We start from the raw sequence: 130,384 nt of genomic DNA, 5'->3' as shown, positions 1-130,384 counted from the left end.
AAGAATGAAAGCTGTTTCTTGTGGGAGACCTCACAGATTGTTCTTCTGGTGTAAGTAATCAGGGGCCTGGAGGGGACAGATCCAGCGAATGTGGTCAGAGGAACATATGGCCTTGATTCTGCATAGTCTCCACACAGCTCCAGCCCACGGGAAGCAGGCAGAAAGCTGGACTCATGCGTATGACACTGCATGTAGTGTCCACAGGGCGGTGGTCATCTTCCTGAAATCGCCAGAACCCTTCTCTTGGCAAGTTCTTCCAATTGACTTCTGCTGGAAGCTTGTGCTGTTCAGGCAGCTTCCCAAGCCACCCCAGCAACACCAGCAGCACATCAAAGGGACACGCACCTGCACCAATCCCACCTGACCTCTCCTGTACCGCATTCCTGTGGCATCACTCCGAAATCCCACATGGAGTCTGCAGAGACTCAGCAGCCCACTGCAAGGTCACCCTGTGCACCATCCCCTCCCCTGGTTGGGGCTGAACTCCTGGCCCCACAAAGGCAAACTTTCCTGTTTCCTACAGTGCTCCCCATCACCAGGTGCCCCATGCATAGCAACATTTGGGACAGCTCTTGCTAGTGTGTGTATGTTTGTGTTACAGCTGCTGCTGTCTTTCCTGCTCATCCCAGCAGCATAGGGAATAGAATTGTTCATCGTGGTACGGGGCAGAAGCAGAACTGCCAGCCTCAAATCTGCAAAAGTCCTGAGCCAGTCTCCCTCCCAAAAGTAATGAGCCTCGTTTAGAAACTGTGATTAAAAATTAAAAAAAAAAAAATTGACTCTCTATTTTCAGCCTGTAGGGTGCAGTGGTATCACATTTTCAATGTTCTCCCTGCAAATGTCAGGCTTAACAAAGTCTTCATCCTTTGGCTCTGACACTCGAGCTTTAAGTAATACAGCTGATTATTGTTAGACTTGAGAGGAAAGCCTCCAGACCTGTGAGAGCAGGTGGCGGAACTGCAAAGGGAAATGCTTTAAAAGGAGACAGAGGTGTGACTTCAATTGGGTATAGTCCTGGTGGTGGTAATTCTTTGTGTGAGGTTTGGAGGAGGTCAGTATGTACTGAGAGTAAACGGTTGGATAAAGGGAGAAAGGGCTGCTGTTTTCTAGGAATGAAGTACCCTGGCACTGCTGCAGGAATTAGTTCTTTCCATGTGTTTTCATTCCTGGAAAAATCTGCTGGCCTGAGGTTTGCTGTCCATCTAGCTTTCCATTTTTCATTTACTTCCTCTGCCTTGTGTTGTGAATATTTCTTTCATTCTCTGTAGGCAAGAGCAGCTATGCACTGTGAGTACCTCAACTAAAATCCTGTTCCCTCTAGGAGACCTTAGAAAAGGGACAAGGAGTGCTTTATTTTCTTCTCTGCTTTTACAGGCCCGTTTGAGCCCTGGGGAGGGGTTGGCAGATGACTGGGTACGAGGCAGTTCAGTTCTTCGTGGTTGCTTTCCTGAAGGTTTTGCTTTACTCTTGCCTTGTCAGCTGTCACCCCAGTGTTCCACGGTGCAGCCCCCTGAAGCAACACACACCTGCTCTGAATGATGTATTTTTGAAGACATAATAAGTGGCTTTGGTAGGCTTAGTGAACGGTAATTTCACATTGGTGTGAATATATAAATATGCACAGAGAACATGCCTACCCATAGGGAGGTAAGTCAGCCCTCCTTGCTTGTATTTCAGTATTGAAATATGTACATGTGCTTCTCTTTTCATCTATGTTTTCTGTTGTTGTTGCATTTAATCTAGTGGAGGGGGTGCATCTCTGTCTCACAGATATTGGAGGACCCACTGGGTTGAGATGTTCCATAAACGTGACATGAGTGCTCTGTAAATTGCAAACGCTTTTGTTTTCTTAGAATTTCATGGCATTTCTGGAACAGTGGGCTCTGACTGGAGTATCTGGGCTGAATGCCATTAAGGGAAGTACTACATCTTCTGGCTGATCTCTAGTTGTTAAAAGTGTTTGATAACAGGCTTCTGAGCGATTGAAAATGTTGGTTATGGTGAGCAGAAGCTCTCCTTGAAAGTAGTTTGCCTGGTGGAACTCAATTTCAATGTAAAACAGGACGGATTCTTCAGCTCTCAGTGATGCCATTAAGACTCCCTATCAGCCCTGTGCAATGCCCAGATCACAGAGGGCAGAATGTGCTTCATTTCCTTTCACGTTGTGCTCTCATTTAGCAGTGTTTTAAGGGGTAAGAACCCCCAAATACAACCATATTTTTCATATTTCCATTGCTACGCTCCATAAAAAGTCTATCAGGCATTTCGGCCCTTATGTCATGCAATTCAACCAGCTTTTATCTCCTTTCTCTGAGCTGCAGCTTTTCCCCGCTCATCTTTGTAATCTGACATTGTGATTTGTTCACTTGTATGCTTGTTTTTCTCCTCAGAGAAGATTTGCTGAATCATTGGGGAGGAGGCAAGAGTTGTACATGCAGCTGGTGGGCCATGATAAAGCCACGGTCACATCCAGGCGTCAGGGTTTGCAGATGACAGCCCTTCAGTTGAAGGGTCTGAGTCACATTCCTTTCGGAGCTAAGATTGCTGGGGACTTGGGAACTGAGGAAGTGGGGCTGGGGAGGTAATACCAATAACTTATTTTTGGGGCACAAAATGAACTGTTGATTCTGATACCCACAAGGTTTTTGTTGCGTCTCCTGCGAAATGTATAATGATGCTGTGAGAAAGCTTGCAGACAAGGGATTAGTCCCTGCCAACTGTCGTTGGGGGAATGTTTGTAAGTGAAAAATTCATATGGGGTTGGAAGATCACAATGCGAGGACATTGCTTTAATGCTTTGTGCGTTTTCTGTGGCATTTTTTCATAATGCCAGGGCCCATCAATGCAGCAGTGCAGTGCAGCAATTCTACCTTGCTCTTTTCTGTTGATCTCAGAGAATGCCTGAGTTATTATCCTCATTTTGCAGTTGGGAATCCTGAGGCAGAGAGAAGGATAGTGACTGGCTCAGATCAGCTGACAACAGCAAAGGCAGGAGAAAAAAATCTTCTTTGTTTGGGACTTGCGTTGCTGCAGTATTTAAAAAATGGACTTCCAGTTTCTGGATGCTCACATGTAGGTGTCCATTGAGCCGACTGATTTACAGTCAGGCTACTAAGGCTGAATCTAAATAAGGCACTGGGGCAGGGATGTGTGAGTGACACACTGGTTCACCATGTCCACGCTCTCAGGATGGAGTCTTTGAAAGAACAGGAATGCATCATCATCTGACTTCCCTTTCCCCAGCTGAAGCAAGAGATAGCTTCTGTTATATAAAGAGAAGAAACCAGCAGGCTTGGCCACTGCTAAAAATCCCACCAAAGTTCTTAATATAGAAGAGCCTAGGATATAAGATAAAGTCCTATTGCTTTAAAGTTATTCGAAGAGAAAGTAGGATCAACAGTAGGTGGGTTTCTTGATTTGTTTTTTAACTTCTAAGTCTTGATGAGGAAGCCTTGAACCTCACAAGTGCATTCACCACTGCTAAATGTGGATGTTGTACTTGGGGCTTAGTTAGGAACCCTTGATGCACAGAGGGATTGAATGACCATGAGCAGCCTCTCTGCCTGGAGAGCAGTAGACTATGGACTGGAACAGAACCAGCTGTGAGAAACATGGCCTGAGAGCAGTGCAGAAACCACAGGAGTGTGATTCATCCCACGTAACTTTAGATATCTGCATGTGCTGGGTTCCCTTTCTGGTCACTGGGAGAACAAGGTGCACTAAGGACATGACTTCTCTGTCCTATTTTAGATGCATACTTTAGGAAGAGCTGGATCACGCTCTGTGTGTGTGTATATATATTTATATATACATATATATTACTTGCCATAAAGGGAGCCTTTGAGTGACTAGCTCACATAGGAGATATCCTGTCCTACAATGCTGCTGTCACCAGCCCTCTATGATATGCAAGGCACTTGCTTGTAGGCAGGCAGCATGTTCTCCTGGGATAGGGTCAGAGCTTGTGCTTGAGCCATCTCTCAGCAGAATTCCCTGATACAGACAGGACCCGAGTCCCCTGTTTGAACCCAAAGACCCGAAAATGAGCCCAGTGCAGGATGATAGCTCTACACACAATCTGCTGCTGTGAGCAGTGAGCTGGTAACAGTGTGGTTAGAGAGGCTGTAGGATTGCAGTGTGTCTAAGCTGATGGTCTTACACCATTTCTATCCTGCATGGCAGATGCTCAGCAGGGAAACCAAGCAGGAAATGTGCCGTGCAATAACTTTCTTACCCTCTGCCATGACTGAGGTGTGCAGAAAGGGAGCTCGCACAGGCTGAGCTTGTCCAAGGGAGTTCATCCAAACATGGGAGAATCTCTGCTATCTAGATTTGGTTATTGCTGCACTAGAGTTCAGTGTGAAGGGCATTTGCTGGTCCATGCTTTCCCTGCTCAGAAGGGGATGAGGAGGTTTTACTTCTATTTGCTTGTTTGTTTTGTTAAAGGGAAAACAACACAATTATTTGTACACCGAAACTTGGTGACTTAGCGTTAGCTTGAGCTGCTGGCGTTGTTGTCCCAAGGCTTGATGGCAGACTGCTGAAGAAGCGCTGTCTGGAGGAGCAGCCTGCACGGTAAGTATCCAAACTTCTCTCCAAGTCTGACTCACCCTTTTGGGCAGCGTTCCTAGGAAAGCTTTCCCCTGCACCTTCCCTCAGGCCTCTACGTTCAAGTTTGCAACTTTCCTGCTGCACTTACCAGTGTTATTTACATGGACCAGGGCTCATGGCTAGGAGCAGCGGGCTGACAGGCCCTTCCTGCCAATCTGTCTGCTCTTCAGATGAAGTGGTTGGAAAGTGCTCGCTCTCCAGTTCCCGCTTTGGCTCAGGCACTCTGATAAGGCTGGGGCTGTCCTATCTGACCCCGGGAGCTGTTCCTCCTCCCTAACAGGCCCACTTTGCTGGCTGACAGTTAGCAGCCGGCAGTGCCTGATAAACTTATCAGGCCAAAGCTGAGCCCGGTGCATGCTCAGCTCCTCCCTGGCCTCAGATTTTCCCCATTTCTGGGAACTCTTTGCTCTCTGCCTGCCTTGCTGTCTGATGAGGTGAATGACGATCACCCTTGAGCCACCAGGTCAAAATCAGCCCAAGGGCCAGATTGGAAATGCCTGTATTTAGGCAACATCCTCAGAATGGGGGGGGTCAAGTGGGCTGTCTGTAGCATCAGTATCCAGCTTTGTCTCTCCCTCCCTGGAGCATTATTCACTGATGGGAATGCTACTTGTCTGATTTATCCTTTGTCTTTTTACTTGCTTCGTTTCTCTGCTCGTGTGAAGTTTAACTGGTTTTAATTTGGTGTTCTTGTTGTGCTTGGAGGATTTCTTCCTAAGCCACTAACAGAATTAGGTTGCTTTGCTGAAGTAAGTTTCTATCATTTGTTATTAGGATCACAGTGGCATTAAGTAGGTTCCAGCTGAGATCAAGGCTTCATTGTGCAAGGCGCTGTTCCTAAGAGATAAGGAGGGGCAGTCTTGTGTCCGATTATCTTACCGTTGGGGGGGAAAAAAAACCCCAAGTGAAATAGAAGGGAGAGGAGGAATTATCCTCCTTTTGCAGATGGGCTGAAGTTTTCTATGAGTTGCACAGGGTGCTGAGCAACTTCACAAATCCAGAGCTAATGTCTTGCGCAAGGTCATGCAGGAAATGTGGCAGATCTGGCACCTTGGGTCAGGGTTGTAAGCGTAGGATCAGTGTGTGCCATGGTGACTGTTAGCTGAAGTGTGCTGGTTTGGTAACTGCTGCACAGGTCTGCGTTTTCTTAGGTCTCACCTACCCCAGGAGAGCTGACTGATTTAGCTATCCTGTGCTGGTTGGTGTGGTGGTTTGGAGTTGGTTCCCATGTAGATGCGCTGCTCCAGGGCAAAAGTGGGAAAACATCTCTGCTTTTTAAGCAGAATAATTGATTAAAAAAAAGTTTATGTAGTATTTCCCTATCCGTGGCCAGGCCCTTTAATGGCAGGCAAGAATGTTTGTCCTATGCAAGGAAACGTGCTTATGCAGCTGTTACCAGGAGACTGTGTAATGCTTCCAGGTTTCCACGTGTGTTGTCATTAAGGGTTAGCAGCACGGACCTACTGGCAGCTGGGAGTACAACTGCATCCCCTTTACCTACGGCAGGCTGTGCTGCACTGGGGGAATGGCCTGCTGCAAGGAGTAAAGCCTCTGCTTTTATCTTTCTCACTGAAAACACTGTCCTGTGAAGCCTAGGATAGGAAGCAACAGGACTCAGCAAATGATTTTCTGTCCCATGCAACCCATACCTTCCTCTCAGTTCCATTTAGACCTTCTCTAACCTTTGCCAACACACGTGAGAACTTCAGTTTTGCCTTCTCTGTAGGTTAATACAATCTGAAGATAAGCTCCAGTATAATGCCATGCTGACTAGGAGCATGCCTTCATTTCCTGCAGGTGTCCCATGGCTGTCTTCATTAGGAAAAGATGCATCCTGTGTCCAGACTTAAATCTACCCTTGTTCACAGTATTTCTGGGCTGCTGCACTCAATACCTGAAGGCTGTCTGGAAGACAGAAGCACACCTCTGCCCAGCAGGATTGCTTTGCATGTCCCTCATTTGCTAAACAAAACAGCCCAAAGACTGAGGATTTTCTTTCCCTGGCAATAAAGGAATGAAGGTGTGAAGAGGACTGGGGAAGTGCAGGGTTTAGGGTGGGCTCAGGGTGAGGCGAAAACAATCGACTCTTTCTTCAACCACAAAGATTAGTTGAGATTTTGCTTTTTGTTATCTGTTTCCTTGATTGACTGACCAGAATGTTTCAGATGCATGGGGAGATACTGGGAAAGGGGTTATTTTCAGAACAGTCAGAACTGGGGAGAATTTGCATTATTGGAGAACAAGGCCAGGTGTGTTTGGAGTTGGTGACACCAACTGCCTGATCCTGACAGGTGCTGAGCATCCTTGGCTGCCTGTTGTGTGAGTTCCATAGCAAGGATCAGGTTGGGTTTGAAGCATTCAAGTAGGACCAGATCTGCTTCCTTCCCCTCTCCTTCATGCCCGGGGAGGTGGTAGAGTTGTCATCCCTGGAGGTGTTCCTGACCTATGGAGATATGGCACTGAGGGGTATGGTCAGTGGGCACAGTGGGGGTGGCTTGGGGTTGGACTTGATGATCCTAGACATCTTTTCCAATGTTAGTGATACTATGATTCTATGATTTGCAGAGCTTCAAGGAGCATGGATGGAAGCCTGAGGAATGGTGCAGAGTGCAGCTGCCTGCCCCAGAGCATGGGGCTTTCCTTTCCATCTGGAAATGGGGTGCCAAACACTGAGCAGCAGGCCAAAGCAGCTCCTGCTTCATGCTCCTGGCTTGGGAGGTCTATTGCAAGCAGGCTGTGAGGTTACACTGCTGTGTTTGTCATGCTGGCTTCACTGGGGCTTTTCCTCAAGATTTTTACTAGTGTGTTCCTGATCTCTCACTGCTGGGCAGGTTGGAACTGTCACAGCATTTCTCTTTGCAAAGAACAGCGAGCAGTGAAAACCCAAGGTGGGGTCCCTCTAGCCTCTTGCTCAAAGGACACCTCTCCTGATCTGAGGGGCTGTGGAGCTCTGCCTGGTTTTCCTTTAGGCTGCTGACATCCAATCACTCCTTTAAGCATAAGGGGCCTGGGGAGGAAGGAGGCAGGTGGTGTTACCCAGTGGCCTGAGTGACAGAGGCTCTTTAGGAAGAAATATATATATTTTTAATTGCTTTAGTGCAAAACTCTGCAAGTTAATTTCTTCTCCCTTCTCAAGTCGCCTTCTGACTCTTGTTTTTCTGTCTTGCAAGCACCTTTGCCAGCTGGCCTCCTTCCACAACTTGTGTTTGTGGAGATACGTTCACAGAGCTGGTGGAAGTGGGCTAGTCTGCCCGCCCCCTCCTGCTGCAGCACAGCATGCTGCCCATGCTCACCCAGCGTTTCTTTACTGCCCTTACATCTCCTGGGGATGGGTTTGGCTCCCAACCAGCAGATGGGTAAGGCTGGCACTCCCTGCTCTGGTGTGACTGCTCCTTGGTGATGTTTAGTCTCAGGAACCAGAAGAATGGTGAAAGCATCTTTATTTCCCAAAGCTAAGGGGAAGTAAATGAAGGTTCTAGGGTGATCCTCTCATTGCTAGAAGGGAGAGAGTCCCAGCCACCCATTCAAGGCTGTGACTTTTCTGTCTCATGGAAATCAGAGACGGAGGAAATTTAATGGATATAGTTAGACCTTGCTCTGCAGGCTCAAAACTAGCTGACTGCTTTGGATTTGAGTGGTTTTGCTGGTGGTCTTGCTAGGGTGCTGATCAATGTATGCCAGCATTTCCCTCAAAAACTGAGGAGCTGCTCCTGATTCAGAAGCACCTGCTGTCCCCAGGACACAGGCTGGGTGCTGGTGTGCCTGGGTGTTTTGAGGATGGAGGGTGTTAGCTACAGAGCCGTTCAGATGCTCTTTGTATATCTCTGTTTGCAGATTTGAGGAGGACAAGGGAAATAATAAACACAGTTTGCATTTTTGGCAGCAATTTTAATGAGCTAAAATGGTTTTGCCTTATCTGAAGTTCGTGCATGTGTGTCTGGCGTCACAGATAGGACCTGGGCATTGCTTCCTCCCTTGGAGCCCTTGCCCTGACCGGGTTCTGGCATGGTAAGGTGCAGGACAGCTCAGCTTTAACAGGGGAGCAATGCTGTGATGTCACCCTCTCCTTTTTCCCCCTCTGCCCCCACTGCTGGCACCTCCAGAGCTGAGCACGAGGCTTTCTTGAGATGAATGTTTTTAACACAAAACACCCTGTGTTAGCAGTTACTGAGAGGTTTATCAGTTAAATCCCAGCAGGCCTGTACATGTTGTCACTGTCTGGTGTATTGCAATAAAAATATACACTAGAATAAGTATAAATACATATTTACAGTGTGCAAGGACAAGCCAGGAGTACAGACTCTGTTTTGAGTTTCCAGACTGCATATTAATGAGTAACAGCTTAAGCACAGCAAAGAACAGGGGCAAGTATGTTTTAAATCATAGTAGGGAGAATGGCTTTGGATTTACAGCGGTGTAACCAAGGACAGGATCAGAACTCTTCTTCTCTGGGCAATAACTGAATTTTCCACTTGGACTGCTTCTTCTTTGCCCACGGGGGCAGCCTTCCTTAATAAGCATTTGGAGTGAGATGGCTAATGCCACAGCCCTTTCTCCAAGCTGCTTCCCACAGGAGTCATCATACAATGCCACGTGTTCAGGGATGTAGTTACAGAGTGGTCTGTGCCCTGCTGCAATGCCCCACTTAACTGCGAGCACTTGTCTTTTTAATACTATAATAATACTTTGTCCTTCCTCTCAAAAACTCAAGGGACTTTACAAACCTGTGTGAGTGACTCCTCATCACCGAGAGGTGCAGAGGAATAGAAGTCAGAGCAGTGCAGTGACTTGCCAAAGGTTATGTACCGAGAACACAGCAGAGCTTAGAGGAGAGCCAGCTATTTACTTGTTCCAGTGCTTTGCTTCAACCTCTAGACCCGGGAGAAGGAGGAAATACCACTGCTATGTTTGTGTAATATTTGTGAAGTACTCATATCATGCCAGTGTATATGGGTTAGGCCACTTCCTCCTGTAAGAGTGGAAGGAAAGCATATTTCTCTGGCCCCTGACATCTATATCCATGGTCATTCCTGATGGTGCAGTGACACAGGGTTGTCCAGGACAGATTTAAGCCAACGAATCCAGTATACAGTGCAACACTGTGGAGCATCCCAGCCTGGATTCTGAGAGCAGCCAGTCTCTCTCACAGGTTACTGAGATACAAGACTCATCAACTTATGCCTAGTGCTGTGGCACGGCTTCTCCTGGAGTTCATCTGATTGTCACTAGCCCAGGGATCTTTGCTGTCGGGTGTGGATGCAGAATCCATGTAGAGACCCTTGTTATTAGTTAGGGATAGGAGCTATTTTTTTTTCCAATATTTTTTTGAAAAAAAATATTTTTCCTCCTACTCTAAGCTAAAAATAGGACACAGTTAATTTGTCACTTGATCGCAGTAAATGCTCCACTGAAAGAAAATGACTTTAGGTGTCTGTTGCTGGAATTTATGACCTGGGCAAGTCTCTGCAGAAGCCCTGTCCAGGTTAAAAACAGCTCGCTGAATGCAGTCTATTTGCATGTCCTATCCTTATCTTCCTAACCATCAAAGCAGAACATGGTTACAGCAGCAGCTTGGCACAGATTGTGGCTGCCACTAGTCCAGGTGTTCCCACCTCACTGCTGGTCAGGTCAGTCTGATGGACTGAATTCTGCACGTGGTGTAAATCCAGAGTAATTGTGACCCCGGAGGAATTCCCCTGCATTTACACTTGAGCACGTGATATCAGATCTGGCCTGATACTTGCTGTAACTAAGAAGTGAGAGCTCCCACAGGTTTCTTTGTCACGTACTGGGATGCGTAAGGCTCTGGGGTTACAAGAACACCAAAGCCAATGATGTGGCTTTGCCACTTCCCAGGAAAGTGCAGGAAGCAATGTGAGCTTAATGAAATGGGAGGCCCCATGCTGGATGGAAATTCTGGGGAGGGTCTTCTTCCATGAAACATGCACTGGCAGTGGGACCTCTAGCAGAGACCTGGAGCGATCTCTCACTTGAGACTGTGTTGTGTCTCCCGGTGCCTCCGTAGGTCCACCTTGCGTTGGAAGCCCTTGGCACAGAGCTCGCAGCTGAAGGGCTTGAAGCCGGTGTGCTTGCGGCTGTGGGTGATGAGGTTGGAGCTCTGGCTGAAGGCTTTGCCACATACCTGGCATTTGTGGGGCTTCTCTCCTGCAGGGCAAAGAAGATGGTAAGAAAGATCTCAGAAGGGAGGGGAAAAAAAAAGCCTGCCAACGTCTGCACTCCTTCAGCAGCAGAGGGGGAGAAGAACCACAGGCAGCCCTTCCCCAGCTTGGTCCCAGGGCTGGGGGTGAGCATGCTGTGAATGTCTGACTCCTCATCACACAAAGGAGGACGTACATCTCAGGGATGCTCAGACCTTTTACTGTCTTACCACACAGAAAAGAACGACTTTTCTGGTACCTCTGGACACTTAGTTCCCTGTCACAGAGAAGCTGGACTGCGTGTGTGTGTAGACATGAGGGAATCTAGTTTGTATTTGCTTCATGGGAATCTTTTGTTTCTCACCAGTGTGGATGTAAGTGTGTTTCTTCATATCTGACTTCTGGTGGAAGCGCTTGCCGCAGTATTGGCAGGGATAGGGCCGCGTGTCGGAATGGATCAGCAGATGTGTGGAGAGGGTGGAGGAACGCTTGAATGTCTTCCCACACATCTTGCACTCAAAACTTCTTTCCTGGTAGGGAAAGAAAATCATGGGGTGTCAATCAGTGGCTGCAGAACATGTGACAGCTTGATGAGTATAGTAGATATGATAAGCAAATCTCCTCAGCTCACGGGCTGGTGTGCTAATACAAGGAGGATGAAAGGAGGACTTAGGGAAATAGCTTGCATCTTGTCCTGCACCCTTTAAGAGAAGGTGAGGTACAAGAGAACCAGTAGCAACAATCCTCCCCATGTTCCCAAGGACAGTCTGAGATTGGTGAGATGAGAACTATGATCTGCAGTCTTCACCTCCTTCCTAACAAAGGTCCAAGCACCAGTGAGCTTTGGAGGGCAGTTCTCAGGAAGCATGCTACACACCTGGGAGTGAATGTTGGTGTGCTGCTCCAGGCTCACAGCGTGTCCGAAGGTTTTGCCACATACTTCACAAGCAAAGGGCCGGGTCCCACTGTGAGACCTTCGTACGTGGACCTCCAGGCCATGGGGGGTGGAGAACACCTGAAAAACAAAATGACACTGATTTTTTTCCAGGAGGCAGCTTTGTCTCCACCTCTGTTTACAGTTCCTTCTCTTTATTTCATTCTTCCCTCTCACAGGCCATGTGAACTGCACCATTCCTAGCATCTTCCAGCACCTCCTCATCCCTGGGGTTCTCAGCCACGCACCTTGTTGCACTTCACGCAGTGGTAGGTCTCCATGTCTGAGGAGTAACGCATGCTGTAATCCAGGGGGGGCTCGGCGCTTGGCAGGAGGTGGCTTCCGTACAGGCTGACTGGGTGCTCCAAGAGGGCTGACTGCATGGTGGAAGACATCTGTCTGTAGCTGTATGGCAACTGGAAAGCATCCCAAGAAAAGCCAGTTTTGTAGAAGGTGGGTGTGCTTGTTGGGCTAGTGCAGTCTTTGACTTGCAGACCTGGGATGGTCATCTCTGAGTTTGTGAAGGAGAGGGAGAAAGTGAGTGTCACACCAATGCCTGCAGCTGGACACCACTAAAAGAAAGCTCCCCTTGCCCCTAGTTGATGCCCTGCCCACGCTTAGGAGTTGTAGTGAATAACCCCCAAGTTAAGTCAAGTCCTGCTACCCATGCAAAGTTTGTATTAGGACTTTGATTTCAATCTGAGGAAATTTTAGTGGATAGGGGTTGCTAAAGGATTATTATCTTGAACAAGTATCGTGTGGACACCGATATCACACAGTTACATTAGTTGCTGAGATTTGGAGGCTTGCTCGCTGGGAATCATAGCCATATGCTTCAGGGAGATGCTGATCTAAACCAGAATCGTAAAGGGAAATACAGAAAGGTCTTAATGAGCTGTGCCTGGGACAAGTTTGACCATTGGTGTCAAAATAAGAGCTGCCATTTACTGAAAATCTGGACCAGATCACAGGGGCTCCCTAAGCCAACAAAGCCCTGACTTCTTTTGCAATTCTGGCTTTGGTTAGCAGACCTTGAGCTGAAGGTCCTGGCAGCATCCTGCTCAGGTACTGGACAGGGACACTTTCTTCCTTTGGTTGAAAAGGGTCCTTTTCTTGTTTTGGAACCACGCATTCTGGGTCCTGTTTCTTGCCATCTTCTGGTGTCTTGTCTCTGTCTCCTACAGCTGTAATCACAGTAGTGTCACAGTTAGTTTATCCTAGCCAGTAAGAGAACAGTCAGTGCACTAAGCATGTGAACTCATGCTTGGATACGTAAGTCTATGCTCAGTTCCCTGACTTGGTGCAGAGAGGTCCAATCAGCATGGCAATCATGGTCCGTCCATTGCTGGCAAAGGGAAATTCTAAGCAGAATGAGATAGCCAAGTTAGAGAGGGGCAGGATATGATATGGCACTTGATGCCCATATAGCTACAGCAAATTAACCCCAGGCAGCCACATATCTGTAAGAATAATCTCCTTATTTAAAAACATTTTCATTTATGAGGGTAGCTCACAATCACTAACTTATTAACTTCCCCACCTCTCCCATCAGAGAGTTCAGTATTGCTAACCTGACTTTATGGACAGCCAAGTAAGGAAGCGGGGGGGGGAGGTAACTGCTTGTACAGCTGTGAGGGTGGCCATAGAGCCTGGTGTCCTCCTGCCCACTCATTTCTCCGTGCCTGTCCCAGCCCTTTAAGAGACCAACCAGTGCTTGTTAGATGGAGAATTTACAGTACAAATCTAAACCAGAAGTGTAATACATCTGCCTCATTTCTGCTGCAGACAGAAGTGCGCTGCTGAAGGACAGTATCCACGTGCCATCCAAACCATCTTGTACGACAGAGAAGCGCTGCAAATGGCCAAAGGATGATGTGAGGAATTGAAATTGGAAAGTTGCCTCCATTCTTCTATCAAGCATATCATAGGGCTGGACTCTAGTTCCATAGCCAGGGCTAGAACAAAGGGTAAGTGTTGATCCTAGATTTGAATAATGAAAATTTGAATGGTGCCTGAAGGAAGGAGATAATTGTCCCGGCCCTGCTATTGCACGGATAGCTGTGGGAGAGCATGACCAGGAGCAGGGAGGGCAGCAGGCATAGGCAGAAGCAGTGTTGGTTTGTGTTAATCTAGCATACAGTAGCTGGCCTTCCCTCTGCAGTGCACAGGATTCCTTTCAGTCTGCGTTTGGATATCACTAGTATCTTCTTACTCTAGCTGTAACCTTCCTTGCAAATAAATCATCAGGAGGAGGTGGTAACACTGAGGTAGAGACAATGCGGTGAATAGAGGTGAGAATCAACAACTGGAGCAGCAACAAAGGCAGAATTCTCTGTGTAATTTCCACACAGGTAGAGTTCAAGCCACCAGAAGCCCCGTGCTTACTCAGGGCTCCCAGTGCTTGCATCTGCCCAAAGCACACCAGCACAGGGGAGTCTCACTGTGCTGGAATTATAAAAGCAGCAGCCCAACAGGAAACAAAGGGAGGATCTAAATTCATTTCCAGCATGACAGTGTGGATTTAGCCAAAAGAAAGAGGGTGCACATTGAGGGACCAGTTTGTCCTTAGACTGCCATTGCTGCATGGAAGCCCTTAGTAATTCTTTAGCTCATTCATCCGGCTCCCTTAGCTTGCTTACTCAATTATTTATTTGCGTCGGTGTATTCTTACAAGCCCAGTGGATGTATTGACTCACCAGTGAAGGCAGAGGTGACTGGATCCCAGGTGAATATAGGCAGATCATCTTCCACAAAGCGGTGCTGATGATAGGTATGAGCCTTTTTGCTCTTCACCAAAAAGGAACGTGGCATTTTCCATTCAGTGCCTGGGCAGAAGCATGGAATAACAGCGTGTAAATCCCTGCGGTCTGTGGGGTTATTCCTCCTTGCTCCCACAGCACATCAGCTCCGTATCCAGCAGAGGTGAGAATTAAAACCCTTCTGCTGGGGAGACAGATAGCCCATCTCAGAGGGCCCCCCACCCAGCTGAAGGGATGGGAGTGGTTGCTTGGGTTTAGGAGATCAATGGATCTTAACTCTGGAGAAAACACACAGCTGTGTGTAAGCTGTTACAGACCAAAAGTGTTTGTGTGGCGGGGATGCACCAGGACTCAGAATCTCCCTGACATCATTCTCTGATGTAGCTGACAAAAAGTCAAGCAGAGGCTGAGCAGAGAGAGGATGCCTTTTGGACCTGACTCAGATATCACAGGCCGTTGAAATGACGGGTTAGGAACAAACATGAAGTGCTGAAATTTAATCATACAAAATTCTCTTGCAATGCATCTGTTATCTTTGCTACCCAGAGCCCAGCCCGCCCTGTGCCCGCTCCCCACGGCCAATAACTGTTCTCATGTAGACAGTGTGACAACAGGCTCAATCCTGTGTATGGCAATATCAGCTGGTGCATTATTTGCATATGTATTTGCATATTCCCTAGTAATTGTTCAAGATAGCAGCACTAAAAGCAAATCTTGCTGTATTTCATATGGAAAGTCAGCAGAAAGCCTGGCTCTCAACCGATGGCCAAATGCATTATTTTGTTGTTTGGTTTCTTTTTCCCGGGAGCAGTTGAAGTGTAGCATGCTTACTTACTAAAAAAGAACACAGCTTGTTCCTGTTGAGTAGGAATGATGTGAAGTGTCTGCACAAGTTAGGACAGAGCAGTGTGAGCTCCTGGAAACAGCCAGGGATGGAAAAGCTCTGCTCTGGCTCCTCTTTGGTGTTCAGAAGTGTCTGTGCTTACCCCTGTATGCTAAATGTAATTACATAGCCCAGTGGTATTTCATTTAAAGATCTGAGAGACAGATTTACAACAGATTTACGATGGTGGCTTTGGCTACAGGTACACGTACAAGGGCACTCACACAGCAAAGTCTGCTGTGGACAGGTAGGTTGCAAAGCTCACTGCTGTCTGTGGGAGTCAAGTGCTCACCAGCCCCAGTGCTGTTAGAAGTCCCATTACAGCTCCAGCTGTCTTTTTAAATCTGGTCCAGGATTCCCACTTTCATCTATGACTTCAGCCATTTTTTTTCTTCTGAAATGACTCACCTGTTTTTATCTTTTTCTGAGAAATGTGCATGTGACTTGAGATGAATATGAGAAAACAAGCCAAGAGTGGATGTGTTAATTTAATTTTAGTAAGAGAACAAAATAGTACTGAGAAGGAACCATAAGTATGCACATGAGAGAAGGGATGCTGAAATACATTGCTGTATTTACATTTCTGTAACTCTCCGATGAGGTTCTTTTAAGTCTCATGAAATGTATCTGCCTGACCTGCATGCAGAAGCACTCGGCTCGGTAGCACAGAAGTATTCTGGGATGGCCATAACCGTTGCAGCAGTGTGCTCTGCCTGGCCGTGTGCCTCGCACCCTATGGAAATGCTAAGCTCAGCAGGCATGGTGGGAGGGTCTTGGTACCCTTGCTCAGCTCTGGGTGGGATATCTGTGCCTGGAGCACAACGCAGACGTGCCCCAAATTAAACTCCTGCCGCACGCCCTTTCTGCATGGGATTTCCACTCATGTCAAAGGGATTTTCCCATAGTGGGCAGGACCGTGCCATCTACAATAGAGAGCATTCAGGTGTCTAAAGCTTGCTGGTATGTGTTGCCTGCCCGAATTAACCAGTTAATTTTCCTGGGCTTCCCACACAGTGGAGGAAGAGGCAGCAGGTGAAGGGCAAGGTGAAAGTGTGTGCTCTGTGCTCCTGGAAGAGCTGCTCTCCCTGCCCGCCGGCTGGAACACCCGAAGGCATTCACAGATAAATTCGAGGACTGCAGGTGGGTGGCATAAGCAGCCTTGCTGTGTTTGACTGTAGTATCCATGCACTAAGTATGTGAAGGTATTGAATACAGCCTGTCTTTTCAGGTGGCTATTGAAAGTAGCTGCCTAATAAGAATCAACAGGATTTTTCTGGATGTGTTTGCCTCAGCATAGCTAAAAGTCAAATTTGGGCCAGTATCTTGGCTGCTGATAAGGGCCTGTACTGAGCAACACGATCTTTAATGCACTACTGAACGTTGCAAAAGGAAGTTACCTTCCCCCACCCCATTTTGCAGAGAAAACAGGAACTGGGAGCCCGAGCGTAGTTAATTAACGACTGCATTGGACTGTCTTTGTGATTCACACAACCGAGTTAGAGGAAAGCTGGAAGCACAGATTGTGAGAGGAAAAAATGCTTTCTCTCTCTGAAATTCAAGATTATCAGTAGCAAGTGATGAGCTGCTACAGACAGCTAACTGCATTTCCCAGAGAAAGCAATGCTGTGGGCAGCAGGGCCTGCTATGGTTTAAACAATCCCTGAAGCTTCCCACAGGATTTAGCTTCAACCCTTTGCTAAAAGTTAGACTTGTATTTTATGGAGTCTGTTCTTGCCAGCCGCGGTGGCAATGGTTTCTGTCCTTCCTGACAACTGCAAGGCAGAGTTCATGCCTGGGCAGGGCTGTCTTCCCAAGGCACACGCGGATGGGTTCGGTTCAGGATCCTGATTTCTTAAGGTTTCATGTTCCTCTTGAAGCCCCAGTTCACACCTCAGCGTGTGGCAGCTCGCAGTGCCCAAAACCACAGGATTGGTCCCTTTAGTACATTTTAGAAGAAATTGGTATTCTCTCTTCCCTATATGAGGTTACGGGTCTGTACTGTCAGCAGTTCCTTCAGGGATACAATTAACCCCAAATTACCATATTTTGGGAGCAGGTGTTGGCAGGATTGTGCCATCCTGAGTCAGGAACCCAACTTGCCATGTAAGTTCCATTCTGAAGCTGACTCATTTTCCTCAAATTTCCCACTTTCAAATTTACAAGGTAAACTGTAGAGATAAAACCTTTTCTCTCACGGCACTCAGAAGAAATACTTAATTTTTAACTTAAAACTGATGCGTGGCTTTATGTAAATTGATGAGTACACAAAGTTTTAGGTCGAAAGAGGCTTATTTCCTTCCTACTGCTTAATTTATTTTAAACCTTAACATTGCTTTCTTCTTCTGGCAAAAGTTTAGCTACAAAGAGTAGTTTATCTATTGGAAGACGGTATCTTTGAAGAAAAAAGCAGAAAACAAAACACAACCCGTGCATGACATTTTTAAGAACCCAAGTGAAATAAGAGGCTTTGTGGACTCTTGCCTCTTTACATGTAAAATATTTCAGAATTTCAGTTCTTTACTCTGAGTTTAGGGCAGGCTGGTAAAATTCAGTGTACTTGGGGCAAATAATTTGAATGTGGCTTTTTTTGAATGGGGAAAAATGCACAGAACACTTTCCATTCCTGCGGTAAGATTGGGCAAATGGGCATTATGCCAGAGCCTGAAAACGACGGTGAAAATTTTGTCAAAGAAGTAGATGGGAAATCCGTGGACATCTTTATTATCTAGACAAAATGCTTATAGTATAATTGCAGCATTTGTCTTCCAGAAAGCTCCTTTGCTCCTAGTGATGTTGGGAATGCCACTGCCTTAAGCTTCCATTTATAGACTTATACCACACAGTCTAACAAATCCTGTATCCCTCTGTAGATGCACTTACTTTGTGGACTTGTAAATAATTTGTTTTCCTGCTTAATGCATTGAATCAGCCAGGTTGTATATGAGGCGTCTATAAATATCTAACTCCACATGCTAAAAATTGTTACACTAATTAGCATATACATAGAAAGGATGGAGAGGTGATATACATGATAGGTTTGAAAGAAAAATCCTCAACAGTAGAGGCTGAGTTCTCGTATAGCAAAATTGGCATTAAAAACTGAAGTCAGCAGAGATGTACTTTCATCTGAATGTAAAGGTCTGTACAAGAGCAATAAAAAGGAAAAATACAGTATATCCTCATTGCTTAAGTACAAAAGTCTACATCTGGAAACTGTTCCTGCTGCACAGGACTTGCTGGGATGCAGGTATCTGAGACCACTGACACATCTCCTGTATTTTATTCTGCTATTATCATTTTCATAAGTGCATGTGAGAGTGCAAAGTAAGCATACGGTATATCATTTTTAAAAGTTTGACCTGTTTGATATAAATAAGCCATTATCACAGAGGAATGCCCAATACAACTGACATGGTGAGGAACTACATTACACATTTGCAAACAAAGAATAAGTCAAAGGGTGTGAGACGTATCAGAGAAACAAGCTAGACACTGAAATTCAAAGTGTTTAAAAGAATAAATAAATCACCTGTTTAGGGGACTCTGCTTTGCTGGATTCGCCTTGAGATCTCCCCAGACAAGCCCCCAGCGAGACGTCGTCTTCTCTCTGGACTCCTTCTTCCACTTTTTCACTTAGTTGCAGCCTGCTGAAATAGATACTTCTCCTTTTTTTTCTCTCTGTTTTTTGCCCCCGTTCCCCTCCCTGATTTTTCAATCAGATTATTTGTGTCAAAATCTGGCGGTGAAGAAGCAGCCAATAGAGAAGCAGAGCCCAGAAAGTATTTGCTTATCAAAACTTCCCAGGACTTTGAAAACTTGAAGAGAATTCACAATGCCCAGCTGTAAACCCTAGAGGCAGCACCCTTAAATTTCACTTTCTGCAGGAATACTCTTCTGTCCTATTGACAAAGAGCATGACACGGGGAAATAACGTCTAAAGCAGGCATTTGTTATTTGCTTTTTCTTTTTTTTAAAAAAAAGCTCTTAAGAAACCTGTATTTTTACACACATTCATCCACGCATCGTATCTTTCCCAAACAGACACACCATCTGTCTCACATACACTCACATACTTCGGTCTCATAAACAAAACCGTATAGCACATGTGTACAAAATTATTTTATTCCAGAATGGGTCTTTTATCTCTCCCACTTTCCAAGAAAAAAATGAACATATAATTTCACAGTCATAACTGAAAAAGAAGTTTGTTAATCAGCCTTTGTTTTCCTAGGTGTGTGTGTGCAATCCATACACATTTTAGGCATTCTCTATCTGTATATGGCTGTGTATAAGATACAGACTTAAGACAGCTCATTAACAAGCATCTTTGCAAAAAGGTCTTCAACTCAGGAGCAATAATAAGAATTTGTACTTCTATCACTTGCTTTCAAAAACGGTTTGAAAATGGGTTTACAAGTGTGAAATAACTGACTGCCTGTAAGGGTGGGGTGAGAGAAGGGCAAGCACAGCGGGGCAGAGTGCCTCTCCTCATCACCTGGTGGTTCTCCAGCACAGGTGAGATGGGAGCTGAAGAGCAGTGATTTTCTTTGGAGAAATCTCAGACACAACTCTTGTTTGGGGGAAAACAAGGAGAGCTGATCTTCCCAGAGGCTTGGTGGGGAAAGAAGTGATTCTTCTGTTTCACTTGTCTGATTTTCACCATTTTCCTGACTGTGAGGTGTACAGTGCCGTGCTATCTGTGCCATTAGTTAACCCCTCCTGCACTAAAATTGAGCACAGCTGGAACAGCAAAGATGCCTTCTAATTTGTAATTCAAGAGGTATAGAAGCACACAGCCAGCTGCCAAGCATTCAGACTTAGCTGTCAGAGGACTGCCTGTATGTCATGGACTTTTCCTGTTCATTGAGAGCTTTCAAACACATTTCCCTGTTTCCTACAGTCGGTTGCACTATGCTAGGATTCAGCGCGGTCCATTTTCCTGCTGTAATACGGAGCAGTGACAGCACGAGGAATAAGTCACTTCTTTTCTGCCATGCAAGAGGGTCGGCTGCAGGGTGGTGCAGGAGGAGCAGATGCGGTGCACAGGCACCTCAGATTCATCGTGGAGTTATTCTGTGTCTCACTGGTGGCCCTAGCGCTCTCTGCTGGGACAGCCACAAGTCACAGCTCGTGTCACCGCGTCCTGCTCGCGTCCCCATGGCACCGGACAGACTGTGCAATAGGTTTTGTTGCAACTGGGAGATAGGAGCGTAGATTTCACCCACATTGAGAAAGAATCAGATTTTAATCTTTGCCCATCTTCACCCATTTACTGAACGCAATTAATTCTTGCTGTTTTTAGAAGCGAACAATCCCTTTTCCCTCTCCCTCTTTCCCCCCCCCTCCCATTTATTTAGCTGTATTTTGCATGAAAGAAACGTTCCCAAAGCACTGTGCTAGCAAGCTGATTTGCATCCTCTTAAACACAGGCATTTGAAGGATTACGTTTCCCGCTACAAAAAACAAGCACTGTAACAGAAAACCAAGATGTACATTGCAGCTTCAGGGTTTCATGTGAAGACAGTTACAGGAATTAAAACAGGAAAAAAAGACAAGCTGCTGAAAGGACTGAGATGTTATTTTATGAAACATTGGAGCTGGCTTCTGCCAGCACCTTGAGTACAGTCTTCCCGTTGACATGAAGTGCAATTGGCTGCTCTTAAACTAGAGATAATAAAACCAAGTCAGCCACAGAAACAAAATCCTAGAAAAGACTAGTTACACAACAAAATCTAACAGCATGTTCAGTCAAACTTCACCAGCTAGCTGGTTTCAGAGGCACCCCAAACAGCACTGGGCACAGTCCTTTGCAGAAGGAGGACGGCTACATCTCATTTCAGCAGGCTGTGCGTAAAACAGCTGCGAAAAAACCCATGTGCATTAGCTCATCTCGTTCACCAAGTAGCTATCATCTCACAAAGCATGTATATCATTGAATACAAACTGATTCCTGAGATACTCTGTGAGTATTACTATTATTACTAGGCCAGAATGCTTGAAGAGAGTTGGGAGACAGTGCTGTATCTAATTCAGCTCTCATTCACCCCTTCTTTATTTTATGTCAGGAGTTCCTACGGAGCAGATAGCTGCAGGACTGGAGCGTGGTGAGGAAAGCTGTCACTGTGGCTTCTTGTGATCTTCCTCTTCCGTAAATTTCTGTCTGTGGCTCCTGTTAAACTTATCACCTCTCCTCTCCAATAAAATCATTTGCAAAAGGTGATTTATACAAGCTGAAGGAAAAATGAAAGAATGTCAGAGATGCATTTTAGCCTAGAAGGAACTTTCAGGTGACCCCTTGTGTTCAGTCATATTTTATGTTCTTATCGATCAGTTTTCCCTATTCTTTCTTCACATTTCAGGGTCAGCAGACAAAGAGGAGAACCACAGAGGGCCTGGATTCAGAAGCTTGTGCTGGCCATGACCCACATGGGGGATGTACAACGAGTTCACCTTGCAACTGAAGGCAATTTAATTTTGTGTATTGCTGTGAGTTCTTATTACATGTCATATGCTCTAGTGCATCCTAAGTGAACAGATGATTACATGCATAACTCAGTAAGAACAAGAAGGTTAATTATAATGCATCACGCCTGTTCTAGTGGTGTTGTCTTCCCTTTCAAATCTAGCAGCAAACCTCTCCTGTAGCATCCATGTTCCTATGACAGAAAGAACGGTACAGTACAATTTTAACGGTACAGTAATTAAGTCACAGTAAAATAACACAACTAATTGTTCTCAGTTCTTTTCTGAAGCTCATCCTAATTTCAGCTCTCCTCTGTGGCAGATGAAATAAACACCTCATCTGCACAGCGGGAAAAAACACCATCATTCAGCCCAGGCTGCAGCAAATATTAACTGCAGTGGACACAGCAGAAGCAGATTAAAAGCACGCTCACACCAAGCAGCTCCATCTCATCCAGAAGCAGAATGACCCATTGCAGGAGCAGCACAAAGGAACTACTGCCTGTCTGCAGGGCCCAAGTGATGCTGCAGCTGTAATTTGTTGGACAGGGCTCTAATCTGTGTTTTCTTACACCTAGCTTCTACTCCAACACCTGTAATTCCCACTGGAAGACAGTTCATGCAGGTTGAAGAATTGGTTCGAACATTTGCAAGGGTTTGTTAGCGCATCCCTGCTGAGCTCATCCTGTGGGGAATGCTGAGACCCCGCTGGGCTGAGGGTTAAACACGGGCCTGAAGAACTTGTGTGGAGTATGAACATGAAGGGTGGAGAACCTTCCCTGAGATAACATTCCCGTCTTCTTCCCTAAACCCTGTTATTTCCACCGGGATAAACAAACAAACACCTAAAGGAGAAGGAAGGATGAAACATTGTGTGTCGTGGAGTCACTGCATTACAACAAAAAAAAAAAAAAAAAAAAAAAATCCTTCTCTGTGGTTTGCACAAGAACTGAAGTGCTTGGGGCCCAAACAGAAAGGAGCTTTGCAGATTCACGGAGCAGCAGGCAGGTGCTGGGTGCCCACCTCGGCTGTTTCGTGCCGTGACTTCGTGAAGGCCCACGCACGTTACTGCACGCACACAGAGCTGCGGTGCAGCTGCACCTTTGTGCCCTTCGGCCGCTGGTTAGCAGCAGCAGCGCGGGGCCTGGGCCGGCAGCACGCTGCCCACAGCCACAGCTCTACCACGGTCCCTGACACAAAGGGCCAAAACGGGCGAGCTCCAGCGCAATACCGTTCCCGGGAATCGACTGTATGCGCTGCCCGAGCCACGGGGCACAACAGGATCGGGCCGGGCCCGCCGGGCCTTGTTTACCGGCCGCGCCCCGCCCCGCCCCCTCACGTGACCACCGCCCGCGGCTCCGCCCCCAGAATCACGCGACCTTTCGGCGGTCGCAGCGCTCCCTCGTCCGGATCCTTCCGCCGTGAGCGGCCGGGTGGGTGCGGCTATCTGTCCGGCCCCTCTAGCTCTCTTAGAGGGAGAAAGGCCCTTGAGGGGGAACAGCCGGAGCGGAACGACGTAGGACGGGCGCGGCGTCGAGGGAGGGGCTGTAGGAACGCGGCGCGGGACTACTTTCTGTGGCGGATGGATTCCAGGGGAGAGGCCGTCCGTGAATGGGAGGGGAAGGGGGAGGCCGGGCCAAGATGGCGGCGCCCTATGGGCCAGGGGAGCCCTAAGTGGTAAACAGCTGAGGGGAGGAGAGGGTGAGGTGAGTGCCGGGCCTGCTGCCGCCCCGCTGGGGGAGAAAGGAGCGGCGGAGGCCGAGGGGTAGCGCGGAGTGAGAGCAGGGCCCGCGGGGGGAGCGCTGAGGAGGAGGCAGTGGGAGAAAGGGACGGGGCTGGGAGGCGGTGGTGAGGGGAGCGGGGCTGGGGGGGCGGGGTGCGCCTTCCTTCGCCTCTTTCCTGGGCCCCGGAGCCGCTCGCTGAGAGCTGCGGTGGTCCCGCTCCCAGCGCCGGGCGGCGGTGTGCGGCTGCCCCCGCCCCTGGGCTCGCTGAGGGGCTGCCTCGGCGCGGGGCGGCTCCGCGGGTCTCCTCGCCCGGGGGCGGAGAGCGGGCGCTCGGGGTGTTTGCTGAGCCACGGAAACGTCCGGCTTCCCATTGGCACGGAGAACTTGGGAGGCTGCAGCTCCAAAGTTCTCACTTTGTGAAGGCGCTCTGTCACTGCCTTATCTGTTCAGTCAGTGCTTCTCTGACTTTTTTGTTTTTTTTTCCTTCTAATGAGCCTTTTACAAGGCGGTGAGTGAGGGAAAGACGTGCCTCAGAGCAGTGTGTGATTCAAACCCCGCAGAAATGACCCAGGATGGGGATCGGGCCGTGTCTGCAGAGCTGTTTCCAGAAGTGCAGGAGTTTTTCCTTCTTTGGTTCAATCCTGTCCTTTCCTTTGTGGCGAGTTGTTAGAAACCATGGCTTGGAGCAGTGCTGAAGTGATGCCATCAGGTGGGGGACGGCCTGCCTCACTGCCTCAGTGCTGCCTGAGAGCCACAGGGAACTGGTGACTGAGTGACTGGAACTCCCTGAGTTTTCAGCAGTTAGTGTGAGCGCTGGGAATACGGCTGTCTGAAGCTGATTTTAGTTTGCTAAGCAGCAGCTAGGTGCCAGATCTGCTTGTGAGAATGAGCTACGTTTAAGCTTGAAGTCAAGGATTTCAAATCCTTTACCCCAACAGCAACAACAAAAAAATTTCTTTGTTGCGTTTTTAGTTAACAGCCTCATCAGCCTTTGACTAAGTTATTTTTATACGGAAGGACATGGGCTTACTCAGATGAAAATGGAGTCAGAGCATCGAATGTGTCATGAGATAAGCTTTAATTAAATGACTTTATCTTTGTTTTTCAATCTCAGCTACCTGACTCTGTTACTTGAGAGGTTACTTTACAGCAACTAACAGAAAACAGCGCGACTGAAGGGTTCTCACATGAGATGTACTGTCCCGTTGCAGACGTTCTGAACAAACCAGTAAATGTTGTGTTGGCCTCATCTAGAGCTGAGCTGCTGAGATGTTTGACCTGTAGCGATCCCTGCTACTCTGTCAGCTGTCAGACACCTTCTCATTGGATCTGAAACGACAAGCAAGTCAAATAAATAGTCAGTGCGCTTCTTAATGGCAGAAGCAAGGGAGAGGTACCAGATTTTGTGGCATATTGTAGCCAGATGGGTGTTTTTTGGAAACACTTCTACAACTTGGTCTGGTGTGTAGCTGCAGTGTTTCCACGTAGTTTAAAAAATGTGATGAAGACAAGTAATAATACTTGCTTCGTTATCATAAGCTCCTCTTTAGGCATCGCACTAAGACACAGAGCAGAATTTTGGAATCAGTGTATCCCCAAATCACTTTCCTGGATATCATTCAATTTTTGTTTTTAACCGAGGGCTTTAACATCATTTGGTAATGGCTCTGTGTAACGCCTGCTTTAATTTTGGGGTGGTTGAAATGACAGTGCAGTAGTTAGTTTGCAGTGGTTTCAGGGTTTATTGCATTGCAGTGTAACTCCTGGGGTATGCTTAAGGCCAAAGAAACCTGCAGCAGTTGTTCAGGAGCCTCACTCACGATGCTGTGAGAACTGGAGCTCTCTGCGCATCATTTTAAAAAGATTCTGTATATGAACTTATTTTCCTCAGGTACAGTTGATTAAATTGGCATAGAAAAGCAGTGCTTTGTATTAATGTATCTGTTATTAATATATATGGTTACATATAAGGAACTGAAATAACTCCCTTTCGGGTTAGTAACCGGCTTGTTAGCATGGCTGCTGCCAAAGGGTTACATGTCATCTCTGCTGTGTTTGGGCTTTTTTTTTCCAGCATGAATTGATTTTAAACAATTTTCCCTCTGTCAGTAGTTTGATGGGTAGCAATTAGTGTAATATATTGGCGCAGCACAGTTTCAAAAGAATCTTTAAAAATGCTGAACGTGATTCTCTCTTTATTTGGAGGTGCCGGTTTTCTTGTGATCTCCCTGCTTCGTTTAAGCACCTGTAACGAAGTACATGAATGTGAATGTAATATTGAATTACACCTTATAAAATAATTACTGAGTTTAGGAGTGGGATCTTGTATCAGATCTTAAAATAACCAGAAAAATGCAGGCTATTAGGAGAAGCCAGACACCTGCATTCTTATAAATGAATAATATTTACCGTAGTGCCTGTTGTATGATCAGTTCAAACTGAGTTTTTAAGTGTTCAGGGTTAGTGTTTTCAGGGGGCAAAAAAGGGCACGCTGAGCTGCTTACTGCCCCATTGCCACCGCTGCTTTTTATTCCTCCTCTCAGTTTTCATTCCCTTCTATTTTTTTTGCAGGCTTTGTCACTTCTGTAGAGTAGCGCTTAGTTTGATTGTAAAGAAATCATAAAATCAGATACTTCTAGGAAACCGGAGCCAGGCCTGGATTGTGGTGCCTGACATTGGAGGGAGTGAGGTGTATCCTGTCATGAGCATCGACCATCTGAAAGTTTGGAACCTAAGGGGCTGCTTTCTTATCAGTCTGAGTTTTTCTTCAGGAATAATGATCTCTGTGCAATACTTCTGTCCTTGTTCGTGGCCTGCTTTGCCTGCAGTGAGAATCAGACAGGAGAATGTAAGTCTTGAGTTTCACTTCGTTGCTGTCAGCAGTGCACTTACATTGTTAGCATCTCCCTACTTGCTTTTGGATGAAATAACCATTTCTTTATATGTCCCAAACCGTATTGAATGAAAAGGGGTGGAATGCTGACATGACCCCAGCACTGCTAAGTGCTTCTGAATTCCTGCTTTACTGTGGCAAACGCTAAGGACATTAGAGGAGGAGGAGGAGGAGGTGTGTATGTCGAGTGTGTCCCCCTCCTCCCCACCCCTCACAGAGGCATAACTGGCACTACCAGCTGCCTTTTCCCTTGGCTGGAGATAAAAATACACCGAACCAAAGAACATCTCTTGACAGAAATACTTACGGAAGTCGTAATCTTTTGAAATACTTTATCTCCTTTTCTCTGCAGCCTTTTCCAGTGAATATTTATACAGTCTTTCCCTTTGTCACGAGCCTGTAGCTTAACTGTGTTGTGTTGTGGTGATATTAGCCACTGAAAACTTTCTTTAAAGCAAATTGGTTCTTTGCTTCTTGGCTTCTCCTTTTTTTCCCTCTGTAAACTGGCTCTGAAGTCGTGCTGGTACTTAAAGTTCACACTTCAGTTAAATTTCTCCTTAGGCAAGGTCTTCAGTATAAGAATAAGAATCTTGCTCTTGGTGTTCGTATCTTCCAGTGAGAAGAGATGTTGCATGTTAAAAGGTAACGAAGCAGAATTTTTCAATCTTATTAAATATCCAACACGCTAGGTAATTATAAAACTAATAAAATGTCAGTGAAGAGCCAGTGCCTCAAACTGCATGGAGAAGTTGCTTTGTTTTGATCCTGTCAGTTCTGAGGATTGCTGCGTGGATGTGGAAATCTTTCTAATAGGGGAAAGATCACAGTAGCTAGCGATGGAAGAAGTAGAGAGTCATCTTTATACCGTGTATCTGAGAAGCAAGACACAACCATGGTATGATACTGCAGTGATCTAAGAGAGATCTGGGCACCACAGATGCCATACCAATCCCAGATGCAAAATACCATGGCTTGCAGTGGATGATCTTGTTTTGTTACAAGGTGCTGGATGTTCCCCAGCCTGGCCTGTCTCGAGATCCTCATCTACAAGATTTGAAAATCACATCCCAGATTACTGATGGGATTAGTCAGAAATCACACAGATCCCGTGGTGCCTGGGAGCTGCACTTGTTTTCCTTTTTTGTTCGTGGTGTGCATTGTGCACTCTTAGGATTTCAAATCTCTTCCTCACAAAGGTCTTCAAAGGAGATCTTGCATCCAACGAATACATTATTATTATTATTATTTTTAAGTGTGACTAGCTGTGTGTAGTGAGGTGACCACTTTGTACTGGTTTTTACAACTGATGGACTTTCCTCTCCAATACCATCCCATTGTTAAACCTGGGTTGGGGCTCTTTTACTATTTTGAATGCTGGCTTCTGGAGCTCCACTTCACAGGGAGTGCTTTCAGTGCACAACTGACTGAAAGGCAAATTGAATTCAACTGTGCTGGATTTATTGGCACGAGGTCTCTCGAGCCATCTGTTTTAATTAGTTTAGGGGGCTTGGGAAGTTATTAGTTACCTCCATGTGTAGTTATCACGAATTAAGCTTTCATTGTCCGCCTTGCTTTGGTCTGACTGTAGCGTTTGTATGTGCCAACAGCATGAAGTTTGAAATCCTCTTACCTACTGAACACTTCCACCAGAGCTTTTCCCATCTGACTGCAAGGGTAGCACTGAACCTGGCTACCAAAACCCAGCAACTCTTGTCTGCTTAGGTGTTTCTTGATTCTGCCATGCTGTAGCTCTCCTCTGGCAGAACCAGAGTTAGGAAAACCTGCTGTTGAGGTTTTTACTGGTGTCATGAGAATCTGGTCCGGCACGATGGTATTTCTAGAGGAAAATCAGAAATAAGAGCATTTGGGGCAGTGAGTTCTTTTCAGTTCTGTACGTAGAAGGTGCTTTGGCAATGGTGGGTGTGGGGAGCAAAGAAAATACCATTGACAAGGTCTTGATGGGGTAAAAAAAAAAAAGAAAAAAAGCAGAGACTGGTATTTATGCCACTTGAACTCTCAAAACAGGTTTTGCTTGCAGCTAGGTTGGGGGTGTGGTCATGCATCTCTTTTGTTAACAAGGCTTTAAACAATTAATTCGTTCTACTTAGGAAGCCCATGAAGCTCTTGCTTAACCATAGCTGAGGCTGAATCCCGATGGGGACTGGGGGATGTATGTTAGCAGGCCCTTGGTGATCTCAGAGATAGTGTTCCCAGACATAATGGAATAGGTGACTTGTAGCAAACTATTTCTGGGACTGTGTGAGTTCCAGGTATCTCTAACTGTAATTTAGTAAATTAAATATTTCAGTGATTAGAAACTAACAAAGCAATTGGCTCCTGAAAATGAGTAATGAAGTAGAAGATTGACTACTTAGGTTGTGTAGAGGAGTGACCTTAAACCTTTTCAGTGGACGATTTCCCTCTTTGGACATCGCTTCTCCCTAACCGCGCAAGTTCCTTGAGGAAGAAGTTGAAGCTTGGAAGTCTGCACAATGTAAAGTCAAAACAAACAAACCCAACACAAAAACAAGTTCCACCCCTCATCTTTTTGGAAAGCAGGCTGAGCTCTATTATATATAAGAGTAAAAAGTGGCACGTTCCCCTCCACCCCCAGGTTTCTCTTCTGTTATCTTTAGTTGCGATTCTTGCTTACAGTACCAGCTAGTTCTTAAGTCCATGGGTTTTAAGGCCATGCCAACGTGGGAAATGAAAAGAAATGGCATGGGAATTGTCAGGTAGCAGACTGCTAGCTGCTGGGAGAGGAGCAGAAATGATCTGTCAATGATCATTGAAAATCGAGGGTGATTTTGTGTTCTGGAACCGCGATCACTGAAGCATTTTAAGAAAGTTTGTTGCTATAGAAATGCCTGTTGTGAGTGTGGTGCAGTATTATCACCTTTGAAATTGCAATCAGTGCCAAATTGAGTATGCTGATGGCTTGTGGCCCCAATAAAAGTGACCTTGGGCAGCTCTGCAAATAGGAAGTGATACGTTGCAAATGACGAAGATTGCTAGTGAACAGGTTAACTCCTGCAATCCACTAACTGTCAAACCAAAGTTCTGAGAAAGTAATACATACAGAAGTAATGATAACGTTATTTCCCAAAATAGAGCACAGATACATAGTCCTTGGCTAATGTGTAACAGTGTTTTAACTAGAGACTGAAGACTTAGATAATTATAGAAATTTTGCTAGGTTCAGAGTTTGCTTGGTAAGAGAAGGCCTTTTTTTTTTTTTGGTGAGTTTTTACCTACAATATGAAACTTTCTGCAGCAGCTTAAGGCTCACAGTAGAAAGCTATGACCTTGTGAAAGCCATCTGGTTTGAGGGCATTGTGCAGCCTAACCTATGGACAATTCCAGAAAAGGCAGCAGTGCAATACTTCTTGGTGTTTTCCAAAACTAAGGGCTGGCTCCTTACAGGTGCAGGTACTCCTTACTCCGGTATGGGACATACTGAGCTCTGTTGTTTTAAGTAAAGAACTTGTAATGCTGTTCTGAATATGCAAGGTTTGATAAGGAAGAGATCAGTTTTAACTCTTGTTAACTTTGTCATGCTTTTTTCCTTTATTTAGTGATCATGAAAGGTGTGTGGTTGACAGCATTGCAGACAGAAGCTCAAGGCATCCACAGAACAGGTACAGCATACACAATTCTAGTAAAATATATATATATATTGTGTGTAAGCTTGGTACATGTCAGTCCTACCTTCCATAGAGGAAATGAAAAATGTGTGCCAGCTGGAAGAGAAAGAAGAAAACCTTACCAACAAAACTCAATTTGAAGCCACTTGGAAAGGTTCAGCATAGGAATCTTCTGGGTGGAGGAAAACTTGATGCATTTTGTAGTAGGTAGATGTGATAACTACACCTACACCTACAGAGGAAGCCACCTAAAAAGGCTGAAATGGTTTAGATTTACTCTTGCTTGGTACTGCGAAGGTGATGGGAGTCATTTAATCTACGCAGTGTTGCTTGTAGTAATCTATACAGCTTTTGTGCTGTGGAGTTTTTGATATAGAATGCACGAATTGTACATGTGAAATTGAGGTATGTTGTACTGCAAAGCTTGTAATTTGGCATGCATGGATGGCCAAGCAACAGCAGCTGTAGTAACCCTAACTGAGTTTGTGAACAGCTGCAACTTGGCCACATTGCAGATATTAAAGCACAGATCTGCTAGCATGCAATAATGGAAGGCTGAGGGCAGAGAATTTCTCATCTAGCCACAGGAGCGGTGAAGGATCTTGAGCTGAGTATTTCTTCCAGAATGCGGACCACTGTGCAAAGTGCTTAAAGGGTTGGTTGAGGAGGATCTGCTGTAAGAAAATGAGAATTGAGTGGTTTCAGAGAGTAAATATTTTTTTTATTAACAGTATACTCTGACGGTCACAGTCAGTGTACACTAGCCAAAGTCTTCTATAGAAGACATCAATGTCTTAAAAACAAACAAACATTTTAAAAGCCCCAAACTGCTCTCAGAGCTTTTATTGCAGGTGTGTGAACTCCAGAAATCCTTTCAATGTGAAACTGTTAAATGGGCAATACTGCAGAAAATTAAAAAGGAAGTGGTGAGAGATCTAAGACGGAAAGGGAAAAAGGAAAGCTCATTCATCTCTTCTCTCCTAGTCTGGTAGAGGCACCAATGAGGAACTTCCTGAAATTTTAACCTTCACATTCATGTTAGTACTTGCATCATGGCACAGCAAGGAAATGTTGGCGAGCTCCTCTCGATGCTGGATTCTCCAATTCTGGGTGTCCTGGAAGACATAACAGCTGCGTTCAAAGATAATCTCATTTGTGGTATGTATCCTTATAAGTAATTGGAGGTAGAATTCCACTTAGACACCAATAAAAGTAGAATAATGTTTTTTTTCTTCTGTCAAATACACTGTTTTGTGAATGTGATGTGAAAGAAACCCTTAGTATTTGAGATTTAAATGGCTTTAAGGATCGAGACTCCTCTCTGGTCTCTTTTGCTTGATGGCATGCCTCTCTGAAGGTTTGTTACAGAATTGTTAAAATGCTGTTATGAAATGAGTAGAGTTTCCTGGGGGCATAGCCTCAAGTTGTGAACTGATGAAACTTTCTTTGCGGAGTGTATCTAAAAAGGATTAGGTGCTGTGTACGTTATGGGAACTGGTGGAATTTTGCTCATTGAAAACAAAAAGAAACCCAACCCTGAACAAAATTACAGGCACAGACTTTCTTGAAGAGAATGCTTCTTAGAATGTTACTAAGACATCCCTTATGTTGATGGAGCCTTTCAGAGAGTGAGTGCTGTTAATGTCCTTCTGCTGAAGGCAATGAATGTATAATTGCTCCTGAACTCTTTACCTCTACTGAGTAGAATACTCTTGCAGTTCAGCTGCCTGTAGGTTTTTAAGGTTGGACAGAGCCACAGTCATTGCTATTAAAACAAACGAAGAAGCTTGTTAGTTCCTTTCCTACTGAACTAAATGCAATTGCTCCAATGGTCAGAAACTAGAGATTGTAACAGAGAGGTCTCCTTTTCTTAAAGGTCTGGTAACAGTTAAGTACTAGCTTGTGTTATAAATTGTGCAATAGTTGTTACAAGGTTGAGCAACATTCCTGTAACAAATGCTTCATTTCTAGTGTATTGAGAATGTATATTTTCTTTTTCTTGTTAAGACCGTGGACCTATGCTTGTGAACAGCCTGGTAGACTATTACTTGGAAACCAATTCTCAGCAGGCACTGCATATACTGTCCACATTGCAGGAGCCTCATGACAAGGTAAAAAAATAAAAATGAAAATATTGCTGTTACGACAAATGTTAGCCTCGTAATGAAAGAAACCTTGAGATAGGATCTGTTAGAATTCAGCTTTTACATTGTGATTATGTAATTACCTCGTTGTAGAGATGTAGTATGTCAGTAGTAAGAGTGCTGTAGTGTTTTTCTGTGGCTTTTCTTTTTTAAGTTTTCAAAAGACTCCATTTTAAGGGTGGTTTAAACTGGCCAGGTTACTCTGGAATTTAAAACCTTGAGGTGTAATGTTGTCTCTTTGAAGTGCTACTGCTGCTTGTTCAATGCTGGATTCCTTAGCCTGAAAAAAAAAAAAATGGGTGTTTGGAGAGCTAGTAAACATTCTTAAATAGACTGGGAGGAGGGCACTAGAAATGTTTATTTTGTCTGACCAAATTATATCATATCATTATTTATATATATGTCGTTATGTCATTTTAATATTTGGGTCTGTTGTTAGATCCTGTGTATGTGTAAAGTGGCCTTAGTTTCCGTAATTGACAATAGCAAACTGCTGAATATAGATTGGTGGAAAAGAACATACATCAGTTAAGCATTTAAAAAAAAAAAACAAACCCCAAACTTCCCTTTTTCTGCCACTCTGCAAATCCTCCATCAGCACCTTCTGGACAAAATTAATGAATATATGGGCAAAGCTGCTACTCGTTTACCCACTCTCTCGCTGCTGGGACATGTGATAAGGCGACAACCATCTTGGAAACATAAGCTTTCTCAAGCACCTCTCCTACTTTCATTACTTAAATGTCTCAAGGTAAGAGCTGTCACTCTTGTCCATTAAAACACTTGTACGCCTCAGGTGAACATGCATGCTTCCAGTGCAAGGTATTTTTCTGTTTTGATGTCATTTAGTCAAGCGGTGAGAAGAGATGTTGATTGAAATACAGAGCTGAAAAATTTCAACTGAATGCTCTCTGTGCTGAGCGTGTTGTTAGTGACAGTCTGCTCTTCAAAGAAGGCACTGCAGAACTTTGTGTTAGAGAATCTCACCAAAACTCTTCTTTTGGTGGTGGTGTGTTTTCTTTTTAACTATGTCAAAGATTGAGAGCTATTGGCAAAGCTGCTGGATACCTTGAATGTGAACTTAATAAGAAGTAAAATAACTTTTCACCAGGGCATTCTGAAATGCATTCCTGTAAGGCAATGTATTCCACTCTGCACAGCATAGATGAGCCAAACAATAGCAGAGCAGCTAAGGAAAACATGCATTCAACTGGGGGAGCAAGCAGGGACTGCACAGGGAAAGAGTTTGAATGTGTCCTGAGTCGTGCCCTAAAATTTGGCTCTTTATTGTATCTAGCTAAAGATTTGGACTCCCACAGCCCTTTTTCTCAGTATAAGCCATAGAGTTCTGATTATTGTTTGAGTGACTGCTTTTTGAAATATTTAGCAACTGGAGTCATCAACCAGGCATTGTTTATGCTTGCGTGCCATACAGCAATGCCACCCTCAAGTCTCAGTGTTCCAACAGTACTGTTCTTTTGTTGAACATTTGAAAATGTTCAACATTCTGAAACTGTGAGACGCTAGCTTTTGATTTAGTGAAGATTTAAGACACAATAATTTATCTAATAATTTATCACATTCATCATTTATCCTGGAAACTTACTGTGGCACTGTCACAGGTAACTTGTTTGCAAGAATTCAGATTGAGTAGAAAATCTTCTGAGCTTTGTGTTGGTAATTGGCCAACATCCTTGAATACTCTGGTCAGGTTTGCCATTTCTTAGATGCTGAGTGCAGTGTGCTTGGCTCTGGGGAAAAAAGGCAGGCAATACAAAAGAGGCTTCACTAGTATAGTGATTCTTATTTATTTTTTCCTATCCAACTGATGGAATTGTGGTGATGCTTCCTTCTTAAGTGAAGGTGTTTTCAACAGAAAAGCAGCAAGCAACTGACAGGTTAGGAACAAGAATTTAAAATATTTCTTAAATTTATTCTGGATGAGAGAGACAATAACCTTGGTCCATGAAGTTATCGTATGTTTTGGAGAGATTGTTTCAATCTAGAGAACTTTTTTCATGATGGTGATTCCAGTATTCACTTCATCCCTTGGAAAAAACAACATCTAGTCAACTAATGCAAGTTTTTTCCCTTCTTGCAGACTGACACAGATGTAGTAGTACTCACCACAGGTGTCCTAGTGCTAATAACCATGTTGCCAATGATTCCTCAGTCTGGCAAACAGTACCTCCATGATTTCTTTGGTATCTTTGGGCGTCTCTCAGCCTGGTGCTTGCAGAATCCAGGTGAGATTTCAGTTTGGTTGCATGCAGTTACAATGTGGCAGCATCCTTGAGATTCTCACACACTTCCTTTTGTGAGATTCGTAATGGTTTCAGGTTATTTAAATGCAGAAAATGTTGCAGATCACACTGTGTTCTGTTCTTTGATAGCACTGGGCAATACAGCTTTACTCAAAAAATAGAAGGCTTAGATTCTCAAGTGGGATGCTGCTATTACATGAAGTGTCATTGGACAGAAATGCTACAGTGATGGCAGTGAAAAAGCAGAGATTGATGTTAATTAATAGAGAAGGAAAAACTGCTAACGTTGGAGGCAGATATTTGGGAACTCGAGATTGCCAGGTATGGATAGGTGGGGGAGCATAACAACATAATATGCAATTACCAAGAGTCTTGAAATGTCATCAAACCTAGTCTCCTGTAATTCTTAATAGCCTATATCTGTTTTTTGGGTTTGCTGTGATCTGATGAGAGAATACTGCTTGTTCTCTCAGAAGACTTCACAACTTTGCTAGGGAATGTTTGTATCACAGAAGACTTTTTGCAGTTAGCATTTCAAATTTAAAAGCACTTAGCTTGCCTTCTTGGAAGTGTTGTTCTTTACTCCAATGTACTGAAAAAAAAAAAATCTAACTACTTTTTCCAGGTCATGTGGCAGAGATTTATCTTGTCCATCTTCATGCCAGTGTTTATGCTCTCTTTCATCGGCTTTATGGAATGTATCCTTGCAATTTTGTCTCCTTTCTGCGTTCTCACTACAGTATGAAGGAAAACTTGGAGACCTTTGAAGAGGTAGTCAAGGTAAAAATGCGGCTCATCTCTGTGTTATCTGGGGCAAAAGGAATTCATAGCTGCTCAATGGGGCAAGGAATTCATAGCTGTTCAGAGGCAGTTGTGGGCCACGTTAGTACACTGAGTTTTATTTAACTGAGGGCTACTCAAGAAAAATGCATACAGACGGGGTACTAAAGGAATGAAATCTCATTTAGGAGCAAGACCATCTCTTGAATCTGTGGCGATGTGCATAAGCTTTGAACATCTGTTAAATGCAAAAATCTTATGGATTTTTGTGATCAGCAGTTTGCTCTCAGCTTTGGGTAGTGCAGTGGAATCAGAAAGAAATGTTTTAATTATAATCTGTACTTTTTTTTTTTTTGCCCTTGCTTATCCAGCCAATGATGGAACATGTGCGAATTCATCCAGAATTAGTGACTGGATCTAAGGACCATGAACTGGACCCACGAAGGTACATACATTCTCTCTGCTATTAGGAAAGGCTGCAAACAAGTGGTTTTTACTTATTTCAGAAGGCTTACAGCAAAACTTTTTCTCTTGACAACAGTGTGTGCCAGTGGTGTTTTGCCATCCATTTTTCCTAAGTCCGCCAGGTAAATGTAAAATTCCTTCATCCAGGCTCACAGCTGGATGAATAAGCAGCCTTTTGTTATGAAAGGCCATTAACAGCGATGTTGGGGCTCTGTATTCATTTTGGATCTGGGATAGAATCTGTCTCTCACCCAGCTCTTGACTTTGTCTTAATGTTATGGCTTCATAGTCAAACACTCTCAAAGTTCTGAAAAAAAAATTCCTTATAATAGGAAGGAAACATTGGCGTAAGGTTTGGGTCATAGTTTTTGATTTGCTGAAGTACTTGGTGGGATTTGACTGAACTGGCTTTGGTGTGTCTTTGTTTTGGTACCTAGATATTGGTTCCATTAACAGATCAGTTCTTTTAACAGGTATGTCTTAACGTCAGCTGTATTAGTTTTCTTTAGAAATAGGCTCATTTGCCTGCAGCAGCACCACTTGCTGCTTTTCTCTTGTCTCCACAGGCCCAGCCACTGAAGAGGAGAAATTGACTCTTGTTGCTGCACAGTAGTGCTCTTGCCCTGCTTTTCAGAGCCACTAGGAAAACACTGCTAAATGGGAACCTATTGAATATCACAGTGCTCAGTTTTGCAGGCTTCTCTCAGACAGGGAGGAGGGGGATGGAGAGAGGGTGGCACCACTGAGGAATTCAGTTGGCACAAAACTACAATTTGAAGCCTTCTGATTTGGTATCTTTCACATGTCTTTATATTCAAAAGTAACTCAGACTTTAATAGACAGCCTTCTGTGCTTTCTCTTCTTTACAGTGAACTTCCATCCCCTGAAATATTGGGCAGATCTAATATGGCTGCTAAATTTAGTGAGAAAAGATTTCTGAGTGAAGGTGGTAGTAGTAATAAAGGACATTCCCAAAACTTAGGGGTCAAAACGCAGACCTGAAACTGGCATTGCAGTTGCTTAAATAATGTGGTTCCCTGACTGCTGGCGTTTCTAAATGTTGGCAACCGACATCTGAGTCTAAATGAGCTGATTTCTACAGCTGCTGAAGCTCAGGATCAACCGAATCTTCATATGCTATTCCTCCTTTCCAGAGTGCTCCATGGCAGACCTTTATGGATCTCTGTATCAAAGCTGTTTGTCTCCTATCTGAGACCCCCTTTTACAAGTCATCTGGTTGCAATTTCTGTACGGTGCCTTGTTCCCCATTTGGGAGCATACAAGGCTGTCTGGATCAAATGAGCCATCCTACAAGCCAATTCCTGATTTCTCCAGGAGCCTTTGTTTGTAGCAATAATTGACTAACTTACTGTTTTGGATCCAAAAACTGTCTGCAGGTGGAAAAGACTAGAAACTCATGATGTTGTGATAGAATGTGCCAAAATCTCCCTGGACCCTGCAGAAGCCTCATATGAAGATGGCTATTACTCTGCGTCTCGGAAATCCTGTACAAACTTAAAACATCATCAAACTGACCCCAGTGCCAGCCATTACATTGACACACAGAGCAGCTATGGTAAGATCTGCCTGATGTCTAATGAATACCCATTTCCTGGAAGAGAATGGGCCCTATAGCAAAAAGGGCATCTTACTAATGTAACTCACTTAAAGTCCAGTTCTTAAGCACTGGAAAACAAACTTTCATTTAACATATGTATATAATATTATATATATGTATGTTTATTTATGTATGCATGCATGTCTGGTCGTGCAGACATACAGAATGTTGACAAAGTTACCTTTTCCTGCTTCTGCTCAGCTCTCAAAACAACCAAACCAACCAAAAGCTGTCATGTATAATATGTTCAAAATATATTTTCTTGGGTTGGAATAAAAGTTTCTTGTTTGCTAGCTACGACCGTAGATGTTGAATGGGCTTGAAATGTTTTGTTTCAAAGCCTTTAATATTAGCCAGAGGAATAATTGTTTTGTATTTGATATGTTGGATACTTTATTTATCTTTTTACATTTCCAGGGACGTCTACCCCATACTCCACTCCTCGGCTAACACTATCACAAATGCCAGGGCAGCTACCTCAGATTCTGAGCCCGCAGTCAATAAAGCAGTCAACTGAGCCACAGCAGGTAAAGCAGAGGATTACATGCAGCATGTGTTCAGTGCTTTGCACTTTGCTTGTAGTTTCTTGTGACAGTCTCCAAAAATCATGATTCTGAGAAGTACTGTGAACTGTTCAGTGCTTTGCATGCATTTCAAATTGTATTCCCGTTTGGTTTCCTATGTCAGAGCCCCAATACGGATGTCTCCCAGTACACGTGTTCCTTTTATGAGCTTGGACGATTTGTGTTTATTGTGTATTACTTTTGCATAGGTTACCATCTGGAGTCCTTCTGCAGTTTGTGGTATGACCACTCCACCAACCTCCCCTGGAATTGTCCCATCAGACTCGTCCCAATCAGCATCGCAACCTTACAGCAAAGCGTTTGGCACATCTGGTACGTGCTGTGTTTTTGAATTAGGCCCTGAGGATTTATTAGAATAGAAATTCTGGCTAGAAATTTTGCTGTCAGCTTCATAAATCGGAACTGCAGCGCTTTGCTATTTGATAGGCTTGAGCTGTTAGTTCTGTGAACTGAGTACCAGGTCATCCAGAGTAGTACTAGTGCAAATTCTGAGAGAGGAAACAAATTCCAGTAAATTGATTGCCAAAGTTTGAAGCAGCTCTCTTGGAAACTCTGCACTTCTATCTTGGTAAATAGTTGATAGAGATTTAAGAAGTGGTTGAGATACACACAGTTCTTCACATACAGTGTTCAGCTGAAACGAGGAAATGGGAATCTTACACAGAAACATTTTGCTCCTGCTTTTCAGCAGTGGGGAAGGGAACACCTTTGGGAACACCAGCCACATCTCCTCCACCCTGCACTTCTGATGACTTCGTGCACGTTTCACTTCCTTCAGCTGCTGCCACACCTCCAAAAAAGGTACAGCAAAATTCTTCTGCCAAATGAATATGGTTTGTCATTGACTTATTATTATACATGCAATGACCCTAACAGAAAGAAAATCAGAGTAACAGATGTAGCGTTTGTATTTTATTGCAAACCCCCAATTTCTTCTAAGATTTGGAAACTTTTGCCACTTCCAATTATGCATTTGTGTGTAATCGTTTTACACGGGATTGTAGTGTTGCTTTGCTCTGCAAGGCATCTGTCTGCAGGAATTTCCTTTCCATGAAACTATCCAAGAGATTTGTTTCCCACGGATTATCTGATGTGAGGAATCTGTCTGCCTTTTTTGTGTGTTTGTTTTCTAACAGGAGGACAAACCAGATTCTGGGAGGCCTTCACTGTACCGACAGCAAAATGTCTTAAGCAGCGATAAATCATTGGGTAAACTCCAATTTCCTCTCCCCATTTTCCATAACCTGTGTTAGACAAATCTCGGTTTTGTTGACACATTCCAACTGCCAAACACTTTTCCACAGGTTTTTCTCTTTTTCTCTCCCCTGAATTCTTCATAGTTCCAGGATCCTGCCTTAACCTGTGATTCAGCCTAAAACCTTCCTGTGATGCTTTTGATTTCATTTTAACTGTTCACCTTCAGAAATAGCTTGCAGAGTATTTTTTTTTAACTGGCCCTCTTGCATTCTTACACACATCTAAATATGCATAGCAACACTGAAAGCTGGAAAAGGATTTAAAAAAAAAAAAAACTGATGCCTTGATGGTGACTTTTTTTAGAAGAAACAAATTTGAAGCTTTTACTTGAACAACTTTTATGTTGTGTGCAGCCTTACAATTTGATCCAGACTTAAGGATAGATGCTTCCTTTTTAAAGGCTTTTGGAAAAACTTTGTTTGCTTTCTACAATTGTATTGCTGTACTTGAACCTTTTTTTTAAAGTCCTGTGGAATGTTGAAAGCAACAGTGGATGGTTGAGGAACTCAGCTTCTAATAGGTAAATCTAGATTTCCTTTTCCATTCTCTATCATCTACATCTGTGACAGCTGTAAAAAGGGATTTTGACACTGTATTTAAGACTTCTATACTGTGCTTCTGTACCGTCCTCAGGGTGGAGATGATAATGAAACTTAAGCTGATTTTCCTGGTGAGGTTGTAATAGCAACCCTGGAATCTGAACTACAAGTGAAGACTGTGCTAGGTTCTTCACTGGGTTCATAATCTGTGACTGAGCTGTGAGCAGGAGGTCCCTGTCCTGCATGGTTTTGTGTGTGTATTCCTGGCAGCTGTCTCAGAGTTTTGATGAGAAGTGTAATGCATCAGTTTACTGTACCTCCTTCTCTTAGGGAGTAAGTACAGTGTCTCTGAGTAGCCAGATCAGAAGCCAGGAGGGATTTTAAAGCTAACGTGGAAGTGTTACAGTCACGCTGCATTTTGGCTGCTTTTCTAATTTATTTAATGGGTTCAGTTGCTTCCTTCTTGGTAGAGGAGGCCGCCTGCAGTAGCAGGTGTTCAGTTTACAAAATGAAACTTCTGGATCAGGACAAATGTGTGACTTGTCTCTGAACTGCTTTCCACAAGAGGAGGTGCATCCTTAAGAAAGGAATGCGTTTAATCTAAGGTCCTTACAGCAGTAAGACTCCTATTTTGTGCTCTGATGAGACTAGACAAGGCAACATCTGTACAACTAACTTTTCTCTTTTTTTCAGACACATCTGGTAGTAAAAGTTCAGTAACCTTAAGTGATCTTCCAGAGTTTCTAGGCGGTTTGTCTTTTGAAGATAGTGCTGAAAAGGACAGAGAGGAAGGTAACTTCTGTCATCCTTACATACATCTTAGCCAAGGAAGTGTTTTTAAGGTAGAAATATAAGATTCAGGGTTTGTTCATAAGCATCTTGCCCTATATCAGTGTTGTTCTCCATGCTCTCTGCAGTAGCTTTCATATGGTTAAATCACTTCTTTTCAAATACAGTTGTTCTTTATAAATAGTGAGAACAGTCAAATTTGCAAAATTAATCTTCAGAAGGTTACTCAAGTGAGTGTGATTTTGATGAAAAAAGCAAACTCTCTAGAAGAAGATATTTTAGCTGCTGTAATTCTATGTTACCTTCAAAGCAAGTTGTTGGAGTTTTTTGTTTAAGGCACACTTTTGTATTGCCTAATTCTAGGATTTAAGTTCTTGAGGAAAAGTTGACCAGTTCAAGAACTAGAGCTACTTAAAACAGAAGCAAATCACTCTTCTGCCTCAAAACCATGAGTTAGCTTGCACTTTTCAGTTCGGAATCATGGTCTGGTTCTAATTTTACATGAAGACACCTTGCAGGATTTTTTCCCTGGTTATATTGAGAAGTCTGAGCATGGATGAGGTAAATGGATGCCTAAGGGTGCTATGAGAACTGGTTAGGATACAGCACAAGAACAGCAAAAACTACACTGTTCACAAAGTACATTAAGCTGAGTTGGCAAATAACTGTGCTCCCTCCTCCAATCCTTTTCAGATGCAATATCTAAAGAGATCTCCGAGATCACAACTGATGCTGAACACATGGTGCCTAGAGGAGGATTTGACTCTCCATTTTACCACACAAATGAAAATCTGTTAGGTTCTCAGAAGAAGACCCAGTCAGTAGTCTCTAGCGTTCAGGGACACAGTCTGACCTCTGAGCCTTTAACATCTTCCCTGGACAAGTCTGGGCCTGACAGTGTGCTGGAGACACCCAAACAAACATTTACTCCCATAGACAAGCCCTGCGGAGGCTCTGGTGAAAGCCCTGCTGGTAATAGGGAAGGAACCTCTGGGGAGACAAGTATTCTCACTCCCAGCCCTTGCAAAGCATCAGCACAAGGAAGAGCAGTGTTTGGGAGTGGGCAGCCTCCCCTGTATGAGCACCTTTTTGAGGTTGCGTTACCAAAGACTGCCTACCTCTTTGTTGGCAAGAAGACTGAGGAGCTGCTAAAGAAAGCCAAGGGAAGCCAGGATAAAGACTGCATGTCCTCTACTTCTCCCGTGGAAGTACTGGATAGACTGATACAGCAAGGGGCAGATGCACACACTAAGGAACTGAACAAGTAAGTGACTGAAAGTCTTACTCTGCAAACTTCCTCATGACACTTGTTGTTGTTCTGACTTTATTTTAATATCTCTGCCTGGAAAGCAGCAGTGCTAGGAAACCTAAATGAAAACGTATTCCGTGAAGCATTACTGTTAACTGAGTTGGGATTTCTGGGTAGAGAATCTTTATAGTGATAACTAATTACGTATTTAAAAGAAGAAAAGGAGGGGAGGGGTGTGGTGGGGAGGTGTGTGACCTCAGTTAGAACTCTACTTGCCTTCAGTAACAGAGTTTGAGATGAAGAAGCAGGGCTGCTGGGTGTGTTACAGCCCAACGCTGTACAGACTTTATTCTTTCCAATAGAAATGATGCTGAGAACTGAAGAACCAGATTTAAGGGCTAGGTGCATCTGCTGCATTCCTTCTTTTCAGCTCGTTACCCTGTACTCCACTTTGTCCTTATGCTGTTTTCTATGCCTGAGAGAATTATTCTTGCTGAGTTCCAAGAAATGATGGCCTCTTTCACCATCTGCCCTTGCAACCTGCTTCTTGCACAACTCCTCTTTATTCTCCCCTATGCAGATTGATCATCACTGTGCTTTTATTAAGCTGTAAGCTCGTTTGAGGCGGGGATTCCATATTAAAATGATTTGCTTAATGTTTGCATATTTAAACTTACTGCTTAATGGTGCATTTTCATTTTTCAGATTGTCTCTGCCAAGCAAATCTGCTGACTGGACTCACTTTGGAGGTGACGATGTTTCTTATGTTTTGGCAATCTGTTCCTCTATTATTAGACTTGTCTAAACAATGACCTGCTACTGTCTTGGGTGTGTGTGTGTGTGTTCACCCCTGTCTTGTAACTCCAACCCAGGTTCTCCCCCTTCAGATGAGATTCACACCCTGCGTAACCAACTGCTATTGCTGCACAACCAGTTGCTGTATGAGCGCTTCAAAAGGCAGCAGCATGCCCTTCGGAACCGGCGGCTCTTGCGAAAAGTGATCAAAGCAACAGCACTGGAGGAACACAATGCTGCCATGGTGAGCAAGGATACAAATCTAGCAGTGATCTGAACGCACTAGAGCTAAGAACAAGATTTAAATGGCTTGGCCAGCACCTTTCTGTACCACTGAATTGAAAAGGAAGCCTAGTATTGCACCTTATTCAAGTCGGTGTTTGTGGAGTGACACATGATGAGTTGCATGTGCTGTGATTATTTCTGTTGGCTGTAGGTGTCTGAATCAGTGGGTACCTGCATGCTTAGCCTCTGCCAGCAGTTACCTTTGCTAAAGGCTTCGCAGTTAGTGTAGTGGTTACTTAATGCTCCTCAATTAAAGAGTGGAAAAGTGAAAACGGTTGGAAAACTCAGCTGTTCTTTGAGTTATTCACTGTGATGAAATTCAAAGTTGGAAGCGCACTGAAGAATGTTTAATTCTGTGCCTCCATATTGTAGCGACTTCAATTTGTAATTTCACCTTTTAATAAATAATTTGAGTGAAAAATAGCTTTCCAAATTAGTTTTGGAAAACAAAGTGTAGCTTCGGCTCTGAAGTCTTAAGTCCCTGTCAAGAGCATGCTGGGGAGGACCATGCTATTGCTCACTGTGCCACTGGTTGCGACTTGGAATTATCAGCCAGTCCCCTCTAGCACCCTTTAATCTCTTTTTAAGCTGAAGAAACCCCACAAAACCACACATTACACAGAACGTTCCATGTATGGAAAAGTGTTCAGCCTGCATGCTGTTAACTGATGTTATTGCTTCACTTCGCTAGTGACATAGGATAGATGTTCTAACTCATAAATCAGATGTCTTGTCTAATGCTTTGTATGGGGTTCTTCACAGAAGGATCAGCTGAAACTACAGGAAAAAGAAATCCAGGCCTTGAAACTGAGTCTGCAGAAAGAACAGGCCAGGTACCACCAGTTTCAGGAGGAGCATGAAAATATAGTGGCTCAGCTTCACAGCCAGATCAGACAGCTGCAGCATGACCGTGAGGAATTCTACAACCAGAGCCAGGAATTGCAGGTATGAAGCAGAACACTGAACAATATTGCGTTATCTCCTTACTGTGGTTTTAAAAATAACCTTCCCAATGACATGGCATGAAATACCTAAGAGAAATTTATTATCTTCTTTGGATATATTGTCCTAATTCAGAATACGATAGAGCTTAGCTGGAAATGCCTGACTGAACAGTCATTGCCCTTCTGTAGTTCTGTTTTATTCTGTCTTCCATTTGGAAATAGGAGAATGCAGTTTCTTAGCCGGTGTTGGGACTTTCACAAGTGCTCAGCATAACTTGATTTGCAGCCCTGGTGGTTCTGGCCTTCCAGCCACTTGGCAGTGCTGGGCCTTACTGAAGATTCAGAACCCTGAGCAAGTTTTTTTTGTTTGTTTGTTTGTCTGAACAGACCAAGCTGGAAGACTGCCGGAACATGATTGCAGATCTGAGGTTAGAATTAAAGAAGGCTAACAACAAAGTCTGTCACACAGAACTGCTTCTTAGCCAGGTTTCTCAAAAGGTAAGAGGAGTCACTGTTTCCAGGGTTCCTTTGTCTTTCTGTGGTTCTTTTTCTGATGATTGCAGTTGAGTGCTTTCTCTTTCTTGTTCTGAATGCCTGTGCTTAGTTCCATAGAATCTGATATTCATTGCACAAAACCAATACAGAAGTGTATTGCGGTGAAGAAATTCTAAGCAGTTCAAAAACTCTTGAAACTTCTCATTTTGGCTGCTCTTCACGCAGTAGGAATTCACAGATTGAGCAACATAAATTTGGATTAAAGCACTCTGCTAAATCTGGGCATTAGAGAGATCTTGTTTGTGTCATAAGTTAGATGGACTTTTCATCTAAGTGGAAACATGGTTGAAGGAAACAATGCCAATGTGGTGAGAGTCTGTATGAATTGTCAGAGTCTGTATGAATTGTCACTAGCTTTATGAATATTCACTTCTGTAGCACCTATGACCTCTGTCTCTTTTAAATCAAAATACCTTGCGAGCACAGTGCTGGTCAGCTGTGACTCCTGCTGAAATGTTAAATCCAGTGTTTAATTCTGTTTAATTTCTCTTAAAAAAAGCTTTCCAACAGTGAATCAGTGCAACAGCAGATGGAGTTCTTGAACAGACAACTTCTGGTTCTTGGAGAGGTCAATGAGTTGTACCTGGAGCAGCTGCAGCACAAGCACACAGACACTACAAAGGTACAGTTGCAGACAGTGCCTTCTGGGAAGACTTGGCTTGTGGTCATCATCAAGCTGTTTCAGAAAGAAATGATTCAGAACTGAACATGTTTTGTTGGCCTTCTGTTCGGATATTTTTATGCACTGTGTGGTTATGAAATCTCTTCAGCGTGCTGTTTCTGAAAGCTAAGAACGAGATGTTAGCGTACGCTTGAAGTCAGTTTTAGCCACTTAATAAGAATTCATATTTCTTCGTGCTGCTACCTTACTGCACTCCTGCTGTCATTGGTAGCAGACTGTTGGACTGTTGTAAAGTAACACCAGGCTCTTATGTTTGTGAAAGTGTATGATATAGAAAAGTATTGCTGGCATTTGCAGAGGGATCTTAACCAGGATTTTACTAGTTAGTGTGACATGCTGTTTTAAAACAAGCAGTCTTACTCTTCTCCCTCAGTTCTCCCTCTCTTCATAAGAGTGCTAACTTTACTAAAAGGTCTGTGGTTCGTATGGTTTTACTTCCTGACTTCAAATAAACCTTTTTCTAATTAGAAGCAAGCAACTTGCACAACAATAGAACTGTTTCTGCGTGACAGCAAGTAACTGAAGAAGGTGAATAAGCCAAAAAAAAAAATTATTATTTTTCTTGTATTTAGTGAAGGCCATGTTGAAAAGATTGTTTTAAAATTGAGGTTGCTTGATCTGCTGCAGAGCTGACAAGTTTACTTTGCTAAAAAGGTTTTTTAATAAAGGACAGCAATGTGTTAATAAATTCCAGTGATGTAGAGTTATTCTCACAGTGATTTAGTGTGTGTCCTTTGAGTATCCAGCTTTCCACATCAGTTTTTAGAAATGCATCTTTTATTTGATCCTGCTTAAGTTGTGCTTATTTATGGTGACAGAAACGTGTCTAAATATGAATAAAAATAACACACGATCAAATTATACTTAACACTGTGTTCTTGTCTTCGAGGAGGTTGAAATGTTGCATGCTGCTTTTCGAAAGGAACTGGAGAAAGCAAAATTGTGTGTTCAACAGCAAAGCCAAAGGCTCGATGCTTCCCAGAAACGGATAGCTGAACTGGAATCTCAGCTTTCTAAAAAGGACCACCTCTTCCTGGAGCAAAAGAAATACCTGGAAGATGTCAAAATCAAAGCAAGGTAGAGATTTCCTATAAAAATTTTTTGTCAGTGCATTGGCATGTGCAGTGTTATATTTGGGGCAGAATTTGGAGAAGCTGGACCTGATGGATTTTGATTTCTTTTTCCATTCAGAGGTCAGTTGCAAGCAGTAGAAAGTAGATACAGGGCCCAGAAAAGAATCACACAGGCGTTTGAGCTGGAGATCTTGAATCTGTTTGGCCGACTGGAGAACAGCCCACTGAAAAAACTTGAAGATGAAAAAACAGAAGCAGCTGAAGCAGCAGAAGAAAGGTAAGGATGATGATGATGTAAAACGTGCTAGACTCACGACCAGCTCTTTGGGGTTTTATGTACTTGGGGAATTCTTAGCACTTGGGTGCATCTTTTCAAGGTATTTCTGTTACTCCCCCTTTTACAGACTGAATCTGTTTTGGGACTCTTCCTGGACTACTGGGAATCACTGGCAAAATTGGAAATGCTCATGAAATACTTTTCAGATAGCTGAACCATTATTCAGACTTGAGGGCAAACTTCTCTATTTACACCGTTCTTAAGAAGCTGCTGTACATAAGTCTAAAACACTTGGGTAGAGTTTCCCCTCAGGTCATACTTACTTGTTCTACACCAAAGTCTTTCACAGCGTGAGGATAATTTCTTGCACTGCAAGCAGATTTGTAGCAAAAACTTGTTCTTGGGATAGGTGAAAGATCTGCAACCCAAGGATGATGCATAGATACCTTCATTTTCCTTGGTGGATCAGGATACAGTTCTGTTTTGCTTTGGGATTATTCCGAGCTGTTACTTTCCTGTTCGCTCTCTGTCAGTTCTGCTTCACTATGAAACTGCAAAAGGAAACCTGGTGTAGGGTTGCTGAAGTACACAAGCAGTTCTAGAACTAGAAAGTGATCAAAGTAACCTGTATTCCCATTTTAACAGTTACCATTTCCTTGATGCTGTATCCTCTCTTGTTCCTAAACAGGCTGGATTGTGGTAATGAAGGTTGTGCAGATACTGTGGCAGGATACGGTGAAGAAACCATCGATAGAAATGGAGAAACCAAACCTCCCAGCACTCGAGGTAGCAGTAACAGTAAAGGTGGCAGCAACAGTGAGCTCTCCACCCCAGAAAAAAAACAGAACCAGAGATTCAGCAGTCGCTGGGAGACCTCCATGTTGCGGGAGCCCTCAACTACTGTCCCACTGACTGTAGGTTCACTCCCCAGCTCCAAGAGCTTCCTTGGTATGAAGTCACGAGAGTTGTTTCGCAACAAGAGTGAGAGCCAGTGTGATGAGCATGGTGTAACCATCAACAGCCTTTCTGATACTCTAAAGACTGAACTATGTAAAGATCCAAGCATGGAGACGAAGGCTCCTCCAAGCCCCGATAACCTTAGCCTCTCGCCGAAGATCCAGGAAAGCAGTGTTGGACAGCTTCATATCATGGACTACAATGAAACTCATCATGACCACAGTTAAAGAGGAAGAAGATAGTCAATCAGTGTTATTTTCATATTCTTGGCATAGAACAGGAGGCGTGAATGCAAGTTTAACTAAAAGCTTTTATGTTTCTTTGGTCTGAGCAGCTAGCTCATGCAGTGGAATAGGATCGATGTCCGGTAACAGAAGAAGGCTGCTGAATGAATGCAAGGTGGATTTTGGGGTCTGGAATTGAAATGCCCAGCCTAACTCTTGCTTCTTTCTCAAATTCAGTCCTTAGCAGCCTGTACTAATTTGAAGGGACAACTGTTAGCGTTTGCAGATATTTTTTTCCCTTTCTCCCTGTCCCCAGTGAGTGGCTGCATTTATGAACTTGAGTGCAATATGAGGCCAAATTAACATTTGTGAGTCTACTATGAATGCTTTGTATTTCCTTGCAAGCTTCCAATTTAGAGCAGTTAATTGTGCTGCCTGTCTGGGTGATTTTGATTGTTTTCATCATGGAAAGGAGCGACACTAGAATTCCTAGTGTGTTCATCTAAGGGTCTCTATGTTGCCTGTCCACTGCCCCACCTTTCTCAGAGCCCGGTCTTTAAGTTGGACTCCAGTTGAGTACTCACCTGTTTAAGGAACGGTGTACCTCTGCAAAATGATTCATTCACCCTAATTCATAATCATTGTTTATATTGTCCTTAACATTTCTTGGAAAGTTACTTTTGAACAGACACTTAATAAGGAACTGGAGCTTGTAATGCAGAGACCATATGTGCTGAAGACTTGTTAAAACACTAGCTTCTGATTGTATTGGAATTGTGTTTGCTTGACAGACTGGTACTGACCTCAGACTGGTTCATAGGGGAAAGCAGTTAGGGTGGGAGAAGAGGGAAAGGAGGCCTTACTCACGAAGGGAGAGCATGCAGAATGTGTATGTAGAATGAAGATTTGCATCTCACTAAGAACACTTGTCTCTCTAATCAGGGAAATACTTGTCCTGCCCGGAGTCCTTCATGGGTTTTGTTCCCGATCTGAGCAAGACCGCTCTGCTCTGACGCCAAGAAATTGGCTTCTACCTGGGAATGCATTTTGAGGCTTGACTTGCAGAAAGCAGTTTCCTTTGAGTGCTGTTCTGTACCACCTGCAGCACACTTTGCAGTTCAGCGATGGCAGTTTGGCACTAGGTATGTCCCCTTCATCCCCATTTCCTTAGAAGACGAGACTGAAGAAGGGACCCGCTGGACTGAACTGAGAATCTGAGTTCTGTTGTGAAGCCTTTCTATGTTAATCATGTTTGAGCCAGCGATGAGCCTCCTGTGAAAGAGGATTGCAGGGTCAGGGCTTGTCAGTGGTCTGACTCAGTCTCCTTTGTGACAGAGCAGAGCCTGTGGTTAGGAAGGCAGTGTGCTTGTTCCAAACTGTAGGTGTGTCTGGGTCCTGGCTTCGCAGGTACCCACATTGCACGTGGCCTCTTCTCCCACACATTCTGTGGGTGGCAGCTGCTGGTCAAGAATTGTCTCAGATATTAAATCAAGGCCATGTTAAATCAGTTCCTCTCCTAACCTGAGGAGGAGCTGGTGGTCTGAGAACTTGTGCCGGACACGGCTTTTCCTGCCGCTTTTTCCGTAACACCTAGGGTCGAGATACATTTCTGCCTGTCTGCGTTACTCTGTGTCCTTTCGGTCGGTCAGTCCTGACTCTGAAAAGCAAAGGTGAACTTCAGTGGTTTTGTCAAAGCTTGAATCTGCATGGAATAGAAAATAGAGAGTTGGTTGTAAGTGACAGACTGGTTTTGTCGACATGTCTATAGGCTTTCTAAGACTTAGTGGTAGCAAACGTGGTAGCGTGTGTTTTGGTAAGGTTTGCAGGTTTCCTGCCTCTCGTCCCACCCCCGGCACAGGGAGCGAACGGTTTGTGTGCTGCCCTGCAGGGCAGCTCGGCTCTTGGAGCTGGTGGTGTTGCAGGGCTTCCTTGGAGCACCCTGCTCTGCTGAGCCCCAGAAGAGCACCCTGCTGCGTGGTGGCCTCGCTCGTTCCGAGGAGAGGTGGCTCTCTTGTCGGTGACAAACATGCCCTGGCGGTAATGCAAGCTCATTGAGGTGGCTTTTTTTTCTTCTTTTTAAAAAGGACTTTAGCACCAGGATAGTAACGGAAACCACTTTCGGTTTGGTTATGGACCACAACGATTACGGAGGAACAAATTTTGCAGTTTCTTTTTTTTTTTTTGTCAAAGTCTAGAAATCATGGATCTGCTGTATGTAGTTAACTTGCGGTTTGTTTGAAGGGGTCCCATCAGTGAAGTGGAAACAGATTATTTTTTTTTTAACTGACTGCTTTTAGTTAAATCTAAAATTGCTGTCTTTGTCAAGTTAATCTGTTCCCTGCCTCGCTCTTTGTAAGCATGTTAAACAATCCACATAAAATGCCATCAATATGAAATACGAGGAAATGGTACAATCCTAAGCTAAAGAGAACTTAAACCAAAAGGAGGTTTTGCTGTCCTTATTAGAATGTTCTAAAATGTCAAGGCAGTTGCTTGTGTTTAACTGTGAACAAATAAAATGTATTGTTTTGCACTACTAAGTGTTAAATTCCCTGCAAGCCGATCTCTTTGGGACCAAGCTGTGCTGAGGCAAAACGTGCAGAAACCAAGTGAAGCATCCTCCAAGAGCTGCGAGCCGAAGAGCATCGAGCAGATAAGTGGTTCTGCCTCTTTTTGCATGGGGTTCACTTGTTAGAATTTGAAAGGGCATGGCACAAGTCAGTGTGCAGCTGTCTGTGAAAACACATTGGCTGAATGCTAGTGCTTAGGGAGAATGTTGTCTAAAAGTTACCCTAAGCCTTATTCCAGGTGTTGAGGGGTAGGGAAAGCTGGCTTTGGGCCTCCTGCATCGGACAGGGAAGCAGAAAGTTATCTGAGCTCATTTTGAGTCCCTTTTGCACATCCCTTAAGAAGCATGGAGCTGGAAAGCCGAATGTGCCAGTGTAAAAATAGCAGGTGTGTGTTGCCCGCAGGAGTGTGCCCCCAAGGTACAACAAGAAGAAACAAAACCCACGCTAAGTAATAGCTTGGTAGTTTGTAAACCTGGCTGCACACAATAACAAATACGCAACAGGCACCAGGGAGGGAAATCAATAACTTTATTTCCTGACTTTTAAGTGCTTTTGCTGGTTGACCTTGATTTATTTCCACCACTTCGCTACCAGTGCAATAGGCCTGAGTTGGAAAGTAGCTGGCTACAGAGCTTTGCAGGTGAAGCATTGGGCATTCAGTGCCCCACGTCTCAGCATTTGGGGCTCCAGGGACGGACATTTAACTTGCACAGCTTCTTGCTTGCACACTGGCAGAAGTCAGGGGTGACCCTTACCCAAAGGCAGTGACAGGTGCCAGGGTCCCTCTGAGCTCTGCTCCCTACCACCCTGCGTCCCTCTCGGTGTCTGAAAGAAACACAGCGTTTATTGGCGTACATCAGCTCGGTGCCAGCTGCATCTCCCATGATTTTATGCTGTCAGAGGCTAAAGTAAAACTTTATGGCACTTCTGTGTTTGGCATTTACACCCTGTTTATGTAAAAGCCTCAAACAGCTTGATTTGTAAGAGAGAAAAACAGTTCTTGCTGTATCTTCTTGTCTTTTGAAGTGTCCATCCACTCTGGAAGAGGAGAAATTGTATGGAAATTAAGTAATTTGTCTGTCTGTTTTTGTGAGGTTTAACTTTGCTGCTTTCCAACAGATCCTGGTCATGTCATTACCAAACCCCAGACTGCAGTTTTATGTGCTCATTTTCCTGCTTGTCTCTTCAGATTTTGCCTAAGACTGCTTGAAAGGATAAGGCCAGGTTAGAAACGACTGCTAAAGTCTGTGAATTGAGTTTCTTGTGTGTCAGACCTCTGTCAAGCATGAGTGCTAACAGCAGGGCTGGAAGGGCAGCAGCTCTGGTGGCACTGCTCTGATGTGCAGACTGTGCTGTTGTGTGCTGGGGGAGCTGAGAGGAGCTCCCAAGTGGAGCATAACTGCAGTCTGATTAGAGCCTGCACGTTCAAACTGAAATGCTTTGGTAGCTGGCATTGCGACAACCAGAAAAGAGAGCTGGGAATTGTATCCCTGGTGTCCCAACACTTGTCACCCTCTAGTCGACATAGCTGTGCTGGGTTGGGAAAACTTTCCAGGCCAGCAACTGTTATCAGACACTTATCTTTGCAACACGAAACACAACGAGGCAGCTGCAGACAGCTTTGATTTCCCTCCTGAAGCTGCTTCTGCAGCGCAGCTCCATAATGAAGCCTGCATGGCAGTGCTCACATCTCGCTGCTGTGGCCCCGTTACTGCCCAGGAGTCTGCGTGGCCTCAGGAAGGGTCGTTGTCATTTGGGAGTTCATGTTTCAATTCAGTTGGATCACGATGCCTCATAAAAACAAGCTTCTTCTCCAGATGGGCAGATGTATTAGAGAGCAGCACGTGGAGGCAGGGGAGGGAAAGAAAGCGCAGAAGAAGGTGGGGCTATGTGAGGAATAACAGTGCTCCTGAAACGACTTCCTACTTCATGAGCTATCGTTCCTTCCTATGCTCCCTCCTCTATGTTGTGTTAATTCTCCCTTCTGTTTTGGCCGCCTGTTGCCAAAATCTGGTCATAAGGCAAACAGCTTTCCACAATTTTAGCAAACTGAGCCAAGTGTGCAAGGGGAAATGGTTTATTCAGGAGTGTCTTCCAGCAGGAAGCAAAGAACAGGAGCTAATTTGCCTGTGGGAGGGGAAAAGAGCAGTCAGACACGGGGAAGACGTTGCATTATTGACCTAAGTTAGTAGCTAAGTGTATTTGAATAAAAGCACCACCACAGATGCACATCGACTGCAGGGAATGGGGGCTCTGTGACTCTGCTGAGCCCCCTAAGCGGGCTGGGAGGAAAGCTGTTCTCAGCACTGTTAGGAACGTATTGTGCCGGAATTGCAAAGCGCTGTTATAAAAGCAGCGTGAGACTATTTCCAAGCCTTTCAGTTTTAATGAGCTAGGCATCGTGACACCCTTGGAAATCAAGGAAGCTGGGTTCTTTTCTTGAAAAAGGGGAGAGACGCTTTTTTAACTTGCAGTTTGTAAAGAAAGGAACCATCTGAAAATGGCCACAGCTTTCTCTGTCTCCGCTTCCCTTAGATTCCCATTAACCATGCTTAATGGAAAGTACCTCCCGTTAGCTTTGCAGAGGTCTGGGGAGGAATCCTTTATACCTCTAGCCCTGCTGACAGCAAAGGAGTCAAACCAGGCATAGGGAAAATGTCCTGGGTGGTGTGTACTGATGATGGTGTGAGGATCTGCAGGGACCCAGCGGGGCCCCGGTGGTGTAGCTAAAGCATGCTGACCTTTCCTGTAGCCAATAGCATTAGGGTCCTGTCAACACTGATTCTTTGGTCCAAAAAGCAGGCGATTTCCATGGGATCAGCTGGGGGGGGCTGATCTTATGGATAAGCCCAGTGTGATTTGAACCTGATTACTCCTCACTGTTACTCTCACCGCGATACTTGCCAAAGGGACCGTGTGTGATAAAGCTGCTTCTGTTGAGATCTGACTTTCAGGAGGAGAGTGGAAACGACAGCAAGGAAGAGGAGGATGTATCGGGCAGGACTAACTCTTCAGAACTTGGATCTCTAGCGTTCATTTCGCTATCTTTAATCAGCCACCTGATTAAAGGCGGTAAGTGGAAGACGCACGAACTTTGTTCCTTTAAAAGGCATGTCTGCCAGGTGGTTTCCAGGGGCCTTTAAGTTTCCCACAGTGATTTTCTCTGTCAGTCACGTGCTTCCTTCTGACCTGCTTATTCCCCTGCACTTGTACGCAATCTTTGTTACTAATTGAGGTCTGAGTTTCGAGGTGGACGGAAGGTGTTGTGGGGGAAATGGCTGCCCTAGCTGCTGCATCCTGGGGTGACCTCTTCTCAGAGGCAGCACTTCCACCACTCACGTTACAGAGCATGCGCCGTGGCAGCTTCTCAGTGCGGGATACCCACTCCTTCACGCCATCTAGGACGATGGGGATGAGGCTCACCACACCTCCAAAGTGATTCTTTGCTTCATCGCAGCTCAGGTGATTCACAACGTCGTGGGGGTATCTGTGGGACAGGAGGAAACATTCGCTGAGTAGTCCAGGCAACGCAGCCCTGGTGAGCCCAGCAGTGCCACCCTGAGGCCCATGGGGAAGGGTGGAAATGTAGATAGCGGTGTCCCCAGAACAAAAGGGCACTGATAGAACTTGAGAAAGGAGCTGTGCTGCACACAGCATTGCGGCTGCTGGACTCAGTCTGCAAGAGTTCAAGAGCACGTACAAACACCTGCTCCGCAGAAATTAACTATACACAGAGCAGGAATAGCAGGGGGGAGCCAGAATGGTGTTATAACAGAAACCAACAGAGAAGTCAAGTAGGAATACGCGTTCTTGCAACAGTCTTCCTGTGTCGACAGTTGTCTCCACAGAACTCAGCTGATGGAGGGACATACTTAGCTCGGATGGCGCTCAGATCGTTGCTGTGGTTAAGGAGCAGCTTGCATCTTTCCAAAATCTCATTGGTTGTGTTGTTACCAGGATGTACAGTTTCCAACTTGTGGCAGAGATTGCCCAGGTCGTTACAGATGTTTAGGAACATGGTGAGGATACGCCTGTCCGTTAAATTGTTACAGTAGTGGTCCATGTAGGACTGTACCTGCAGAGTGCAACATGGGGAAAGACACGGTCATGCATGTTAAATTACATTGTGATATGCTGCAAAGTTGCTTAGGGTTAGCGAATAGCAGATACTTTCTGGTGTGACTGAAGGAATGAGCCACTACGGAAACTGATACAGTGGCAAGCACTAAGCCTTCTAGGGCATGCCTGAGATGTTTGCTCATCATTCATCATGGCTGAAGAGGGCTGGGGTAATGGATCTGCTTGTCAGCATGGCGATGAGCTTTCCTTCCCTCTTTGGAGAAGTATGGCAGTGCTGCAGCCAAAAACACAGCTCTGCTGCAGAAAGGGGTTGGGTGTAAGCAGGGAGTTTTCTGGCTTCTCTGCTGCCACAGCTGCTTGCATAGGATAGGGTGGGAGATGGGGGTGGTGGCCAAAGTGGGAGTGTTTTGGAGTAGTACCCTGGATGTGCTTGCATATGTGCACATTCTTCATAGTTCATTTGGCACCATTAGCTGTGACAGCAAAATTAAAACCATTTAACCTGAGTGGTCCTTACCAACCCATTATAGCAATGATAATTCCCTAATTGCCTTGAATGGTTTTGTTACTCAGTGAATGGCATTGCATGATGAAACACTATGCCAGGAGATTAAGTATCTGCTCCAAAGACATTACAGACACTTCAGACGTGAGTAGTAGTAATATAAAACACAGAGTTGGTGGGGTTGGCAGCCATAGCTGGACTCTAACACCTTTAGTGTTTTCTGTAAGACTTTCAACATAAGAGCAAAGGAACCGGTCTAACAGCGGTATGCTCTGCGCATACAGAACAGCCATGCTATGCACTAGGGCAAATTCTCAGCAGGTTTGTAAGAAAAATAAAAAAGGCCCCTAAGGATCCATTTCCACTACAGATTTCTCCTTCCTCTATGTTCATTGTGTGTTGTGTCCATGTGAGTGGAAGGATTTTTTTTTATTGCTGCTCTGAGCAGAAATAGTCCTAAAGAGAATAACATTTTAGTCTGGGTGTTCATCAACAGGATTACAGGACTTCCTTCTGTCCTTATCAACAGAAGAGAGTTAATGCACCTACATATCCGGGAGGGGACCAGGACAACATGAGCAACAGCTTGAAATGACCGCCCAGCTCTGCAGCAGACAGTTGCTGGCTCTTAAGCTGCAGCCTGGGAAGCTCAGGGGGAGCTGGACCGAAGCCACGAGCACAGCCAGGCTCAGCAGCGGAGGCACTTGCTGGGTTATTTGAGTCTCTGATTGAAGCAGGTGACAGCACAGGTATTTGTTGCTTTCATTCCTATGCCCTCCTATGCAAAATTCAAAATAGGATTGGAATAAGGCAGGAGAATGGTAGTGAAACCAAATGGATGTCTGGTTTTGTCCCAGTGAGATTTCTTTGTTTCAATTCCTACACAACAGCCCACTGCCATGGGCTGTACCAATTGTTCCCTGTTCTCCCCAGTAACAATCTCTTCCTTCTTCCATCCTCCCTCTAAAGTGACATGGTTATACCCTTAGGACTACCCATGCAGGAAGGTTTGCCACCACTAAGTCCACGTCACTGCATCACAGGTGACACTGTGGATCAGTGTAATGGCTGAAGTAGTTGCTAGGAGGTTTCACCCCTACAAAAAGCAGGTCTTCCACCCCTGCCAGGAAGCAGAGTCCAAGCTTGCTCTATGCTTCTGAAATATCTGTGCTTTTAAAAACAACATAATGCTATACAAAACTTCAATGCCTATTTTTTTGGGGGGGAAAAAAGCTTAATATCTGTGGGGGTCCTCTTCAATGTTAGGAACAAAGCCTGTATGACAGAACTAAGTCAGCCCTCAGACATACAACCAGCTTGCTTTTGTTTCTTAATCCTGATAAGAGCTTGGCCTTCAGGCTGGCTTTGGTGTGCATCAGGGCTTTGTGCCTTGGTTCTGCTTTCTCATCCACAATTCTAGTTCTGTTTGGGTTTTTCTTCCCCCTTTGTCTTCCAGTGATTGAATTTTGCACTACTTAAAACATCCCGCTTTAAAAATTCCAAGACAATTCACTTACCAGCCCAGAGAACACCTAGCCCACTTGGGAGTTTTGGCCCTCGATCCATCATCCTATCTCTGTAACACAGCCATTATTTTTAATAAGCACTACAGAAAGATACAGCAGCACCAATACCAGGGGAAGAGGCAAGCACGCTGCTTACAGCAAGTTAAGGATTACTGATTCCACGTGGGGCTGGGGAGGGAGGGTCTGTTTGATTGTTTATCATACCCTGTATTTCTGGCTATGCCCCAGCAGTGAAATGACAGCGTTAAGCTAAATCCTAAAGCAATGCTGAGCAATATAATTCCTTTTCTGTCAGTGGGGAAAGGAACACCTCTGTTAGACTTCCCCTGCTTAATCTTTTGCTGCTCCTTCGCAGTAATGCACAGACATCAGTAGCAAGTTGCTGTGTATCCACCCTTAATCAAAACATTAATTCATTGCCAAATTAGGCCCAAGTGCACGGCAGCACTGCGCTGTGTCCAGTTCCCCTCAGCAGACACTTTTGCCCTGAGCATTTTGTACCTGGCTGATGCTTGCCACAGGTCTGATCGTGTCGTGTGCATTCTCTCGGGTGTGTTGCAGAGCTCCGATAAATGTGAACTGCTGCTGCAGGAAGAGCTTGTAGTTGTCTTCTATGATTTTTAGGGTAGCCTTTACCTCGTTCATGTTTTCCCTCTGTTGGAATCTGGGAGAAAAGGAGAGAGAGAAGGAGCTTACTTTTTAGAGATGACGTGATTCTGTGTGTGTAACTCTTATCTTTCACCCGAGTTGGAATTGTGCAAGTTAGAGGAAAACAACACCACCGCCAAAAAGATTAAAAAAAAGGAGAAGATATACGGCGTCAAAGCGCGACGGTCCCCGGGCCCCAGGCAGTAAGTCATCGCGGTAGTAACGATGCTGAAAAAGAGGCAGAGAGCCCGGGGAGGCCGCTGACAATCAGCTGCCATAAACCCGAGTGGGCCTGCTGTAAACATAACGCGGCAATGCATCAGTCACAGCGCTGGGAAAGGGCCGCAGGGAGCGATGTCTTCTTTTTGCCGGTGTAAAACCATTGCCCATGCGGCTTGAAAGCGCGAACATGCGGGTGGCGGACTGAGGGGCAGCGCGGGATAAGCGGAGCGCCTCTGCCCGTCCCCGGCCGGGCTTGGCCCTTCGATTTCCATCGGCAGGCCCGAGGGCCTCAACGTCCTCACCCCTTCCCTGCCGCAGAAAACCAGGCCGGGCCTCCCCCTTAACCCCGCGGCTCCGTACCGACGTGCGGGGCGGTAGGGCCTGGGCCGGGCTCAGCGCGCCGCGTCCCTAGCAACCGCCGCCGTCTCCGTAGCAACCGTCGCTGTTCTATGACGTCACCTCGCGTGCTGCGCAACGGGGCGCTCGTAGCGCCCCCCTCATGTCGCGGGGCGGGCCCCTCTGCGTCGCTGGCTAGTGACGTCATTCCATAGCAACGCAGCGCCGCGGATGGTTGCTAGGGGCGGCCATGGACGCCCCCGCCCGGCCGTGGCCGCCGTCGGTGGGCGACTACGCGGAGCAGCGGGGGCTTTTCCGGCTCCTGCAGGTGAACGGGGGCGGGGAGGGGCAGCCCGGTGTCGCCCCGCCTGGGGAGCCCGGCTTTCCTCACGGCCTCCAGCGTCACAGGGAAAGGGGGCATATATACATACACTGCCCACGCCAAATTAAACTCAGATGAGCGAAAGTGAATAAAATGGGGGGTGGAGTGGGGGGCATGTAAGAACTGGTAAGACGAGGGCACAGAACAGGGAGAGAGGCTCTATCGCTGTCGGCCTGCACCATTTTCAAAAAGCTGAGTTTTCTCTGCTCATTTCAAACTGGGTGATAACTGTGGTGCCCAAATCAGGTGTTGTAGTCTGAATAAACGCTGCGAAGCGATGGTTGTCGGGTGGACTTTCAGTAAAAACCTGAGTTTTGTACTTAGTGCTGGTTGCTGCTGAGCACTGGATGCGCCGGGGTTTGCGTGTGAAGCAGTTCATAAACAAAACAGAGCCGTGTAATTATTCCAGTGAAGTAGAAAAGGAAATAGAACGCGTAAATAAAAGGCACTCGGTATAGAATTTCTTGGAGGATGCCGACTTTGTGGCATTTGCTGCTAAATGGAAAAGCGTTATGGCGTCCTGTTCCGTTGGTAAGCATCTCAGGAGACGATAATTAACTCGGCACGGTCGCTGCTGTTTGAGGTTTCCTTTTAATTACAGAATTCTCAGCTGTGCTGAAATGTCTGAGGACAAAATCTACGGAGGCAGTGCTTGCCCATAGAGCTGCAGTCAGTGCAGAGAGCAGGGCAGTTTAGGTGCCATACCTCCGCTTCCCCCACAGCCTCAACCATGCAATAAGAGAGCGGAATCCAAAATCAAAACTCAGAAAAGGGCTTTAAATCCTTTTTTCCCCGCTAGTTTTCCGGCAGGAGGGAGAGCAGCGGGGTTAAAGCAGTGAAATGTGCCGCTTTTGTGGTTTTGATTGGTTGGTTTTGTGCAGTTGTGTGTGTTTCCTGCGGGTCCCGTTTATCCCACGGCCCTCCAGGCTCGCTGGGCATTTGTGGGGATGTGCCAGAGGTTTAACTTGCCACAAAGAGATGCTAAGGTGGCTGGTTTGGTGCTGCCTGTGTGGGTTGATGGCAGCGCTGGCTCAACCATGACGCCACTGGAGCCAAACCCTTCAGGTCTCCGTGTGCTTCATAAATAAGCAAAAGCAAATTGCTTTGAGGTTTTCATTTCATTTCATTCATTTATTTTTTTTTTATTGACGGGGGCTTTGTAAAACCATATTTTACTTTTTCAGCCTCTAAAATAGGGTTTATATTCCCTATTTTGTCTGTTGAAGGGGACCTCAGAAAATGAGTTAATAAGATCCTCATCGTCACCTTGCTGTAAGATTGCAACATATCACGACTGTAGAGCCCTTTAATTTTCCTCTGACTTTGTCCTGTTGCTTTTCAGAACATGCTCGAAGAGCTGTTAATTCATAAGCCAGAGGACCCCATTCAGTTTATGATAGAGCATTTAAAGCAGCACAACGATGATGGTAAGTAAAACGGAAAGACTAGAGACAGTGCCTTATTTGCAAAGAGCTGTTCAGAAAAGGCATTTCGGTTGGCAAAGGATGGATAAAAGGTTTCAGACCATGCCTTGGAAGGATAAAAAGAAATGAGCATTTTGGAGTAGTTATAAGTAAGATGCTTTTAATTTCTTCTTCTTCTTTTTTTTTTTTTTTTAAGTGAGTAATCTAATAAAAATACACTTATAACAGTTATAACAATGAAACCCTCTAAGGGAATAATAAAGAGTTCTATTGTATCAATTATTAATGTGTTCTGTGCCCCATCTGATATTTCCTGTTGTCTTTAAGCTTGCTAATTACTCCTTTTGTCAGGTGTAAATTTGGTTTCCCATTCTACCTGGGCTGGCAGATTCTCTGGTTTTTGATTAGTTAGTTACTAGCTGTTGTTAATGAGTTCCACCGCTCAGTGGCATCTCAGATGAAGGAACAGTGAGTGTGCCTACTTGTACGGATAACAAAACCTGGTAAATTGAATGGGAAGGCTGTACTCTGCACAATAAAAGCATGTACACTCAATCAAATTATTTGATTTACAAACTGTTCACCCTTAGGCAGATTCTATTTGGATATGCACAACGGAACTCTAATTTTTGTTCTGCGTGAGCTGTCAGGAATAGCTGGTGTCATGTTGCTTTGATGTTTCTTTAAAACCAGAGTAAACCATTATGAAAGTTCTGCTGCAGCATCAAGGAAGTCATTATCGCTGGAGGTGCTCTGAGCTCTCTATACATCGTGGTAGGGATCAGATGGATGTTGACTGAGACGCTGCTCAGTTTCGAAACCAAAAAGAAATATCCAATCCTGCAAATTATGCCCGACCCTTCCTGATGTGGGCAGCACCAGTAATCCATCTGTTTTATAGGCCCGTGGGCAATTTGCAGAGGAATTTCAGCTTGATGGAATGCTGATAAGATTTCTCTGCGTTACTCTACCATTTGTTGTTGAGCCCCACAGAATTATTTGAGAGGAATTAGGAGGGTTTCCATTTTGTGGCTTCAGTACTTGGAGGCTAAAGATAGAACTACAGCAGTTGTTTGTCAGAGGAAAATCGCTGTCTGCTTTTGGTCTGGAACAAGCTATTAAGAAGGGGAAGGCGCTCCAATTAAAATTAGAGACTAAATGTTGTTTTAGAAATAAATTATACGGAAAAGAATGTAACGGAAATCTGTAACGGGGTTGATTTTACCTTTTTGATCATGGCAGAAGGTGCTGACTATTTAGAAGAAAAAAAACCCTTATTAGAGCCATCAGTAAAGCAATGAATTTTCATGATCCTGCCTTGCTAGACAGCTTTAGCCCTAGAGAAAATTTCAAACAGAGACGTGTGGAAAAGGAGTGTTGCATCTATCCCAGGTGTGAAGTTAGAAAACCTTTTTAATTAATAATAGGATCTAAAGTACTCTTAAAAATATAAACAAGTCTAATGATGATTATAGCTCACAACTGCCTCAGAAAGCTGCTAGGTCAGATGCATGCCAGCGGGTTTGTACTTCCAGTTCTGTGCTATTCTTTTGTGTGATCCTTCTAAAAACCTTAATGAAAGATATGAAAATTGAGAATTCTTTAATATACGAAGATGCAAATTTTCTACGTTGTATCTTGGTCTTTGTTAACAAAGAGAGCTTTCAGGATCCAAGCGGCATTTCTGTGAGCTTTTGCTTTACAATTGTACCTCTGAAGGAATGTAACAAAGTTCTGCAAGAATGTTCTTCATGTACTATGTGCTCTTCCTCTCTGACAAGGAATTTCCCTTACAAATTAAGCAGATTTTATTGCATTAATATTAATCGTAGACTCTTTTGGACCCAAATGGAATGCAGAGAGTCCAGCTGTTCTTCATTATTCCAGGATCCATTTTGTTTTCTTGCTAAGAGCATCCTTGAACGTTAAAACTTAAGAGTGCTTGGAAGAGTAAATCCTGTAACATCGAGACTAAGCACGGAATGAAATATGATTTATTACTGCAGGAAAAGGAATTTTCCAGATTTTTCTGACTTCATTTAGGGACCGGAGGCCCAGACCTCCAGTATTAAGCACTGGCTGTCTGCTCATCGGAGGGGGTTAAACGTGACATCCAGGGGTGTCCTGCTTGTGCCCTCGTGTCAGATGTTTGGGGAGAATGCTTTAGAAGAGTCTTACAAGTGTGCAAATGAGTAAATCAGTGAATTACGCTGCCCCATCTGCTGCGAGTCACTAAGCAGAGAGAAAACCAGATTTAGTACAAAGTGAGCATTTACAGTAGCCCTGGGCAATATTAAAGCATGATATGGTGTATATAATGGTATGTTTCGTTTTTTATCAAACGTTTGTCCAAGAAAGCTGTGTATTAAAGCTTCAATACCTAAGGGTTTTCTTGTGAATTTTAAATCATGCTCCTAGTTAAACCTCAAAAGGATCTGTGGATGGAAAGGTTTTTTGATTTTCTTTGAAGTGGTTTGAAGAAGTTGATTAGTGTTGGCACCCGAGCACTCTTTTATGACGCTGTTTATAAATAATTCCTAAGTATCGGGCTGGAGTTTCAAGGTGTTAGATTAAAAAAAAAAAGCCCTAGGATTTAATCACATTACATTTGAAAGAAATTAGGTGATAAAAACAGCTGATGTATCCTTTTAAAGTATTTTTCTACATTGTGTACTAGTTCTGTTGCACTTGCAAGAACCAATAAGGGGGAGTTTTTCTTAAACCTTCTGAGTCAGATAACTTTGTAAAGATGAATCCGTAATTTGGGTTTCATGTATGTTTAAAAATTGCACCTGCCCAAGAACTGTTAAGTGCGTGGAAGGCCTCATAAAAATACATTTCACATCCTTCCGTGCCTGCTGTCATCAGACACTGCATCTCCCTCGGTTATCAAGAACTGAAGAGGTTTGGGGGCGAGCAGATCCCTCCTCTGTTTTGACCTGTGTTACTCCCAGTAAGCACTTGTCAATCCCTTCTGTAGATGGCCTCTTTTTTATTTTCCCAAGAAAACATCAAAGGCGTTAATAGAAAATGACAGCTCAAGGGATTGCAGCCCAAAATACGGTCGTGCAAGAAGTCCCAAATACTTTCCTGAGAGTTTCTCCATTTTCCTTCTTTTTTTTTTTTTTCTGCCTTGCCAAGCTGTAAGTGGAATGGAATTGGTGGCAGGATTGAGAATTCCGAGCTGTGGGTTGCGTTTCTCCCCATCTCGGGTGGGCGACATGCAGCAGAGAAATACAAGATACAGAGAGGAGAAAAAAAGGGCTTTCAACACTGACTCGAGAACATGAAGGCAGCTGTCAGAGTGTAGAGGAAAAAGTGCTTAGTTTTGCAACATCTAAATCTTCTTTCAGCCCTGACACGGCTGTTTAGTTGCAACTAAAAAGTAAAGTTGCGGGGTTTTTTTGTGATGGGAGCCAAAAGCTTTGCCAAAGTTAGGTGTTTTTGCTACCATACTTAATAAGGAAAATGAGAAAAGAGTTTAGATGATCTCCAAAGATCCCATCCGATGTGATTACGGTAACAGTCGCTTTTAAGTAGCCTTGTCCTGCAAACACAAACTACCTTTTTTTTTTTTTTCATTGCAAAATATGTCTGCTCTAAATCGATCATTTGGGAATAGTCAAACTGAGATGAGAAAACGTTCCCGCTTATGCTCTGGTTCACCCTGTAAACTATTCATCCACTGAAACAGATAGAAATATGCTTAAGTGATGTGTTTAGTTAGAACATCAGTCTCATTAGCCTTGGAGGTTAAAGACAGACCGAGGTGGCACTGACTGAGTGTTCCCCCTTCTTTCTCCTCAGTGGAGCCCGATCCTGAGGTTTACGTTCAGGCAGATTTCTAGTTGTTTCATTGTGATTATGTTTCTATTGTGCAGTAGAACAGCAGGAAACAGGTTTGGATTTTTCTGTTCTACATCTTAACATTCGCGTATTCTCATTTCTTAGCTCCAAGAATTTGCATACTCGGTCCACCTGCTTCTGGTAAAACCACAATGGTAAGTACGCCATTTTCAGGGCTCTAACCCTGCCCTTGGTCCTTCTTGCTTTTTACTGAGCTCAGCACTTGTGAAAATGGTCAAAGTTACAGAAGAGCACAAGGCAAGTTGAAGGGTGGCACTCATAGGGTTATTTACCAGAACCTGTCTGTGAAATGGGAGCATTCAAGTGAGCTCTCTGTGAGAACTTGCATGGGTACTGGTGGTGATACTGCTGTAATGCAGCAGAACTCTGCCTGCTAGGATTCATGAACTTGGGGGGAGAACCATCAGTGCCTGTTTGCGGTGTTCCCATATTTCCCACTGCTTTGTTTGCACGGCTGCTTGTCTCCCTTGTCCACACTGCAAATGTCGAAGTTGTGTTTGAACCACAGAGAGAGCTGACCACAGAAACTTCACAGATGATGGTGCTGTGTGCATGCTAGGAAGAATACTTTCTTCTTTCAAATCCATGTTATGGTAAGGTAGATGAAAAAGGCCTTATTCAAAGCTGTAGATTCCTGAATGTCTTCGTCTGATACTGTTTAAAGTTACACGTATAGTCTGTTTGTTTAAACTGAAGGCGAGGAAAGCTCCCTGTCTTTCTCTAGTCTGCTGAAAAAATGCTTCATTTTCTTCCCAGATATTTCATCCTGTATTTTTTTTCTTTCCTCAGGCAATACGGCTTTGTAAACATTTGGATGCCATACATGTCTCTCAGGAGACTTTGCTTTCCAAGGAAACATTAGCTCTGACAAAGGAAGCAAAGGCATATAGAGAAAGAAAACAGGTGTGTAAGAGGATATAATAATGGTAGTTCTCAGAATTAGATGGCATTTCCATGATTTCCACTGCTGTATGTTGAGCAGATCAGAGTAAATATTCTTGTATCTAAGGTGGTTCGTACATTGGTTTATGCTTACGTAGGTGCAGGGTCCTTCAGAGAGGAAGGGCAGCCTCTGCTCCGTAAGAAGATATTAACAAATATAAAAAATATGTCAGGACATAGAATTAGGGGCAGAAGAGGAATAAAATATGCAATAACAGAGATCTTGGAGATTAATAACATTATCTTGGAGAGATTCATAACGTTAACCTTGGACATGAGTGACAAAACTGAGAGAAGTCCAGGAATGCTCGATACCATTTAAAGAGAGTTTCGTTCTATCATTAAACAAAGCGTCTTCTCCTTTCAGCATATTTGGTAATCTTCATGAAGTAAGCATTAATCTCTGAGGCTTCCTTCAGTACAAAATATGTACGCAAAGAACTCTTTTTTGATCTGACAGAGCTACTTAGTCGTGCGCATTTGATTTCTCTGTAGCATGACACGAATAACTCAGTGCATTAACTCAAAAGTTGAATGACAATTCAGTCAGTTATTGAAAACTGTGGAAGCTTTCAAGCTGAGGCAATAGCAGTAGACTCAGGAGATCATTCCATTCCCAGGTGCGTGCACTCTGTCCAACTGTAAGTGCACCATTTGCTCTATTCCAGGTTTTTCATCGAAAGAAATGTATTTCTGTGACCTTCTCTAGCAAGCCCACCGGACTGAGTTGCTCTTTTCTCTTTCATCCCCTGTTTTCATAAAAACTGAAAGAATTTCATGTCTGTATGAATTCTGCATCCCTGCTAAATTTGGTTTGAATTGGCCAACAGATTCAGAATTTGCTGTGATGGTAGATAGTGTAATTTCATAATTTTGGTTTCCTGAGAAAACTAAGTTGAAAACAGAGTAGTGTCTATTACACTGAATTAATGAGTGAAGTTTGGAGATACCTCAAGTGATATATTTAAAGATCTGAGAGGAAAGACATCACTGAACTCATGGAACTTGATGGCAAAAAGGTTTGCTTTTGGCTGGGATGATAGAAAATGATTCTTACTGAGAATATGCAATTCGAAATTTTAGTTCTAATTATTAGAGATTGTTTTACTAGATTCATAAATTTCAACTTAGATGGGGAGAATTTAAAACAAAAATTCCCGTTGGTTTAATTATTCTAATTATTAATGTATTTCAGACTATACAGATGTATTTTCAAGGGTGTCCTTTTGGGCTTATTTGATTTAGAAAGATGGACGGTGTGGATGATGAAAGACAAAAATGTCAAGGCTAATCGGGTAGTGAGGGCTGTGAGGAGTGCCTGAAGAGCAGAATTTGTTGGTGTTTCAGTACTGTGCAGTTTGCCTTTGTTTTTGAGATGCTAAATGCTGGGTGGATGTCTTCACTCAATCGTTTCTTTTGTTCTTTTACACGAGTTTGATTCTTCATGTGGAGCTCCTAAAACTAGGAGGAACTCCTTGCTTCCTCTAAATCAATTGAAGCTTTAGAATAACTTAAAATGTAGGCAGAGTATCATCTCAAGAACTGCTTGTCCTCTTGCTGTTTCATGGCTGCTGGCTACATCTACTTTTGCCGTAACTGACCCTAGGTTCTTCTGAAACAAGCAGTAAACTTGATTCCTGTGGCATACGTAACATCCATTAGCACTAATAGGTTTTGAATGTCTCTTCAGGAACAGAACAATAGCTGTATATGCAATCTTTGATACAACCGGGGCATTTAAAATGTTGTACTGCCGGCCAAAGCAATTTAATAAATGGAAAGAGGAAAAGCATGAACTAAGACTGTTTTTGAAAGTCTAGTGTGAGGATCACATGACACAATTTAATGTTAGAGGAACGTTCCACCTGTATAAGGTTACTGGGGCTAAATTAACCCCAGTGCCAAAGGTCGTTCGTTTTTGGGTCAGTAGGCCAATGTTACTAGAGTTGGGCAAATGCTACAAAAAGGTCTGCAAATATTTGTTCGCATATTTTACTTCTCTTTAGCTATGCTTTCATCTCTTTTGTGTTCACTTCTAATAAGAAAAAAAAAGCATTTGAGTTTTACCTGCACAAGAATTCGTGGTATTTAAAGTATGTGATTATTCTCTTTAGCTCAATTTTTAAATTTGGACATGCAATCATCCACTAACACACCTGGCCACTTACTAATGAGCACAGCTGAAGTAGTGAATTTTAAATATTGACTGTTCAAAGCAAAATGTGATTCATTCTGCATGTAAAACTATTCCAAAAAGAAGTAAAATATTTGAATATTCAGTAAATTTGAGGAACCGTGAGCTACCAATAAATATTCCATGATCAGAAAAAGAGGCTACATTTTTTGATAAATCATTGCAAATTATTCCCTCATCTCTAGTTATTATAACGTTAATAGAAAGCACCTTCAAGTTTTTCCTATAGTGGAGTCTAATGATGAGCTACTGCATCTTTCACTGCTCCTGTTTGATGGGTAAAATAAGAAGCTGACACAGCTGTGCTAGCTGTAGGCTTGTGAGATGGGTGTGCTTTCAATGCAATACTGAGTTACACGTGTTTGTGTATTACTGCATCGTTTAGAACTGCTCTACAGTTGCATCATGTCCTCATGATTTCTTAGAAGACATAGAAGAGAGGAAGACCCACAGCATCCTTCCCTATGCATAGTCAGTGTTGTAGTCTATTCAAGAAGCCACTATGAAGAAACAAATAGGAACTGTTCCAGTCTTACGTATGCATTAAAAAAAAAAAAACAACAAATTAAAAAAAGCCCATCCTTTTTGCGTATATTTCTCTAAACAGGCTGAATCTACACATTCACCATTTTCAAAATGCTAAACTAAGTTTCTTGTGCCTTTTGGAAGGTTTAACATTTCAAGCAGCATGTCTTTCCATTAACCAAACTGGATTTTGGGACAGGCTCAGTGTGCCTTCAGTAAGATACAGTGCTTCAGCCATTGGGTGTATGTGTATCATTTCCATTCTTGCAGATTCCTGGGAGGAGAAGTCCCACTTATCATGATGTATTCATGAGTTTATGTGTAAATGTGCTTTATAATGCCACGTATGCGTTGGATTTAATGGTTTCTAATACAATAATCAGGTGCTCTACAAGCAAGCTATTGAAAGTGATTTTGTAGGCCACTGCACAGTGGGAAGAAAACTGCCCAGGAAATGAGAGTGGAGTTGAGCCACAGAGAGCAGAAGTAGCTAAAGCACAGAAATACCCATGTGTCACCTTGATTGTTGTTGTGCAATAAACCCTGCTCAAAAGAGCGCTAAGAATACCGCTGCACTGAAAGAAGGTAGTATAATTTAAATTGCTTTGGCAGAGCTTAGCAGAGTGGACCCCTGGCAGTTGCTAGCCCGTCTTGACATGACACATCAAAGAAGCAAGCAAGACGCTGGCTGTTTCTGATAGCAGCATGAGGCACCTTTGGAAGGTGACAGACTCAAAGCCACAGACCCAGGTTCCAGCAGTGAGAGACCGCGGGAGGCTTTGACGCACCGTCCTGTGGGACCTGCTGACTTTCAGGAGACGCAGCAATTCCCTTCCCTTTTTCTCTTTCACCTGCTCGGATGTTGCCTGATGAATGGCTGACACTACCACGGGTGCTGAGGACTGGGGACAGCAGAGAGAAACAAAACAAGAAAACCATCGCCTGCCTGGGCCACCTTGTCTCTTCCACTGCTGGGCGAGGGCTGTTTTCTTTAGTGTGTTCTGCAGTGCTTTCTCCACTCTACTTTAAAGTAGTGACTCACGTGGTGGTGCATTCAGTGCTCCTGGTGAAATTGTTTTGCGATTAGCGGTGCTAGGAAACCTTCCGCCGCACTTCTGCCATATCTATTTACATCCCTTAGTACAATGTAAGCCTACAGAAACGCTGCTTTTTAGGATTATGCCCATCAGGCTATTTGGTTAGGCAAAGAGATGGGAACCCACAATGTATGCAAGTGCTTGGAAGAAAGAGTCCAGTTCACATTGTCAGGTGAAAGATAATTCCATGCCTCGGGAGGCAGAGAATCTGACAGCAGCATTGTTTCTGAGTAATGGCAAAACGAATGAGGCTGAGGCAGAGCATTCGGTCGAACGGGCATTGGCTCAGACTGGCATTGCTAAAGGTTTGTATTTTATAAGGTTAAACTGGCTAAGCATTGAATGAAGGCCTAAGTTAACAAGAGAGTGAAGACGATTTCCTACAAGAAGGAGTGTTGTTAATTCATTGTCAGGTAATCTTATGTAAGAGTGGAAGAAATACCATGGGTGGGAAAACGATAAATCTGTAGAGGAGGATCTTTGTTCTTCTGCCCAATAGCAGATACCATGTTATAAAACATCACTAGGCATGGTCAAAGTGAAAGTCCCTGAAAGAAACACCACAACTGAGAATCATGGTACGTATTATTTCAATTCCATTTGGAACTGATGAGCTGAAAATTAAACTAACATTAAAAGGAACTTTAACGTTACAATTAATTTTAAATAATCTTTCTGGATGATGAAAGAGTGAGAAGTAATAGAAAAGTGAAACAAACTTCCTAAAAATTAGGTTCTCTTCATACTGTCTGTGGTTGATATTCTGCTTAGCTCACGTGATGGCTGTTCATTTCACTAATGCTGCGTGCGCTGACGTGAAGTAGTGAGTCAGATACCTGTAAAAGAGTCTACGTGTGGGTGTGATATTCTTATGGTTCCCTTTGCCAGTTTGATGTCCAGCATGGTAGTCAGTGTGCAAAACTTGGCACTGCTTCCACGTACATGGAGGTGGGCTTGGGCAAGAAGAAATGTGCTCAGCTTGCCTTCAGCACTGATTCTTATGCCCTTATTAACTCTCTAATCTACTATGTTAACGACTTGGGGCTCACACAGTTTTATTTATATATTTATTTCAAGCAGACATCTCAGTTCACCTTTAACCGGAATATGCCTGCATGATAAAATTCCTTTTGAACTCAATTGTGAATATGCAGCCTTTTTTTTTTTTTTTTTTTGTTCTTTCTTTAGAAAATTCCCAACGCGCTTTGGGCCAATCTGATCCGGGAACGTCTGTCAAACGTGGACTGCATCAAACAAGTAAGAATTGCTCCTCAGAGGACCGGTGGATAAGCACTTACACAACTCGTGCATAGTAGTTAGCATTCTGAGTCCTGAGCAGAGGAGGGAATGGGGGCAAATCTTTGGGGGCTCTGGAGCGGATTGCTTTCTTGAACATCAGCAGAGGGAGTTTGGAGCTTTATTAACTGGATAAAGGGGAGGATGAGAGTATGCATATGCTAATCTTTTAGCACTGAGATGATCAAAGGCTGAACAAGCGTAGCTTTGTTGATTGCCTGGGGCAACTGGCAGAGTTGAAGTGGACAAAACAGATAAACAGAAAATATATAAAAATCAATATGTTAAGGCTTTAAGTCTCATTGAGGAAAGGAGGAAGAAGAGTCTAATGCTATTCATTTCGATTTTCTTTCTTTCTTATTGTGTCTTTTGTTTCTTCCTGTGTGAGTAAGCGTTGAATTTGAATATATTCTCCTCTAGGTAATAATTAATATGTTCACTGATAATTACGCAAATAGGCAACTGCATAAGTTTGGCTGTATCCACAGATGGGTGGCTTTCCTTCTCCCCTTTCCAATCCCCAGTATGCTTAGTCTTGATGTAAGTAGAGACTTTTAACTTAGGATCAAAAGAGACCTTCAGTAGATTAATATTGGTTGAAATTAATGTCTGGACTGAATGAAAGCAAAATCTCTTTTATGCGTTTCCTTTAAAATCTCAGGTGTTGTTATGGTTTACTGACTCCGTAGTCAGACCATTATACAGGATTATTTGTAAGAGACAGATTTGTAAGGAGAAAAACCTCTTTCTAAACAGTGCTGAAATAATAACGTATGTTATTTGTTGTACTCTTGGGAGGAAAAAGCCCATTGTCCAAAGCAGGTGTTGCACTCATGAAGGAGCGACCGGCATTGCTTTGAAGGGTTGCTCTGTCTCTTTGGCTGTTGGTCCGAGGACAGCTGTTACTTCCTGACCTTGGGGGGAATGTGGCAAGCTCACAGCTGTGCTAAAATGTGTTACTCCTTGACATCACCCTCTACCTTGTTGCTTCAATAAAGCAGGGCCAGTAATTAATGTTTCATCAAAGTGTGAAAATTGCTGCTTGAAGTTGTCTCAGCGTCCGGCCTGAAAGAAACTGAGCATGCTGAAACCTTATGTCCCATGTTTTGGTCTTTGTAAAACTAGCAAGAAAAAGAAACCCAGTGAGCAAGAACTCAGAACATTGTTTTCTGCCCCTGACTAGAAGTTTCTGCTTTTACCTCTTGGGTAATGTTAATGGTTGCCATTAAGGTCTTCTTGTGCTGCAATGCAAAGTCAGTTATTCCAGCTTAGGCCGCTGGTGGAGCTGTCTGTCAGTGGACCTGCCTTGTGTAAGCTAGATCAGATGGTCAATTACAGTCTATGAACTGTGGAAAGGATAACTTGATCAGGACGGTAATGAATAGCTGGAGATGTAATCTCTTAAATTGTTCTTGCCTGGCAGGTTTGCTAGGGGACATCTGGCTGTGTCATGTGTCTGTTGCAAAAATGTAGCTGTGGCAAAATAGGTGGCATTCTGCTCTCCTTCAGCAATGCCTTAGGACTAGCAGTAGCTGAACTGTGACCTATCCCGTTAGATAATCCACTGTTTGTATGGGAACTGAATTTAAAATTCTCCCTGCTGGTCTTTAATGTTACTGAGAAAAGCCATCAAGCTAAAATAAAACTGGCTAGATTTGAAAGAAGCTCACGCAGTGCCCTTATTTGCATGGCAGTGCTCTTACGTGCAGAGGCAAGAACCTTGGTATAGAAGTCCTTTTTACATCCGTAGAGAAAGCTCTGAAGCAGTAAAAATAAGTTAGGGTGGATGATTTTTGAACATTCCATTGCATTTTTTTTGCAAAATCCACGTTTACCGAGAGACTTACTGAACCAAAAACCTGGGGGGCATCATTGGTTTGCATAAATATTTACAGGTGACAGTATGAGACTCCTCCTCCCCCAAAGAAACACATACAACTGTTTTATGACTGGAAATGTATGAAGAAAAATCCTGGCTCATCTTCTAGATTCTAGTTTTCTACCAGGTATGGATCCCGCTGATGGTATTGGGGCTCAATCTCTGCAAATCTGGAGCGATGAGTTGAACCCTGCACTTTTAAAATACACCAATATTTGGTTACATGGAGAATTACAAAGATGTTGGGATTTAGATACTCTAAGCTGCTCTAAGTGGCTCTTATTTTAAGCATCAGGTCCTGTAAACTCTGAGTGAGGTGACAAGATGGTTAAGGTGCCAGCAGCTGCACGGAGTCCTGCCCATGTTTTGTTCCTATTGTTATCAGAGCTCCACCGAACCAGCAGCACTGGATGTGTCACAGGACCAACAAAAGCAAAAACCTTTCTTTCTAAAGCTTCCCTGGCATTCAGAAAGAATGAAATTCGTATTATAAGCCTAGGTAAGATTTCAGCTGTTTTTAGGAAATAAGCGTAACTGACTTCTCAAAGTAGAGGGAACTATTAAAAACATCTTATTTAATAGACAGCAATCCATGATCGCTAAAACTTCCCAACATTGTGCATGTCTTCTCCATGTGAGAGGGGATCGAGGGATTTTAATTGCCGTGTTCTCCCTGCGTGATTGGAAGTAATGCAGTGGACTTAGTTCTTCATAGAGCAGATTTATGCCATCTCTCTCGAAGCATGAGTCAGCTCTTTTTTTTTTTTTTTACTGAAAATGTTAATGGATGAGGAGCTGGATGTTGGACACAGTACCACCAGCTGTTTGTTTTATTTCTCCTTGCGGTGTCATTGGGCTGGCATTAATTGCACAGCTTTCATCCCACAGACAGTAGGAATACAGGATTTTTTGTGCCGTTGTTTTGACACTCACAGGTTTATAGATGTCACAGGCATTCTCTAAGGAGAACATTTTTATTGATCAACGGCTCTGCTGGAGACGGTGTTGTGTGTTCTTCTAATACAAATGTCGTTAGGACTGCGAGGGATCAGATGGGTAGGTCTTCCAGCACACACAGAAAACTTATTGCAAGCATTATGTTAGGACCTGGGACTTGGGAAGTTGATAGGAAGACTTTTCATCTTTCAGGGTTAGCACGTGTTGGTTATAGCACCTCCGGCTGTTGTCTAACTCCCAGTGCTGGGCCCGAGGAGGGAACTCACAGAACTGGGGAAGGCTGGTGAAGAGATTGCTGCATGATGAATCGGTGAGAGTGAGCTGAGCAGCCTTAATGCTGCCTTAAGCCATTTGGAAGCTAAGCTTAGGCCAGTGTTGCGTGTGAATAGTGGCAGAATTACTTCTGATTGGTATTAAACAATTCAGAAGGGTGGTAACGACCACTGAAAGGGAAGGGAAAGACAGCAATGGCTACTGGTCCTTTTGATCTTGCCATGACAGATAACGATCATTGTGTTGTCTCTGTGAAACTCCATACAAAGATAGTGAAGGTCTGTTTTTTTTCAGGAGCAATGTGGCTTTTTTTATAGTTTCAGAGCTAACTAAAGCTACAAAAATACTTTGCATGTGGGAATAAGAGGTTTATTCCTAATGGAAAATTCGGTAAAGTTGGAGCTTCTTCCATCATCCGTACTCCTAACACTGACAGGCTGCAGGAGCCAGGTCGGCAGCTTGGGATGCATCCTGGCAGAGCTATTACTGATACCATTTTGTTGTTTAATGTCTGTCCCTTTTCTTCAGACGGCTGAGGAAGATGGACTACTTTTTCTAAACCACTGAATGATGATGTGGAGAATCTGTTGCAATGACCTAAAGGCAGAGCTGGTCATGCCCTTTGGTCGCATGCTTGTGGCTGAGATTTCCTTCAGAGGTGCCATGTAATTCAGTGTTACATCTATGTGCTATCCCTTTGCCGTTTTCATTATTCCAAGCCAGTCTCGGCTTTGTATTTTCTGAAATATTTTAAGGCTGTGCTGGTCAAATAACAAGAGAGAACTGAATACCTAAGTCATTATTATTGGGGTGGAAAGTGTGAAAGTATGTAGGCTTGGTCTTACAGCTGAGAGCAGTGTGCCGGTGAAGGAATGAGATCTACATTTCAGAATGACCTTGAGGTTTTCCTTTTCTCCAGATGCCTTAAATGTGGAGAGGAAAGTGATGACTTTGAATGTACTTCCTTGTCGCTGAATTTCGGTGTGGTGTGGGTCTCCAAGGAGCACTTCACTTGGCATTAAGGCACCAGCACAATGCTGTATTTACAGCAGTCTTCATGTGGGAAAGGATGGAGGTTTGCAGCCAGTGACCACAGAGTAAGGCACCGTGGAATTACTCATTTTTAGCCTTTGTTCAACCCTTGATGTGATAAGGTGCAATCCATCCTTGGATGTAAGGTCACTGCTATCAAGAACAAAAAATAGATGACTTCTTAAAGAAGCAAATTTAGCATGTGAAGTTACTAATTACACTTTAATGATAGTCAGGAGGGCAAAAAAGACCAATGTTTGCATAAAGCATGATAGGCATATTTTAAGTCAGGTCTTGCTCTGCTGTGTGTTGCTTCCTCTTGCTGGTTCCCAAGCCACACTCCTTTTTACTCTTTTTTTTTTTTTTAATATATTTTTTTTTATCTGTGACATCTGCTTGGAGCTTGTCCCTCCTGTGATACCATACTACTTGCAGCTGTTCAGACCTCCAGCTCTGAGCTGTGCATGGGGTGCCCTGAGCATACGGCCTTTTTGATGTGTGATAAAACAGAACCAAGCCACTGGGGGTATGGAGAGGGAATGCAGCAGAATATCAATAAACCTGTTCTGAACAAAGCTGCAGCTCTGTGGTGGAATAGACATTTCACTGAAGTGTCAAGTAGATGGATAATGTATTCTAATTAGGGACTGACTGATACCCTGGAACTCAGAGACCTTTGGAAATAGGATCCAAAATGCTAACTATTTTTGCAGCGTGTGTTTATTATGCGTTTGTTTAATGCCTTGAAATGTGTTTGTTGCAGGAAGCTATTTGTTGAACTATGTTTTATTGCACTGCAAAAACTTTCATTTATAAAATTATTTATTGCCTGCTTCAAGGACCTTTGAAATGAGTACATAAGTATCTTGAAGCTTACACTGTTAAAAAAAATAGTCTTCTGTATTTACTGCCTGTTGCTCAGGATCTGATTTTGAGCAATAAGCTGTAGTGACACCAGAAGCAATGGTTTTGTGGCATGCTGGATATTTCTGTATTTTTTTTTCTTTTGTTTAGTTTCCAAAAGCATTGTACTTGGAGTGAAGAAAATGAGCCAGATTTGTAGTCTGTGTAAATAGGCATAGATTTATTGGCTTCCAACCTCTGATGCCATTTCTTCCAAGGAGAGGATCTGGGCCTATATATACACCGTACAAACACAATATATTCCAAACTAGCACTGAAGTTCCTTGCATATTGCTAAAAATGCTGTGCAGCCTTGCCTCCTGCAGGTCCCAAGGGATAAATTGATTTCTTAGCACCTGTGTGACCTGAGGCAGCGGTTCATTCCAATTCGATAGAGCAAACACTGGGAGTGGCAAAAATGGCTCGCAGTTTCTTAAATCTCTTATTTTCTACAGCTATCAGCAGGATGACATGTTCCTGAAACCAGGCTAATTAAAGAATTTGAAGTAGTCTACTCTATTTTCATGTATAATTGGAATGTCCCAATTTCCTCTTACAGAAGTCATGGAGATATGTGAAAATACTTCTAAAACCTTTGGACCCCATACTGACAGAGCTTCAAATTTATGTGGGAGATGGGGATGATTGCTAGCTAATGCAATATTAAAGTGTCTTATTTATTTCACTGCAAAGACGGTTTTCCAATTTATTGTGGTATCACAGAGTTCTTTGGGGGTATGGGATGTAGCGACAAGGGCACGTGGTTAAGCCACTGACAAAAATGAGAGAAAGTCCCAAAGATTCAGCCTTGAGTCTGGGAAGTGGTTACATCTCAAACACTGCATCACACAGAAGCGGAGTGAGGCTGCGGCTCTTCTCTGCTATTTCGCGGATCCGTAAATGTTTTTTTAAAGATGCTCAATCCAGCACTTAGCTGGCTATAACAAGGACTTAAGGGAGCAAAAGGCTCTTTTTTCTTTTTCCTTTCTTTTGCTCTGTTGCTTCATTAGCTTTGGGAACGCCGGTTCCATTACTGTGAATTTCCCTGTATAATTTAAGAAAATAATGAAAGCATACATGTTTTCCTCAGTGTTCTTGGCATTAAATCTGTCTTTAGATTTGTTTAGCCTCTTTTTTTATCCACAGTGTGGGCTGGTATCCTTTTGAATATTTCAAAACTGTAGAAATTGTTTGGGGGTTGTTTTTATTCAAGAGAGATGTTTCCTTTTTTAAGACAACCACGGAAAAAAAAAAACATTCTTTCTGCAGTGCAAAAGTGCCCATTGCACTGTGGTGGTGGGAATAGTACATGCCACCACAAAAATACCAGTGCTCCATGTCTGCATTCTTCTCTCACAGGCATCTGTAACAAACATTACATATGCTGCTGTGATAGAGAATGAAGCAATTTTTCTGCGAGTAGCACCAATATTTAGTGCTATTTTTTGGATTTTCTCTTCTAGGACTGATAACACTTTCATGGTTTTGTTCAATAGGGCTGGATTTTGGAAGGCTTCCCTGAAAATCAGGAGCAGGCACGGTTGCTGCAATCGTCTGGCATCATTCCGAGGCATGTTGGTAAGCAGCGCAAGGTTTATGCGAGATTGCAACCAGCAGGTGAAAGCCTCCAGTGCTTTTCCCCAAACATCCTCAATAAATTCAGTATCAGAATTGAAGACAACGGAGTCACCAGGCAGCCTGTGTAGTTCAGTTTCACTCAAAACCTTGTGTTAACCGGTAAATCTTGAAATCCTGTCTTTCACACACGAACCCTTGTCTCCCTAAATGTTAGAGCTCTGTAAATTCAAGAAAATTCCAGCAAGTATCTCTGCGCAGCTGTAAGTAGCTTTGCTTCAGTACTAGGCATGGGTCTAAATGTTTTATGATTCCAATCTCTAGATCTCCAAATCAATCTCTAAATCTGTTTGGTGATTCTCAGATCAAAGCAATTTCCTCATCCCCTAAATACAAATTCATTCTTCTGCTGAATTAGAGCAAACCGCACTCCACCGAGTGAAGCAGAAGCAGTGTGATTTTAAACTTGATTTTCATGAGTGGGGATGAATTATAACTTCATTTCAGAGGAACGTTTCTTTGCTGGCAAAGAGCTCATAAACACAACCTGTACAGCTGCCCTTGCTATCTAGAACAGCCAGCTGTCCCAAATTCATAGTTAGAGAACCTACTTAGAATATAAGAAATGATTGCAAGTGCTTGGAATACAGCATAAAGTGATAGGTGTGCTTTTTGCCAGTGGATACTGAACTTAACACAACGTTAGCAAACTCGAATTGTCACTTTGGATTTGATTTGGATGAGGTTTGACTGTTAATGAAGAATTTGGAATCGCTGCAATAGAGTCAGGCAAAAATGTTTAATGTCTAGTACTTGCATGTATTTTTAATATAGCTAATAACATTTGAAGTCAAGTTTTGCTCACAATTATATCTGTGCAACCACGACCTGAATGAGAATCTTAAAGCTCAGTCTGTCTAGTTAATCAAAAAGAAGATTGAGAGGAGATGAGATTTACGGTGTATGAGTACCTTAATAGGGAGAAAAGTGTCTGAAAGTGTTATTTGATACAGTGAAGAAGCTCTTAAGAAGAACTGGTTTGAAACGTGTAATCAAATGCACTGAAAACAGTAATTAAATTACAACATTTAACTGTGAGAATGATGAGCTGAAAGCAACCCGGGGAACTGACAGATTCTCCATCTTTTGATGCTTTCTAATTAAGTTTGAACACTTTTCTGGGAGGTTATCCAAAAATAGGACGCACTGGTTTCACTACCAAAGTAGCTGGGTGTAAAGTAATTGCTTGTGGTACTGAAGAGAATCAGTATTGGGTGATCCATGGGTGCTTGTCTATCCCAGATTCTGGATATAAGGTAAGTGAGGAAGAGTCTTGTTAATGGGTATAGATGGCTGGGACAGCCAGCGCTCTTAGGTTATTATTAATATGTATGAAATGCATTTATCCATCTTTGAAACTAGAATACACTAAACAGCTACAAGAAATAAAACAACTAACAAGAACTGCACTTCTTTCCTTTTCTTTCTTTCTTTCTCTTCCTGCTGTTCTTTTCTGGTGGGAGTCTAGTTGTGCTCTATGCTGCAGACACTGTGCTGATTGAGCGGAACAGTGGGAAGAGGCTCGACCCCCTCACAGAAGGTGCAGTGTTTGTTTCTTCCTGTTCTTGACTAAAAACTAGGCTAGGATAAGTCTTTAAATGTATCCCTTTAAAAACGAGTAGGAATCTGTAATTATAAATTTAAAACGTATAGTTTGGAAAAAATACATGTTGGCCTTGCATTATTTTCTGTGCCAATAAAATATGGGAAAATGTAAAGCTCAGCAGTGATCTTGTGAACAGTAAAGTGTGGCAGGACAGAATCCGTGCAGGTTAGATCTGTCTGTATGAATTTACATTTTGTCCTGCGTCTTGCTGGATCCTGATTTTTTTCTGAGCTTCAGGCACGCTTTTGTGTGTCTTGCATTCAATGACTGTCACGTAGACTTAGCTCCACTTTGTCTCTCGAGTAGCTGTTGGTACAGGTAACAAGGGTGTTGCACAGATTATCGCTTGTGCCACAATATGAAGCTTAAACGCAGACCTTGGTATTCTCCAGGAAACCTGCTGGAGCTGAGCAGGACCGATGAAATCATCCTCTTAGCTCCTAATCACTTCTAACTTCTAGAGGTGTACCATACGACCTTTGACTGGCCAAGTGATGTGCGGATACAGCAACGTTTGGTGGAACCAGATCTGTCTGAGGAGGAGATGTCAAAGCAGCTGCTGGAATACCATAGAAACTTCCCTGGGGTGTTCCAGATCTACCAAAAAATTCTGAGATCAATCAACGCAGACCAACCTTGCGTGGATGTCTTATCACAAGGTAATTGTGCATCTGGACGGTAGCTGATAAACTCTTCTCCGAAAGGTAGCTCCTTAAGATTAAGATTAGTCAACACAGTGGCTGCCAGCTGAGTCATGTTCTCTCTGTTACAGAGTTTGGGCTGTACCTCATAATTATTTTTACGAGACCGCAGAAATGCAGATAACTGGAAAGTCTTGATTGTGCTGTCCTGTCAGGGAACAGCTTGCTCAGCACAGCAAATGTCAGTTACTTCTGTGAGAGTCACTTCAAGGCTGCACTGTGGCTTGACTGCTGACCCCTCAAAGGGCTAGTGCCCTCCCACAGGTCTGATAAGGAGAAGTAGGAGTAGTTCAATGCTGGTAACATTTCGTGATTTAAAAGCTGCTTGTGCTTGTAGCTTTTCTCTTCAACAATTCTTGTTTGCCTTTGCTTGAGTGTAACGCAATCTGACTTCTAGAGTTGATTCTTCAAGAAGAAAAGAAGGAAATTGCCAGAACAACCAACTGATAATGTACTTTGCAGCTGCCAGTCTGTAGATGATCTGTTATATCCCAGTAATTTTGCATCTCATAAAGGTCTTTTTTTTTACTGACAAGTGCTGCACTTTTAAGATAAACAAGTAGGAAGTTTATATTCTGAATTTACGCATTAATTACCTCTAAATTACTTAATTAAATTTAAAAGTTCATATCATAATTCATAAAGAATTCATGCCTTGAATTGTAAATAAAAATGTGAGTGCCTGAATATTAATTATTATTAATTAATAATGTAGTGAGATAAATTGAAAATTGGAATGAAAAAATCCTCTCTAGATCTTTTTTTCTGTAGTGCATCAAGCAGCCAGATTTTTTTTTTTTTAAGAATAATTAGATGTGGAGACTGTCTAGGGGATCATTACTCCTAATTAACTTGGTTATTTACTGCAAATTAAGCATCATTTGTAAGCAGGGTGCTTTGCCTGTAATGTTTGTGCTTTTCAATACACAGGGTTATGGAAAATGTTCAGAATAACTGGAGCACTCCTTGGTTAGCTGATACTGGCTTCTGCAGCAAGCAGACTTTGCTGCTGCCATTTTCCCATTTGGTTTTGATTCTGCGGTGGCTTTTCTTAAAGTATTTGTATTAGTACCGGTAGAGATTAAAAAATACAGAGATCTCGACAGTATTGGGATCTTTATGGATTGTTTCATGCAACCACAAGATTTTGCAAACTCCTGAATTTTAATGGAATTGCTGCTTAGGTGTGCTAGGATATGTGACATCGCATCCAGTTGCACGTGGTAGTATCCAGGTACAGCTTGCAGTGCTGGAAAAAGAGATGTGTACAATCCTATGTGGTTGCAGTTTGAGTTAGTTCCTCAATTCTCTAGATTCTCTACCTAGAAGCAGCAGAGTGGGAGCTTGCTTGAGCTGCTGCCTTATTGAAGAAATAGTCCATAATGGTGCCTACACGTCTGGAAGAGGGTCCTTGGAAGAACTGTTAGTATGCAGCAGCATGTTAACGATAGCAGTTCAGATACGTATCCTGATGATGTTCTTCAGCAATCCTTTTGTATTATTTTATTCTAGAGCATCGATTCATACAAATCCTAATGACTGCCCTACTTGTAGACTAAGATTCTATTTTATTGCGAGGACTCTTCAGTCCATAGACTTTTTTATTGGGATTGGAGATGCCTGGACTAACACTTAACTGTACACACTGCAGGTGCAGGGTGAATTGAAGAAGCATAGGTTTGCTTATGTAGTTTTAAACATGGGTCTCAATGGCAGTCAAGATGCAGTAGCGTGAAGTTGAGCCTTTCTATGTGAATCTGTGATGCTGGAAGGCTCACATAGCTTATAGTGCAGCTTTAGCTGCTCTCCTTACAGTTATTTCTGGCCAGAAAATGGGCATGGGGAGTAAGGCTCCTTGGCTGTGTACAAATACAACCCTAATTTGTCCTCACTGTCAAGCCACCTTGTGCTGTAGCATCTTGGTGTCTACCAGGTTCTATTCTGAGACGTGGCACGGTTCAGATCTCTGTAGTGCAGCTAATGTGGTCTTTCCAAGCTCCTGTAGCCTGTACATTGATATGACTGTAATTTCTAACATGCAGTACAAAATGTAGAAGGAAGAATAATGTCCAGCACACAGAATCGAATCAGGCAGGGGGGCTCAAATTGCCTTTACACATTATTCAGGAATGATGGACAAAGAAATAAAATTGTGCTCTATTATGTGTTGTCAATGCCATATTGTGTTGTGACATGATACATTACAAGTCTATAATAATGTAATTAGGAGTGTGTTAATCACAAACGATGCTCTGTAAATGTCATATTAATTTAACATCCTGAGTTTTTACAGTTAAATATTTGTTCAGAAACTGCAGAAAGTATTAAATGTAATTATCTCCCTCTATAATTTGCATGGTAAAATTGTACCTATCAAGCAAAAAATGACTTCTGCTAAAAACAACATGGTAAAAGAGCAATTATTAATTGAATCTGCTCTTTAAAATGATTTGACGTCTACTGATGAAAGAAGGTACAGGAGCCTAATGATGGTAAGATTTCTGAAGTGCTTCTCAGTGTAAGTCGCTGACACAACAGTTTTATGAGAGTCCTGATTTGGGCTGGAATCTCTAGATGTTTCCGTGGTAAAATAAACGACGATGATGATTACAGCCTTCCAGGAAAAAAAAAAAAAAGTAGAAGTTAATGTTGATATTATTATTATTTTTCAAGAAAAAAGGTATAAAGGATATTTCTTGCCTTTCTGTCCTGTTCTAGCTCTTACCTACGTCCAAACCCAGCACCGATCAGCTGCCCCTTTTACTCCACGTATGCTCTTCTGTGGCCCCCCAGGCAGTGGGAAGAGCCTGCAGGCAGCACTAATAGCTCAGAAATACGGCATTGTCAACAGTAAGTTCTCAGTAAATATGCACTTTGCTCAATTCCTCCCTTCTGTCTTTTTGATCAGTTATCTTCTGCTGTCTGTCTTTCTTACTCGCACCTCGAATTTCTCTGCCCATTGCTATGGATGTCAAATTTTTGAGGGAACTGAAAAGTATTTCAGTGTAGAAGTGTAAACCGATAGAACATATACTCTGTGACAAACCAGCTCGAATGTTTTTTTAGTCATCGTTTTTTATATTCTTTACATCAGTGCTTTTTCACATGTTGGATTCTTGTACGGCTGCAAATTCTTCAGCGGATCGGGGGATCGTGAGTGATAGCATTGCAGCTGCAGCTGTCTGACCAAATTTGGGGCGCTTTTAAAATAGAATTTGCTCTGAAAACGTCCATTTTCTTTCTTTTCTGTCTGAAAATTCAGTTTGAGGCTTGGCTTGTTCATGGTTAGCATGCTAGTGTTAATAAGTGCTATAACACAAATACTCAGCTGTGTGACGGGATCAGTGTAAAGCGCGTCCACATTCTTTAACATTTTCTAATACTGGAGTAGCCATCAATTATTTTAAATGCCCGATGTCTGTAAAATTTGCAAAATTTGTAAATTTAAATCTGTAAAATTTGTAAAATATCCACTTTGTTAAGTAAGAAGCTGCTTTGTTTCATCAGTCTTCTTTCAGCGTATGCCAAACAACAAACAAAGAAACAAACCAGAATTAGGTGGGTGATGGGGTTTTTTTGCAAATTTTTTTTTTGCAAGTTTGGTACAGTGTTTTCATCTAGGTCAAAATTTGCATTTTTTAAAATAACTGCTATGTAAAAAAGTTGCCATTCTTTTTACTAAATACCATTGCCGCTGCTTCACCCATCCATTACATTTTATTGTAAGTATACTTTAAACCAAATGTTGTAAGAATTACCTATTTAAGACAAGATCAGAAGACCATCATTTTTTCATCAAGTCAGTGGTGCTGTTGATGTTGGTGCCATTGATTCCAGGGCAGAAGTGACTTACAATTGGTGGTTGAAAGGTTGTACAATAATGCATGCTCCCAGTTATCTAATATTTACCAAAATGAAGTGTAATTAGGGCATGCTGTGATGTCACAGAACTTCTCCTCACCTTGGTTCCCTCTCTGTAAAACGAAGTAACGTGAGCTTATATGGGGCAGCCAGACACAGCAACTCAATAACTGGTCCAAAAGTGCTGTGCAATCCCAAAGTAGCAGCATTTTGTGCACTGCTGTCCTGAATGGAACTTGAAATCTGCATCTCCTGGTGTTCTGTGTATTTGAAGTCAATGATGATATTGCATTAGCGCAGTTTTTTAAGTATAATTCTTGCATGATCATTAAACGATCCAGGGAGTCGCTTCCTTGAGCTGCGTATTATCCTGCACCCCCAGCAGTGCCGTTCAGATGCTGTTCAGCAGGTGAAACTTTATTCACTAATTATAACTTTATAAGAAGTGAAAAACACTAGCAATCCCTTGAGTTACTATTTCAGTACCATATTTGATTAGTATCTTTCTCTCTGTTTTTAATACGATCTTTGCCAAATGTATTCTTTTTTATTCGGTATTCTCCCCTGCTCAGTCTTTTTGCTTTTTCCTCTGCTTGGCCAAAAAGAAAATAATCCTAACAACAAACCCGAAGAACCTACAACTTTTATTTTATTCAGTGACCTTATTCCAGTATGCAGCTTCTGTGTTGTGCTTTATTTTTTTTTTTCTTTGTTGCTTCCTTTTTAAAATTTAACCTTGTGTCTTTTTGTTCTTCCTTCCTCTTAGTTTGCTGTGGGCAACTGCTAAAGGAAGCTGTTGCAGACAAGACAAAACTTGGAGAACTCGTTAAGCCTTATATTGACAGTGGATACCCAGGTAGGGCACCTTGTCTCATTACAATGTAGTTACAAATTAATGTAAAAAAGTAAATGTGAGTGAATTTTTCTTGATCGGAGTCTAATCTGTATTACATCGATCTGGAGGCTGTTTAACTCCATTCATTACATGTGACTCACAGCACTGTGTAACAGAAGTTAGATTTTTAATTTCCTCAACGCCTTCAAATAGTGCACTGTTCCAGTAGAATTCAGTATTTTTTGTGCGCCTTCCAAAATTTGAATTCCATGTTTTTTTATCTCAAAATCAAAATTCTGATACAGATGTGCAATTTAAAAATATTTAAACTGCTTGCTAAAGCATAGTATCCTGTTTCACTTTTATTTCAATTTCAAGAAGGCTATCATAAGGACTGCCTGCTTTTATATAGGCAGACTTACAAAATGCGACTGTAGATTCATCTAGATTCACACAAGCATTTTTACCTCAAAAATAAAGTTTCCGTGTGCTTCATTTCTTATCAGCCTCTTTGGTGGTAGGAGGGGCATACCACAAAGAATATTTAAGTATATATTGCTTTTGGATGATGGTTCTGCAAGTGATTTCAGATAAATCATAAATACTGTAAGCTCCTTAGGGCAGCAGTTTAAACTTGCATGTTTGTTAGCTTTCTTGCACAAAGGTAGTTCTCTGTGGTGGATATTAAAAATCAAAAAAAGATCTATAGTTCTAAAATATAAATTGCATTTCAGTACGGTTCGAGCATGTTTATTTTTCCAAATTACAGTGGCCTGGAAAAGGAATTATTAGTCCTATTTCAAGCAACAGGCCACCTGGTTACCAATGAGACAAATACGGGGAGAAGATGCTGCTGAAAATTGAGCAATCTCAGTTAAGTTTCAGTATTGATGGAACTTTGAGCAAAAAAACGAGCTTATTCTTCTTCTTTCTTTCTTTTTTTTTTTTTTGGTAAGCGAAGCCATTTGGTGAGGTGCAAAGCTTAAAAGTCTTTTTTTTTTTTTCTTTTGCACAATAGTTTAATTCTGTGACTGACTTACACAGATCTGAAACATGAGCCTATAAAATTAACTGATGTTCCCTTGATACCATATGAAGAGATTCAGTACTTTCCTAAGCATTTCAAAAAGACCTTTGGCAGCCTGCAGCTTTGGGTATTCTATCCCTCCATCAAACCACTAGGTAATATCTTTTAACTCTAAACTTGCTCATGGATTAATGGCTCATGGCTGCCCTTTCTAGGAGAGAACTTTCTGACTTAGAGATCCAGCATTACCAGAATGCCTGTTTAACCCAAAGGCAAGTGTTCTTAGCCTTTATTATTTGCAATGTATCCGAGGTCTTGAAGTATGGAAATAACTTCTGCATGTGTGTAGTCCAGCTGACTCTGGACCCGTGCCTGTTTGATGGTATCCATTAATTTCAGAATCTTATGTATATAGCATCGTTTCACTTTTTCTCATCCCTATGGAGTGAACTCTACAGGAGTGTTCAAGGCCAGATTGGATGGGGCCCTGGGCAACCTGATCTAGTGGGTGGCAACCCTGCCCATGGCAGAGGGTTGGATCTGGGTGGGCTTTAAGGTTCCTTCCAACCCAAACCAATCTGTGATTTCTGTGATGATTCTATAGAGGGGAGGACTGCCACTGTGAACACCTTTCTCTCTAGATTCCAGTTATGTCTGAGATGGGAGCTTGGGTGATCTGTCTATTCAACGCTAAGTCCTATAAGAGCTTTCTTTACTGTGTGTATTTTATAAACTTCATCTTAACAATTAAAGTTCCTTAAAGAAGATATCGAAAGTATTCCCAGTAGAGGAAAATAATTGCGCAGATTGTAGTGTTTAGTCTTAAAAATACGCACATCCTTCGTCCAAGGGAGCTACTTTTATTTCAGGAACACACAGTTGAAGTTGTAATCCATTTCTTCCTCCAAATTAGAAATTATTTCAGATTTAGACAAATTTTTTAATATAATATGCAAGGATAAAACTCTATAGTGCTTTTGAATGTTAATGGGAATCGTAACTATATTTCAGTGTATCGTGCTAAAGAAACCTCATAGCTTTTGCTCTATATGCACATATATTTTATTTAGTTGGACACACTACAAAATTAATGGATGAATAAAAATAAATATCATATAGCAATACCAGAAATAATAAGTTCTGTCACTTTGCTAATCCTCCTCTCCTAGGGATAACAAAGAATGAATTTACATTCGTAAACACTAACAAGAATTCATTAATGCCCTCACAAGAGCCTTGGAGAAAATGAAAGAACAGAGGATGCTGAGAAGGAAAGATGGGCTGCGTGCTCACAACCAGGTTAATAACGGGGGAAGATTCTTGTGCTATTATTGACTACGTTCCATTTCGAGACAATGACATTTTTATGGAGTTAGTTTAGCAAATAACAGTAAATGAGGACAAATACGGACTGTCACAGTGTTATAACTGTGAAAGCAATTAAAACTTCAAAACGTTCAGTACATTTCTAGTTACAACACAAGTAAGCTTAGTGCTTCATTTGAGCAAGGAATCATGGGAGTGATTGCATCACTGAATAACCTGGAAACAAAGACAGACCAAGAGAAATGTGGCACTCAAATCACTGCTAGTCAAAATCAAACCAGTGCCATAAAATGCTGAGGCACACCTCATATATTCTTAAAATGCTTGCCTTGGGGACGGGTCTCAGTGTGGTTTCCCTTCTTGTGGACCAAGTGATTGCATACAATTAGTCAATGAAGATACGCCAGTAGGGTATGTCATGGTGTCCTAAAAAGGCTCAAAAAAAAAAAAGCTTATTCAAATCTAACTCATTATGGAGTTACTGAGGCTGTCTGCTGTCTATTCTGTTCTAGTTCTGGATGACTAACTCAGATCTCTCCTTGTTTTCAGGATTCACAAACATTCCTTGTTATTGTTTCTTCCCTGTACTGCTGCTTCATGTATACTACATGTATTTCAAGAACAGCTCAAACAATTCTGTTATTCATCCCAGAAGGCAACTCAGTGCATTCCCATTTTCAGTATTTTCTAGTGTTTGTTTTCTCATAAAGACCTGGGCTCTTGTTTCATCAAACTTCTCCATTTTTTGTATGGTGATTTGTTTTGCTTAATGAAGGTAGCATATGCGTTTTTGAACCCTCTAATTTTTTAATTCTCAGAACATTCTTGCCTGTGCTGGATATTTTAATATGTGTTTTCAGTTAAAAGTTCAGCAGCCGGACTGCCTCTGTCTGTCAGAAACGCAGATTTATTCTTTGGACAGCTCATCTGAAATGTGCTGATTTTTTCCTTTAGTACATTGTGGTTTTCTCTGAACGCTGTGCAATTATAGCTAAACATACCCTGAGCAGAAAATGACCTGCCTGGAATCTGATACCAGCTTCCTGGTCCCTAACTCCAGTTAGCTTAAATCTCAGTCAGTAAAGCTGAATTTAGCACGTGCTGTTTGCTTGGTCGAGATGGGAAGACTAATGTGTGGGGGAAGAGGTGCCCTTAGCAGCCTTTCCCAGGCAGCAACCCTTCCCCAGGCAGCAAGACAACTCTTACAAATGAATTCCTTCCATTTGGCTGCTACTGAAACATTGTGAGAAGACTGTTCCATGGGTTGGTCCTTCCCTTCTAGTATTTCAGGGCAAATGTGGACAAATGATGCGTGCGTATGGAGCCCATTCGCAGACCCCTCTGTCTTGATGAACACTTTGAAGGCCTTTATGCAGGATTTGTTGATCCAGATTGCTGTAATTCCGAGGGCCGGGCTGCATTTTAGTAATGAAAACAGAAGCAGAAGAATATTGGCAAGAGAAAGGAAGGCCATCAGTCCACTGAAAAGAAATTTGCTTGCCATTCTACCTGTTCAATTTTACACATCTTTGTGGTGAAATAGCACGGAGTGATCACTGTTAGTTAATGCGTTTGCAAGGCTGCAATAAATGGAGCCAAGAAAAAAGGAAACGACAAGAAAACAGCACGAAGGGCAGAAAAAAACAACAACCCTGAAGCAGGAAGATTCTGCTTTTCAGCTGGGAGAACTGCTATTAGTTTGGGTAATGTTGTTTTTTTTTCCCACCAAAATGAGCATTCAGGTGGTAAAGAGACTCACGGAAGGCAGATAACATCACGGTGTGTGCAGCCTGCTAGGATCGAACACACACAATCCGTGCTGGTTTCTTTTCCTCTTCCTTTTTCAAGTAGTAATAGACGAAGCTGTCCCCAATGGCAGTCTTCATGTGGGGGGCACAATCCGGAATTCCCTAATTTCTCCTGTTTTCTAATGACGACTATTACCGTACAAAGGTTGATTTCCCCCCTTACTTTAAATTGGAATGGATTTAAAGGGGTGCTTTTCGGTGCCTGCTCTGAAAGTCAGGGTCCCCTGGTGACGGTGATCACAGTCTCCCTGAAAGCACTTGTGGGGTTGTTGGTTTTTTTTTTTTTTTTTGGTCATCAAATTAATATTCCCATCACTAAGTGAGAAGCACGGGTTTGACAATAGAGCAGCCTCCTCTTTGTTTAAAAACTTGCAAAGAGTTTCGGAGTTGAAAGGCTGAGTAAATCCTTCTATCTGAGGAGGTAAGCTCAGTGTTATTTCTTGTTTTTAGCAGCGCTGTACTGGCGAGCTGCAAGCTGTCTGAACATCGGAGAGAGACCCTTTGGGAGCTCCATTGGTTTTCAGCAAGTCTTTGCATGCAGTGTGTTTGTACTAGCTGAAGACAGCGCATGGCTCTCTAAATAATTTACAAGTTGATTAATAGACTCACATGGGTATAATTAGAAGAGGGAGAGACAGCAGCTACAGTAACGGGTACAGTGCTTGGGGGAACTAGAGACTTTATTTTTTTTTAAGAAACTTTCTAGGGTGCTGGGCGTTTGAAGATAAGTTGGGAAGAGCTCAGTGCCTCTTCTCTTTTGAAGTGGAAATAGGACAGTTTGAATCCGTCGAGTTTAATTTTTCACAAGCTTTAGGGGCCCTGCAGTGCAACTCCCTTTTTATTATTGAAAAAAACTCTCCATTTTTCTTTCATTTTTCACACACAAGCACACACACACACACGGGCGCGCACAGAGCCCAAACAGTAGCTAATAAACAAATCGATTTCCTACTTTATTTAAGTTCATTTCATAACAACGGCGCGCATTCATTTACGCACACATCTCAGCCACACGTGCACTGTGTAAAGTTACGAAGGTATTTATGAATACACCCTACTTTAATTTATGCATTTTTAAGAAACCTTCACCTCTGTTTGACAATGCTTTTGAAGTAGCTCCGTTTTTCAAGTCAAACTTTTGACTTCTCCTCTGGGACCGCTACAAAGGTTTTTTTTATGGAAAATAGGTAGCAGCCTTTTTTCCTGCTAGGAGAAAATTGGTGGTCAAGAGAACAAAATAAAATTAAAATATATCTATTTTTTTTTTCCTGGTTTAGGTGTCCGTATTTTAATAACAGATGGAAGGTCGTAGAATAGAAAGCTTTACGTGAGGGCACACGGACAGTAAGTTGTCCTCTCCTTTTCTGGTTTTTACTTTTGTTCTTGAATGTGTTGAATCACGACAGGGTGATAAATTAGAGCCGTCCCCTATTTCCTTTATTTGGAAATCTGGAATACACTGACTTTCTTCTGCACAACATGCAAACAATGCAAACTGCTGCCTGTGGTTCCCAGGTATTCCGGGTGGCACTGGGGAGACGCCGGCTATGAAGGTATCCTTTAATGCCGCCCCGGTTAGGATTAAGACAAGCAAACAAGCAGAAGGAGAAACCAACAACCAAACAAACCACGCCACCACCAAACAAACAGAACCACGCGCACACACACAGCAAGGCAAATCGCAAGCCATCTGCAGGGACGCTGTGTTTGTATGTGGGAGGCTGGCGAGGCTGCCTTCTGCAGCAGTTGTGGGGATGGCAGCTAGTGGGCACGGTTCTGCCCATAGGAATGCTGCCATCCTCCCGGTTTTGCAGCGGCGTTCGCCGTTGTCCGTGTCACCGGGGTATCGATAGGTGTCTTCATTTGCAGAGACAGCGCTGCTGGGGTCGGTGGGTTTGCATGAGGGAGGGATTAAAGCACTTTGTACGTGACAGGGGATCAGATGCCCACAGTCGCCCTTTGGAGTCATCGGGGATCGTTGTGAACTGCCACAGTGCCACAAAACCCTCCTGGGTTGGAGGGGAGCTGTGGCCGTCCTGGGCCTCGTGCTTGTCGGGGCTTTTAAACAGCAAAGCAGAGTATCAATTCCGAGCACTGATCTTTTGTTTGTTTTGATCTCTATTGCTGACAGTCATTCTTAGAAAACATAGAAATAAGTTATTTATTTATTTCCTGGCTGCTCTTCTTGCAGCACCAGCTCCTGGGCAAAAAGCTTGAATTGTTTTGTTCTGTTGTTTGGAGTTTGGGATGGAGAAATCACAGGATTGTTGTAAGATAACTGCACACTGGCAGCACCCCTTTTTAGGGTCTGTGGAGTGTATCATCAAATTCTGGCGTTGGCTGCGTTTTACTGGGAGCCATGCATGCAGAAACACTTTATTATGACAAGCAAGGCATTAAATAGCTCTTACGTATCGCTTTCCATTTTGGAAACGTGACGTTCATTCGCTGTTTTCTACCTCACTGTAAGGTGAGCTGGGGCGGTGCTGGGTGCTGCTCTGGTTGTTTGCGGGGCCGAGAGCCCCTGAATGCGGGCGGTGGGCGGGGGGAGCAGCAAGGGGAGCGGGCTGGCACCAAGCATCGCTGCTGGGGGATGACAGACCCCATAGCTTCCTCCTCCTCGTCGTACGGTGAAATCTATATTTGATATAGAAAGCCAAGGTGTTTTTCACCAGGGCTGTCAGAATGAATGAATGTCTTTTTTTTTTTTTTTTTTAATATTGTCAATGTAAAAAAGGGGGTTTTGTAGTCCAAATTCTGCCCTGTCACAAGCCCTGTGCTCTTCAGTAGAGCTGAACTGGTTTAGAAATAAGGAAGAAATAGGGAGCTTTGTTGATTATCCTGGAAACGATGCATTACCTGGGTGAGAACTGTGCTTGCTGAATGACATTTAGCTGCATTCTCTCTGCCGAAGCTGAAGGAGTAAGAAGCAGTGGTGCAAATTTATGATTTCTTGCTAGTTTTAGAAACTTGCAGGTTGGAAACATCCCTCTGAGGCAATTCAGAGCAGCTTCTGTCTTGCAGGCGGTAAACTGAGGCAGGAGACCTAAATCAGCTCGAGCCGTGCTGCAATCAGCCTGTGTTTGGGGATGGGAACCCAGGTGTGTGGATCTGACCTCGCTGTCAGCCCACTAGATCATGCCAGGGCTTGCTGATGGCTTCTGCCATTAGGCAGATATGCAGAGACGCTCGAAAACATTGCAGGGACTATTTGTAGAGGAGAGAAGCTTTATTTGTCGTTTGCGTGGTGGGTGCTGAACTTGGACTGAATTTCCATTGCTGAACAGGAGGTGCCCCTGGCAGGTGAAGCAGCGCTGGGCTGAGTGCGTCCCCCGTCTCTGGCTGTGAGCAGGGGGAGAGCTCTGCCTCGGTAACCGAGGAAGAACAACGTGCTCCTTTGACTTCATCATGGGTTTCTGAAAGCCTGAATTTATCACGTATCATCTGATATCGCCTGACTGAAGATTTGGGGTTGCACCTGCTTTAAAAATGTTGTTGTCACTTCTCTTTAATGCGCTTGATTTTTATTAAATGACAACAAACCTCAGGGTAAAAAAATAAAAAAAATAAAAAAAAAAGAAGGAAAAAAAAAGAAAAGGAGGCTCTGGTGTGTTAGAAGAGACAAAAAGATCTAAAATGCGGTTGTTTTATTGTATCGAAATAATTCCTGTTCTTCCGGGCGGTCAGCAGCGGTGCACACGTGAAATGAGCGACCGCAGGCTGCATTCCTGCGTGCATTTTCCATCGGATGAGATGATTAAACAAGCGTTTACAGCGCTTGCAAACACCGCGCCGGCCTCATCCCTTACGTTCGCTCCTTCTTTGCCGGCATCGCATCGGCCTCAACGCTCGGGAAAGAGCGACGCGTGCGGTGTTCGGGCTCCCCAATTCCGAGAGTCCCGCGATTCGCAAAGCCCGGCAATTCGAAGCCGAGAGCCCCGCTATCGAGTTCCGAGAGCCGCGGGGCCGCTGCAGTCGGGCTGCGCTCCCGGGGTGCCGGTTCCGCCGCGGCCGGAAGGTGGCGCCACACAACCGGGAGCGGCGCCGGGCGCCCCGCGGTCGGAGAGCGCTGTCCGCCCCGCGTGGTGCTGCCCCGGAGCGGGTCGGCCTCCGCCCGCAGTGGGGGTCGTTGGTTCTACCCAACTGTTTGCTGTGAGATGGAAGAAGGAGCCCCCGAGTGCTGGCGGTGTTATGTGAAAATCTCGGTCGTTCTACGCGACGGTGGGTCGCTGCGGAATCGTTCTCGAACGTTGTTAAATTGGGGCGACCGGAGGGTCTTAACGGGGGTGAGATAACAGGGTGATTCTCTGAAAGGCCCAAATAAAATGACCTAACGTGAATAACGCAGAGTTTGTAGTGCAATAAAATAAGCGAATCGCATGCTTTGCTAATTTTAGGATTGACACCACAATCTGGGAAGGCAGCCTTTGGCAGTAGCTTCTACTCAGGGCAAGATGTTAACTGTCAGGTACGGGGACCGAGCCTCGGGCGTCTGACTTAGCAGAGAAAGTCTTCCACTAAAAAAAATCTCTGAGAGAAGTATAAAGGGCAAATGGACAGTACTGTCAAAAGGACCTTACAGTTTTTACAGCGCAAAGCTGACAGAATTTATGCCTGCAAATGCATTTATGCCCTCTTTAGAATCAGGGGTTTATAGCATTGGAGAAGTGAGTCAATACCCTTCAGAAGTCTGTTTTAAAGAGAAATAGGTGGAGGAGGAATCCATTTAAATATGATAATTGTATAGCTCGGAGCACTGACAGCACCGAAGCTATTGGAGAATAATGCCCTGTAAGCTCTCAAGCACTGTTTTTGCCTCTCAGACTGTGCCTTTAATGTTCCGTTACTTTTGTCTTGAGCAGATGGTATGATTTTGTCAACTGATTGCCTGATGGGGTTTTCTATTAGTCCTGCAGATCTATGGGTTGGGTCAGAGCTAATAGACCACACTCCTGTGAGTTTCATGGGAAAGTGCTTTTCATGCGAAGTACCTTTTACCTGTGAAAAGCTTTGAAGCTCTGGGAAGTAAATTTATTTTTTAATGGTCTGCTGGAAGGTGCTGATTGACAGTCACGGAGACAGGAGCTCTCTAGGTGTCCGTGCAGCAGTTCCATCACAAGCAGTGGCACTTCCAGCTTCTGTTCCTGTGCCGTGCCTGCCCTTACCCTTGGGCTGCCTGTGTCACTGCATAGGGTCACAGCCAGCTGTGTAGTCCAGGCCATGAACATGGCCAAAACAGGCTGAGAGATAAAGGGAAGTGCTGTGTGCTATTGACGTTAGGCAAGAACGTAATTCATTTGTGCATACATTTCTATATGAACCTGATTGTAGTCCAGTTCTGCCATGTGAGCCATTTTTGAGGCTCACCATGCTCCTGCCCCACCGCACTCAGCACAGGCTGCCATTGGAGCTCAACTGCTCCACAGAATTACTTCTGAGGGTGGGTATTACTCCTGTACCTCAATTTTGCTCCTTAATAGAGATGTGCTTCCACACTGCCTAGTCTGGATATCTCTTTGTAGCAAACTGTAATTTTTACAAGAAACTTATCTTTGGACCTCTCTAATGATAAAGTAAAATCTCTCTAGAGCCTCGTTCCCCCAACTTTCAGAGTTGGGAACTCACACAAGCTTATGTTGAAAAGGAATTGATTATTCAAAGCTCTCGTGCTTCATAATCTACTTAAAACATATGGATTGACTACCTCATCAGAAAAGCTGTAGACTTTACTTTGCTATATAGCCCTCTGGGTCATGTGCTAAAGGCCAGGAGACCTATGGCTAGTTGCTTACAGGCCGTGTGCCACTCCAATTACAGGTTATTAATTTCCCTTGCATTCCAGAGACAGTTCCACATGATTGAAAAGGAATATCATACTGCAGTATTCTTCATTACCTGCTGTCAGTACCACAGCAAAATTCGAATAATACTGATTTCTTTCTTCCCCCTCCCCCTTTTTTTTGTTCCTCTGGCCTGCAGAAGATGTTTTACAGTTTTAATGCAGCCGTTTTAAGTGTGACTGTTCCTGTTCAAGGGCAGCTGATGTACTTTGTAATGCCATTGAACAGCCAACAAGCTATGTTCCCCCATTGTGTTGAAGTGATAGGTATGTTTGCTAATCAAGAGGAGAGCAGAGCTTGCTGTCTGACTTGTTTATGTTTTATTTCTCACCATCAGGCTTTAGAAGGAGGAAGTATGTAAGCATCTATATTATTCAGTGCTGTATAGATGTACGTGAGCATACGAGCAACATGAAGAGTATTGCTGATCTCTTCTCATCAGTCATCACCAAAATTAGCAAGATATCAGGGTTACCACGTAATCCTCAGTACTCCTCAGAAGAAGCAACAACCTGGTGTATTGTTAGCTAAATTGTTAATTAAATGTTACTTCGACCTGTTAGATTTTTTTTTTCCTCTTGTGCTGGCTTCAGGTTTTTTTTGAGAACAGTCACAAAACCGGAGGATTTTGATCCTCAGGCTTCACAGAAGACTAACGGGAAGCGATCAGATAAAGAGATGCTGCCTGGTTCCCATCACAATTGCATTTTAATTGCTTGTAGGCCGTGGTGTTTCTCCTTCCCTCATGAAGAATGGAAGCAGTTTGACTCCTGGAACTGGAGAATCTCCCAGGATGTGCTGGCACCCAATGGCAGAGTGCACCCACTTATTTTTCTGTGCCATTCCCGGGGCTCCAAGTGCTTGCCCTGATTCTCTAGAGTTCACCTCGCAGGGGATGTCAGATCGGGCAGAATCCCACCTTAGCATGGATTCGTGTGTGGCTTTGGAGGTCTCCTTCAGCTCCCTTGCACAGACACCTTTAAGCATTCTGCACATGTTTCAAATATCACATGTTTTGGCATCTTTGTACATCCCTTCCAGCAGGAATTGTGATAAAACAACGCGCATCAAGACTGAAAGTTTAGCGTCGCAACCAGAAATTCATGAGTACTGGGAAAATTCCACCCATCTTTGCATGGGAATACGTTTTCGGGAAAGAGAAAGTGGGATTTTTGTCTTTTTTTTCCTGCTGGGATGTGTTGGTTTTGTATTAGAGCTTGTAACGTGGAGGGCGGGGAGAAGAGCTGACCTGCAAACAGCTCTGCAGTGCCCCTGCTACCCCCAGTGCTGGCCTGCAGCTCAGCTCTTGGGTAGCTAGATAGGTAACATCTGCTTAATAACATTTCTGCCTGCTGTTAGTTTTATCAGCCCCATTTCTAATGCAGTGCCGAGTTTTGCACTGTCATTTTACCCTCTGTCAAGTGACTGGTAATGATTTAATTCCATTTTTTTTTTTTTTCTTTTAGCAGATGGAGAATAGTACTCTCTTTAACTTGTTGGGTTTTTTGTTTGGTTGGTTGTATTTTCTTTTTTTTTTTTTTTTTTTTTTAATAATGTGAAGCAAGCGTCCTCAGTTAATACACTAATCTGTTTTGTAATTAATTCCCTGCGGTTTTCCTCCATTTTTGCTGGTACATTGAATTCTGAGTGCAATTCTGTAAACTCAGTAATTTGATTACTTAAAGGAGAGGTAATGAATTTCATGATAGAGGTATAAGTCTTTAGGAAATATTAAATTTCAGGGAGCAAATGGATTCTATTACTGTAGTTTAAAACCAGCTTGTATCCAGGGTATAAATGTGCACTGACAATAACATACCCCACTAAAACACAGGCACGTTGCTGTCAGTTAGTCCTTAAGCGAATTGCATTGTTAGAAATCTGACACATCCACTCTCCTACAAGAACCTGTTGTATTTCTGTATGCAGATGCGATGGCAGGGCGAGTATCAGAACATCAGCATCCCACCATGTGGATTTATGTCGCGTTTTTTATTGCTTGTTTCCAGTAGAGGCAACAGTGTATTAGACATAGTGCACAAATAAAGAGGAGGGACTCTCGTTGCTCCTTGCAGATCACTTTGGCTGCTTTGTGGGATGCAGCTCGAGGTGGTTTTGCTGCCCTTTCTTTGTAGTTACTCAACAAGAATCCCAACACAACACAAGGTCTTCAGAAAACTTATAGGCATGGTTGTTGAAGCTGGTTACTTAATTCTCCAGTTTGTTTGTTGTTTCTTCTTTTTTTTTTAAAAAAAAAAGGTGTTTATAAATGGAAAAAATATGTACAGTAAAAATATTTTACTTTATGAAGACTATTATGGGAAGTACGTACGATGCCTCCTGTGTGTATTACATAGAATTTAACCAGCTACACGGTGATTGGAAGCCCAGACAGAGTCTTGCAGGTGTTACTCTCTTGCCCAAAAGATAAATAATAAGAGAGGAAAGAGAACTTCTGTCTCTAAAATTAGAGAGTCATCAGCGTTGTAACTACCGTAGTTGAAATACGTTTTGGAAATTTATTTTTGGTTGTAAAAGCTTCAAGCCTTTGGGCAAAATGGAGAAGCAGCACATCCAGCCTGCTATTGCAGAACCATTATCATCTCCGAAGTTAAATGTGGAATGCTACAGATATGCTTATTTTTCCTGATTTTAGGATCAGGTCATTATTTCTGCATTTTTATAAGATTATGTCACACACTTCATTGTGACATCATCCCAATATTGCTGAGAGAAAAAGTGCAATGGAAAACTATCTAGGCATCAGCTCTTACCAAACGCTGTGCTGTAGTCCTATGGTTTCTTATGATTTGGGGGTTTCTGTGGTAGCACAGTAGATACACAGAGTCAACAGTGAGTTCTCTCTCCAAAATTCACCATATGAAAACAGGTTTGTACTTTTGTCGTTCCTTTTAATCAGAAGTAGCGTGGTCACCTCCTTAATTGCGGACTCAGCATACAAAAGAAATGTCCTCTTTGTAATCCTTTGCAGTCCCAGACAACATCGTCATGAAGATCCTGGAGAAACGCCTGAATGCACCAGATTGCATGACCAAGGGCTGGGTGCTTCGTGGCTTCCCGAGGGACATAGAGCAGGGAGAAAGGCTGCAAAAAGCATGTATTATTCCAAACAGGTAAGATGTAGATTTAGCACATTACATACATTGCAAATAAACCTGTGGAGAGATACAGATCTTTACTGACACTATGTAGGCAGCTGCAACTTATCCGTTTATTCCTTCCATTTCCAGAGAAGGGGAGATGTTCTGATCATTTGTATGGGTTGCTTTTAAAGGCAAACCATAAAACCATAAGAAATGGATTAAAGTTTGGATTATATCGGGAGGCGTGTTTTATTTGCAGCAGGAGGGGGATCTACATCCTCTTACTTTAGCATTGGCATAATGTCATGGAATATATTAGTACTGCAAGGAGCTTGTTGTGAGAGTTTTGGGTTTTGTGAAATAATTAAAGACAACGTGAGAATTATATTTTATTTGAGCCATAATGAAGTGTTCAGAAATGTAATATCGGAGAAATGAGCATCAAAAGAGAACTTGTGTGACAGGCAGGCAGATACAATGGGGTGACTTCGCAGCTGGTCCAAAGGTGGTGTGCATTTGAAATGCTGGTGGGCTCATGTATGCTGGGAGGCTTTTCCATTCTGCTCCAGGAGTTCCTAGTTCAGTTTGTACAAGTGGCTGATACTGTGGCCACTCCCAAGGTGTGCAGTGGAAATATGTGGTCCTTATGCTTCTAAAAAACTTGTTTTTATCTAAGAACTAATGGCGGAAAAAGTGTTTAAGTTGGTGAAGGTATTCTTCCTGTGTCTTCTCTGGGGCTGCCTTCTTCATGAAAAAAGTGGAGAAAGAATCTCGATAGCAATGCACAGTTCCCATGGATTATTCTTCATGTGCACTTAAAAAGTAGGTCTGTAGTCTCTGAACGAGTATCTGAGCACATGAGATCATTGTGAATGCTCAAGCATGTGCAGTGTGCTCCTTTATGGGACTGGGACCTCATCAAGTGAGAAAGAACAACTCGTTATAAGATCTTCCACGTAGAAATTTTGCACTCATCCATTTCTTCAGCTTCCATTTTCTTTAAAGAGCGATGCAGACTCATATCTGAGTTAAGAATTTGGCCCTTACTACTTTGCACAGGGCTTGAAGTAGGGGACAAAAATAGGCATCATACTACCTGATTGATTTCGGAGCTGTTATTTTCCATGCAGCTGAAGCAGTAGGTGTATAAGGGAGAGAGGGTGATTATAAACAAAAGGACATATTGCAGCATAGGATAGCAGGGCAGTAATTCAGTTGCAGTTGTGATGCTGGTTATAAAACACTATCTGCAGAGGTGGTGTTTCTGACATCAGGAGAAAACCCTGATAGAATTATAGCCTTGAAATCAATCTGGGAATAGGATGCAGAAATCTATAAATCAGACACAGAACAATCTACAAAGTCTCATTTTTAGGAGGACTCCGTTGATGAAATTAGATTAAAATAAATTTACATATATATCAAGTTTATTATTAAAATCTAGTCACATCAGTAAACAAAATTATTTGTGAAAGAGCACGTTACTCTGTGTTTTGAACTCAAAGTAGACCTCTTTGGCTGATCAGAACACAGAGTTATTGTCTGGTTGTCAAGTCATAAATCTATTCCTTAGGGCTAATAAATGGTTAGTGTTCAAATACTATGTTTTATCTGACTCCCACCTCATAAAGCTAGTACACATAATACTAAATTATACAGCATGGAGCAGGATCAGTCTCCTGACTCCTCCATCTTATGGAAAGAAAAACAAACCCAGTAATTGATGGTAGAAAAGAAAGAAAATAAAGTTATTTGAAAACAAAACAAAATGGGCCATAAAGTTTGTTAAAATGTAACAATAAAAAAAACTCAAACCCCGTCAGCCACTGCATCCAAAGAACTGCCCTGGAACAAAAAGGAAAATAATTCATCTTCCACTGAAAGAGGAAGGTGTAAGGTTTTGTTTAAATTAGAATTTGCAGAAGAGCAAAGGCTGGCATACAGGCTGGTACAGGAAAATCTCCGTTGCATCAGGCAAAACTTGTCTACCAGAGAACTACTCTTCCTATACTCAGAGAGGAGCCAGGTATTGCTTTCTGTGTTCTTCCCCATGAAGCAGTACTGCTTAAGTGGACAGGATCCTAATCGCATTGAACTGTGGCAGCCTTTAGGGCAAATAAGAAGCTGAATCCATTAGTGGTCTCACAGCTACCTGGTGAAAGAACAACGTTAACCACTTAGTGACTCCGGTAAGTGGGACTCCAAGTACAATTACAGGTTGGCATCTAAAGCTCAGAACTTCTAATGCGAGAGACTGAATGCAGTTCCTCATCCCAGTGAGCATAAATAGGCACTTTAGCTTTTTTCATTGTTAGTACTTGAGCAACAACAACAGGAAATACGCAGCATAGCACTGGGCAGTTCTAATATAAAGAAAACTCTATTTGATATTTTGCAAAATTTTTCTTGTCTCCTTCTGCTCTCTCCCAAGTATAGACAAGATACAATTCAGCAGCAACAATGCCATCTGTTATTTTTCTCTTGTCATGAGCTTCAGCTCGTTCATGAAGAGCTGTCTGCTGGTCCCAGGCCAGTTTATGGCAACCAGCAGTTTACGGATGCCCTGAGCCAGAGGCTCATCTGGACAACTGCATCTAATAACCCGTTTTTCTTGACTTTATAGCTTCTTCTTCAACACACTGTACTTTTGGCCTTGGCCAAATAGGAATGGGTTTCACTTGTTAATTTGGTGTCGTATGAAAATGCTTTATGAAAAGCAATAGTTATAAGTATTCCCTGCGCATCCTCTCCTCACGCTCCTGCTTTTATATCCTCTTGTATATCCTGGTTCAGCCCCAGTTTCCTATGCAAAGGATCTTGGTGTGTTTACCCTTTCCCTTTTTGGAAGTCATTTCACTTTTCTGATCATGCTGGTTCGCTGTTCTCTACTTCTTCTAGTTCTTCTAGCTGTTCCTTTTCTGCGATGGGACAACCAGAACCACATTCAGTTTTCAATACAGTGCTGCATACTGTGTGTATATATATATATATATATATGGGAGCACAAGTATGTTTTTATTTTGATGTTATCTCCATTAATAACCACGCATATTCCATTAGATGTGACTGTGATATATTTGGGAATAACATCTCGTGTATAGATTGTGGTAACTATACAGTGTCTCTCATCGAAAACATACTGACAACTGACAAAGTGTAACAGATCTCAGCTGAGTGTACAAACTCAGCAAGAAGGAGCCTAAGGACCCTTTATCTCAAGATCTTTGTAGTTAAAATTATAGCCTCGTTTGTGTTGGAGTTCTCCTCAAGCTGATAAAACCACTCTTTCCATCTGTTCCAATGGGGGCTGCTGCTAAGGGTGTCCTGAGATTCCCATTCCCTCTGCTACATCACTTGCTTTGTTTTTCCACCTATTCTGAATCCAGGGCCGATTGTTTTACACCTCAGTATTGATTAACTATGTTACAGCAGTACCTACAAACTTCATTATTAGACAAATGACAGCGTTGTCAGTTCCCATCTCAGCTGATACACAAAAAGCTCTCCCAGCAATACACCATGTGGGCAGACAAAGCTGGGGGGGATGGCGAACTTGAGGCTTGGCGTAGCCGTACAATGAAACAAGTGTGCAATATACTTCAAATACCCATTTTTTTCCAGTACTAAAGGGTTTTCTTTCCCGGTGGAGAAAACAAACAGCAGTAGCTCCTCCAATACAAGTTTTCCAGAGCTGTTTTATTTTGTCTTCAAAAGGATGTGGCTGTATCTCCAATTATATGATCTTTTTACGTCATAGATTTAAAGCTTCTTTTTCACCAGGCTACTAAGAACTTGTATCCAAACAGTTTAGGATAATGAAGTTCCCAATTTCTAACATAGCGTGTGTGAATATGTTGAGAAGAAAAGGGAGAAATCAGAATGGGGGAAAAAAAGATTTTTTTAAGCTATTTGGTCTTTACGTGGGGCTTTCATATTTCTGCAGCTGATCCCGGTGTGGATTAGGGATAATAAACAGCCTATTAATGGAGGCCTGAACTAGGAAATGGAGTTTGAATCAGCAGCAAAATTCAATGGCTGGCGAAGGTTAATAACTCCATTACTACCAGCTCTATTTTTTAGCCGTTTGAAGAGCTAGGTGTTAGCCTTATCTTACTCCTCATTAATTGAGCTAATAGAACCCCAGTGACCCTACCGTGCTGCCATTATCTGAGAGTTTACCAGACATGGACTGGCATACTTATCGCTGAATATGTATTCCTCAGATTCATTTTTTATATCAGAAATATTTTTGTTAAAGATTGGCTGTCGTCTGGCTCCTTCTTTTTCTTTCCTTTTCCTTCCTGCCTTCTGTAGCAGCTACATATTTGGAAATTAAATGTAAATGACTTAATTAAAATCCTATCAAGGAACAAGCTAAGTCCCAAAATAGTTGCATCAAGGAAACATAACAGTGATTGAATTATTCTGACATGGAAAATCTTACAGGGCATTTTTAAAACTTTGGCCTAATTTAAATGATAGCTACTGTGTATCTTTATAGTTGTGTTTTTAATTGATGGCATACAAAAACCTTATAAGTAACAGAGAAGAAATGTTGTAACAAAGCCTTATTTTCCCCTCATTTTCAAGGGAAAAATGCAGAAAGATTGTTTGTTAATTAAGGTACTAAATCAGTATACCACAGTTTGCCTGCACCAGGGACAGAGAGATACTGTATACGAGTCCAATTGGCCTATGGCTTAATTTTAAAAGGAAGTAGTAAAAATAATGGGCAGATCAATTCCCCGTTTCAATCATCCTTGCTTTCTGTCTCTTCTGATTAGAAAGCAGCTCCCTCTTTCCAGAGCTGTTTTCTGGTTGCTGGCTTGCTGACTGTTGTCTTCACTAATGCTAATTGGTTTCCTTTTTATTATCACTTCTCACATCAGTGCTCCCACCCCAGCTTCTCTTGTCCTTCTCCTTTACATATTCAATGCCAAACAGACGGAGTGGTCTGGTGAAATCTAAGGGGCAAGTCATTAGGAGCTAGGAAGGGAGGGCAGAGTCATTTACCTCTGTTTTCCAGTTCCATCTCTATTGCAAGAGTTGTTACTGAGCACTTCATAATAGGCAACATGTCTCAGGGAAGTGTAACTATGCCATTAACCTCACACAGAACAGCCGTGCATGGAAGGGCACTTGTTGCTTTGGCATCTGGGCTCTACCCAGCAGTCACACCCACAGGTGACTTTATAGTGACATCAAATTCTCCATGTTTAGTGCAAAAAGCAGCACTCAGTCTTTGGCCCTACACGAAACTGATAGAAGCAGCTCCTTAAACACGTGTAATGTTTGGTCATTGGTGGAGAATCCTTATTCTCCTTTCTGCCTCTCTTCCTTAGCAGACTGTGTTACCTCTATCCTCATAAAACAGTAATCTGACTAGAAGTTACTGCTACTGAGGAATCAAGTAGATCGTTACAGCCAAAAAATAAAACCAGTCATTACAGGAATAGGGTTACGATGTCACTGCTGCAGCCCTTGCTGCACATTGTGCCTGACCTGTATTGGTACCATCTCCTGGAGAAAGCCATTCCTGTGCCTCCTGAGCCAACAACAGCAAAACATCAACTGCAGCTGTGAAATCCTTCGATGGACTTTCTGTGGGGTGCTGCATTTGCTGTCACAAACATTGCTGCTTCTTTCTTACTCTGCTCCAACAAGAATAAGAGGTATGTTTGGCTTCAGCTGTGGGAAGCAGGTGTTAGTTTTAGAAGTTTCCCCTTCCAGGCTCCTTTTGATGGCTGGAGTTGGTTTGGTGAAGCCCTGGTACAGCAATTAAGGAGATCTCTGATCTCAGCAAGCTTCCAAGTCTCCAGGAAGAGAAAGAAGAAGAACTTCTACTTCTAAGCCAAGGTTTTTTATTATTATTATTTTTTTAAGAACACAAAACCACATGCAGAATCCTTTCATTCTTTTTGCTGCAGAAAAAGGGATGTTTTTCTGCAGTAGCTACCTCGTGCAAATGAAGGGACATTAGGAAACCTGACGACTCTCTATCCTGATAAAATTTGTAGTCTGGGCTACTTTTCATGTCTTTGGCAATTGTAGCAAGTGTTAGACAAGACAAACCAAACCAGAAAAATCTCTGCATGGGAACAGATACAGTCGAACAGTGGAAGCACTGAGCTTAATATTAATGCTTTCAGTGCTTCTTCACAAAGTGACATGAAGTATCCATACTGCCAGTGCAGTGCCAGTGCTCCTAGATCCTCCCTTGGCTTCCAAAATTAGATGCCTTTGATCAAGGTGACTTTGAATAGGTGATGCTGGGTAGTAATCTCTAAAATCAACAGAGACAGTTCAGGGTATTCACCTGCAACACAACTTTTGTTCAAGGAATGAAAGTCACGGGATATCAAAGTGTTTTCGCTTGTCTGATCATACGTGCTTTTTGCTCCTGAATTCTTTTTGCTTTGGTGACAAAAATGGGAATAAAAACCCTAACAACGTCCCCGAGAGCTCACTGAGCTCACAGAACCCGGTCCCCTTGGGTCTCCCAGCGTGCTCTCCTCTCATCCTGCTCCCTGGGCCGACCCCATGGGCTGGGATCCAGCAGCAGCCAACATGCTGTGAGAGGCCGTCCTGCAGCTCTTGGCTGGTTTGGTTTGGAGCTACTTTTAATTCATAGTTTTGCTGACACGAGCATGCAGGAGAAGATGGAGCTGCATGTGGCCAAGCACCCTCGGTCATGTTTTGTTGAATGTAGTATTGATTGATCTCCCCAGGGTAAAACATGATGTGCAATGTCAATTCTGACTGTTTCTTCATGAACTAAAGCACCCATTTTTCAAAATTTTACCTTAATTTCCTCAGTAGCTCTCACACAAAAGAACCAGTGTGCGAGACTTATTTTAAGGGATGTAGGAGCTTTTGGTAAGGAAAATACTGGTTTCAAGAAGAGACTTGAACCAAAAAGCTTGAGGAGCAAAACCGAGAGAGGAAAACTTCAGTTGTAATACTGCAACAGAATTTTAATATACGCCGGAAAAAGGACCACATCTTGATAAAAGGGAGGAGAGTTGTGCGTGCCTGAGAACTGTGGATGGAGACGGTGTCTGAGAAAGCACAGCAGGGAGGGGAAGGCTCTGCAGTGTTGTCAAGCACCTCAGGTAATTGATCTCTTACCATTTATTTACTTCAGTGGCGTGGTAACAAAAGTTGGCTGAATATTATTCTGAATAAACGTAGACAGGTCACTGTTACATCTGTACATGTGAAAATTTAGCTTATGAAAGTGCCATACTGTGTTTGCTGTCTGATTTTGCACCAGGGCAGTTACATTAGAAATGTACCTTATTGTTAAACTGAAATTCATGAATGTTGGAATAAAAACGCAGGGTAGGACTTTGCCAGCTGTCCTCCGATTTAGAAGTCTCTTTGGATCTGAGACTAATCCCAGAGTAAGCTGTTACTCAGCTAGTGTGGCTGGCAGCACTGGGCCATGCTGAAATCCACAGGCAGAACTGGCATTATGCTGCTTTTGCTTAGATTCTCCATGCTGAAGATGTGGGAAGACAAGTGCATCAGTCTGTAGCAAATGTAATACGGCTTGGGTGATTAAAACTGTCAAGTAATATTGCATATTGAATGGAGACTAGTTTGTCATTACCATGAGGATTAGAAAGTGTAATCTTCATTAAAACATCAGTGGATTTACTGCTGTTTGCCTTGGAACAAGATATTTGCTCAGAATTTTCTAGTTAGTAAATTTAGCAAGTGCAGGGCAATTTAAGAGAGCAGAGCTGAATAGTGTCATAGCTTATCCTGCAGGAAAGGTGTTGGAACGATCCCTCAAGTCTGACAGATGCAGTGGATCTAATTCTATTGGTCTGGACCGTGTGCAGTCACATAAATGTATTAATCACCATCACTTAAATTGGTTTCCTTCGTCTCAGCTGTAAGTGGAGACCCAGTGTTTTTGTGCTATGTAAGGATTTTAATTTCTGCCCTTAAATGCATTATGTTTACATATTTGTGTATTACTAAAGTCTGTCCTTTGTGAGGCCTGAGATACATTCTGAGTAAGGCTCTCATCTGTCCCACAGAGGCTTCTCCTTTTCTACCAGGTGCTGTATTTTTGAGCTGAGTGAGACCAGTATTGAGCTCTGCACATGGTCAGAATAAAAAAAAAAAAAAATTGTACTGTAAGATTGTTTTGATGTGAATCCCGATAAATATCCCATTGATATGCACTGTGGTGATCCAGAGAGGAATTTGTTATTTTGGTATAACTCCCAGAAGACCGAGGAATGGCAGGTTAAAAAAAAAAGTTGTTTGATTTAACCTTCCCAGAAATGCTGCTAATTTTGTGAACGTAATTCAAACTGGTTTTCAGGCCAAGTTTATAGGAAGAATTCCTCCTTATATGCTTGCAGTGAAATCAATGGATTTGTATTGGCCATGAATTTGCTCCAAAGTTGAAGAGAAGAGAAATAGAATAAGGAAATCACGTGGCTTCCCAGCCCCTTGAGTCTTCAGGTTGACACATATTTTTCTTGGCTGTGTTTCCAGTAGGCCGCTGAGCTGTCAGAGCGAAGTCATGGGTAAGGGAAACTTGCTATAATTTTGTAACCCTAACCCTAACCACCATGGATGAGAGCGCACTGGTACAGCCAGAACAGGAGCAAGTCCTTGGCTTTCGTCCCAATGGACGTAACTGCAGGGGAAATCTAGGACCAGGTTCAATACTTAAGGTCTCATCTGCGTCCTTCTTTTTATTTGCCTTACAAGCACAGGAAGTTCAATCAGTACAGCTTCCAAGTTGTTCTGTCTGCAAGAAGTTGGGAATAGCTCTCTGATTTATTGAGCCTTGTGTTGTTTTAGCGCTAAGCGTAGGAAAGCTCAATATTCAGGCTGAAAATTTGTTTTTAGTTCCTGCCTTGCGGAGAATTTCTGCAGCAGTTCCTAACCGTGCTGTCTTCCTTTCTCCCACCCCTACCTGACCCTGCTATAGATCTCAACGGTTGTTTTACCTTGTTGATGTTTTGTCTATATTTGCTTTAACCAGATGCCCCTCTTTGCATGCAGCACTGGGACTCATCCCCTCTCTCCTATCAACAATAATTAGCCTTGTAAGACTAATGGAAGAAATCGTGTCTAATTACCCTGTTGAAGGCCCAATTATGTTATTAACATTTGTGGGCTATAAGCTAATGATGAGGAGAGCCGCTCATTTGCATAGCATTAAGTTAATTGAGCTGGAAGCTATGGGGTGGATAGCGGCGATGATAGCAGGATTCTGTTACAGAATGGATAATGATGACCGGAGCAGGACGATTCACCTGACAGGTTTATTAATTAACAGCTATCTGATTACCTAAAAGAAATGGCAAGTGGCAGTCCTTCTGAAAGAAGCGGCGGTAATTTATTTTTTTTTATTGAAAGATTCTGTATCACTGTTGATATTCGGGGATGATTTATGGTAATGGCAGTGTAAGCTCTTTCCTGGAAGCCTACCCCAAACTCATTTGGGTCCAGCCCCGTGCCGTTAGGAAAATGCCCAGTGAATGTCCCATAATTCTAAAGATGCCTAATTCCTACGTGGTGCAGCAAGTGGGGCTGTGCCAGTGAATTCATACAGTTCCAGGAACAGTGTATTTTGAGAATCCTTAATGATGATACAGTCCTCGAGTTCTGCCCTTGGAAGAGCCCGATGGTTTGATTTTGTAAAAGCGTCTTGTTTGCTGTGGTCTTGGGAGGGATCCTCTGTTGCATCAGGGAGAAAATAATGATAAACTTCTAGCTTTTCAGATTTTCCTGGTACAAACAAACCACAAGTAAAGGTGAGCGCCCTTACCTTCAATTTACTTCTAGGTACAAAGAATTGTGCAATGTTGTTGGGCCTTTTAAGAAGCGGGATTTTTATTATTATTATTATTTAAAACTGTAGTAAGTATAGAAATCTGTCTTTTCCTTTCAGCTTAGATGTCAGCTTGTCTTGTTAATTCCGAACACGTTGTAATTCACAACAGATTCAGACAGGCTTGTTTGAACTGCAGTATCCCTTAGATGAAGAAAACCCGCTCTGTTTAAAAGTTGCCTGCATTAATCATTCCAAGGGAGAGCCGAGCTGCTTGCTGCGCAGTTCCTCTTTCTTACAAATCCTCACCTTAGTTCTGAAGGTACCCACATGTCAAATACACCTTCCAGTCAACAGATGTGCTTAGATTTTTTTTTTCTACTACTTTGAAGGGCCCATTATTAAATCATGTGAACTCCAGCCCTTACCTACTGGCTAGGACACCGGTTCATCCCGGAATGACCTCTGACCAGACTTGTGCCAGGCAGGAGAACACTGCCAGTTTTAACCTTTCGGAGGATGACCTTTTGATGGCATGATGATGAGTGTTTCAGTAGTAAGGGATCTGTGAAGAGCAAAGACCTGTGGAAAAAACGCTATCCCCATTATTTTGCTGTCGGAGATCCTACATTCATACAGTCTCCCTTTGTTCTGGGACTGGAATTTGTTGGATACCAAGAAGTTGAGAACGTTGCCTTGATCAGATGCGATAAGGAGGCCAGAAACTTAGTTTCTGGGTACTTAGAAACATTCATAAATCCGCACAGAAATGTTTGGTCGTAAGGAGAAGTGAAAAATCAGATACAAAGGACACAACCCAAGAGAAGAGCTCCTGGGCTGGCTACGTCTGACCTGTTCACAGCTTGCAGCTGCCAGAAAGAAGGGATTCCCACTGTTAGCACTGACTGAGGGAGAGTGACTCTGTGGCTGCAGATACCTGTGTGACGTGGAGCCAGTGAGGGCAAAACATTTGTCCAGTATTTACAAGGAGCATCTTCCTTCTCCTTCCAGTGATGGCACAGAGCCTCATCTTCACAACTGTGTTAAAATTACCTAAAAAGGTTGCTCAGGAAACCTAGCACAATAAACGAGTGCTGGAATTTAAACCCTACATCTTCTTGCTCCTCATTATCTTTCTGTAATCAGTAACCCATACAGTCAGTGTTGGATAGAAATATCTTTACCGTACAAATTAGTTTTTCTGTAAGGCGTTGTGTAGTTCACTACAATGCCTTGCTGTATAAAACAGACAAACGCGGCATCGAGCCAAGATCCGATAGATGAGGAATTATGTATTTAATTCAGAGTTCTGTATGGAGTGCTCATAAAAGCTTGATCATGATAGAGGGGCCAATAAACATTTGGGAACATAAATATTTCTGTAGGAAATGGCTTTGTGAAGCATTTAGTTGTTGAGTAATAAGAAGAACAGAGAAAATCAGAGGAGCAGAAATCTCTAGGTACTAATCTGATGGGTTATATATGTTTCAATGATAATAATGTTGAGAGAGATTTTTTTTTTATGGGACCAGGAGCAACAAATACATTGAGTCCTGCACTTTCTACTAACATCTTTGTCTGTTTGATGCCCCACATTCTATCTCAGCTGCTCCAAAAGTTTGCTTTAGACCTTGGAAAGCAGCAGATGAGGCCTAGGAGTGCTGAGCTACTGTGGACGTGACCTGTAAGCTCTCTGAATCTGTGGGAGCAGAGTGCTTTGAGCTTGCAGAGCAAAGCCTCGGGGTCTTGGGCTCACCCAGTCCCAACCGTCAGCTCTGCTGTTGGAACAAAGCCTCTGTCAGAGGGATGGAGAGGTACATGCTGGCAGATCTGCTGGCAGCTTCTACCAAGGGACAGCCTGGAGCAAGCTGGGCATGGGCTGGAGGCAGGTACTGGAGGTGCTCTGCAGGCAGGTCGCCTGCTCTTGGCACCCTTCAGCAGCAGAAGGTGACGGAGCTGGGGGAATGAATCTGGTCCCACAGCACATGGATTGCAGAGGGGTGGGCAGCATTCACTGTCCGGGATGGGCTGCGAGTCGAAGTGTCACTGCTTGAGGATTTCAGGGAAAACGATGCCTGCAGCCTCTCTGCCTTTTGCCTTTTTTGGAACATCCATTACTTGAGTATTCAGGCATCGATCCAGACCGGAGACACAAGGAAATGTATTTTTAGAAAATCACACATCAGAAAGTATTTTAAATGATCAAATTGTAGAACAAGCACTCTGGCAACACAGCCGGTGCTCTTGTCAGTCTGTAGGCTCAAAAATATGAGAACTGGTAAGAAAAATAAAAGCAACGTAGGAATGGCTAACCAGGCGAGAAACGATGCTTTGGCCGCAAGGATTTTTGAGGGCTGTAGAGAAAAATAGAGTAAGATTCGAAAATATTTGTCCACCTTGGATGACAGATGTGTGAGAAGATGTTATCATTTGCTACTTCTTTTTTTTTCCTCTGAAAACAGCAGCAGCAATGAGCTGGCAGGCACAGTGAAATGCAGTTAGCAAAAGTAATGGGAGTTGAAAGTTTGACCTTTTGTGATGGAAATTTGATATGAAAAAAGGGTCTTTTGATAATTTCTCTACCCAATCAGATATTGGAGATGTCTTGATCCTGTTTCCTCATTTGCATGCTGACTGATCTCATTTGAAAACCCAATCATTCAGAAATATTGGGACGTCAACAGAAATGCTACAAGCAAGGAGCCGTTTTATCTGAAAGGTCTGCAGGATGTCATCTCTTGTTTTTCACTCCAGTGGCCTGATCTCTTCTTCATGATTCCATGTTTTTATTGGCAGGATAAGTTGAACATATTGAAATGCAAATAGCCCTTTCCACATTGAACCAAAATAGAGAAGTTTTTTTTCTGTATGATTGATTGTATCCTGGGTACTTCAAAAGCAACAAAGAAAATACTTTCTGCTGGATTTCTTGACGTTGCCAAGTTTTGACATTTCCTGTTAGTAATCATGGGCAGAACGTGGTTTCTGGGCCCCCATCTCACCTCTGCTTTTCCCCCTTGTAAGGCCCACGCTGATGCAGTTCACTGTTTCTGTGACAGGGCTGTGAGGTCATCCCATTTCTCTCCCTGGGCTCGCACGCAAATTCTGTCCTAAATGTATTTAATAGACTTTGTGAAATTGTAGAGCTATCTTAATCCAACAGGGGTATAATTCAAAGCTACCAATATCACATACTGACGTTCAGCTGTGTGTAACAGATTCCTGATCCTCAGCACTGCCCACATGAGTGAGTTTAGGATCCACTTTATCTCACGAAGAATTTAACCTTTCTATTTTCTAGAGCCGGCAATTCCGTTTTTGCTTCACTCAACCACGCAGTGGGTTAATGGCAAGTTCTTATACTGTGCAACTGGAATCACCTTCCCTTATTTCTGAGAACGCCTATTAGTGTCTTAAGCCAAAGTTTTGCATTTGTTAACCCAGAAGCTAAGAACAAACGAGCAATATATAGTAGTTCCAAATAAAGGTGGTGATTCTATCAGGGATGCTTTAGAGCCATTCTGCTTTTTAGAAAAAAAATAAGTGCTCACTGACTGTAAGTCTCTTGCCTTGTGCTGGTGAACACCTGCCCTGGACTGCAAAAGCACTCTGCTTTTCTGCTTTGGTGTAGCTTTTACTCAGGAAAGAATGATGCCAGCAGAAGTGAAGGACAGAGATGGATGTTATTAGTTTAATGTTGTGGCGCTTGGCTGGGAGATGGTTCGTCACTGGAATGCCAATGGAAGCTGGCACATTTTAAAGAGTAATCCTGAGCACCAGCTGTTGGCTGTCCCTCCCTAACAAAACCTTTCTTAAAATGGTGTGGTTTTGCAGAGTTTTGCTTGTGGCAGATGGGCATACATCCCTGGGTTCTCTGGCGCCCATAGGTTCAGAGAGGGGACTCGATGCCCTGTGCTGTAGTGTGGGACATGTGATGGGGAGAGGCACAGCAGGAGGAGGCAGCAGAGAAGGGACGGACGGACCAGATAATCAGCTTTACATAACAGGATGTTTTGAATGTTGTTTAGTTGGTATTTGTACAACACTTGGAAATGTAAAGCTCTAAATTAGACAGGTGGTCAAGAATTACCATGATCTTCCTCGGGTGGATGATGATATGTCTGATTAGGGACCTGTAGAAGTTCAGTCTTCATCTCTGACCTGCAGAAATAACATATTAACCCAACCTGTTCTTTATTCAATAGATTTCAAGGGCCGAGCACAACGTATTGCATCTATAGTGCATCTATTTGGGGTATTCATCTCCCCCCGATTTCTCCAGCAGTAGATGTACTTCTGGGTGGGGGTCGGGAGCTTCACTGATGGAGGAACATGCCTGTGGGTGACTGAGGACAGGAGCACCCCGACTCACTGGTGGGCCTCTTCCACCAAAGCCCTCGCCCTGTCGACCAGGGCGGGGTGCTTTGTGAAATGGCAGTCATGGTAAACCTCCAGTTCTTTGGGCAATAAACTGGACCCATTGGTGTGAACCCCGAGCACAGCTCTGCGTTAGACACCGAGTGTTTTCCCAGGTGGGAAAGCAGCCTCCTTCATCTCTCGTGTATTTTAGAATATTGAACCACAGAAGTTAAAACATGATGTATCATTCTCAATATCCGCAGCAATCAAGCCCCTCCCTGCTGTTTTGTTTTGTTTTTTTTTTAACATATTTCTCTCTCCACCTATTTCTGTTGCTCCTCAGTATAGAAGACAAAACCGCAGCTTAGCTTACCAATATTTTCTCTGCGGTGAAGTCAGCATAGAATATTAGTGTCCAAAAAGTTGTAAAACAAAAGACTATCATATGTTGCACCTTTTAATCATGTAATTGCTGAGTGACATTTAACTCTGCGGCTTTAAGTTTCTCCTTTGTCAGCCAGCCTTCTCCTCCTGCCCCTCTCTTCCCCTCCTCTCGAGGCAGCCTGCTTTTGCAGAGTAGTGCTTTAACTACACTGAAGTTTGGCTGGGCTTCTACATATTACAGCAGCAACACGAAAGCAAACAATTGAAGTATTTGAGAACAATGAAATATGTATGGCTATCTGTGACAGCCCTATAAAGCAGAGCAATTAGCCGCGTAATCCGAGAAAGCCAAAGCGCCCGGCAGCCCACGGTTCCCTATTAGTTAAATGCTTTTTGTACGTCCTCTTCCCATCAAATCAACTAACACTTCCTTTAATTGGTTCATGAATTATACAGCTTGGCTGCATTATAATTTAATCACCAGTAAACATTCCTGGGGCCCGCTGTAAAGCGTATAGCGCTCATTAATTCCTTAATTTCAGCAGATGGAAGGGGAGATCGGATGAACGGTGGCAGTACAGAGCGCCTTGGGCAATGGAAGAAGGAAAAAAAGGTGGGGGGCCGTTTAGGTTTTTTAAGGGCTGTCAGAAACTCAATCTGTGAGCTGTCAGCAGCTTGGACCCGCTTCCCCCCGCCTCCCCCTGCCTTCACCCCACCTACCGCTGCAAGTGACTGACGGATTCATATGGAGCCTTGTCAACCCGTCTTTAAACATCAAGCCAGCGGGTAAACCAAGCCCAATGTAAATTAATTCTTGTCTTACGGGCCCCCCTTTCTCTGTCCCCATGAATATTTCATGGCGGGCAGCATAAATATTAATTCTAATAGCTCTGCACAGTGGTTATTATTTCTGTTTTATGACAAATATTCATAAAATATTCAGGACCCTTTTTTAGAACATTTACACACTTGATTGTGAAATTTTCCAGCTTCCTGGGGACACAGTAAACATATTGGGGTTCTCTTGATGGACTTTTTTCTCTCTTAATTAATACTACGCCGCATTAATATTTAATCGGATTTAGTTTTCTTTTCCCCAGAAGTGAACCCTATTACATTTGAGGATTTATTTGACAGTATTTAAACAGGGAATTTTTATTCCCTATTATGAAATTGGTTTCCTTTGACACACATATAAAATGACACATAATAATCCATTCTTTTATTCCCTCCCCTTGCCCCCAAATCATACACTTTTTGGTGTCAGTTCTTTAATGTATCTCATATACCAAATATCCTACCAACAACAAAAGTTTGTGTTTAAATGGCGGAGTGGGGGGACTCCAATGTAGCTTCTTATGAGAACGCTTAAGATTAAACATCATTTGCTATCAATTTGATTCCAGTTATTTAAAAGGAAGGAAAGTGTAAGGAAGAAAATTATAAGGAAGAAAAATGCTTTTTGGAAGCAGTAGGTAGTACAGAAAAGCTGCAGACAGGCAGCAAAGGCATCGCTTCTGATAGGAGTTTCCAAGTGCTGAAGCCCAGAGTTAAAATTCACTCAGCAGAATGTAATTAATGCAGGGGAGGGCTGCAGGCATCTGAGGAAACGGGACCACGCTGGGGGGAGTGGATTCAGGCTCCTGACCTTGGGCCTCCGGGGCTGCGGAGGCTTTCGATTATTGGAGACGGGGTCTGGCTGACCTAACGGATGGTGGGAATAGTGGCAGCCACGTTATTCGAGGCAGTGCTGGCTGCCATCTTATTCTGTGATTCATAAAGCACCGCTGGAATGAACTCCAGGCGGAATGCAAAGATGCTCGAATAGCAGCTGAGAGTAAGAAGGAGGCAAAGAATGAAAATGAGGGGAGAAACATAAAGCAGATTTGAATGGAGGCAAGCCACTTAGCGCATATGGGAAGAGTTAACATTGCCTTCTCAAGAGAAGCTTTAAAAACGCGTGGAAGCCCCTAGTATGAAAGCATTTGCTCTGTACCTGCATGCTTTTCACTGTGCTCACGGAGCATTTACACAGCTGGCAGCTCTTCCTGCATGGGATGGCTCTGGGTGTACAGCGATGCAGAGCAGCTCCTCTGCTTTCTCCCGGCCAAGGACCGAGCCCACCCTTCTGCCCTGCAAGGGTGCACCCGCTCCTGTGCCGTGAGCCACGTGGTACCCATGGAGACGCTGCGATGGGTGGAGGGGGGGATGCCCAGGGACCCCATCCCTGCGGCTGTGGGAGGCTGAGCATGTCTAACCGCTGGGTGGAAAGCACCTCACGGGGTCATTGCTCCGTGCCATCGGTGAAGGGAACATCTGCAGCTCCGAAGGATGTTGTTCGTCTCGCCGGAAGCCACGTCTTGGGAATTGTGGCCCACTTAGCTGCCTTTCGGAGTTATGCTACAGAAACGCATCCATTTGAAAAGGAAGATCCGAGGTCTGGAAATAGCTTGTCGTCAAATGAGTCACTGTAGGAGCTCAACGAGCAAAACGCTTGTGCTGATTAACCTGTGCTTTAGTCTTTATGCAGTGTGTTTTCCCTCATGGTCCAAACCTAGAGGGTGAAATTACTTCCCAAAACAGAACTAAGCATCCTCCATCAGAAGAGATCCTGGAACTTGAAAGACATTAGTGAATAAAACCTCCCAACATCTCCTTCCATAAATAAGAGATAAGGTTCATCTCATCCATTGCAGAGAGAGGCAGAAGCAATATTTAGGGTAGGAGGTAAACTAAGATCCACGTTCAGTCAGTAGTGCAACCTCAGAAGATCATCTGTAATCTGGGTATCCATGGGCAGAATATCTGGTTTATAGCTACCTTGAGAGGAAGCTGAACAAGACTGGGGAAGAGGTAGGTGGGATCTATGTAACCAGTTTCTACAAGGGAGTTTGGGGATGCAGAATGTAATTATGGAATAGGGTGTGCGCAGAGTCCTGTGCCTGGGCTCTTGAGAGGTGGCTTAGCCACAATTTCAGGATCAAGGTGTGTCTGTACTACAGGAAAGGGAACTGCTTGATCCAAGTGTGGTGTCTGGCTAAAACACCAATAAAGACAAAGTGACCAGAGTTTTAGCTGAGAGGAGTCACTTGGATTCAAATCTAAACTAAATTTTGGGAAACTTTTGAACAAAAAAAAACCTGTAGTCAATTTCAACAGTGGGTCTATGGTTTAGCCATGGTTCTTGTCCTTCCAGGCCAGTCCATAATGCTCCCAGGGCTACTTCATCCTTTTGTGAGAACTGTGTTATTTCCTCCTCCACCTGCTTTGGCTCTGCTTTATGAACCAGAGGGAGGAGCTTGCATTGTGCCAACGATCACACAAGGGTTCTACCTGTGGCAGCCTTTTAGGAAGCCACTGCATCCGTACACTTCAGTAGCCTCATTTCTTTTCCAGCTTTATATCTCAATTACAAAAATTGTAGCCATTGCGCTGCCAGAATGAAGTCCTCCAGATGAGTTCCTTTCCATAGGGAATGATGCTATAGCATCAGATAACATTGTGCTAATATCTCCATATTGTCAAAGATGTATCACACCCTATCAAAGACTCCATCTTCTAGCCTTGAGCTTGGCATTTTCTATTTGTCTGCCTAAAAAAGAGCGTAGTTTTGGGGTCCTTCCCTCTCCCTCCTCTCCCTTTTCTCTTTCTCCCACTCTTTCCGCTGCCTTTTGCTCCTGTTTAGCTAGGGCTTCTGTCAAAGTTCTGCCAGCAAAGTTTGACGTAACTTTGAGATCACACAGGCATCTCATCTTCACGTTCTTTTTTTTTTTCTTTTTTATTTAAAGAAAAGCAGACTGATGTGGTATGTTGTAAACTGCCAGGAGCACTTGCTAATTTAGTAGTTAATGACAGTCACAGAGAGTGTTTTTCTTGCCCCTGGAGAGGTTTTAGACACAGCTGGGGTAGATTTGCCACTATCAATTATGCACAATTTTAAACAAGAATTGGCCAGCAGGGGCCTCTTTTTTTGCAGAGTGCAGAGCGTGAAGAATGGGAGTATGGCAGCTGGTACCTGCCTACGAGGGAGAAGATATATAGGAGTCAAGAAAATAAGGGAAAGATGAATAGCTTACTATTTTTAAAGTTGCAGTTTCAACTCAAAAGTTTAAATGCTGCATTAGAAGTGGCCCAGTGCTGCGCTTCTGGTGGTTTTTGTTGTTGCTGGCTTTTTTTTAGTTCAAGCATCCCAGCTTTCTTGCAAGGGCTGCTCTGGCCCTAGCGTAGCCACAAGCAAGTCAGCAGTGCCTGTTTTTCAATGCCAGTTAGGGAGTCAAGATTCTGAGCTCAGCATTCTCAGATACTATGTCACATTCTCTTTACATCCTTAAACGTAGACAAGGTATGAATTCAATTAGATTTAGCGGTGTAGGTCGGATTTCACAGGCAGTAAGTTTACAAAAAGGGCTTGGCTTCGGGCTCCCCTCCACTGATGTCAATCCAGAGCAACTCCAGGTAACAGGAAATGCCTATGAGTATCCGACCTAAGTAAATAGCTCAGGTCCAGAACAGTCAACATCTGCATCGTTCCTCCAGGTCAGCCTCACAGAGCAGCTATGTTTACATTACAGGACCAAGACCTGCAGAAGGCCATGGCCTCCAGGCATGGCTTTGCTTCTCATGGATGTGTAGGCAGCTGGAAGGGCAGTGGGGTCATCCTGGGAGGTGGCTGTCAGGACCCACCTGGGGAAGAGAAGCGTGCCCCAATCCCCAGCTCAATGGTGTCAGATTCAGGCATACAACACATTTTTTTTTTAATGCCAACACATTTTTCTGTTGTACGTGCTTTGAGACTGTGACATTATATCCACGAAACAGGAAAACCACCGCCAAAAAAATTCTCCCGAGGACAACTCTCAGCACTGTCAGTTGTTAATAACTTGGGTTAACTAGGTTGCCATCTGGAACAAATGCATTGTTCAGGATTAGAAGAATGCTGCTGCGTGGGTCAGAAATGCTTCCTTCACTTACTGCATGTCTGTGACATGTTTCTCCAAAAACGTCTCATGATCATGCTTGAAATGAAACCTCTGCCATCCATACCTTTACCTTCTCCTCTCTGTTTGTGAAGGGAAGCCATCAGGATGCCCCAGTGACAATGCTGGAAAGCCAGAAGCGATTGGAACACCGTTTTGGAATAGCAGATGGCTGGTAGGAAAACAGCATTATATTCCAGCTGTTGGAGGCCCCATGTGTTTCCTCATCATCCAAAGGCAGATAGTTCTCATACAAGGGCCTTTGACTACGTGCACAGTGAAGGTGTCATCAACATTATTAATCTGTTGGAGTTTAATCTCTCTAATGTATCTGAAAGCTGCAATAGATTAGACAACTAGAATCATAGAATTGTGGGATGGCTTAGGTTGGAAGGGATCTCAGCGATCACCAAGTACAGTGGGAAACAGGCAGGATTTCGACACAAGATTTCTTCCCTTTGACATTTGTTCCTGGTTTTATTGTAGTGTAAGCCAGCTGATGGGACTGGACCTTCTCTCCCATCCCTCTCCTGGGATAGAGAACAAAGAAGAGAGGACAGAGCTTTGCTTACGAGTTGCTTGGTTCACTCCTGCACCTGGCAGCAGCATGTCCGCTCGGTGGTAGACTTGGGCTGAGTGCTCCTACCAAGTTATGCTCCACAGAGCAGCAATCTGTAACTGGGTGTCGATGGTTTGGCGTTGTCCCCAGGCAGGGAGCTGAGCCCGTGGTTCAGCAGGGAGGATTCCTGCTAGGTCTGTGCCCAGCCCGTCCCGGTGCGCACCACGCATTGCTGCTGATTGACGTTATTCACCTGTTGCAGAGCTGAACTAACAGCTTGCCAACTCTGAAAGAGAAGCTGTGCTAGATGCTAATCTAGCAGTATAATGTAGTATCCTTTGATATGAGGCTGTGTTTCCTTGCCTCCCTGTCTACCGATTCTGATGACATCTGTTTCATATTTCCCCTTGATAGAAGTTGTGACACATTACAACATACAAAGCCTGGCTGATTCCCAACGCGAGCTTTACAGAGGATGCATTTATGTGGGAAAGAAAAACAAAGCTCTGTATGTGGAAGGGGCCAAGCTCTGAGCCCAGTGCTTGCCAGGAGCTGCTCCCAATACAGCTCTGAGCGCTGGGTCAGGGTCGTGGATGCAGCCCTCTCTCTCAGAGGATTTCCAAGAGAAATCCAACAAAGGCATTACCTGGACAGTTTGAGGCTCGAGAAATACCAGAAGACCAGCACTCCATAGAGTGCATGTAAATAGGGTTCACTTGCATGAGTAACCTCCAGGGGCTGCGTAACAGACAGTGTGCGGTGCGTGTCTCCTTCAAAACGATAAGAACGCTTTCTAATTGGAAGCGTTTCAAATCTCCCTGATAGCTCTGTTGTTTTTCCCTATTCTTTTCCTGCTTCAGAGCAGCATTACACGGGCAGCCCTGGGGCTCCAGCTGTGCTCCAGCTGTGCTCCACCTCCGGGGCCATGCGGTCCCAAATTCTGCTGGGCTGCATCAGGAGTTAGCGCTGTATGTCGCGCGTGCGCCTCGTTACGATGCATCGGGGGGGAAAAAAGAAATCCGTATTAGCAGCGATGTCTGTACTCTCCCACATCTTCCCCCGACACTTCTCTTTAATGGTGACACCAGACTGGATAATAAGAAGCATCTTGTGTAGAAAAGAAGGGAGTCTCAGACAAGGCTTTCAGAGTTCATTTTGTTGGCAGCTTTTTAAGTGGAGTTTTTTAGGCTCTTCTGTTTCAAACACCGTAATACTTCCTGAGTTGGTAACTATGAATTACGACAAGCTTTCTTGATACGCCGGGTTATAATCCTTTAGTGTTTTTGTTTATTTCAGAATATAATGGGGAGCCGTATCAATTATCATGACTGTATAAGTGTTGTTCCTCTCTACTAGAATATTCATCTCGAGATACATCATCAGATGTTACCTGTTCTGACAATCACGTTTTTGTGCCATTGTTGGGCAACGGAAACAAAGAAAAACAAAATGTTAAGAGTGTATGGGATAAAAGAGTGTTGAAACTGTTGTTCTCTTCCTGTCTTTGGAATCTCCGAGATCTTGAATGTTTTATTCCTGGCTGTTGTTTTGTTACCGCGGTGTGAAAGGAAGTCATTATCTGTAACCATCTGAAAAGAGAGATGATTTTCATAACTTTAAATCCTACAAAGGATTCTCGTAATCTGCTCTGTGCATGCCGAGGCAAAGCTCAGCCTTTCATCTGGTCTGATCCCACCCAGTCAGTGTAAAATGTTCCTTTGGTGAATGTCTAAAGCGTGCCGCATCGCTGCGAGAGGCAGACAGCCGAAGTGGGAAGTTGGGCCTTGAAGGCAGCAGCAGGAGAAGGTGTATCATAAAGAAAGACGTATTTACAGCTTTCAGGCCTTGTTCAGTTGGTAAAAGTTTATTTTCATAAGTTTTCAAGGGAAGCTTTACTTTTTGTTTTGCTCTAAATGAACCACTCAATGTGACCTTTGTCCTGATTTCTTTGTTCCCATGGCCTCTTCCAATGACTGTGGGACTCCCCCAGCCCGGGGGCTCCCATCCACTCAGTCTCACTATGAGAATTTATTGAGAATTTTCTGCTGAAGAGTTTTTGAACCAGAATATAAAACCAAGAGAACCATTGTATGGAACCAACCTGCCAACGAGGGGTCCCTGTGGGATGGGCACAACAGTGGCTGGGCTCCATAGCAATGCATATTGCGTTCTGGTTGTGCCTCCTTGACTCAGATCAGGGCTCTAATGTAAGACAGGTGAAAGGAGCTGGGCAGTCCCACTCCATGCTCTGTTCATGGTATGAAACCCACACCCTTGACACTGGGAGCCAGATGTTTTAGGGTGCTGAGCAACTATGTCTTGTTCAGACTCAATGGGAATTGCAGATTTTGATTTTAAAATCAAGCATTAATCTTTCCTCTTAGCAGCAAGGCTGGTTGTCAGCGGGGTCGTGCCACTCCGTGCTGACTTCTGTGCCCCAGCGTGGGTGTCTGCTAAGCTCTGTCACTGCACTGTGCCATTCACTCCTGCCTTTGAAACGCAATAACTGCTCTCCTAGCCTGCAGACTCAACAAGATGGGAGAGGAACCAGAGAAGAGTCTGTGCATATACTACAGCCTTCTGATACACTGATGCATAATGGACATTTCCATGTTTGTGTGTCCTGTTCCATTAGGGCAAGGATTAACTCCTGCTCCGAAGGTCGGCGGTGCTGTTCTCGGGATGTTAATGCTCTTACTCATTATGTTCTCCATAGGGTATTTTTCTTCAATCTTCCCTACGAATCCATCATTGAACGACTGTCTCAGCGGAGGATTGATCCAGTCACAGGGGAAAGGTTAGTGCTAATGTCTCATGCTTAACGTTTTTTTTTTAAGACTGCCAGCAAGATGAAAGCAGCAAGTAGACTTCATAGAAATCTAAGGAACCTCAGGAATATTGTACTCATGCTCAGGGATTCCTTAAAAGAAAAGTTAAAATTTTCATAGCTACTCAAGTACCAACCCACCCATCTGTTACTGTACGCTCCTCTCAGCAGAATAGGGCGTTTTAAAATCCCAGAGACTGCAACGTACAGCAGCAAGTAGCTCCGTTCTTAACATTTTAATGGCAACTAAATTGGTCGGTAAAAATAATGCTGAGGAAAGATGCCTGAAACCTAGCCTAAATGCAGATGGTTTTCAGACATTCCCATGGGAATTTTGAAGGCTTTCCAGCTGGGGAAGATGGAAATCTTGCTGCATTTTACTTCCCCAGCTGCCGTGATGGTTCTGTCTACCGTGAGAGATTAATACATTTGCTGCTCAGTAGAGCAAACTTGTTTGAGTCGCAGAGTCACTGTAAAATGTGCTTCTCAGGTGTGCTGGTTTGTCTTACGGGCACTCGCATCGCCTTATTTCACTGGTGACCTCAGGTTACTGTCTTCTCCACCCTTGTGTTTTGGGGGACCACCCTACATCCCTGCTGGAACCGGGGCTGGGATTCCAGCTGTCACTTGTGCTCTGTTTTATTCTCTCCAATGGATAACTCCCCGCACTTCAGCTGTACAGCACTGGTTTACATTCTTAACGCGTAAATGCCTCCTGTTGAATCAAAGACAAATACGGAACCCTGGAAGATAAGGCCCTAAAAGCTGGGTTCGTGCCAAAGCAATGTGATTATCCAGACATCTCACTCTAGGTGCAACATTAACTGGTGACAGCAGCAGTGATTTGCAGTAAGCGTTCTCTTTGTTTTAGTAATAAGCGATGCAGTTGTTCAGAAGAAATGAACAGTACGGAGCAAATCATTCACACGTCTTTGCATTTCTTATCATTAGGATTAGCCTGTTTGGTATCTGCTCCAGTTAACACGCTTCCTTCTTCCAAAGTCTGGGTTTTATTCCTTCCAAATTCTTAGTGAATTGAATTGTTTTAGATGCTGTATCTAATCCTCATCATTATATTAAAGCTGCACCGCTGGCTGCAGTGCAGCAAGGAGGATGGGTGGCCTTCAGCTGTGTCCTAAATAATCCTCACGTGGAATGAATTTTGTTCCTACATCATGGTACCAGCTGGAGCTGTAATGCAGTTCTGTGCAGAGGCTCTGCTTTCCTCCTTGTTGTTGCATCTGTCCCAACAGTTTCAGGAAAATTGGCTTTAGTGGAGAGGGACGCCCTGTTTGTGTGACTTCAGAGGCGAAGGGCACAGGAGACGTTCAGTCAGAAGCAGAATTACTGTGGCAGAAAATTTAAATACGTGTTTGCAGAAGAGCTTTTAGCGATTGCTGGGAGCCTCTGGCAGTGCAGAATCATTGTCTCAATACCTTCTGGCATCAGCTGTCTGGGCAGGCTGGGCCGGACTCTGCTGATGGAAATCCTCTGCCCGCTGAGGACTGCTGAGTAGTGAACCCACAGCTGCGGGTTCAGGAGAGCCAAATTCCAGCATTTTGGAAATCAGAAGTAACTAAAATCTACCTCAGAGTGAATCAAGCTCTTTCTATCTCCAGCTGCTATAAAAAGATACCAAGAATTACATTCTACCTCTTATCCTCCCAGAAATAGACACTGGTAGGAATCAAAGGTTACAGGTAAAGCTGGTTATCGGGGAGTGGATCTGGAGCAGATCCAGAAGTGCTTCTGAATTTGCAGCATTGGGCACAGGACAGGGGTTTCTCTTCTCCTTACAGGGAGCACATAGTCGCTAGCAGCAGTCTCTGCACCGCCTCAAGAGAACCTCTTGGTTCTTGAGCATCTGGCATTCATGAGAGCAGAAATGTCAGATAACTTACCCTGAAATTTCCAACCTAGAGCAGAAAGGAACTGGGATAGGCAAAACCATGGAGTAACTCAGGCGATGGCTGCTGTGTCCTCAAACTGAGCTGCAGAGGTGGCACTTGTATCTCCTCTGCAGATACCACATGACACTCAGACCAGCACCCACCCCGAAGATCCAAGCCCGCCTCAAGCAGAACCCCAAGGACAAGGAGGAAAGCATTGAGAAACGCGTGGACTTCTATCACAGGAACGCCAAGGAACTGGAGGAGTTTTATGAAGACGCCTTTTATGTCAATGCTGATCAAGATCCTTATCCCATCTTTGAGTTTATAGAAAGCTGTATCATTAAGCCCCTTCCGTGAAAAAAACCAAATGCTTCTAATTAAGCAAGGGTGATTTTTTGGATAGTTGGTTTTAATTTTTCCCTTGTAATGCTTGCAATCCAGTCACTGAAGTGGCAGATTCACAGGGAAAGAGGAATTCAACCAAGCAGTGTTCGATTCGAAGCTCACCAAGGTGAAGCACAGAGTAAGAGACTGGGCTTTCGGGGATTTTTGTTTGTTTGGCTTTTGTTTTGTGATCCAAATTACGAAGGGTAGCAGCTAGGGAAGCTCCTGTGTTTAATTCAAATATCGTTTCCTGACTCTGCGATTGAGTAATTAGCAGTTTGGCCTTAATCACGTGATACCCACGCAGCTAACTTAGAGTATTAAGGCTTTTAGATGTTCTTCGTGTTTTATTCCCTTGTTAACTCAACTTGCTTAAAATTTTCTGGCAAAGCAGCAGGACTGTCCCTGCGTGGCTGCCCCAGCCCTCCCTGTGACCTGCTCTGCAGTCACACAGCCAGGCAGAAATGCTCAGACCAACAGGGGATAGCATCTAGAGCCATAGAAAACTACTAGCAGGTTCATCACATTTAGAACCCAATTAAGGGCATAACGAGCTGCAGGAATAGATATGTTACTACATTCTGTTTTCTGCATGAGGTTCTCAACCGGTGTTAGAGGCTCTTCTGTAGCAGCTGCTCCCATCTTCTTTCCTGCTGGCTGGGGCTGCACCTGGGGCTGTTTCAGCTTGGCCGGGACAATGGGTGCCGGGTTGTTTTGCTCTGCCTGGATCAGGTTGCCCTAAAGATTCAGGTAAGTCTTTCTTAACTAGAAAATCTTTGGTGAGGAGTACGGCGCTATTAGCTGGAGTCAGGCTGTGGGAATGTGTGTCTTTAATGCTTCCAAGGAAGGAGTGTGATTTGTTGTTGTGCTTCAGGTGAGCGCTGTGTTTGATGACTTTATTATGACTCTATCCCTGCTGTGTACGTGAGTGTGAACTCCCCTTGACCAGGGGCTGGGGGTGCCTCAGCTTTCTCCTTGAAGTCTTTGTGCCTGGGAAGAGGTAGGAAGCACAGGCCTCCAGGAGCCTTTTGGTTTTGTGCCTTCTCTGCTCCTACTGTTGTCAAGTTTGGCTCTGTTGCTGTCTTTAATCGCGTACGTGGAGCACTGTAAGGATATCCGTGCTCAAATCCTTTCTTGTGCCTGTACAGTAAATTTGGTTGGGAAGACCCTACTAGGTTGGATGGCTCGGGTGGTACTGCGTTATTTGGGGTAGGAGCGATGAGAGTTTAAGGTCAGAATTCTCACAACCTTTGGGAGGTTTGCTGAGTGGGGATTTGCCAGGCTTGAAGATAGCCTTAAAAAGTCTCAGGACAAATAAATTCTGAAATCAAAGAGAGCCCTGGCACCAGCAACGTGAGCCTCTTGCACTGAGAAATCTGGCTCGTAGCGTGAGGAACAGCCACGCAGGGCCTGACTGCAAACCCTTGTGTGAAGCTGGGCCAAAGCATTTATAACAGTTTTACCTGTTACAAATGTGCTGTTTGGTAACCTGTTTGGGCAGCTGTTTTTTTTTATGCTATTGCTATAAGGATATGCTGTAGCATTCATGCATAATTGGGAGCCCTTCTATTAATAATACATGGGAAGCTCATCTCGCTAATATCACCTTCATCTGGATGTTCCAACTAAATATTTTGATAGATGAAATGGAGAGAGAGTGTATTTAAATACTGTTTGTACTGCGGTAGGGTACAAAAGGGACGGCCCGTCTTTAATTAGACAGGTACATCTGCTTAATTAATTTAGCTGTAAAGCCCTTTTTCCTCTTCATTCTTTCATCTATATGCGGACGCTATATTAGTTCCGCTCTGCTGGTTCCATAGAAACTGAGAAAAAGAGCTCGTCTCATTGAGATGCGCTTGGCATGTCTGGGTACGCAGTCTCAGGTCAATGGTCAACCCCCAAGGGTTTGCAGCAGGCCTGAAGAGCAGAACGTAAGGGTTAGCAGAACATGCTAATACTCGTGTAGAACTCTCCCTCGGAAACAACTAAAACAATTGACATTCATTTAATTACTGTAAACGAAACAGCCCCTGCATCACTTTGCATAGTAAAGCCTGTTAATACCAAAAAGGTTGAGTGGATGGGAGGAGGAATTAGGTTTTTATAATTGGAATGCAACACTTGAAAACCAATTTGGTAACTACTCTTGATTTTATTAGCATCTTATTCTGGCAAAACAAATGTTAAGCAATGAGAGTAACACGGGAAAGAGGAGGTGGTAAGAACACAGCAGGGATCAGACGTTACTTATTGCACGGCGTGCCCGGTCCTGAAGCGGACATCTTTTATCAGTTTTCCAAAGACACTTTGCAGAGAGGGCTGTTTGGAGGTTGTGCTATACTCAATATATTATGCTGTTAATTATGTAATTCAGCAACGAGATGAACGTGTTCAGCTGTTCCACAAACTTTCACATCCACCCGCTCTAGGCAGCGGATCCTTCATGTGCTTTTGTGGAAGGATGCTCAAATGCCCCTGGGTAGGAAACCCAATCCTCCAGCGCTGTCACTGCAGGGGCCCCTGTAGCTCTTGAAAGATTTACCCTGCCTTTCTTGGTTTCTCAGCTTTCCTTTAAGGGCTCAGGTGCATACACCTCAGGTGATGATGCCAGCACAGAAATCTTAAACATAACTGGTTTTACATCCATTCACGGGGTGTTGTAGAAGCTATATGACTGTAAGGAAGAAGAGGAGGAGGCATTCTTACAGTTCCTTAGCATTTGTTTTAGGGCAGAGACAGGCTTGGCAGGTTCCTGCGCCTCAGGGTCTGCTGCTCAGAGGCGCAAACTGTAGTTCTGACCCTGTAACTGCCCATCTGTGTCAAGTTGCCAAAACAGAACCTCAGAGGTGACTTCTGTACTGTTCTTACTTCATACAGAAAAGTGTCTATTCCTCTCTACAGGCAGGCTCTCCTGGGTTATTCTCCTCTTTCTGCAACAAGAACAGTTTCTTTCTATGGAAGAAAAGAAAAAGTGATTGTCAGACTCCTTTCTTGGAAGAAAGTTGCTTCTTTAGTGTAACTGTGGATCTGGAGCGCTGCCATGCAGCAGTTTGGGAGCTGAGGGAAGGGGCTTGAACCTACGTGGGTGAGGAGGGAAGGGCTGTGTGGCTGAAGACCCCACGCTTTGCCACCAGTGTTGCATGACAAGTGGCCATGTAACAACGCTTTAAGACTTGATGTAAAGAACTCTAATGACCTTCCTCTATTTCTACCTAGTACAGCTGTAGAATATGACCATAGAGGTGTTCTTCCTCTTAGGGGCATGCATCAACATGACTAATAGCGGGATAGGGCTGGACACCTATAGGTGAGGTCTCAGATTCCACTCAGTCTGCAACCAGCTTCAGTGAGAGCTGTCCTGCTATGGAAAGGGCCTTGGCAGCACAAGCTGGCACACAACTGGGTGTGCTCCTTGCCATGCAAGACAGCAACAGAGCAAGCCAGTTTGGCACCTAGGAGTCAAAACTGCAAGTGCTATAGCTGGGAAGTCATTGTCCAGATTGCCTCTAAATCATGTTTTATAGACTCCCTACTTCTCCCTTCCTCTAGGTGTAACAACAGGTGAATAGTGCTTATTCACCCCCAACCCAGTTCTTTGGGTGTTTACAGATATAAAGTGCTCAGTATTCCTTAGTTGTTTTAATCAAATAGTTTCCATTGTAAATAACTTCTCAGAATTAACTAAATGAGGCACACCTGTCCCATTTCTCTAGCAAGCCACTTTCTCAGACCTGCAGAACTAAAACTTTATCTTCTCATATCGTTAAAGATTAGCTCTTGATTTTAATCTTTTTATCTTGCTTTGGGCAGCCTGGGCTAAAAATCATTTATCCTTTCATTCTACGAATGAGGCCCAGGGTTACAGCAGTCAGAGATTCAGAAGAGCTGCCTGTCTGCAGCATGCAGCTCCCTTGAAATAAACAGCCCCTGGCTCTGCATTCACCTTTCCCATAGCTCCTGCATTTCAAGTCTTTCATATGTCACAGCTGAGAAATCTGACTTTCAAAAGGCACGGGGTCAAACTTGCTGCTCCATGCAGTCCTTATGGAAGTGAGATTTTTTATTAAGTGTGAAGCCTCATGCTCAAAGACTGTGTGCTTTACGTGCGTCATCCTTCTCTTGCCCCTCTCAGCTCTTGGCACTCTGTGTCCCCCCCCCCCCAAGAAGTCAGTCCCTTAAAATACAGACGTTACAAACAAGCACTTTATTTATTTAGAATAAAAAAAAGGAGCGGGATTACAATGCAGTATATAAAACATTCATCCAAGTTTGCTTCACGTTTACAAAATGTGCCATATACATAGCATCAATATTCACAGCAACTTTGTCAGACCCTCCCATGAACTAAAATCTCTAAGGAAAAATCCAGGAACTAAAGATTAGAACTCATCTTTGCTTTTCATTTAGCTTGGACCCCAAGGTCTGCCAGCTACAACACTCACACCCCAGAACAGAATTTGAAGCAGCATGAAGAGATCCATTAGATTAGCAGAGCAATTCAATTCAAATCTTATGTGAACAGTTCCATTGGGATGGCTCTTGGGGTTTTCCCTTTCAGGGCTGGCTTACTATGCTTAGTGTTAAATAAGAATGCTGTGGGACTGGCGTGGCCCTGGACCTCCCACTGTAGGCTCTCAGCAGCACTGAGTCCTTCTGTGATGGAGATACTCCAGCTTGGATACCCACGCTTGGAATGATTTGGCCAAAGCCTAAGACAGTGCAGGGAATTACTCTGCTGCTCTGGATGGCAATGCAGTTAATGTTAGTACAGAGCCCTGTGTACCTGCTGTGTTGCAGCAATGAAAACAGCGCTGGCTAGTCAAGCAGAGGCAGCTGTGACACTGCTGAGGTCCCTACCCGCATGACAGAGCTGTAGGAGTTCTGGGTGACTCAAATGAAGAGAGCTAAAAACTGAATCAGCAGTAATAAAATACAGCTATGGAAAAAGAATATTCCTACTTCCAGCAAGGGTCTGGAAACGTCTCCAGTGTCAAGTATTAATACATACTTTGTATGAGTTAGAACTGAGTATAGCAAAGTGTCAACGGTTTACGGAAGGATTAGCACAGACTAAGGGATAGTATGGATACAAGGCCCTCCTCCACGAGAAGTGAAAACAACAGCTCTGCAGGCATTGCTTTGCAGCCACGCTGGCCTCCACGTGACTGTGGAGCCATCCTGGATTGAGACTTCCAGGAGAATACAGTACTCTATCTTGTCAAGATTCCTCCATCTTCTATAGGCAGAGTAGGAATCTCGGTGCATAGAACCAAGCACAAGTTCTTGTTTATCCACCCAGATGGGATTAGCAAGGCTGCTTTTCCCCCATTTAGCAGCAAAGCAGTAGACTAGCAGGCATCCCACAGTTCTTGTTAAAGGACAAACCCTTTCCCTTGTCAGCGTACATTTAGAATGCAAGTGTAGCTTGTGCATTTGCAGCCCTGATATAGAAAGTTTCAAAAGGGGGGCTGCGAACAAACAGTCCTGATAACTGCTTTGAGCATTTCACCCCTATTTACTGAGATCTCATAAATTTTTTCTTCCAGTTAATTTAAAACTTACTCTAAATCTCCCTTCTGCCGTGACTCCCAGCGCTTTGAGGCTCAGTCTGCCATTGCCCTTGCTTCCAGCTGCACAAATAACAAACTAGTGCTCTGCAGCAACAAGCTGTGAAGTTTACTGGACTGTGGTGGGCACCAGACTGCTGCTATCAGCACACTTACCACGTGACTGCCAGAAACAATGACGTGACATTCTTCTCCTGGTTCTCTCTGATTTCCTATCCAGAGGTGGTAACTGAGTCCCCAGCAATTGTGCCTTCAAGGCTGCCCACTGCTTCACAAACTGGGTAAGCAATAATGAAGAGCTTTGTATTTGAGAAGTTAAACTCGTGAAACCAAGCCTCCTCCAAGTGTTAGTTTAGGACATAACAGCACAAGTGTGATATCTTAACCTTTAACTAGGACTCATGAATGTTTGCATTCAGTGTTCACATCAAGAAGCCTTTAATGAAGATAGAGTAAATAGTGTTATGCTGCCCATAGTCACTGACGATACGTTAGCGAGTGGAAAACTTGGTAAGCTTATGAAAATCAGGGAAATATTTATTGTCTACATGTATTAGCAACCATAGTATTTCCTCTCTAGAAATATACAATAGGATTAGTAGGATCAGGGAACATAAGAGAAAGATGACTGAATAATAACTCCCCATCCCATAGCTAAGTTAATGTAAAAAGGCAGTGACGAGCTGCGTTGTCACTGGTTCCAGAGCAGGAGATGCAGTCTGGAGAACCAAGACATCATGACACCCAAACTTTCACCTTAGTTCAAACAATGGCATCTAGCACCAAGTCAAAAGAAGCTGTCCAAAAGCAATTCAGAGCTGTTCTGCCAATCTCCTCAACAGCCTGGATTTCTTCACACCAGGGGAGGAGCGACAAACTCTTGCAATTGGCAGAGAAGCACATCTTATATAATTCTCAAAAGCAACAGGAAATACTACAGTCCTTACTTTAAAAAAAAAATAATAAAAAATTGAAGTAGTATATCAAGAGCTGCTCAGTCTCTGCTAGAGTTTGTTCTTTCTCTGAAGTGAGGCACCTTGGACAGCCATGTGTTTACCACCAAATGCTGAAGCAGTTGAGGGCTTTTAACCATTCACTCGCTTATCTTGCAAAACTTAGGGCCTGGACCTAGTGAGATACACTGGTTTCATGGGATTTATCTTTTGAATGCTTCACTTGATGTCCCAGACCAGACTGGGCCTTAATGCAGAACTGCTCCACTAGGTCCTAGTTTGGGAAGGCAGCTCTGTTCACAGCAAAACAGTGCGAGGACTCAGCAGCAGGTGTTTGTTCCTCCTTCAGCCGCTTCCCTTCTCCATACATGGGGTGAAAGCAAAGGGTTTTGAGAAGGGAAAACACAAGGGATGATGCACTAGGGTGCTGCTGCAGCTCTGCAGGCTGTTATAGTACTTGTACAGGGACTACACCCCCCCCCCCTTCCTAGGCCTGCAAGCCACGCATCCAGGACAGATAGGTTTCCTGAAGTAAGTTTCAGCTGGTAGCTGGGCAGAAAAACCCAGTAGGATCAACATTTGAGGTTAAATGCCACTGCTCTGAAGCTATGCTATTCAATCTATGCTAGTTAAAAACACACTTAGGGACCAATGATTGTTTAAATAATAAATAAATCACAATACCTCTTTACCTGTTGTGAATGGGTCAGGGTGAGAAGTGAAAGCTTTGTGCTAAAGCATCTCCACTGGCATGCAGACAAAGCCGACATCATTGGCTTTAAAATTCCATTCTCCCAGCAGCCATAAATCAGGTTAAATAAACTGGCAATGGTATACTGAGTATCTACTGCCTTGAAAGACAAGGAAAATAAACATTAATGCTGAAACATTAGTGCTAGGGGTACCAGCTTCTACACGTCTAAAGCATTAAAACTCTAGGGAAATTCAGGAGAACTGCTTGAAGTAATAACCAGGTTTTCATCGGATGATAGCACAGTGAACCTTTCAGTCAGCCAGCGTAAACACTTCAGCAGACCAGGGCACTATTAGGGCCTCTAAACTAATATCAAAGTTCTTGTATGCAGCTTTGGAAAGCTCTCTCACCTCCATCATCAGGTGAATTTCCGAATGGGACTATTTATTCACGGAGAGAACTGGCCAGCACTGCCCAAAGTCTTGCAGCTTCTACTTAAAATGGTTTCCCTATCGCCACAAATAACCCTTCTGTTCACATCAGATAAATGTCGTGCTCCCCCACACCCCATGAACACTGGGAAGGAGAACATAAGTGCTGCCTCAGGTGTAGCTTCTGCCTCAGACTGTGCACAAATTAGGCAGCAAGGTTACTCTGACTTTGTTTCACGAGATGCTGTCGCTATCTACGTTTCCTTTCCTCGCAGACACGCCAAAGTCATTTCAATTTTCAACGCACAGCAATAAAAAACTAAACATTTCTTTAATACAGTTATGGTATCACTTCCAAGGATATTTACAAACAAGGCTAATTATTTTACAGATGAATGTGCTTCTGCTGCTCTAGTCTACTATATCAGAATTGTTCTCAGTCAAAGCGCTGTCACGCTTAATGCATGAAACACCAAATAGTGAGGACAGCTGACTTGTTTTAATGTTAGCTGCAGAACACTTGCTCCTGCTGAAGGTTAAGGAACATTAAGAAAATATGCATAGTCATTAAATCAAGGAAACGTAAGCACCAATCCACACGTGCACTGCTGGAGGCTGATACTGCCAGGACAGTTCCTTGACTTTTCTCAAATAGCTATAGAGGACTTCACACACAGGGAGAAGGGTCAGGAAGCACAAACAGAGCAACACATCTGAGTGTCCCCATTCGTATTTGGAGGAATGTAAATACATGAACTTCGTATTATTTGACATTTTTTTTAAGTTAACAAGACAATTGTACCATATAACCATACGCATTTTAGAGGTATCATTCCTCTAGCCCTGCATAGGAAGTTGAAAAGGATTCTCCCGCTCCTTATGTGAACTAGATGCACAAGACAGATTCTTTTTCTGAAAGCAGAACAGATTTCTGGGCTCAGCCATGCTACATCACCGCCTTATTTATGGATCTCTTGCTGAGAAAGCCTGGGTTATACAAGAGCAGCTTCACCAGGCTCCACGACCAGCTGTGGAAACTTGACCTGGACTACATTAGCCACGTTGGGGGTTTTTGTTTTGCTTTTACTGCGTTATTATGAAAAGAGAAGCTGTCAACTGGGGGTGATTACTTGTGTCAGATTTCTGCAAAACAACGCCCGTGTGAGGGAGACTCGGTTCAGCTGGAAGTAAGGTAAAGCAGTAATGGTTTTGGTACCGACTTGCATGGGAAAAGATGATTCTTGTAGGTAAAGGGTTAAATGAAACAAAAAGCAGACATGTTGGGAACAACTAGGAAGCGGGCAGAACTTTTTTTTCAGAAAAAGAAAGTCGGGCAGGAGACCTGAGATTGGAAATTTTATATATATTAGTGTTTAATCTAACTGCTAATAGTTTAATATCCATTACATTAAAAACTCTTCTTACTGATCCATATTTGATCCAGGCAATAGTTTACCCTTCTAACTCCAACACTGTTCTAGTAGCTCAAAGGCAGTTATTCCTCAGGGCTTTAAGTGAAACTAATATGACAGCCAGTTTCTTTCCTATGGCTGCAACTGACGTTGGCTTCGCTCCCCAAGAAGTTAGAACCACAAATTGTTTT

At 43.4% G+C, this 130,384-nt stretch overlaps 5 protein-coding genes across 23 annotated transcripts in view; 2 read left to right on the top strand and 3 right to left on the bottom strand.

The window, feature by feature from the left end:
* Nucleotides 9,859–23,023, bottom strand: GFI1B (growth factor independent 1B transcriptional repressor). Of its 3 annotated transcripts, XM_021413600.1 has the most exons (8): nucleotides 22,831–23,023; nucleotides 18,875–21,575; nucleotides 14,400–14,528; nucleotides 12,735–12,887; nucleotides 11,952–12,214; nucleotides 11,647–11,784; nucleotides 11,134–11,299; nucleotides 9,859–10,776 (listed from the first exon to the last, which is right to left on the bottom strand). In XM_021413600.1, exons 3-8 carry the CDS (start codon nucleotides 14,512–14,514, stop codon nucleotides 10,598–10,600), a joined length of 1,014 nt encoding a protein of 337 aa, XP_021269275.1. In that variant the 5' UTR covers nucleotides 14,515–14,528; nucleotides 18,875–21,575; nucleotides 22,831–23,023; the 3' UTR covers nucleotides 9,859–10,597. The 3 variants fall into 3 exon arrangements, with proteins under 3 accessions (XP_021269275.1, XP_021269274.1, XP_021269276.1); XM_021413599.1 differs by lacking the exon at nucleotides 22,831–23,023 and having other exon boundaries at nucleotides 18,875–21,698; XM_021413601.1 differs by lacking the exons at nucleotides 18,875–21,575; nucleotides 22,831–23,023 and having other exon boundaries at nucleotides 14,400–16,344.
* TSC1 (tuberous sclerosis 1) lies at nucleotides 23,172–50,085 on the top strand. 7 transcript variants are annotated; one of them, XM_021413582.1, is made up of 23 exons: nucleotides 23,172–23,240; nucleotides 30,000–30,062; nucleotides 31,053–31,226; nucleotides 32,076–32,179; nucleotides 32,811–32,963; nucleotides 34,314–34,458; nucleotides 35,102–35,256; nucleotides 35,628–35,701; nucleotides 37,119–37,297; nucleotides 37,757–37,866; nucleotides 38,112–38,235; nucleotides 38,612–38,724; nucleotides 39,060–39,132; nucleotides 40,413–40,511; nucleotides 41,202–41,772; nucleotides 42,463–42,506; nucleotides 42,645–42,796; nucleotides 43,600–43,782; nucleotides 44,169–44,279; nucleotides 44,836–44,958; nucleotides 45,908–46,095; nucleotides 46,210–46,368; nucleotides 47,057–50,085. In XM_021413582.1, the coding sequence occupies exons 3-23, from the start codon at nucleotides 31,121–31,123 to the stop codon at nucleotides 47,550–47,552; spliced, it is 3,462 nt and encodes a 1,153-aa protein (XP_021269257.1). In that variant the 5' UTR covers nucleotides 23,172–23,240; nucleotides 30,000–30,062; nucleotides 31,053–31,120; the 3' UTR covers nucleotides 47,553–50,085. The 7 variants fall into 7 exon arrangements, with proteins under 7 accessions (XP_021269257.1, XP_021269256.1, XP_021269251.1 ...); XM_021413581.1 differs by having other exon boundaries at nucleotides 23,173–23,240; nucleotides 42,630–42,796; nucleotides 45,911–46,095; XM_021413576.1 differs by having other exon boundaries at nucleotides 23,216–23,240; nucleotides 42,630–42,796.
* On the bottom strand, nucleotides 50,630–57,589 carry SPACA9 (sperm acrosome associated 9). 3 transcript variants are annotated; one of them, XM_021413604.1, is made up of 5 exons: nucleotides 57,403–57,545; nucleotides 56,732–56,894; nucleotides 53,992–54,194; nucleotides 53,459–53,606; nucleotides 50,630–52,246 (listed from the first exon to the last, which is right to left on the bottom strand). In XM_021413604.1, the coding sequence occupies exons 2-5, from the start codon at nucleotides 56,873–56,875 to the stop codon at nucleotides 52,238–52,240; spliced, it is 504 nt and encodes a 167-aa protein (XP_021269279.1). In that variant the 5' UTR covers nucleotides 56,876–56,894; nucleotides 57,403–57,545; the 3' UTR covers nucleotides 50,630–52,237. The 3 variants fall into 3 exon arrangements, with proteins under 3 accessions (XP_021269279.1, XP_021269278.1, XP_021269277.1); XM_021413603.1 differs by having other exon boundaries at nucleotides 50,630–53,606; nucleotides 57,461–57,589; XM_021413602.1 differs by having other exon boundaries at nucleotides 50,630–53,606; nucleotides 57,403–57,548.
* AK8 (adenylate kinase 8) lies at nucleotides 57,610–121,483 on the top strand. Of its 5 annotated transcripts, XM_021413593.1 has the most exons (13): nucleotides 57,610–57,764; nucleotides 59,161–59,245; nucleotides 63,194–63,243; nucleotides 63,899–64,012; nucleotides 69,056–69,124; nucleotides 75,704–75,785; nucleotides 77,311–77,382; nucleotides 77,910–78,107; nucleotides 80,868–80,999; nucleotides 82,777–82,866; nucleotides 95,839–95,980; nucleotides 118,747–118,827; nucleotides 120,881–121,483. In XM_021413593.1, the coding sequence occupies exons 1-13, from the start codon at nucleotides 57,687–57,689 to the stop codon at nucleotides 121,104–121,106; spliced, it is 1,419 nt and encodes a 472-aa protein (XP_021269268.1). In that variant the 5' UTR covers nucleotides 57,610–57,686; the 3' UTR covers nucleotides 121,107–121,483. The 5 variants fall into 5 exon arrangements, with proteins under 5 accessions (XP_021269268.1, XP_021269271.1, XP_021269269.1 ...); XM_021413596.1 differs by lacking the exon at nucleotides 63,899–64,012; XM_021413594.1 differs by lacking the exon at nucleotides 69,056–69,124.
* The window catches only part of GTF3C4 (general transcription factor IIIC subunit 4), a 10,619-nt gene continuing 7,094 nt past the window's right edge, over nucleotides 126,860–130,384 (bottom strand). For 2 of the 5 annotated variants that reach the window (XR_002443557.1, XR_002443554.1), the window contains one exon: nucleotides 126,860–128,507. The gene's annotated coding sequence lies outside the window, so the exon portion shown is untranslated. Of the gene's footprint in view, nucleotides 128,508–130,377 lie in introns of those variants that run through there. The other 3 variants (XR_002443556.1, XR_002443555.1, XM_021413585.1) reach the window with 3 other exon arrangements.

The sequence above is a fragment of the Numida meleagris genome, chromosome 16 (assembly GCF_002078875.1).
Source record: "Numida meleagris isolate 19003 breed g44 Domestic line chromosome 16, NumMel1.0, whole genome shotgun sequence".
NCBI lineage: Eukaryota > Metazoa > Chordata > Aves > Galliformes > Numididae > Numida > Numida meleagris.
The sequence above is the reverse complement of the archived record's forward strand: the minus strand, read 5'-3'. Positions and strand labels throughout refer to the sequence as shown.

Excerpts from the sequence above, each read along its gene's own strand:
- SPACA9 (XM_021413603.1), bottom strand. The coding sequence starts at position 56,875 with ATGAACGAGGTAAAGGCTACCCTAAAAATCATAGAAGACAACTACAAG. Across the intron at positions 54,195-56,731 it reads CTGTGGCAAGCATCAGCCAG|GTACAGTCCTACATGGACCA; the intron begins GTACAAAATGCT and ends TGCACTCTGCAG. Across the intron at positions 53,607-53,991 it reads CTGAGCGCCATCCGAGCTAA|ATACCCCCACGACGTTGTGA; the intron begins GTATGTCCCTCC and ends CCTGTCCCACAG.
- GFI1B (XM_021413600.1), bottom strand. The coding sequence starts at position 14,514 with ATGCCACGTTCCTTTTTGGTGAAGAGCAAAAAGGCTCATACCTATCAT. Across the intron at positions 11,300-11,646 it reads ACACCAACATTCACTCCCAG|GAAAGAAGTTTTGAGTGCAA; the intron begins GTGTGTAGCATG and ends TTTCCCTACCAG. Across the intron at positions 10,777-11,133 it reads ACACACTTACATCCACACTG|GAGAGAAGCCCCACAAATGC; the intron begins GTGAGAAACAAA and ends TTTGCCCTGCAG.
- TSC1 (XM_021413576.1), top strand. The coding sequence starts at position 31,121 with ATGGCACAGCAAGGAAATGTTGGCGAGCTCCTCTCGATGCTGGATTCT. Across the intron at positions 42,797-43,599 it reads AGGAACACAATGCTGCCATG|AAGGATCAGCTGAAACTACA; the intron begins GTGAGCAAGGAT and ends GGTTCTTCACAG. Across the intron at positions 44,280-44,835 it reads TTAGCCAGGTTTCTCAAAAG|CTTTCCAACAGTGAATCAGT; the intron begins GTAAGAGGAGTC and ends TCTTAAAAAAAG.
- AK8 (XM_021413593.1), top strand. The coding sequence starts at position 57,687 with ATGGACGCCCCCGCCCGGCCGTGGCCGCCGTCGGTGGGCGACTACGCG. Across the intron at positions 78,108-80,867 it reads CGTGGATGTCTTATCACAAG|CTCTTACCTACGTCCAAACC; the intron begins GTAATTGTGCAT and ends GTCCTGTTCTAG. Across the intron at positions 82,867-95,838 it reads TATTGACAGTGGATACCCAG|TCCCAGACAACATCGTCATG; the intron begins GTAGGGCACCTT and ends AATCCTTTGCAG.